We start from the raw sequence: 127142 nt of genomic DNA on the forward strand, positions 1-127142 counted from the left end.
ACAAACGGATCGCCATCGGACCCCGGTATCATCTCGGGCAGAAGGTATGGCTCTCCACCTGGGATCTATTCCTCTGGGTAAAGTCTCGCAAACTTTCCCCTCGGTTTATCGTCCCTTTCCACATCTCCAAGATCATTACACAGAACCCAAATCGGCTGCACACGTGCGCCATCGTGCGCTATCGTGCATAAATGTATTTTGTCCCCTTACACCAAACGCGATCATGACACGCAGGTTAAAATATCAAAACGAACTCTGAACCAATAACATGAATTTGGGGACAGGTCGAAAAGCATTAAACATGTATGGCAATTTAGCTAGTTAGTTTGCACTTGCTTACTAATTTGACCTGGGATATAAACATTGAATTGTTATTTACCTGAAATGCACAAGGACCTCTACTCCGACAATTAATCCACACATAAAACAGCCAACCGAATAGTTTCTAGTCATCTCTCCTCCTTCCAGGCTTTTTTATCTTTGCACTTATATGGTGATCAGCATCTAAACTTTCATAGTATTACCACGACAACCGGCTACAAGGTTAGTTTTTCAATCACCCACGTAGGTATAACCAATGAGGAGATGACACGTGGGCTTCTATAAACCATTGAGGAGATGGGAGTGTCAGGACTCAGAAATAGGAATGACTTCTATTTTAGCCCTTGGCAACGCAGACACTCGTTGCCGTGCGTGAGCACTGTGGGTGCAAAAATTGAATAACATGGATTTCTAAATTTATTTTGCGACGTTCGTGCACGCGACGTGTCCGGTCTGGTCAGCATGTTAGCCTCTCTGCTGTTCGTCTTCTGTTGCTCCGTACCCTTCGTATACATTCACCTTTCATGTGTCCCGTATGACGCACGTGTCTCACAGTCCCTTGTCTTCCATTTCCAGGCCCACCCCTACTCCCGTGTCGTCGATGGCCATCCGGCATACACGGTGAGACGCCTCCTGAGGGTTCGACCACGGGGCAGAGGTTTCCAGTACCTGGTTGAGTGAGAGGGTTATGGCCTGGAGTAGAGGTGCTGGGACCCCGCTAGAGACATCCTGGTCCCCGCTAGAGACCTCATCGCCGACTTCCACCACTGGCACCCCGGTCAACCAGGTATGCGCCCAGGTAAGACGCCAGGTGGTGCCCCTAGAGGGGGGTAACTGTCACGCCCTGATCTATTTCACCTGTCTTTGTGCTTGTCTCCACCCCCTCCAGGTGTCGCCCATCTTCCCCATTATTCCCTGTGTACTTACACCTGTGTTTTCTCTTTTTCTGTTGCCAGTTCGTCTTGTTTGTCAAGCTTGCCAGCGTTTGTCCTGTCAGCTCCTGTTTTTTCCTAGTCTCTCTTTTTCTCGCCCTCCTGGTTTTTGACCCTTGCCAGTCCTGACCCTGAACCTGCCCAACTGACCACTCTGCCTCTGACCCTGAGCCTGCCTGTCGTCCTGTACCTTTGCCTCTGTTGCTGTAATAAACATTGTTACTTCGACACAGTCTGCATCTGGGTATTTCCTTATCCTGATACTAATTCATATTTATTTAATGTACAGGTTCCACTTTGACCAAGATTACAATCCAGACTAAGAATTTGCAAAAGTTAAGATCATAATGAATACTATTATATGGATAGAGTGGACCTGATCCTAGATCAACACTACTATGGTGGCGAATTCTCTCTCCATCATCCTTTTTTTGACTTCATATTGACCCCGTGGTATATGATTAGCAGATGCGTTTGAGTGGACATACAGATCTGGGACTAGGCTAACAACAGAAGCTCTTCTCAACTATTGGCAAGAATTTAATTCACATCCATTCACCATGAGCGATGCTTTATTCCGCATTCAATACTTCTATTGCAGGAGAGAGAAGCACCTATCAGATCCCCCCTGCTGACCGTCGCTGAGGCCAGGAAGAAGTTTGTCTGCCGAAGTAGGAGACAACTTCGTAGTCATAAAGCGCTCTACTGACTGAGCTAGACTATGCTTTGAGTAGCAACTGATTGATTGACTGACAGGCAGTCAGAGACACAAACTCTCACATTTGACTTGACCTTATATTGGACAGCACTCTACTCACACTCACACATGTGGTCGTGGTGGCTCAGTTGGTAGAGCATGGCGCTTGTAACGCCAGGGTAGTGGGTTCGATTCCCGGGACCACCCATACGTAGAATGTATGCACACATGACTGTAAGTCGCTTTGGATAAAAGCGTCAGCTAAATGGCATATATTATTATTATTATTATTATATTACATATCCTCCCCTCTCTCTCTTTCATCTTCCCCTGTCTCTACCCTAGGTGCCAAGTGGTCTCCCATCTCCTTCATAGTGGCTTCAGCTGGACCCCACCACATAACCTCTTGGTCAGCTTGACCCCACCGCATAACCTCTAGCCAGGTGAATCAAGAGTGTCACCAGAGATGAAAAAAGCTTTTGAGTTTACATCGCAGTTAATGAGCATTTCTCATTTGACAAGATAATCCATCCACCTGTCAAGTGTGGCATATCAAGAAGCTTATTAAACAGCATGATCATTACATAGGTGTACCTTGTGCTGGGGACAATAAAAGGCCACTCTAAAAGTGTAGTTTTGTCACACAACACAATGCCAATGATGTCTCAAGTTGAGGGCGAATGCAATTGGCATGCTGATTGCAGGAATGCCCACCAGAGCTGTTGCCAGATAATGTTATGTTCATTTCTCTACCATAAACCACCTTCAACTTTGTTTTAGAGACTTTGGCAGTACCTCCAACCTGTCTCACAACCGCAGACCACGTGTACGGCATGGTGTTAACGCTGTGAAAAGCCAAATAAAATAACATTTTACGCCCATAATAATATAACACATAATATAACATTGATAATAATTAATAATTGATATCAACACCCATTTTGAGTTTCTTTGCCCATGGGAGAAGTATATTTTGCCCCCCTTAGTCCTTTTCTAAAATTGTTGATTTTTTGGCTAAAAAAAGACGATGTCCTCTGGAAGGCCATGATGCCGGAAGACCTGTTGGAAGAGTGCCTCAGCGACCTGGAGAGCAGTGGGAAGACCAGGAAGAGGGATTAAATGACATGACTTGGAGAATCTATCCACTACCACCAGAATGGTTGTGAAACCATCAGAAGGGGGAAGATCAGTAACAAAGTCAATGGATCGATGGGACCAAGGTCACTGAGGCACGGTGAGCGGCAGGAGCTTCCCTGCTGGAGCATTCCGGGGGGATTTAGTTTGAGCACACACGGAACAGAAGTTGACATACTGCGTAACATTCTGCACCAAGGTGGGCCACCAGTATTTCTCAGTGATGGAATGGATGGTGCGATAGAACCTGGGCGATAGGTCAGCGTGAAGTCAAACCTGGTGAAGAAGAGGGCCCACCTGGCTTGGCGCAGATTCAGTCTCCGTATGTACTCAAGGTTACGATGGTCGGTGAGGATGACGAATGGTTCCTTGGCATCCTCCAGCTAGTGTCTCCAATCCTCTAATTCCAACTTCACTGCCGAGAGCTCCCGATCGCCGATGTCGTAATTCCTCTCTGCGGGGGACAGTTTCTCGGAGAAGAAACCACAAGGATACAATTTTAGTGAGTCTCCCATGTCGTTGTGACCAAACTCCCTTAGACCCACCTCCGATGCGTCTACCTCAACCACAAAAGGTAGAGTGGGATCCCATGATCTTATCGCATCTGACATGCCCTGACCTTAGTTATCTATGTTTTCTGTATTATTTTGGTCAGGTCAGGGTGTGACGAGGGTGGGTATATGTGTTTTTGTCCTGTCTAGGGTTTTTGTATGTTTATGGGGTTTACTAGTCTAGGGGTTTATATGTCTATGGTTGCCTGGATTGGTTCTCAATCAGAGGCAGCTGTTTATCGTTGTCTCTGATTGGGGACCATATTTAGGTAGCCATATTCCTTTGGTATTTTGTGGGTTATTGTCGATGGTTAGTTGCATGTCAGCACTCGTTATATATAGCTTCACGGTCATTTTGTTGTTTTGTATAGTTTGTTCAGTGTTCTCTTTTATTAAAGAGGAATGTATTCATATCATGCTGCACCTTGGTCTTCTCGTTATGACGAACGTCATAGAATAACCCACCAAACCTGGACCAAGCAGCGTGAAAGGGAGGAACAGCGCTTGGGACGAAATACTGGACAGTAAAGGATCCTGGACGTGGGAGGAGATTTTGGCAGGAGAGGATCGCCTACCATGGAGTCAGGTGGAAACAAAGCAGGAGGAACGGAGAAGTAAGAGAGGACAGCAACGACGTTGGGGAGGTAGGCCACAGAAACCCCAAGATTCTTTTGGGGGGATGGCACATGGACCGGTCGGCGAAGTTGAGGGGTGAGTCTGAGATTGTCGAGGAGTTATTGGACAGATTGGAGGAGAGTGAAGATTATGAGACATTTGAGGAGTTGTTGATGAAATTGGAGGAGAGTGAAGAGAGAGAGCTGTTGGTTTGGCGTAGTATGCATGGCATTCGCCCTGAGGAGCATGTTAGCTGTCCAATGCCACCTGTGTCAGTTCCTCGTACTCATCCTGAAACATGTGTTAAAGTTCCGGAAAAATTGATGCCGGCTATACACACCAGGTCTCCAGTGTACCGTCACAACCCGGTGTGTCCTGTTCCTGCTCCCCACACTCGCCCTGAGGTGCGTGTCCCCAGCCCGGTACCACCAGTGCCGGCACCACGCACCAGGCTTCCTGTGCGTCTCCAGAGCCCAGTACGCCCTGTTCCTCCTCCCCGCACTTGCCCCGAGGTGCGTGTCACCAGTCCGGGGTCTACAGAGAAGGTTCCCAGTCTGGGGTCGCCAGCGATGATCCGCAGCAATGAGCCTCCGGCGATGATCCACAGGTCAGTGCTACAAGGGCGGATGGCTCAATGTCCAGAACCAGAGCCGCCACCAAAGTTAGATGCCCTCCCATATATGTTTAGGTTTGCGTCAGGGAGTCCGCACCTTTGGGGGGGGGGTACTGTCACGCCCTGACCTTAGTTATCTATGTTTTCTGTATTATTTTGTTCAGGTCAGGGTGTGACGAGGGTGGGGATATGTGTTTTTGTACTGTCTAGGGTTTTTGTATGTTTATGGGTTTTTCCCTGGTCTAGGGGTTTATATGTCTATGGTTGCTTAGATCGATTGAGAACCAGAGGCAGCTGTTTATCGTTGTCTCTGATTGGAGACCATATTTAGGTAGCCATATGCCTTGGGTATTTTGTGGGGTATTGTCTATGGGTGCATGTCAGCACTCGTTATATATTGTTTCACGGTCGTTTTGTTGTTTTGTATAGTTTGTTCAGTGTTTTCTTTTATTAAAGAGGAATGTAATTCATATCATGCTGCGCCTTGGTCTCCTCATTATGAGGAACGTGATAGCATCTACCTTCTTGTCCTCCATCCTCACTCACTGCGGGGCTGATTTGGTAGCCCAAAAAGGAGACAGCCCTCTGGTGGAATTGGCAATTCTCCGCCTTGATGAACACAGGTGGTTAGCCAAGAGGCGTTCCAGGACTGCTCGAACGTGAGTGATGTGATTTCCCAGGTTGTTCAAGAAGATCAGGATGTCATCGATGAACACAATCACCTGACGTCCGAGCATGTCCCTGAACACCTTGTTGACGAATGCCTGGAACACTGACGGAGCATTGGCTAAGACAAAGGGCATAACCAAGTACTCGTAGTGACCAGACATCGCGCTGAACGTCGTCTTACACTCATCCCCCTCCCAGATGCGAATGGCATTGTAGGCACTCCGCAGGTCCAGTTTGGTGAAGAACCAGGCCCCTGCGGTGCTTCTCGATGGCTGACAGCACCAGCGAGAGAGGGTACTGATACTTCGTGGTGATGTCATTTAGTCCACGGTAATTGATACAAGGGCGTAATCCTCCCTTCTTCTTGGCCACGAAGAAGAAACCAGCCGACGCAGGGGACGTGGACCTGTGGATGAAACCCTGTTGGAGCGACTCTTGAATGTAGTCCTCCATGGCCTGTGTCTCAGCCACCGACAGAGAGTAGATGTGTTTGCACGGAGGTGTAGCACCGGAAAACAGGTCAATGGCACAGTCCCAGGGGCGATGTGGAGGGTGACAGGTAGCGCGGGTCTTGGAGAATACCTCCAAGATGTTGGGCTGGAGGGCATCCACAGGATTCTCAACCCACGTGGAACCACAGGGGACAGGAAAGCAGGTCTTCCGGCATTCAGGTGAACAGTCAGTGATTCTCATCCTCGACCATGAGATGGTAGGGTTATGGTGCTGAAGCCAAGGTAGGCTGAGGATGATCTTGTGAACTGGTGCACTGGTGATGAAGAAGGGGATGTTTTCTTGGTGATTGGGCTCCATGGTGAAGGTGAGTAGTTGGGTGATGTGTGTGATGGTTCCGGATCCTAGAGGCCGACAGTCGAGACCTTGAACCGGAAAAGGAGAGGGAAATGGATAGGTAGTAATATTGACAGAGGAGGCAAAGGTCTGATCTGTAAAGTTCCCCGCAACACCGGAATCCACTAAAGCTGTAGATACGGGGCACGAGGGACAGTCAGCCAGAGTGATGGGTACTAAAAAGAGTCTAACAGGAAGAGCAGTAGATGGAATACTCACTTCTGGTCCAGTGGATGTAACATCATGTGACCGTCCCTCTGCTCTAGTGGGCCCCGGATTCTAAAGTATCGGACACTGCTGGTGCTTGTGCCTTCCCTGGCCACAGTACAGACAGAGCCCCAGCTGTATTCGAAGGCATGTGACCCCTACCTCCATGGGTTCAGGCTCTGATCCCGAAGGATCACTTGCCGAAGGAGGGAGAGAAGTGATGGAGATGCCGATGCTCCCGGAGGAGCAATGAGTGCGTCCAGGGTGAGGTTGTCATCTCGGCAGACAAGTTCTGTCTGGAGCTCCTCGCGCAGACCTCTTCTAAATAATGTGCTTATAGCGCTAGCTCATTCCATCCACTGGAAGCTGCTACTGTCCGGAAGGTAAACGCATACTCAGCAGCCGTCTGATTCCCCTGCTGGATCTGAAGCAGACGCTCACCTCCCTCTCTGCCGGCAGGATGATAGAAAATACATTTAAACAAAGCTATGAACCCCTCATAAGACTCGAGCTCCTCCTCTCCTCTCTCCCAGACAGCCGGAGCCCATTCCAATACCCGCCCAGTCAACAGAGAAATACCCGTGGCAACCTTAGACCTCTCGGTGGTGGGAGCTCCCATCTGATGTGTGAAATAGAGGGAGCACTGAATGAGGAAGCCACGGCATTTGGATGGTGTCCCATTATATTTCTCCAGGAGGGATAGACGGGCATCGCTGACCTGAATGGGTTGCTGAATGGGCTTGTGTGCTGACTCGTTGGGTAGACTGGCTCTAGAATATACTCCTCTGTTGAGATCTTGTGGACTGCGGAGAACATCTTCTGAGTTGAGCCAGCTGATCATGGTGTTGACAAAGAAGGTCACCTTGTTCATTGATCGTCTGGGAGATGTCCGGTTGTCCTGCTGCGTCCATATTTTTGAGTTGGTATTCTGTAATGATGGGGCGGTGAGTTGGAAGCAGGTGCAACGTTTAATAAAACTTCAAAACCAAGAACACGACACTAACATAAGCTAGTACGCCGATAAACAAGAACAATACCAACAGGTGAGTGAACATGGGCTACGGTCGTCTTGGAGGAAATTATGAAGGTAATGGTGTCCAGGTGTGAATCATAATGATTCACAGGTGCCAGTGTGCATTATGATGAATCCCAGGACCGGTGGTTAGTACTCTGGCGATGTCGTAGGCCGGAGGGGAGGAGCAGGAGCAGACGTGACATCCGGGTTAAGTGGGTATTGTGTCAAGAAGTAGTGCGGCTTGGTTGGGTTGTGTTTCGGAGGACGCACGGCTCTCGACGTTTGCCTCTTCCGAGTCCGTACAGGAGTTGAAGCGATGAGACAAGACTGTAACTACCAATTGAATACCACGAAATTGGGGAGAAAATGGGGTAAAAATAAATAAATAAATATATATATATAAAACAAATAAATAAAATACATGTCACCAGAGGTCTCTTCACATTCCCCAAGTCCAGTACAGACAACAACCAACACAAAACACTGCAAGTTCTTTTTAAAGATCCTTACTGTCATTTTATTTTTTGTAATTTGAAATAGATTTCTAAGTCTTTTTGTAAATGATTGTAAAGCCCAATATGGATGGACTACATAGAGCCACGGCTACGTGGAACTCTATTCCACATCAGATGACTGATGCAAGCAGCAGAATCAGATTTAAAAAACAGAAAAATACTCCTTATGGAACAGCGGGGACTGTGAAGAGACACACACGTAACACGCACACTTTATACACATGTACACATGGATTTTGTATTGTAGATATGTGGTAGTAGAGTAGTGGCCTGAGAGCTCATACTTAATGTGTTGTGAAAAGTGTTATGAATTGTAATGTCACGTATTATTTTTAATTGTATATAACTGCCTTAATGTTGCTCGACCCCAGAAAGTGTACAAAATACAAATGTCCTAAGTGGAAATTCAACAAAGGTGTTTTGTGGATTGACTAAACGTGTGGGCCATTCCTTCCAGGTGGCAAAGCTGTTGCTGCTGCACAAGGCTAATAAGGAGCACAGTAATGTTTCAGACTACACTCCTCTCAGCTTGGTCCACTCAGGGGGCTGCATCAACATCCTCCTAAACGCTGGTGCTGAAATCAACTCCTGTGTGTACAGTATAATCACCCCTGTCCACATGTTATGTTTCATAGGGATGTGTATCTTTCCCTTTCAAGAAGATTTGATACATATCTACATATATGGGCTCTGATACGATACAGGAACAATTCGGGTTTGATTAGAGAAATAAATGATGCGATTCAGTTCGATGCAATATGACATGGTTTGATGCACTTACATTTGTTGCTTAAACACATTCATTTTCCATTCTAAAGTAATCTGCTGTAAATGAGCTGGGACTCTGAGCTGGATCTCTCTGAGCTGGTGTGTGTGTGTGTGTGTGTGTGTGTGTGTGTGTGTGTGTGTGTGTGTGTGTGTGTGTGTGTGTGTGTGTGTGTGTGTGTGTGTGTGTGTGTGTGTGTGTGGGCAGCTGAGCTATAAGGGAAACTGGGAATCTACCACCCCACTATCAGCCCATTGCTGATTAAAAGTGTTAGAGCTAGTAATGTATCAATAAGTATCTTAAAAAATGTACTATAACATAGCCAACGAATATATAGCACAACTTTGGATTTTACCCTGTCTCATAATAGAATGGTTTAGACTGTTTGGAAGTTTTGACAGACTCTGGATTGAGCAACTCTTCTTCTCCCGTTTCGATCATGCACTTTTTTGGTAGCTTCGATCATGCCCTCTTTTGTCCTCATGAAATTCTGAACTTTACCCTGTATATCTGAAAATGACCATGCATATTGATTGCTTCAAGTAAAACTACCAAAACTATTGCTGACGGAGAACCTGAACAATTTAAATCAAATCTAATGTAAACGCTGATCAGAATGTAGCCTACCTATAGCCAGATTGAGAGTTGTGCCTCCAGCGGTAGTTTAGGCTACTTTTATTCCAGTAAAACATTTGATAAAAAATAACCTAGAATATGACATTGGTTGTCACTCAACTAATAAAGCATAATACTGCGCAAACCCTTTTACGAACATTTCAATGCTGAAGGAGATGCACAGATGTGCCAGATCAGGTATAGACCTACCTCTCCGTGGTCAACATGCGAAGCTGTAGACAGCGCTCAGTTTGACAAAGCTACTGATATTGTCAGGAGTTGTTCTTCATGCAAAATGACTTGTAGATCAATGACTGTCAACATACAGTGAGCTCCAAAAGTGTTGGGACAGTGACAATTTTGTTGTTGTGTTGGCTCTGTACTCCAGCACTTTGGATTTGAAATGATACAATGACTATAAGGTTAAAGTGCAGACTGTCCGCTTTAATTGGATGGTATTGTAATCCATATCAAATAATCCATGAAATTACAGCACCTTTGTACATAGTCCACCCATTTTAGGGGACCAAAAGTATTGGAACAAATTAGCTTATGCATCTTAAAGTAGTCAAGCAGTTAGTATTTGGTCCCATATTCCTAGCACTCTCAATGATTACATCAAGCTTGTGACTCTACAAACTTGTTGGATGCATTTGCTGTTTGTTTTGGTTGATTTCAGATTATGTTGTGCCCAATAGAAATGAATGGTAAATAATGTATTTTAGGAAGGTAGATAGAAAGTAATTTGAACAAAAACATTTAGTGAAGTGGCGATTCGTAACATTTGAATCGATGCTACATTTGGATCAGTTTGGGGTACTATTTATTTCCTCATTTCTGAGTGCAATGTTTACAGTAGGCAAAAAGCATCAACCACGGCTTTTATTACACCCCGTACAAGTTGGTGGCGGTAACGACAATTTGTATTGCTTTTTTATTGTGCTGTAACTAAAACTAAAATATCTTCTGACATTTTACCCAGCTAGCAACGATGTCATATTGAATGACTGCCCAGAATCGGCCCATTCTCTCTGCCAGAAATAAGTCGATCCTGCAGGTGTATCGCCAGAGTCCCCTCAGAAGTGTCCTGATGCAAATTCATATTATCCTTCAACCCCCCTGATAGTTGCAAACTAACAACCTGAAACAATTAACAAGTAGACATTTAGTCATTGCTCAGAATTCTATTTTATACCAAAAAACAAAACAAGAAAAACAAGAAGAAATTATATTATTACAATTTATTCAACAAAATGCTTTGTAGGGAGTAGGGAACATAGCCCTGAGCCACACAGCCACCACAGCAGTGTCCCATTATACACACAAATACAATAAAAATAAAACATAAACTACAGCCTCAAATCACAGCAATTCATACAACAAATCACAGGGTAGGGAGCAGAGCACCATCTACAACAGAATACATATTCACTCAGATTGAAGTCACATGTTATGCCCGGGATATGAGGGTTGTCGTAAGCATTTCACTATAAGGTCTACTACACCTGTTGTATTCGGTGCACAATAAACTTTGATTTTAATTGATTTGATTGGTCACAGCTCTGAGATGTACCAGACCAAAGGAGAGAGGAAATGTGAATAGTTTGGACTTTAGCGAGAAGCAAATGCCGAACTACACACACTGCTGGTTATAACACTGTAATAACTCACTCAGAGACGAGTTGCAGGTCTGAGCAATGAGACTGGAGAGGAATGGTATTCTGACTGAAATGACACTCACTCTCATACTGAAGGTAGACTGTAACAGTAATTACGTGTTGATGAGGAGCTCACAGAACTTGTAGTGGCCCTTGTCTGCAGCAATGGTGCACACGGTGTCTTGGGAGGTTTGGACAGGTGGCGTAAGCGCTCTTGTCCAGTAGCACATGCCCCATCTCAGTATAGCCATCTGACACAGCCTCCATGAGAGGAGTTTGACCAATCAGAGAGAACGTATGGGTCAGTGACATACTGCATCAAATAGTCTAACACCAAACATCATTCCTAATGTCTTTGACTCTAGCCCAGATAACATAGCATGTCAGGTTCAGCCGATGATGGCTGCTCTCACCTTGACGCAGTGCTCCACGTTGGCAGGCCAGGGTCTGTGCTGTGTTACGTTTGGTCTTGATCTGAGTGTTGATGTCTGAGCCCATGTCCAGCAGCAGTTTGACCGCAAGGACGTGACCATTCATGGCAGCCATCAGAGGAGAGATACCCAGTGTCTTTTAGTCCTGAAAGGAAGCAAATACACAGTGAGATTGGAACAGACAAGGAGAGTAGGAAACATTAGGGATGTAACGATTCATGATAGGTATTGGTCCCCGGTTCAAATATTTAAGATTTGAGTGCATCGGTCCCCAGGACCCCAAACTGATCAAAATGTTATGAATCACCGGTTCAAATTACTTTCTTTCTACCTTCCTAAAATACATTATTTATCATTAATTTCTATTGGGCACAACATAAACTGAAAAACAAGCAAAACAAACAGAAAATGCATCTAACAAGTTTGCAGAGTCAGACCAAAAAGCAAATGAATGAAACAAAGCCATATTATCGAAATCAAATACTCCGACGAGCACATGAACGCAGCATAACCACATGGGAAGGTGGTAATTTCTCGTTGCAATTTGGATGCATTCACACATGCTTTGAACTCGTTGAAACGCCGATTAGCTAATGGCCAACCAGCTGGTCAACCATAAACTACAAGAACAGTTATCAATCATGCTTGTCAAGAAAATACAGTGTGAAAAAAATATATATGAATAGATTGCTTTTATAAATAATGTTTAGTTGTTACACTTAACTGCCGAAAAATCTGTTATGGAGATAATTTCCTGATACTGCTTTCATTTCCTGATACAGTGCTCGAGGCGTCACTACAAACACTCTGGTTCGAATCCAGGCTGTATCACAACTGGCTGTGATTGGGAGTCCCATAGTGCGGCGCACAATTGGCTCAGCGTTGTCCAGGTTTATAAATAAATAAGAATTTGTTCTTAACTGACTTGCCTAGTTACATAAAAAAAACGAAGAGGGAGAGAAGTCGGAGCTCATGCAGCGTTCTATTCAACTGGGAACTCGGGAATCTCCGACATCTGACCTCAGTGTGTTAAATACAACTTGCAATTCGGAAAAATGTGTTTCGAATTGGAAATGTTGTTTTGAACGGTCATCCAACTCGAAATTCCTCATCCTCGAGCTCCGAATTCTCCGACCTCAATATCCCTTACGTCACGATTTGACCTCTCCCCCCGAATCCGAGTGGTCTTGAAAGCGCGACTTGTGAGGATGTTTTTTTCCCTACTTGGTTAAGAACGGAGTACCTTACAAAACTACAACAAATTTACCATAAATGTTGATGTACAAATATCTGGAGACATGATTTTGTATAGGGAAATAAGTAAAACCATGGTTCTAGTTTTATTGAAGCGGATGTGGAGGCGGAAGTGGAGGATTGGTACATGGTAGTGATATGGTCATTGCTAGCAAAAGAAAGGTGGATAGTATCTCAATATATACAATATTGGAAAGTCCAAAGTGTTGAGCGACATAGGCGTCTAATGAACAATTTTAGACGAAATGTTTATCCTGAAAAAAGGTATATTGTTCTAGAACTGTGCGAGCAAACTAAAGAAAGACCATGCGAAGTTTTTCGCCAGCAACTAGCAAGCAGTCACAGCACCGTGTGGCTAGGCTAAATTAGCTAGGAAGTATCGTCGTTTTTAATGACAACAGCAGCTAGAAGTACTCGAGTGACACGAAGCAGGATAATCGTATGCATGAGAATGGTTTCAATTAGCTTGTCCGGTTTATTGTGGAGCAAATAACGTCTGTTGCTGCATCGGGAAGGTCGACCCTTCAACTCCACGGATCCCCCTGTCTGTTGTAGCGACGAGCTAGCTAAGTTAACGTTCTCCTTCAAATGAATGGACGTCGGAGTGGACACGGTTTGATCAACAATGTGCGCTAATTGCTAGCTAACTGCCCTCGTTTCAATGTTGATGGTCATCAGCTTCTCGTCCGGATGAAAGAGGATCGCACTCATTTAGACTGGAAAACGACTCAAGAATGGCATAATTAAATTGGATAATCACTGAGGCGCAACTTTAAATGGATGATATTGCGAAATCTGGATAAAATAATACAATATCCTGGCACATGAAGATGTCACAACCGATGGATATTCAAAAGTGAAATCGCAAATAATGTGGATAATGTTTTATTCGACGAATATGGAGCTTAGAATAGTTATAAATGCAATTTTTTTTCGGCCGTTTTTATTTTGATGGGGGATCATATGTCCAGGGGAGCGATGGCGCTTTTGACTGATCTTGTCCTGCGCTCCAGGTAGTTCTCAGTTCTGCAGTTTACGTTGCTGCACAGGAGTGGTGGGGGTGGACGCCGCCCGGCTTGGCCCAGTAATTTCCTTAAAATGGAATAGGAATGGACATTTTATTTTTGATATTTTTACAGTTTTGTCTTTCAGACGTCAACTCAACAATATTGTCATGTCGCCCAGCTGTTGGCATATCAAGAAATTGTCTTCATTGAAATTATTTTTTCTTGATACTAAAACAATCATGAACATGAAGGAGAAGTTGCCGAAGCAACAATATGTGTGCTAATTGAAAGATGGCCTAATCATGGACTGATGTCACTCACAGATGTCAACATAATACATTTTTAACACAAGTACGATTGGCTTTTTAAAGAAAATTTAACAGTTGGGATTTCATCATGTCCGATTTTGCTGAATTCGTACCCCCTCCTGAGTGCCCAGTTTTTGAGCCGAGTTGGGAAGATTTTTCGGATCCACTAGGATTTATAAACAAGATTCGACCTATTGCAGAGAGAACTGGCATCTGCAAAATTCGACCGCCTGAGGTAACCTCACTGTTTCTGCTTTTGGAATATAACACATTGCTTCCATTTTAAGATTTACGCCTGCGTTGGTTTGTGCCCATGTCATCTACTTATGGTATTTTCGGCCTAGCCCGACGCACATTTTTAGTTGGGTAAGGCCATTTTACTCGTTGAATGTTTCACTTGTGGAGGTCAAATGTGAGTCAAATTTCACGTTTGTTAATCATTTTATTTAAACAATGATTTTGGATGTTTATATTTTGCCAAACAGTTAGAGTAAAGTCGTCTTTAAAACAGCGGCCTCTATTCCAGACTCCCGTCTATGACTCTTTGTTTTCTTTTTTTGGTGTTTCCTGGACTGATCGCAACTTACATGAGATGATGTCTAGATACATTTTTGAACTATTAACAATTTGAAATGAACTTCTAGGTGCTTTTCATTTGATGCCCTATATTTTCAAGTCTTTATTACATCATGACTACAATATCAACAATATCCATGTATTTAGCTGTAAAGAGTAATATATATATATATTTTTTTTGGGGGGGGGGGGGTAGGCTAACAGTAGCAGGACGTGGAATTAGAACCGTAATGCTCTACTCTACTTTTCGACTTTTTCATATTTGGCCTTGTGCAAATCAAATGTATGTCTAATATTGCCCTTTTTTGTATTTTTCTCTTACTCTTATTTCCCACATGGAACCTTTTGCTTGATTAGGCTAACCCTCTTATATTTGGTCTATTTTGCACCAACTGAAACTTGACAGTTGCTTCTGGGAGGTTTTCTTTGATGCACTGTGCTCCATTATTATTTGTCTTTTGGGTATAAGGCTCTGACGCATTTAGACTACAAGGACTTAAATTATTTGTGTCATATCCAGTAATGTCGGATCGATTTGAAACGTTTTTATAGGTTTTATGTGTTTTTTTTAAACTCCACACATCCCTATATTTATGTGTGAATGGGATTTGAATTGTTATGTAATGTTTATGTTGACAAGTGTTCTTCTTTTTTTTTTTTTAATTGTTGCTTTTACTTCCTCATTACTTCATTGTATGAAAATCTGAACCAAAGTTGTTAATTTGGTTTCAATTGTAATCTTCTGTCTGTTAGGACTGGGCACCCCCTTTCGCCTGCGACGTACGCAACTTCCGCTTCACTCCCAGAGTCCAGAGACTCAATGAATTGGAGGTAAGTATACTGTACCTAGTTACAACACTGTGAAGGCTATGTTGGAAATACAGTTAGGTGGCCTGTTTGTAGTCATTATAAGGTATAGGCCAAAATAGAGGTATTGCCTAAGTAAGTAGTCAACTCAGCTGAGTTTGTCAGTCATTCACAGATATGTTATTTAACCATATGTTATTATTTATTTTAATAAAGATGTAGAGGTCTATGAGTACTTATGTTTTTTTGTGAAGAGGTAGCCTATACGTTGTTGTGGCTGGACAGTGCAGACCTTATGTGCATTGACTACAGCTGTCGTCACATTTTGGGGGCAGCACTCTTGAATACAATGACTGAGTTAACAGCGCTGGCTGAATGGGTGGTAGGCCTAGGCCTGCTTTAGGAAGGGATTTTATGGCCAGAAAAGTTGTAGCTTAGCCTACATTAAGATTTTAAAGGATATTACTCACTGGAATGTGTAGGCTTTGTCTTTACTTTGATTTCTCCTAGGATTCAGCACCCAAAGAGACCTCTTTATACTCCTGTTTATGGTGGAGTGTGCCAGATTTTTCATTTGAATTGACTTTCATGTGTTTGTGTACCCTTCTCTCACCTCTCCCATTGCTTTCAGGCCCTCACTCGAGTCAAGCTCAACTTCCTGGATCAGATTGCCAAGTTCTGGGAGCTGCAGGGGTCCAGGCTGCGCTTCCCTCATGTGGAGAGGAAGATCCTTGATCTGTACCAGCTCAGCAAGGTAAGACCGGAGTCAGACCATTAACCTGAATAGTATATTGTTTTTTTATAAACATGCAGGGTGGTGTTTGTAAGTATACTGTAATTAATTTATACCTGAGGAGTAAGTAGTTTGTTTTGGATTTTGTTTGAGGACAACAACGAGGTGCTAAGTGCTGGTGTACATTTGAATGCCTCCTTAGTTTTCAGAAAATATGCTTTTTGTGTATGTGTAACGGATGTGAAACGGCTAGCTTAGTTAGCGGTGTGCGCTAAATAGCGTTTCAATCGGTTACGTCACTTGCTCTGAGACCTTGAAGTAGTAGTTCCCCTTGCTCTGCAAGGGCCGCGGCTTTTGTGGAGCGATGGGTAACGATGCTTCGAGGGTGACTGTTGTTGATGTGTGCAGAAGGTCCCTGGTTCGCGCCCGGGTATGGGCGAGGGGACGGTTTAAAGTTATACTGTTACATATGAGTCAACCACAACCATCTTACTAAAAAAACATTGTATTTCAGATTGTCTCCTCTGAGGGAGGCTTTGGAACAGTGTGTAAGGAGAAGAGATGGTCCAAGGTGGCTAGCAGGATGGGTTTCCCCCCGGGGAAAGGTATGGGCTCTCTGCTGCGGTCCCACTTTGAGAGGATCCTCTACCCCTATGAGCTCTTCCAGTCTGGAGCAACGCTCACTGTAAGCACTTATTGGCCGACACATGCACACTAACATTTAGGCTAGGTGTTTCTGTGATGTCAATAGCGGTAGTGAATTGCTTCAGCCTTCTTTCGGCAAGTGTTAGGTGTGGATCATCATAGGTTTGTGCTGTGTATTCACACGTTTACATACTCATGTCAATACCCTGTCATGTGGTTCTTTCCTTTTGTTCTTTGTCATGCTACAGCCACATTTGTAACAGTGTTCTGAACAGAGGAGGCTGGTGGGAAGAGCTATAGGAGGACAGGCTCATTGTAATGGCTGGGATAGACTCAATCCAGCCATTACAATGAGCCCGTCCTCATATAGTTCCTCCCACCAGCCTCTTCTGGTTCTGTATCACAACATGGGATAATCAACGAGGAGGGATAAGGGATAAGGGATAATCAACGAGGAGCAATGCATTCTATGGAAAATAATGAACGATGTGGAAGGTGGTTTCCACAACGTGCTAGTGGAATGGAACTAACCTTCTACGGAGTCACATTTTTTTCCAGAGAACACATAGAGCCTCGAGTTGATTATCCCTTTTATACCTTGGCTATAATTTAACACCTTTGCAGCTAGAAATGTGTTCAACATCCACTGGAATAGCCAGCAAGTTTACTAGATAGATACAGTACTTGCCTTTGCTAACCAATCAGACTTGCTAGTTTAGCTAACCAAACCATCAGTCCTAGCTTGCCATTATAAAAATCAAATTCAATAACGTTTTTCATTAGGATTTTGCTTTCAAAAGAAGCTCAAACATAGAACGAACTATAGCCATTGAATGCTACCTTGCAGATATACCATGTGTTATAGAGAATTATACAACGGGTGAGCCTATTGCTGATTGGTTAAATGCGTATTCCAGCCAGTGTCTATTCCACAAGTTTCCACCAGCTAAATCTATGATGTTAAAATGCCTATTTACTCTGTTCCGTCTGACTGCGCCATCCACTTTCTCATCAGCCCAGCCAGGCAAATTATAAACTTGATCTCCACTATAACAAGCATCTAGATATTCTCACATTTCTTTTAGACTAACATTTAGTTTTCAACAGCGAAGATTAGTATCAACTTTGCTGTCTGTCTCTCCAGACATTTGTGATATTGTTGCAATATTCAAATTGGATCTCCAGCTGTCCCATAGTAATGAACAAGTGGGAGTCAGGACAAGACAAGAGGCAGGCAGCGTTTCTCATTCAGTTGAAATCATGAATCAGCTGGCATCATTTTCATGGATATATACAAAGAAATGTCAATTGACAAAAGGTAAAACAAAACAAAGTGCAGCTAGTTTGCAGTCTTTACAGCTTCAGTGTTTGAAGTGATTGTGTTGGCTTGCTCAACAGAGTGCTGACGAGAGCACAGTTTATATGCCAGGTGAAATCGCACCTCATTGTTTGACGTCACTAAGTTAGCAAGTTAGCAAGCACGGGATAAGAACTTTGCCAGCCAGTAAGGCAATGGAACGTTTTGAACGAACAAAAAGACTGAACGACTGGGTCGTGTATCTAGCAACTGAACCAATAGAATGCATGACCAGCCGGCTTGGGTAGCAACCCTAGATTTTGTCGGACTATATCTTGTAGAATGATTAAGTAGTATGAATAAATTAATCCAAATAATGTTTTTAATGAAAATATGTCAGTCATTATTTGATTATGTAACCTGTTGTATAAAAGTGATAATGCCCTTGAAGCCGGTGTTTGGAGGATATATTGGCACGGTTTGTCTTCCCTTGGGCCTAACAACACCCATTCCAATATATCCTCCAATACTGGCTTATCGGGCATTATCACTTAAATAATGCATGCTCTATAATGCCAATCAGAAATGTGTATTCAACAATGCCATGGTATAAATGTTACTACTCTCTGCTCTATTCAACCATTCCAAGAAGCTAGCAACCAACACCTTACATCTGCAACAGTAAAACCTACCATACCTTGCCATACCTTCACATACCTTGTTGTGAAGTGGGTTTGTAGGTGTTCTCCTGCCTCTGTTATGGTCTTTTACCTCTGCTCCCTACCTTCTGTCCCCCTCAGGGTATCCACCGTCTGTACGAGGAGGGAGATGATGGAGAGGAGCAGGACGAGGGCATGGGGGAAGAGGAGGATGAAGAGGACAGAGAGAGGGACAGCCTGAGTGACGGGACTCCGAACAAGGACTGCCCGCTCCCTGAGCGACGCTCTCGCCGTCTGAAGTCTGAGGTCGGTGATGAGGTGATCACCGGAGACTGTTATATATTTTATTTTATCACTTTCATTTTGATTTCACATGGTGATTTACTAAAAATATCTGCCTTTTTACTCTTCTGTTTTTTTGCCTAACTTGTTTGTGGACTTAATGTACTGGAAATGCAATTGCTGGATAGAGATACATTCTCATTAGCAAGAGGGCCTTTGCAGCCTGTGTGCTGGCTCTGGACTCATTAGCTACATTCTCAATAGCCAGAGAGCCTTAGCCTTGCGTGCGCCCTGTCTGCGCAAAGTGCCCATAACATCAAGAGAGATTTCGCTCTCTCTCTCTTGGCAAATCTGCTCGTCACCCTGTGTCATGGGGTCATGTGGTTCCTGTAAGGGCTTGTAAATTGTATTTGTCACAAGTGCCGAATACAACAGGTGTAGAGTAGACCTTACAGTGAAATGCTTACTGACAAGACCTTAACCAACAGTGCAGTTCTACAAAAAAAGTGTTTAACAATTTACAAAAATAACTGAAGTAAAAAATATATATAAAAATAAATAATAATAATTAAGGATCAACCATAAAATAACAGTAGCGAGGCTATATACAGGACGTACCGGGTACAGAGTTTCCTTAGCCAACGAGACGTGTAACCAATAGCAAAATTACTAGCCTATGTCAAACTGATATCACCGTAGTAGAAAAGTTTACCAATTCTATTGGTCAGCTTGTCGAGAAAGAAATAGCCTATCCAAACTGACTTTGGGACAGTAGGTCTAGGCTACATAGAAAACTTTAAAAAGCAATTATTCTGATGCAACAGGTTAGAAAATGTAGCTTAATATTGATAAACAATTTTTTCACATAAGCGCAGCAATGTGTTGCAGTCTATGCGCAAATAATGCAATTGGTGATAACACGGCTGTCAAAAGGGCACATGCGAGGGGTTTCATGTGACAGAGATGAAAATATCCATTAGAAATGTAGAAAGAGGACAGATCTAATATGATTGTTCCTTTGGCTACTGGACAATGAAAGAAAGGTGATCTAAAATAATTGCCTTTGTGGATATGGTCTGATTTTTGCTCGACTACTTTTAAGCAAGTTAAGACGTGCCTCATGTATTAAAACGTCCAGGTTTCAAACAATTAAGTATATGTTTTCAAAATGCATACGGTCTCAAGTTCATTGCAAAGTGGTGTGTGCGCTGATGAAACCTGTCTACCGTTGTCTATGCATTTGCTGTTTGAGATACTGTAGCAGCAGCTCTTGTGCTGTCTTGACAGATTTTCTGCTCAAAGGCTCTGTATCTGTACGCGTGTGATGAATAAGATACGTGACGAATATACTGTACGCGTGCCAATTTAATTCCATAACATTATGCAAATTCACCTATAGACCGATAAGCACTATTTCGCAATGTGATTCTTTTCTTATTCTCCCAGAATTTGCCACTGGCAATTTTATTTTTCTGCGTTTAAAAAAACCTTTATCCGCCAGAAGCCGGCTACTACCAGTTAACGGAGACCCTGCTAGAGTTAGTCCAGAGTTAACTTACTGTATTACTGCTGCTGTTTTAATTATTTGTTACTTTTTTATTTTCTGCTTATCTATTTTGTTTACATTATTTTCTTCTCAAAGCATACAAGTTAAGGGCTTGTAAGTAAGAATTTCACGAAGGTAACCTGTTTTAGTTGGCGCATGTGACGAATGAATTACAGTTTTGTTTGTGTATTTTGGCATAAAGACATACAATATACAGCCTACAGAGGTATCGCCATGGATTCATTGATTATCCAAGCCCAATATCACATTACTATTGTTGGCTACCTTTTTAAATGAACAGCAACCCAGCTTCTGCCCCTTCATGTCCTAGATTCCCCAGCTGCAGTCAGTGGAACTCTCGAGGGGGTCAGTGGCTGATGTTTGTCGATCCTGTTGGAATGACAAACTGTTTCCTGGACATCTCTCCAGGACTCTGCATCTGAAATGGCACCCTATTCCCTATATATTACACTACTTTTGACCGGGCCTGCATAATGCTCTGGTCAATAGTAGTGCTCAATATAGGGAAAAGGGTGACATTTTGGACTTGTCCCAGGAACGTTCCTTGATGTTGTATTATGTTTTTGTCTCCTCTCCTAGCGGGAAATCAAAGAGCCCAAGACCCTGCATATCTTTGGCAGTGTTCCCAAGATGGTTGGGTTAGAGATTGTACCAGCTGGTAAGGAACTTAGGTAGTATTTATTTGACTTCACTTACTCAGAGCAGATGCTGCAACGACAAGTAAGTGTTCAGGGATTTTTCTACTTTTGAAACTGTTGGGCCGAACTTTTTATTTATTATTTTTTTAATAATTTGTAAATGCGTTTTCGGAATGATAAAATACTTTCAGTGTAAACTTAAACCAGATATAAAGTATTTAGGAAATATAACGGCACTATACAGTGCATTCGGAAAGTATTCAGACTGAGGTCGACCGAGTTTTCATAACAATCGGAAATCAGTATTTTTGGATGCCGATTTTTGCCTACTTTTAAAATTTTATTTTTGTTATTTTGATCTTTTTAACAATATTATTTAACAAGGCAAGTCAGTTAAGAACACCTTATTTTCAATGACGGCCTAGGAACGGTGGGTTAACTGCCTCGTTCAGGGGCAGAACGACAGATTTTTACCTTGTCAGCTCGGGGGATTCAATCTTGCAACCTTACAGTTAACGAGTCCAACGCTCTAACCACCTGATTACATTGCACTTCACGAGGAGCCTGCCTGTTACGCGAATGCAGTAAGAAGCCAAGGTAAGTTGTTAGCTAGCATTAAACTTATCTTATAAAATCAATCAATCAGTAGTTATAACTACACATGGTTGATGATATTACTAGTTTATCTAGCGTGTCCTGCGTTGCATATAATCGATGCGTTGCGCATTCGCGAAAAAGGACTGTCGTTGCTCCAACGTGTACCTAACCATAAACATAAATGCCTTTCTTAAAATCAATACACAGAGGTATATATTTTTAAACCTGCATATTTAGCTAAAAGAAAGTTTAGCAGGCAATATTAACCAGGTGAAATTGTCACTTCTCTTGCGTTCATTGCATGCAGAGTCAGGGTATATGCAACACTTTGGGCTGCCTGGCTCATTGCGAACTAATTTGCTAGAATTTTACGTAATTATGACATAACATTGAAGGTTGTGCAATGTAACAGCAGTATTTAGACTTAGGGATGCCATCCGTTAGATAAAATATGGAACGGTTCCGTATTACACTGAAAGAATAAACGTTTTGTTTTCGAAATTATAGTTTCCGGATTTGACCACATTAATGACCTAAGGCTCGTATTTCTGTGTTATTATTATCATTAAGTCTATGATTTGATAAAGTAGTCTGACTGAGCGATGGTAGGCACCAGCAGGCTCGTAAGCATTCATTCAAACAGCACTTTCGTGCGTTTTGCCAGCTGCTCTTCGCAATGCTTCAAGTATTGCACTGTTTATGACTTCAAGCCTATCAATTCCCGAGACTAGGCTGGTGTAACCGATGTGAAATGACTAGCTAGTTAGCGGGGTGCGCGTTAATAGTGTTTCAAACGTCACTCGCTCTGAGACTTGGAGTAGTTGTTCCCCTTGCTCTGTATGGGTAACGCTGCTTCGAGGGTGGCTGTTGTCGATGTGTTCCTGGTTCGAGCCCAGGTAGCGGCGAGGAGAGGGATGGAAGCTATACTGTTACACTGACAATACTAAAGTGCCCTTTAAGAACATCCAATAGTCAAAGGTATATGAAATACAAATGGTATAGAGAGAAATAGTCCTATACTAAATACAACCTAAAACTTCTTACCTGGGAATATTGAAGGAACCACCAGCTTTATTAAAAGGAACCACCAGCTTTCATATGTTCTGAGCAAGGAACTTAAACGTTAGCTTTCTTACATGGCACATATTGCACTTTTACTTTCTTCTCCAACACTTTGTTTTTGCATTATTTAAACCAAATTGAACATGTTTCATTATTTATTTGAGGCTAAATTGATTTTATTGATGTATTATATTAAGGTAAAATAAGTGTTCATTCAGTGTTGTAATTGTCATTATTACAAATAAATATTAAAAAGAAATCAGCCGATTAATCGGTATCGGCATTTTTTTTTGGGGGTCCTCCAATAATCGGTATCGGTGTTGTTCAGACACGTCACTTTTTCCATATTTTGTTACGTTTCACCCTCATTATAAAATGTATGGAAAAAAAACACATTGAGGAACTATAAAAATAAAACATTGAGGAACTATAAAAATAATACCCATAATGACAAAGCGAAAACAGGTTTTTAGAAATGTTTGCTTATTTATAACATTTTTTAAAACATACGTTATTTGCATAAGTATTCAGACCCTTTGCTATGAGACTTGAAATTGAGCTCCGGTTTCCATTTATCACCCTTGAGATGTTTCTAGAACTTGATTGCAGTCCACCTGTGGTAAATTTCATTGATTGGACAATACCTGGAAAGGCACACACCGGTCTGTATAAGGCCCACAGTTGATGGTGCACGTCAGAGCAAAAACCAATCATGAGGTCAAAGGCAGTGGTGGAAAAAGTACCCAATTGGCATACTTGAGTAAAAGGAAATAACTTTTTTTAAAGAAAAATTACTCAAGTAAAAGTGGAAGTCATCAAGTAAAATACAACTTGAGTAAAAGTTTAAAAGTGTATGTTTTTAAGTATACATAAGTATCAAAAGTAAATGTAATTGCTAAAATATACTTAACTATGAAAAGCATAAATCATTTCAAATTCTTTATATTAAGCAAACCAGATGGCACTATTTTCGTTTTAATTTATGCACACTCCAACACTCATTTACAAACAAAGCATTTGTGTTCAGTGAGTCTGACAGATCAGAGGCAGTAGGGATGACCAGGGAGGTTCTCTTGATAAGTGCGTGATTTGGACCATTTTCCTGTCCTGCTAATAAGCATTCCATATGTAAAGGGTACTTTTGGGTGTCAGGGAAAATCTATGTAAAAAGTAAATTTTCTTTTGGAATGTAGTAAAGTAAAACTAGTCAAAAATACACTGCTCAAAAAAATAAAGGGAACACTTAAACAACACAATGTAAATCCAAGTCAATCACACTTCTGTGAAATCAAACTGTCCACTTAGGAAGCAACACTGATTGACAATACATTTCACATGCTGTTGTGCAAATGGAATAGACAACAGGTGGAAATTATAGGCAATTTGCAAGACACCCCCAATAAAGGAGTGGTTCTGCAGGTGGGGACCACAGACCACTTCTCAGTTCCTATGCTTCCTGGCTGATGTTTTGGTCACTTTTGAATGCTGGCGGTGCTTTCCCTCTAGTGGTAGCATGAGATGGAGTCTACAACCCACACAAGTGGCTCAGGTAGTGCAGCTCATCCAGGATGGAACATCAATGTGACATGTGGCAAGAAGGTTTGCTGTGTCTGTCAGTGTAGTGTCCAGAGTATGGAGGCGCTACCAGGAGACAGGCCAGTACATCAGGAGACGTGGAGGAGGCCGTAGGAGGGCAACATCCCAGCAGCAGGACCGCTACCTCCGCCTTTGTGCAAGGAGGAGCAGGAGGAGCACTGCCAGAGCCCTGCAAAATGCCATCCAGCAGGCCACAAATGTGCATGTGTCTGCTCAAACAATCAGAAACGGACTCCATGAGGGTGGTAGGAGGGCCCGACGTCCACAGGTGGGGGTTGTGCTTACAGCCCAACACCGTGCAGGACGTTAGGCGTTTGCCAGAGAACACAAAGATTGGCAAATTCGCCATTGGCGCCCTGTGCTCTTCACAGATTAAAGCAGGTTCACACTGAGCACGTGACAGTCTGGAGACGCCGTGGAGAAAGTTCTGCTGCCTGAAACATCCTCCAGCATGACCGGTTTGGCGGTGGGTCAGTCATGGTGTGTGGTGGCATTTCTTTGGGGGGCCGCACAGCCCTCCACGTGCTCGCCAGAGGTAGCCTGACTGCCATTAGGTACCGAGCTGAGATCCTCAGACCCCTTGTGAGACCATATGCTGGTGCGGTTGGCCCTGGGTTCCTCCTAATGCAAGACAATGCTAGACCTCATGTGGCTGGAGTGTCAGCAGTTCCTGCAAGAGGAAGGCATTGATGCTATGGACTGGCCCGCCTGTTCCCCAGACCTGAATCCAATTGAGCACATCTGGGACATCATGTCTCACTCCATCCACCAATGCCACGTTGCACCACAGACTGTCCAGGAGTTGGCGGATGCTTTAGTCCAGGTCTGGGAGGAGATCCCTCAGGAGACCATCCGCCACCTCATCAGGAGCCATGCCCAGGCATTGTAGGGAGGTCATACAGGCATGTGGAGGCCACACACACTACTGAGCCTCATTTTGACTTGTTTTAAGGACATTACATCAAAGTTGGATCAGCCTGTAGTGTGGTTTTCCACTTTAATTTTGGGTGTGGGTTGATACATTTGATTTCCATTGATAATTTCTGTGTGATTTTGTTGTCGGCACATTCAACTATGTAAAGAAAAGTATTTAATAAAAATATTTCATTCATTCAGATCTAGGATGTGTTATTTTAGTGTTCCCTTTATTTTTTTGAGCAGTATATAACTTACAGATACCCCAAAATCGACTTAGTAGTACTTTAAAATTAAACTATTTCTGGTCAAAGGAATTGTCCGTAGGGCTCCAAGACAGGATTGTGTCGATGCACAGATCTGGAGCATTAAAGGTCCAAAAGTGGCCTCTATTATTCTTAAATGTTCTCTTGATAAATGCATGAATTGGATAATTTTCCTGTCCTGCTAGGCATTCAACATGTAATATGTACCTTTGGGTGTCAGGGTAAATGTATGGAGTAAAAAGTACATTATTTTAATTAGGAGTGAAGTAAAAGTTGGCAAATATAAAAAGTACAGATACTCAAGTAAAAATACTTTAAAGTAGTACTTAACTAATTTACACCACTGGTGACCTCATCCATGAAGCTGGTTGAGAGAATGCAAAGCGTCATGAAGGCAAAGGGTGGCTATTTGAATCATCTTAAATATATTTTGATTTGTTAAACACCTTTTTTGGTTACTACATGATTCCATATCTTATTTCATATTTTTTTTATGTCTTCACTATTATTCTACAATGTAGAAAATGGTCAAAATGAAAACCCTTAAATGAGTAGGTGTTCTAAAACTAGATTTGTATTCTTATTGTGCACAAGACAGCTGTTTGATTCACATGCCTCAGTGGACTAATCCATTGCAGAAGCCATAGGGATCCCGCAGTCCATCACTCTGACATGCTTCTGAAATTGTAAATGGTTATGTTATGTAAGAATAATGGTGCAACATTAGTGAACACTATTTGACTATGATAAATGTGTTTTCTCCTGGGATGGATAGTTGTCTGTCTGTCGTTCTGAAGCAATCTTCAGTGCGTCGTTGAATTGGCACCTTTCCCTATATGTTGCTATGTGCATAATAGCGAAGTTAACCAGCATATTGGTGTTGTGAACTAAGAGGTGGAGGCAGCAGCGGAGTGAAGAGACGAGGAAACAATCTTTGCTCTAATTGACTATGAAAATTGAGGCAAGAGGAAACTCCCAACTTAATTAGGCCTATAATCAATAGCATAACTGTTAAATGTCTTGTTTTTTAAATCATCCATATATATCTATAGAAATAAGACAGTTCCTGCTTCTGTTGCCTGTTTTGAGTGTCTTTTTTAATAGCCTACTGATTTCTTTGAGCACCTAGCCTCAAGCTACCGCAATATGTTTGGTAAAGCAATTTCTCAAATTCAGCTGTTGTAAATCTTTGCTATGCTGTAATACAAGTAAAAAAAAAAAAAATTACATTGTTTTAACAGTCTCTGTTATGATTTCAATTTAATGTTTGCAGTGTTCCAAACGGGCAGAACAATTATATTATAATCTAACAGCACCAGTTTGACATACAATACTCATGCAATGCTTGCTCCTATACCCTCCTTTTGTCTGGATCTCCAGTAGTTTCCACAACTAAGTCAAATGTCTTTCACAGATTCGACTTCCCCTTTCCCTCCTGAGCAACCAGTAAACATTCCCCCGTTTTCAAGTTTGTCCTCCACATCCATTTTGCTGTCACAGAGTTTTTAATCAATTTGTTGATGTGATTATGATAGTCTATAGGTCAGGCCTATTGGCCATGTGGATGCAATGCATTGCTTAAACAGAGCAGGGGTTGATGGAATAGAGAGGGAATTGTTTTCCTAAACAAATTTGGTAACAAGTTTTCAGTCAGAGGAACAAGTAAGACATTAAATGGCTGTACTTATGTTGCAGTTTCAGCACGGACAGCACGATGAACACTTGCTTTGCTGTAGTGCCTGCTCGCTGGAGTGGCGTGAGAACGCGTGCTATTCACACAGGCGCACTCACAGGAATTTTCTTTAACGCAGCGTGGCCATTGGGCTCCCTCTTGAGTCGTTTGTGTGTCCTTTTGAATTATTTCAACAGTGTGCTTAAAGCACCAGAGAAGCTCTGTGCATTTCATTCAAACAGGGTGTGTCTATACACGTAAAAATACACTGTTTTGTCTACCAATGGATTGGTTGAAAGAACAGACTACTCTCGGTGGACCAAGATTTTTCTATTATATCTAGTCATGTTGACATAAGATGATGAATACATTGAGCAATTATTTACATCTTGGCATGCTGTAAAATATTAGTTTTTTTTAACAGTTCCATTTGCTCATCCCTCATTACCTCAATTACTATGATACTCCCTTCACTGTTCATTGGCTGCACTAATTGCACTGTTTGTCTACATAACCTGGTTCAATCATTTACCATGTAACCCTGAAGAAGGCACTGTGTGCCGAAACGTTGGTTGCTATACCCATTAAATGTTCTGGAGCATAATTAGTGTGTAACGTTTTTTTCTATATATTTTTTTTTGGGGGGGGATAAAAGTTGTATAATGTCAATTTCTTCAGCTCGTTATTGGAACAATTCTATTCTCTTGTGTTACATGAGAAGAAGATGGGATGAATAAGAAGCAGCGTCACCTGAAGGCCCAGGCCTTCGCCATTAAGATGCGACCGCGCAAGGAGACCCTGGAGGTCAACTTTGTGAGTGTCACCAGTTAACTTCCTCGTGTGTCTGTCTATTCTATAATCTCAATTTTGTAATTGTGAGTTGATTTCCACTTTTCTTCTGTCTGTATTGTCCTGTTCTACTCACTTACAAATTAATCACTAGTGGACAACGGCGCAAAACATGTTTTTAGTTGCATGGACCACTTTTTGAAAGTAATCATTTGACTGATTTATTATTGTTCTGTATTTCCTGTTCTAGATCCCCCAGATTGACCTGTACATGTGCCTGATGTGTGGGCGAGGTGACGAGGAGGATCGCCTCCTGCTGTGTGACGGCTGTGATGATAGCTACCACACCTTCTGTCTGATTCCGCCCCTACAGGATGTCCCCAAGGGGGACTGGAGATGCCCCAAGTGTGTTGCTGAGGTATGGAACTCTGACTCTTCCACTACCCACTCCGAAGCCGATTCCTCGCTTGAGAAACATACATGACAGCTGACTTGATGGAAGGTTTTTGCAGAAGTTGTTTGAGTTATAATGATTTCTTTATTGTGTCCCTTTCGGAAAATGTGTCATCTCAAACAGCACAACATCACCATATTTAGTGCATACATACAAACATGTAAATCACAAGGAGAATTACAACAAAGATTCTTCAAAGTAGCCACCCTTTGCCTTCATGACAGCTTTGCACACTCTTGGCGTTCTCTCAACCAGCTTCATGAGGTAGTCACCTGGAATGCATTTCAATTAACAGGTGTGCCTTGTCAAAAGTTAATTTGTGGAATTGATTTTCTTCTTAATGCGTTTGAGCCAATCAGTTGTGTTGTGACAAGGTAGGGGTGGTATACAGAAGACAGCCCTATTTGGAAAAAGACCAAGTCCATATTATGTCAAGAACAGCTCAAATAAGCAAAGAGAAACAACAGTCCATCATTACTTTAAGACATGAAGGTCAGTCAGTCCGGATAATTTAAAGAACTTTGAAAGTTTCAGTCGCAAAAAACATCAAGCACTATGATGAAACTGGCTCTCATGAGGACCACTACAGGCAATGGAAGACCCACAATTACCTGCACCTCCGATTGCAGCCCATATAAATGCTTCACCGAGTTCAAGTAACAGACACATCTCAACATCAACTGTTCAGAGGAGACTGCATGAATCAGGCCTTCATGGTCAAATTGCTGCAAAGAAACCACTAATAAAGGACACCAATAAGACTTGCTTGGGCCAAGAAACATGCGCGGTGGACGTTTGACCGGTGGAAATCTATCCTTGTTTCTGTTGAGTCAAAATTGAGATTTTTGGTTCCAACTGCTGTGTCTTTGTCAGACTCAGAGTAGGTGAACGGATGATCTCTGCATGTGGGGTTCTTACCGTGAAGGAGGAGGTGTGATGGTGTGGGAGTGCTTTTCTGGTGACACGGTCTGTGATTTATTTAGAATTCAAGGCACACTTAACCAGTATGGCTACCACAGCATTCTGCAGCGATACGCCATCCAGTCTGGTTTGTGCTTATTGGGACTGTCATTTGTTATTCAACAGTACTATGACCCAACACCTCCAGGCTGTGTAAGGAATATTTGTCAAAGCGGGAGAGTGATGGAGTGCTGCATCAGATGACCTGGCCTCCACAATCACCCGACCTCAACCCAATTGAGATGGATTGGGATGAGTTGAACCACAGAGTGAAGGAAAAGCATCCAAGTGCTCAGCATATGTGGGAACTCCTTCAAGACTGTTGAAAAAGCATTCCAGGTGAAGCTGGTTGAGAGCATTCCTAGAGTGTGCAAAGCTGTCATCAAGGCAAAGGGTGAAGATTCTCAAATATAAAATATATTTTGATTTGCTTAACACTTTTTTGTTTTGTTTTTTTTGGTTACTACCTGATTCCATGTTTTTATTTCATAGTTTTGATGTCTTCACTATTTTTCTACAATGTAAAGAATAGTAAAAATAAAGAAACTCTTGAATGAGTAGGTGTCCAAACTTTTGCCTGGTTCTGTACATAAATCATGTTGAGGACTATGGGATAGGATGATGTTTTCTCACTGGCTGTCTCACCCCGTTTCACCCTGCAGGAGTGCAGTAAGCCGCGGGAGGCGTTTGGCTTTGAGCAAGCCGTGAGGGAGTACACCCTCCAGAGCTTTGGAGAGATGGCTGACCACTTCAAGTCAGACTACTTCAACATGCCTGTGCACGTACGTATCAAAATCAAACGGTCACCTTGAGTTATAGGCAAGAATCAAAAAACATCTATGCTTTTGGAATACATATGTTCAGGTTAGGTCTGTATCTCAAAATCAAGTCAGATGCTGTCGACCCACAGTCTTTGGGTGATGTTTTCATCCTTCATGCTGTTTAAAGTTGAACATCTATCCTTTCTCTCCCACTAATGTCCAATCACATGTAAACAATGCATGTGTATGTATTCTCCTTTCTCTGCACCCCCAGATGGTGCCGACAGAGCTGGTGGAGAAGGAGTTCTGGCGTCTGGTGAGCTCCATCGAGGAGGATGTCATTGTGGAGTATGGAGCTGACATCAGCTCTAAGGAGGTGGGCAGTGGCTTCCCTGTCAGGGACGGCAAGAGACGGCTGCTGGGAGACCAAGAGGTAACTGCACCAACTTGGACAAAGGACCCAGGCTCTTTCTCGTTAGTCTTTCGCCGCCTTTTCAAAACTCATTGGAGGTGAAGATCTGTTGTTCCTACATTCGGACCTTGTCCTCTAATGCCTTTTATGGAGTAGAGAGAGGACACAAGGGATCGTGCTAAGATTGAGAAAGAGCTACGGTATGAAATCCACGCCCTTAACGGCTTTTATGTTACTTTTGACCAGTAAGTAACTTCCATCACCTCTGTCTTGTTCTTCTGTAGGAGTACGCCAACTCAGGCTGGAACCTGAACAACATGCCAGTTTTGGAGCAGTCGGTCCTTACCCACATAAACGTGGATATCTCTGGCATGAAGGTGCCCTGGCTCTACGTGGGCATGTGCTTCTCCTCATTCTGCTGGCACATCGAGGACCACTGGAGCTACTCCATCAACTTCCTGCACTGGTAAAGTAACAAACAGAAATGCCTTGTCCTAAATCGACCGCTGGCCCAAATATTGAGTAATACTGTTTATTTTAGTCCAGAGGACATGCATAAAATGTCTTAACACAGTCCTTAGTGGGAAGAGACCGACAAACACATGTACTAAACAATGTAAACCATATACAATGTTGCAATGGGTCGTAGATACAATTGTACTCCCATCTTCATTCTTCTGACTGTCTTCTGTCTCCCTCTCTCTCTCTCTCTGCCCGTCTGTCTGCCCGTCTGTTCATCTGAAAATGTAATTTATTGGCATGACGTAACAATGTACATATTGCAAATGCTTATTTTGGATATTTACAATATGAAAATAATAAGAATCAAAATTGTCAACGGGACAACAGTAACAACAATAACCAAGGGTCAAAATAACCATACATTGAACAATAAGCATACAGTAGAGGACATGTGCAGGTTGATTGGTCTGTCAGACACTGTCCCTCAACTTATGGCAGGCAGCAATGTTATGCGCTGCCAACCCACAGCTCACAGGACGGGTAGCCTACTCTCATCAGAGAGGTCTATGAAACCTTGAATAAGGGTTTCAAATTTGGGGAAATGACACTCTAATTGTTTTATATTTTTCACATTTTGTCAGGAAATGCAGCTCCGTCTCAGGTTCGTCTGTTGTGCAGTGGCTGCACAGCCTTTCCTCTACATGGAGCTAGGTTTTCATGTGTCTACCCTTCTCAATGACAAGGCTGTGCTCACTGAGTCTGTACTTTGTCAAGGTTTTTCTAAGGTTTTGATCAGCAACCATGGTCAAATATTTAACCAGGGTGTACTTTTGATTTAGGGCCAGATAGTACTGCATTTTTCTTTGTGCTTGTGTTTCCCAATAAGCACTGTCGTTTTGTTTTGACTGTGTTGTAATTTGGTTTATTCTGATTGTTTGGATGTTCTGGTCCTGAGGCTTCAGTGTGTTAGTAGAACAGGTTTGTGAACTCAGCCCCAGGACCAGCTGGATGAGAGGACTATTTTCTTTGCTCAGCTCTTGGTATTGCAGGGTTGGTAGTGATATGAGTGGGGGTCACTGTATTGTAGATGTTTCCAAAACTTATTTGCTCTTTTTTTAGTTTTATTGTTAGTGGATATTGGCCTAATTATGCCCTGCATGCATTGTTTGTAGTTTTCCTCTGGACATGTAGTAGAATCTTACAGTACTCTGCATGCAGGTTTTGAATGGGGTGTTTGTCCCATTTGATGAAATCTTGTTTTGCAAGTGGACCCCCACACCTCGCTGCCATAAAGTGCAATTGGTTCGATGACATTCAATTAGTTTTAGCAAAATTTTAATAGGTATTTCAATTTGAATTGGCTTTTTAATGGCGTAGAATGCTCTGTGTGCTTTCTCAGTTCATTCACTGCCTCATTAAGATGTCCAGTTGAGCTTATTTTTAAACCTAAGTTTTTGTAGCGTGTGCAGTACTCTAAATATTTTGTACCAATTGAGGACTGGCTCTGGATCTTCTCTGGAAAATCATTATTTTTGTCTTTTTGGAGTTTACTGCCAGGGCCCAGGTCTGGCAGTACTGCTCTAGCAGGTCCAGGCTCTGCTGTAGGCCATGTGCTGTGGGGGACAGCAGGTATAGGTCATCTGCGAAGAGTAGGCATTTAACTTCTGAATTGTGGAGACTAACACCAGGGGCTGAGACTTTTTTCTAGAATTCGTTATTGTAAATATTGAAGAATGCAGGGCTCAGATTGCAACCCTGGCGAAGGGTCAGGTCATGTTTTACCCCCTACACCACTTTCAATGACTTTGTAGAACAGTCCTGTATGCCAAATAGAATCAAATGTTTTTTGGAAGTCGTTAAAGCAAGCGTATATTTTGGTGGACATGTTTATCTATCAGGGTGTGTAGGGTGTAAATATGATCAGTCGTGCGATGTTTTGGTATAAATCCAATTAGGCTTTTACTCAAGACATAGTGCTTATTAAGGAAGTCTAGAACTCTTACATTTTATAATACTACATAAAACCTTCCCCAGGTTACTGTTCACACAAATGCCTCTGTAATTGTTAGGGTCAAATTTGTCTCCGTTCTTAAAGATTGGGGTTATGAGTCCTTGATTCCAGATGTCAGGGAAATAAGCTACACTCAGGATCAAATTAAACAGTTTTTTAATATAGCCAATTGAAATTTTGCACTAGTGAGTTTGAGCATCTCATTTAGGATGCCATCAGGTCTGCATGCTTTTCTAAATTTGAGGGCCTGAAGTTTCTTAGAGCTCCTGGTCAGTAATTCAATAAAAATAAAGTCTCTCTCGGTCTGTCTCTCTCATTCAAATTCAAGGTGCTTAATTGGCATGAAAAACATTGTCATTATTTCCAAAGCAACAACTTATACAATATACATTGTAATACAATAACAAATAATAATATAAAACAGTAAATAATAATACAAAATGAAATACAAAAATAACAATATAGTAGAAATGTAATAAATATGAAAAGCTAAACATGGAAAATGAAACTATAACTAAATAACTGTCATCTTCACCATTACATCAGTACTACAACTATCATCATCATTACTACTACTACTACTACCACCACCATCACTAAACTGCTATCATTACCATCACCCTACCACTCATACCACTACTATTTGGAATGATAAACAACAATAAGTAAGTTACTGTTTACTATGCAGATGTTATTATTCAGTGTCACTCAGGCTATGGCAGGCAAATGCATATTTGAATGCAAGAGAAGCCATTGCTCCTTCGTACATTTTAAAAATGTTTTATTTTATTTTTTTAAAAATTTTTTTTAACCTTTATTTAACCAGGCAAGTCAGTTAAGAACACATTCTTATTTTCAATGACGGCCTGGGAACAGTGGATTAACTGCCTGTTCAGGGGCAGAACGACAGATTTGTACCTTGTCAGCTCGGGGTTTTGAACTCGCAACCTTCCGGTTACAAGTCCAACGCTCCAACCACTAGGCTACGCTGCCGCCCCGTACATGAGTATTTTGAGTTTTTCCTCTGGGTTTAATAAGTTACATTTTGGATTAAATGTCGCCATTTCTGTGAATAATGAATCTTTTTGTGAGGAATATTTATCACAGTAAAGGAGAAAGTGCATCTCTGTCTCTACCTCCCCTGTCATGCAGTTATCACATGCACGCTCCTCTTTGGGTAGCCATGTCTTTTTATATCTGCCAGTTTCCATTGCCAATTGATGGTTACTCAGCCTGTACTTGGTAAGGATCTGTCTCTGCTTCGTGTCTCTGACAAAGTAGAGATAATCAGCCAATTCATATTCTCTGTTTAGGGTCAGATAGCAATTTAGTACGCTTTGGGATTTGTTTCGTTTTTCCACTGTTGTAAGTATGAGTCCTTTGATTGGTTCATTATTTTGTTTATTGGAATTATTTATTTTAAGCACTGCTGGTGTCAGCTTGGTTGGTTAGGTCCAACATCAGCTGACTGAGAGGGCTCGTTTCTGGGCTCACCTCTTGGGTTTTAAGTTCTTAAAATTGCATACTTGAATTCGGATTTGAATTTAGATGTAGCCAAAAATGTAATGTTCTTTTCTGTATTTTCATTACTACTGGAAAGCGGCCCAATTCTGCCCTACATGCATTAGTTGGTGTATGTATTTCTAGGGACTTGTAGATCTTTCTGACAGAATTCTGCATGTAGGGCTTCAATTGGATGTTTGTCCCCCATTTTAAATTCCAGTTTGAGTGGCCCCCAAACTTTACTTCCGTAAAGAGCTATTGATAGGATTACACTGTCAAATATTATGGCCAAATTCTAATTAAGATGTTGAGTGCATTCGCTGCCATATTAAAGTTTCACGATGCAGATATGGTCAGTCCAAGGTTGGTGTACTTTTTAGTGTGTTCAATTATGGTAGTGTTCAGGGTGACGTTATATTTGTGTTTCTGACATCTGTTTTTTTGTTTTATAAAATCATGATTTTCATTTTTTGGAAATGTACTGCCAGGACCCAATTATGGCAATATTGCTCTAGAATGTTAGTGCATCTCTGTTGAGCCTTAGGCCTGTACATGCTTAATGGTAGAATCAGAGGGGACTCTAGGTCGGTTTACTTACTGCTCAGCTCTTGGGACAAATGTAGTCGATTTTGCCATCACTGACATTGACCCCTCCATTAGTGCATTCACTGTCAGACCGCAGACGCCATTGTCAGATCACAGTCAGATCAATGTGTTTCTGAAGAAATTAATCAATTCTGGATTTTTTGTGTCTTGCTCTCTGCCCCTCTCGCTCTCTGCATCTCGCGCTCTTTCTGCCTCTCATGCTTTCTCTCTGCCTCTCTCCAGGGGGGAGCCTAAGACGTGGTATGGTGTCCCGGCCCACGCGGCAGAGCAGCTGGAGTCCGTGATGAAGAAACTGGCCCCAGAGCTGTTTGACTCTCAGCCTGACCTGCTGCACCAGCTTGTCACCATCATGAATCCCAACGTCCTCATGGAGCACGGCGTGCCTGTATGTACTGTGTGTTTTCATCAGTGGCCATATGTATCAAGTGATTGAGTACAAGTGTTGATCTAGGAACAGTTTTGCCAGTTGAATCACAATGAATATGTTTATATGGACAGGGGTGGGGGATCTGATCCTGGATGCTTGAATCATTACTGCCCCTTTTTACGCAGTATTGTGAAGTACTTAAGTAAAAATACTTCATAGTGCTACTTAAGTTGTTTTTTGGGTTATCTGTACTTTTCATATTTTGGACTACTTTTGAAAATGGTTTACTTTTTACTCCGTACATTTTCCCTGACACCCAAAAGTACTTGTTACGTTTTTGCTTAGCAGGACAGGAAAATGGTCCAGTTCTCATTCACTTATCAAGCGAACATCCCTACTGCCTCTGATCTGGCAGACTCACTAAACACAAATGCTTAATTTTGTGAATTATGTCTGCGTTTTGGAGTGTACCCCTGGCTAGCCATAAATAAAATAAAAAAACAAGGACTGTGCCATCTGTTTTGCTTAATATAAGACATTTTAAATTATTTATACTTTTACTTTAACTCTAGATACTTAAGTATATTTTTCAATTACTTTTAGTTTTGATATTTGAGTATATGTAAAAACCAAATACTTTTACTTGAGTCATTTTCTATTAGCTACAGTGGGGCAAAAAAGTATTTAGTCAGCCACCAATTGTGCAAGTTCTCCCACTTAAAAAGATGAGAGGCATGTAATTTTCATCATAGGTACACTTAAACTATAACAGACAAAATGAGAAAAAAAATCCAGAAAATCACATTGTAGGATTTATAATGAATTTATTTGCAAATTATGGTGGAAAATAAGTATTTGGTCACCTACAAATAAGCAAGATTTCTGGCTCTCACAGACCTGTAACTTCTTCTTTAAGAGGCTACTCTGTCCTCTACTCGTTACCTGTATTAATGGCACCTTTTTGAACTTGTTATCAGTATAAAAGACACCTGTCCACAACCTGTCAGTCAGTCACACTCCAAACTCCACTATGGCCAAGACCAAAGAGCTGTCAAAGGACACCAGAAACAAAATTGTAGACCTGCACCAGGCTGGGAAGACTGAATCTGCAATAGGTAAGCAGCTTGGTTTGAAGAAATCAACTGTGGGAGCAATTATTAGGAAATGGAAGACATACAAGACCACTGATAATCTCCCTCAATCTGGGGCTCCACGCAAGATCTCACCCCGTGGGGTCAAAATGATCACAAGAACGGTGAGCAATAATCCCAGAACCACACGGGGGTACCTAGTGAATGACCTGCAGAGAGCTGGGACCAAAGTAACAAAGCCTACCATCAGTAACACACTACGCCGCCAGGGACTCAAATCCTGCAGTGCCAGACGTGTCCCCCTGCTTAAGCCAGTACATGTCCAGGCCCGTCTGACGTTTGCTAGAGAGTATTTGGATGATCCAGAAGAAGATTGGGAGAATGTCATATGGTCAGATGAAACCATAATATAACTTTTTGGTAAAAATTCAACTTGTCGTGTTTGGAGGACAAAGAATGCTGAGTTGCATCCAAAGAACACCATACCTACTGTGAATCATGGGGGTGGAAACATCATGCTTTGGGCTGTTTTTCTGCAAAGGGACCAGGACGACCGATCCGTGTAAAGGAAAGAAGGAATGGGGCCATGTATCGTGAGATTTTTAGTGAAAACCTCCTTCCATCAGCAAGGGCATTGAAGATGAAACGTGGCTGGGTCTTTCAGCATGATAATGATCTCAAACACACCTCCCGGGCAACGAAGGAGTGGCTTCGTAAGAAGCATTTCAAGGTCCTGGAGTGGCCTAGCCAGTCTCCAGATCTCAACCCCATAGAAAATCTTTGGAGGGAGTTGAAAGTCCGTGTTGCCCAGCAACAGCCCCAAAACATCACTGCTGTAGAGGAGCTCTGCATGAGGAATGGGCCAAAATACCAGCAACAGTGTGTGAAAACCTTGTGAAGACTTACAGAAAACATTTGACCTCTGTCATTGCCAACAAAGGGTATATAACAAAGTATTGAGAGACTTTTATTCACCAAATATTTATTTTCCACCATAATTTGCAAATAAATTCATTAAAAATCCTACAATGTAATTTTTTGGATTTTTTTTCTTCTCATTTTGTCTGTCATAGTTGAAGTGTACCTATGATGAAAATGACAGGCCTCTCTCATCTTTTTAAGTGGGAGAACTTGCACAATTGGTGGCTGACAAAATACTTTTTTGCCCCACTGTATGTATACTTTTGCTCAAATATGACAATTGAGTACTTTTACCAACACTGCTTTTACGAGATCAAGTCTGCATTGTGTCTTACTGGTGTGTGTTTATACCACTCAGGTTTTCCGGACCAACCAGTGTGCAGGGGAATTTGTGGTGACTTTTCCCAGAGCCTACCACAGTGGCTTCAACCAGGGATACAACTTTGCTGAGGCTGTCAACTTCTGTACCGCAGACTGGGTGGGTTTAAAGTTTTAACAAGTGTTTGTGTTTTAACAAATATTACCAGAATGTTGAATTGGAATTTTGAAATTGGAAGTTGGTTTGGGCTGTATCCAGATTATCATGCCTTCATACCGACCTTGTGCCATACTGGGAGATTCGGTAATACCAGGACTGTTTTCAAACCCAACTGATTCTCTTTAATCTGAAGGTTAGCAATGCTAACAAGTACATGTAAAATCCCGTAGTGAATGCGAACGAGCGCATTGCAAATATTCTATAGTTGTTGACTTAACTCAAAAATGATGCGCGCAATAAAACTAATTTTAGACAGCAAGGCTTTTGATCCAGGAGGGGATTCTCTGCTGTTACTAAGTGAATGCTTGATTTCGTAGGAAGCTAGCCAACTAGCTACTAAATTAGCAAACCATATGCACAACTGCAAGAGGTTTTAGCATATTCTAGACAGTTAACTTAGTTATGATATCTAGCTGGCAAACATTAAGTCGTGAATTTTATGCTGTAACTATATCACCTGGTGCATGCTGCACAACAGTGACTCACAAGGCAAACAAACACAACGTGACTGGGGACTACCTTTACGCTTCATAATGAGAAATTATGTGACTGTGCTCTGCCATTTCACTAATCTTCTTTATCTCCTAACATATTGCGCAAGTTGACTGCAGGTATTTATTTAAGTAGCTTCAAATTTTCAATTAAAAAAACAACAAAAACAAAACAAATAATTTCAATGCTATTGATGGTATTGGAAAACCATCACGTGGCTATTTCCAAATACCCCGGTATACCGCCCAAGCCACGCTGGGAGCTTAATGAAATTATTTTAAGTCAATTATTTTATACCCTTCTTACTGGCCGCAATGCTGTCTTAGTTTCACCATCTTAGATATTCCCCCTCCAATGTTCTCTTTGCTTCTCCTTGATATTTTGAGGAGGCTAGGAGAAAAGATCCAAGGAATCGATTAAAGACTTTGACATTCTGTCTCTCTCTCTTCTCTCTCTCTCTCTCTCTCTCTCTGTGTCCCCGTTCCCTCCCAGCTCCCGATGGGTCGTCAGTGTGTGGCCCACTACCGGCGGCTCCACCGCTACTGTGTCTTCTCCCACGAGGAGCTGCTGTGCAAGATGGCTGCCGACCCCGAGAGCCTGGATGTGGAGCTGGCTGCTGCCGTCTTCAGAGAGATGGGAGAGATGATGGAGGAAGAGACACGGCTCAGAAAGTCCGTGCAGGAGATGGTGAGGGACAGGGCCCAATGGGGATTTCTATATAAACAACTTTAGGAAAACTTTACAGGATGGACAGAGAGGGTGAAGTGGGAATACATTATGATGATACACGATACAACAATGCTGACATCACACAATCCCAAAGATATGTTTAAATTAACACCCCAAAAGTGAATCAATTATGTAATTTCACATTCGTCCTCCCACTCTAGTTAAAGTGGATTGTTTTCATGTTTGCGATTTCCCTCCGTGACTGCAGGGTGTGCTGTCCTCGGAGCAGGAGGTGTTTGAGCTGGTCCCTGATGACGAGCGTCAGTGTCAGAAGTGTAAGACCACATGTTTCCTGTCGGCTCTGACGTGTCCCTGCAGCCCAGAGCGTCTCGTCTGTCTGCACCACGCCACGGAACTCTGTGACTGTCCCCTGGGAAACAAGTGTCTACGGTAAGGAGTACAGCTGGGTGATATGGACCTAAATTCATAAGAATGTGCGTCAGTTTTTATTATACGTTGTACTACTACTAGTTAAATGGTTGTAGCTATCAATTGTCCTATTAAGAATCACCCATATTAACAAACTTATTTCATTTCAAACTTTACATATAGGCTACTTATCGTAATGAACGATAAGTGATTGGTATGGTCGGTGTCGATAATTATTATCATCCCAGCTCTATTATGGAGAGAGGGTTGGTTTTTGGGTGGGTGAGTGGGTTGGTTTTTGAGTGAGTGAATAAATTAATTTAAGGAGTTACAAGTGTCTCTGGTGAGAAGGAATGGATGGATGGATGGATGGATGGATGGATGGATGAATGAATGAAGTAGAGTATTTATGAACTCTGTACTGTTCAGAAGCCCCCATAAGAGCCCACTGATTAATGCCAGTAGTTGTACCTGTCAATGCATCAGTGAGGACTTGGATGTATTTGTGTTTATTATGGATCCCCATTAGTTCCTGCCAAAGCACCAGCCACTCTTCCTGGGGTCCAGCAAAATTAAGGCAGGTTATACAATTTTAAAACGCTACAATATTTTCATAGATTTCACAGCACACTGTGTGCCCTCTGGCCCCTACTCCACCACTGCCACATATCTACAGTACTAAATCCATGTTAATGTTATCGTGTTTGTGTGTCTGTGCCAATTTTGTGTTGCTTCACAGTCCCCGCTGTTTAATACTTTTTTTTTTTCTTCTTTAAAAAAAATCTAAATTCAATCTAAATTTACAGTTACTTGATGTGGAATAGAGTTCCATGTAGTCATGGCTCTGTAGTACTGTGTGCCTCCCATATTCTGTTCTGTACTTGGGGACTGTGAAGAGACCTCTTGTGGCATGTCTTGTGGGGTATGCATGGGTCTCTGAGCTGTGCGCCAGTAGTTTAGACAGACAGCTCGGTGCATTCAACGTGTCAATACCTCTCATAAATAAAAGTAGTGATGAAGTCAATCTCTCTTCCACTCTCAGCCAGGAGAGATTGACATGCATATTATTGTTAGCTCTCTGTGTACATCCAAAGGCCAGTCATGCTGCCCTGTTCTGAGCCAATTGCAATTTTCCTAAGTCCTTTTTTGTGGCACCTGACCACACGACTGAACAGTAGTCAAGGTGCGACAAAAGTAGGGCCTGTAGGACCTGCCTTGTTGATAGTGTTGTTAAGGCAGAGCATCGCTTTATTATAGACACAATTCCCCCACATCTTAGCTACAACTGCATCAATATGTTTTGACCATGACAGTTTACAATCTAGTGTTACTCCAAACAGTTTAGTCATCTCAACTTGCTCAATTTCCACATGATTTATTTGAGGTTTATGTTTTAGTGAGTGTTTTGTTCCAAATACAGAACTTTTAGTTTTAGAAATATTTAGGACTAACTTATTCCTTGCCACCCACTCTGAAACTAACTGCAGCTCTTTGTTGAGTGTTGCAGTCATTTCAGTTGCTGTAGTAGCTGATGGGTATAGTGTTGAGTCATCCGCATACATAGAAACTCTGGCTTTACTCAGTCGGTGGCATGTCATTAGTAAACATTGAAAAAGCAAGGTGCCTAAATGGCTACCCTGGGGAATTCCTGATTCTAACTGGATTATATTTGATAGGCTTCCATTAAAGAACACCCTCTGTGTTCTGTTAGACAAGTAACTCTTTATCCACATTATAATAGGGGGTATAAAGCCATAACACAAGTTTTTCCAGCAGCAGACTATGATCGATAATGTCAAAAGCTGCACTGAAGTCTAACAAGATGTATTTTCACTGGCCCAGAATAAATCTAATCTCCACTGAAAGTAGTTTTTTAATTTATGAATAGGTTTAATCTGGGTCACTAACCCCATAGCGCAATCAATATTAAATAGGTGCTGACGCTCCTCTGTCTCTTTGTATTCCAGCTACCGTTATGATCTGGAGGAGTTTCCCTCCATGTTGTATGGGGTGAAGTCCAGAGCCCAGTCCTATGACACCTGGGCCAAGCGGGTCACTGAGGCCTTAGCTGCTGACCACAAGAACAAGAAAGGTAGGTGGACTATCTATACTGTAAATGCAATTGTACTACGATTCCCCATGCCTCATGTTGCTCTCTCCTCTATTCTTATCTTTCTTGCTCTCCTGTCTGTGTCTCTGTTCCTCTCCCTTTGTCAGACCTGATAGAGTTGAAGGTTCTTCTGGAGGATGCAGAGGACAGGAAGTACCCAGAGAACAGTCTGTTCCGTCGGCTGAGAGAAATGGTGAAGGAGGCCGAAACCTGCTCCTCTGTGGCCCAGCTACTGCTCAGCCGCAAGCAGAGACACAGGTCCGTAGAGTACAAGATACACACACACACGCCGCTGTTATGTCACACTGAAGTTTATGTCCCTGAATTGTGTACTTGCACACTCCACACCATGGATTTAAAAACATTGGATCGGTGCAAGCATTCTCCTTTATTTTTACACCAAAGAATCTGTGAGGGAGAGTGTGCTAGTGCGCACTTTGGGAGAAGGGTCGCACATCGGGACATAACCTCAAGCACCATTTTAACGTTTATACCCCTATCTGTGAGTAATAAATCAACTCAAAGTATATCTATCTGTATTCAAGTACCAGGCAGCGTCCAGAGAGCAGCAGGACTCGTAACAAGCTGACAGTGGAGGAGCTGAAGGTCTTTGTAGAGCAGCTGTTCAAACTGCCCTGTGTCATTGGACAGGCTCGACAGGTCAAAGTAAGTCCCAAACATAATAGTCACTGGCCATTATTAAGAGATGTACAGGAATTCTCCTCTGACATCCCACTCTATTTGTATTACATCACTGAAGCTGTCCCCAAACCAGTATTCGTTGATTAGTAGTCCTTGATTGTTAGTATATAACACCATATCCCTCCCTCCCCCAGGAGTTACTAGAGAACGTGGAGGACTTCCATGAGAGAGCCCAGGTAGCCCTGGCTGACGAGCTGCCTGACTCCTCCAAGCTGCAGGCCCTGCTAGACCTGGGTGGAGGTCTGGATGTGGAACTACCTGAGCTGCCCAGGCTCAAACAGGAGCTGCAGCAGGCCCGCTGGCTGGATGAGGTGATGACTGATGATATTATTGAACAGTAGTTTTTTTTTTACCTCAGTTTGTTTGTGTGGTTTCTTCAGCAGTCTAAAATTGTTTTCTGGGAGTGGAATAATATTAAATTGAAACGTTTTGTTATGATTAGGTGCGTGTGATGCTGGCAGAGCCCCATCGGGTGACCCTGGAGCTGATGAAGCGGCTGATAGACTCTGGGGTGGGGCTGGCACCACACCATGCTGTGGAGAAGGCCATGACTGAGTTGCAGGAGATACTCACTGTGTCAGAGAGATGGGAGGACAAGGCCCGTGCATGCCTACAGGCCAGGTAATGATGAAGATACACATTACATACCTATAGGACAGTTCTCTCATCTGCCTTACAGGCCAGGTAAATACAAATATGATAATGCTGTTCTTAAGTCACCTGCCTATAGCTTTGGTGTCATATGCTTGGGTCGCGTTCAATAGTGTACACCTTCGCAAGAATGTTTAACAAATTGGTCTTACTGGACAAGTTCAGGTAGTTTACCTCTGTTTCAAAACGTTTTACCCCTTCTGAATGTGACCCAATTCCTGTTTAGCATATTGCATCAAAGGATGCCTGTGAGATTAATTTATCTAAATTCATTATTTCTTGTCTCTCCTCCCCCAGGCCTCGGCACAGCATGCTAACCCTAGAGAACATTGTGATAGAGGCCAGGAACATCCCGGCCTACCTGCCCAATGTCCTGGCCCTCCGAGAGGCTCTGCATAAGGCCAAGGAGTGGAGTGCCAAGGTGGATGCTATTCAGGTAGTGTCGCGTCACACGGTAATTACTGATGAGTATAGATTCAATTTGTGATGTGATACAGATGTAGCTACAGTATAGGCAGGCATCTCTAAATATTTGTATGTGATGCGCTCTGCTCTGTTTATACACGGCTTGCTCATTTGTTAAAAGCTTACGTTAGCTAGGTTTCCATCAATTTGTCGAAAGATTTTTAAGCGAGTGGCGCAGCAGTCTAAGGAACTGCATTGTAGTGCTTGAGGTGTCACTTCAGCCCTGGGTTCGATCCCAGGCTGTGTCACAGCCGGCCGTGACCGGGAGAACAATGAGGTGGCGCACAATTGGCCCAGCGTCGTTAGGGGAGGATTTGGCCGCCCGAGATTTCCTTGTCCCATCACGCTTTAGCGTCTGGGTTTGGCTGCCAGCTATACGTTGGGTTTGGCTGCCAGCTATACGTTGTTTCCTCCGGGTTATTTTTAATTTATTTATTTCACCAGGTAGACCAGTTAAGAACAAGTTCTCATTTACAACTGCAACCTGGCCAAGATGAAGCAAAGTAGTGCGACACAAACAACAACACAGTTACAAATGGAATAAACAAACGTACAGTCAATAACACAATATAAAAAATCAGTGTGTGCAAATTGTGTAAGGAGGTTAGGCAATAAATAGGCCGTAGTCGCAAAGTAATTACAATTTAGCAAATTAACACTGGAGTGATAGATGTGCAGATGATGTGCAAGTAGAAATACTGGTGTGCAAAAGAGAAAAAAGTAAATAAAAACAATATGGGGATGAGGTAGGTAGTTGGATGGGCTATGTACAGATGGGCTGTGTACAGCTAGCTGATGCTTAAAGTTAGTGAGGGAGATAGAAGTTTCCAACTTTGGTGATTTTTGCAATTCGTTCCAGTCATTGGCAGCAGAAAACTGGAAGAAAAGGTTTTCTTACCTCTTCACAAGGTTTTCACTGCTCTAGAGGAGATCTGCATGAGGAATGGGCCAAAATACCAGCAACGGTGTGAAAACCTTGTGAAGACGTAAAGAAAATGTTTGACCTCTGTCATTGGCAACAAAGGGTATATAACAAAGTATAGAGAAACTTTTGTTATTGACCAAATACTTATTTTCCACCATAATTTGCAATTAAATTCATTAAAGATCCTACAATGTGATTTTCTGGATTTTTTTCCCTCATTTTGTCTCTCATAATTGAAGTTTACCTATGATGAATATTACAGGCCTCTCATCTTTTTAAGTGGGAGAACTTGCACAATTGGTGGCTGACTAAATAATTTTTGCCCCACTGTATGTGTTTCCATCCCGTTTTTTAACTCTGTCGATGGTTTTGCCTCAAAGTCTACGATAAACAACAAATGTGCCCAATCTGGTCTTGGCACTTGTGCTCTAGTAAACAGCTCACATATAAAAAGTAGAGGGTAGGCTTCATGATGAGATTATGGATAAGAGCAAGATCATTTTATTTGACAGCCAAGCACCGATCATCATGTCCCCAGCATAAAATTAAGACCCTCAATATATATTGGGAAGAAGCAACAAGCTCCTCATCACTGCACTTTCACCACTCTGTGAAGTTCATAACTTATGTAGTCTGTAGCCTAATAAACTGTACTGTAATGCTTTTCCAAGACATATTGGAAGGCATATTGGAAGGACTACACAACCATATTATTATTACCATATATATATACCATATATTATTTACTGCAACATGATGGTAACACCATCAACAAATCTGCATCCAAGCATGGTCCTATTTATCTATTTCACCGACAAAACAATTATCCCCTGTATTTTTTTTCTGTCGAAATTTGGGAAGTTTACTGGCGATTTATACTGTTTCCATCAGGCCTGTCATGATTATTAGATTTTTTTTTTATCTGACGAACTTTACTGCATATAAATAGTTGGATGGAGACATGGTTGTTGTTACCAGATAAGTTTGTAATTTATCTTATCAGAACATGAATGATGAATGGGAAGGGTGATACTGTGCGATGCATCATTTTTTTTTTTTTATCGACATGATTAATTTCACCCAATGTTTCCCCTGTGTGTTTCACTCCCTCCAGAGTGGCAGTAACTATGCGTACCTGGAGCAGCTGGAGAGCCTGCTGGCGAGGGGTCGCTCCATCCCTGTCCGGCTGGATCCCCTGCCCCAGGTCGAATCCCAGGTGGCCTCGGCCCGCGCTTGGAGGGAGAGGACTGCACGCACCTTCCTCAAGAAGAACTCCACCTACACCCTGCTACAGGTAAGTCATAATACCCTGGGTTGGGCTGTACCTATGCACTGAGAAGGCATAGATAAGTATGTTGCTGAGATGGTAGTTTGAAATATTTTCCCCCCAACCAAGCAGCCCTTTTCAGACTATGCTGACCCTAGAGTGCAATATGAGATATTTGCTTAACTTCTTGACTCTACCCATCCCTTAAGCGGGATAATTGTCATCAGAAACCGCTGAATAGCATAGCGCCACAGTCAAATAATATTACAAAAACATATTCATATTCATGAAATCACAAGTGCAATATTGCAAAACACAGCCTTGCCTTTTGTTAATCCACCTGTCCTCTCAGATTTTGAAATTATGCTTTACAGCTAAAGCAATCCAAGTGTTTGTGTAAATTTATCGATCGCATGACAAAACATTAAGTACATTTAGCATCAGGTAGCTTGGTCACGAAAAGCAATCAAATTAATAGTTTACCTTTTGATCTTCGGATGTTTTCACTCATGAGACTCCCAGTTACCCACAAATGTTCCTTTTGTTCCATAAAGATTATTTTTATATCCAAAATACCTCCGTTGGTTTGTCGCGTTATGTTCAGAAATCCACAGGAAAGAGCGGTCACGACAATGCAGACAAATTCCAAATAATATCCATAATGTCCACAGAAACATGTCAAACGTTTTTTATAATCAATCCTCAGGTTGTTTTTAAAATATATATTTGATAATACATCAACCGGGAGTGTAGGTTTTTCAATAGGACAGGGAGAAACAATGGCCACTTTACTCTGTTGCGCAAAACTCACTCTGAGAGCCCCCACCTATCCACTTACGCAATGTGATCTTTCTCGCTCATTATTCAAAATAAAAGCCTGAAACTATGTCTAAAGACTGACACCTTAGGGAAGCCGTAGAAAAATTAATCTGGTTGATATCCCTTTAAATGGAGGATAGGCATGCATGGGAACAGAGGTTTCAAAATAAGAGGTACTTCCTGATTGGATTTTCCTCAGGTTTTCACCTGCAATATCAGTTCTGTTAAACTCACAGACAATATTTTGACAGTTTTGGAAACTTTAGTGTTTTCTATCCTAATCTGACAATTATATGCATATTCTAGTTTCTGGGGCTGAGAAATAGGCAGTTTCAAATGGGTACGTTCTTTTTAGCCAAAAACGACGATATTGCCCCCTACACGCAAAAGGTTAAGCAATGTAGAATGGTGCAGAAGTTGGTGAATGAACATTTGCAAATTGTTGTGAATTCCATCTGTCTATACTGTAGGTAGTTGGGAATAGGACCAATATTATCATAGGGCTGGTAGTTAGATGGCGTCTTTGCTAATCTCTATTCTTGTGTGTTCTCTCTTAGGTCCTCAGTCCACGTGTGGATATTGGTATCTACGGCAACAGCAAGGGCAAACGCAAACGAGTCAAGGAGCTCCTTGAGAAGGAGAGAGGAGGTCTCGACCTGGAGGGTCTCAGTGACCTGGACGAGAGTTACGAAGACGCCTGCGACCCGGCCACCGTTGTAGCGGCATTCAAATCCAAGGAGCAGAAAGAGGTTGAGGCCATCCACTCCCTCCGAGCTGCCAACCTGGCTAAGATGGCCATGTCTGACCGTATCGAGGAGGTAAAGTTCTGTCTGTGTCGTAAGACCGCCAGCGGGTTTATGTTGCAGTGTGAACTGTGCAAGGACTGGTTCCACGGAGCCTGCGTGCCATTACCGAAAACGGGCTCTCAGAAGAAGCTCATGGGCACAGCCGGTTGGCAGAGCAACAGCAAGGAGGCAAAGTTCCTGTGCCCATTGTGCCAGCGCTCGCGTCGCCCGCGTCTGGAGACTATCCTGTCCCTACTGGTGTCCCTCCAGAAGCTGCCGGTGCGTCTGCCTGAGGGAGAGGCCCTACAGTGCCTGACGGAGAGGGCCATGGGCTGGCAGGTAGGGATGAGTTCAACACCTGTTTTCAGAATCAATTATTTTATGGTTGCTAGGGTTGATTTAATCAAAGTTTGGTAGGAGTTTTACCTGCAAAACTTTGTAAGAAGTATATGTGAAAGGGTGAAAAGCCACACATTCTGAATCAAACTAAATGTTGTTTATTTCAACTCTTATCTCTGTTCATTAATGGAATTGATTAATCTAAATCCTCTCTACTTGCAGGACCGCGCCAGGCAGGCCCTGGCTACAGACGAGCTGTCCTCGGCCCTGGCCAAGCTGTCGGTGCTCAGTCAGAGGATGGTAGAACAGGCTGCCCGGGAGAAGACCGAAAAGATTATCAATGCTGAGCTGCAGAAGGCTGCCGCAAACCCTGACCTGCAGGTAAGAGATTAATGGTGCCATATGGTACTCAGAGCCAAGTATAGTGAGTTTGGAGACGCTAACATGGCGTCCAGTGTAAAAAAAAAGTTGTCTGTTAACTCTCTATATGGATCTCATGATCAGTCATTCCTCTAAACAAGGTGCTCTGGGATAAGGTAAGTCAAGAGATGAACAGACTGAAGTGTTTTTTTTTTTAATGTCCCCCTTCCTCTTTTGTTCAGTTTGTTCAGTGCATTAGAGTGAAAAACAGAAAGATTGGTTCCACGGTAGTGTCGTGTCTCTGACTATGACATGCTATGTTATCAAATTGATTACCTAACATTTAATTTATTACGTGATTGAATTAAACCATGCAAAAATTAAACCATTAATAACCTGGGGCACCACGGAAGCATTCATTTATATAGAGCTGTTATCTCCTGATTCCACTCTCTTAAAGATCTGAAGATCTTTTATATCAATAGCAGTCAATTATTAATCGTCACCTTGATCAGTCTTATTCTGATTGTCGTAAGTACTTCGTTATCTGCATGAACCCTAGTTGAATCAGCAATACGCCCTGGGGCGGTAGCCTAGTGGTTAGAGCGTTGGACTAGTAATCGGAAGGCTGCAAGTTCAAACCCCTGAGCTGACAAGGTACAAATCTGTCGTTCTGCCCCTGAACAGGCAGTTAACCCACTGTTCCTAGGCCGTCATTTAAAATAAGAATTTGTTCTTAACTGACTTGCCTAGTTAAATAAAGGTAAAATAAAAAAATTAAATACACAAATTGGCATAATTATTTGTTTACTAAATACCTAAATAATCGTGTGTGTGTGTGTGTGTATAGATCATACATCGATTACTAATCACATCATGAAAAGCCCCTAGTGGGCTAACCCGTTGTGATGGCTGGTTACACAAAGGAAGGGGGTTGGGTTTGAATGAAAGAGCGGGAAGACTGAGGGACAAAGGGATTGGGTCTCTATCGGACCTTGAGACGCTATGCTACCTTAAATACAGAATATTATGCATTCTAATAACCGCCCTTTCTGAAAAGGAAAATGTAAGATATATATTTACTCTTGAGCTGCACTTCGATAGATGGGTCGAAGATTGAAGACTGGTTTTCCCAGTCCTTTTTTGAAGCATCTTTTTGGTCGTAGTGTTGTAGAGCGGATACGTTAAAGTACCCTGTTGTTCTTTGGAGATTCATCGTCTAGGAGGCATCACTTCTTTAGTGAATAATAGTTCAAAGTTCATACCAAGTTGCCATATTCAGCTTGTGCTGTATTTTGGCTGGTCTAGTCGAAATTCACCATTCCAGCGTGGTGATCGTCACCTCCATGTTGAAGTTCTCCCTTTTAAAGGTTAGGACAGCAGTCCTAACATTTGTGGAACTAAATGTTAATTTTGTTAGGTTGTAGTTAAAATTAGCCCCTTTAAACGTACAGACACCAGTCCTCACGTCATCGGGAACTGAGGTTTACATCCGTCAACGGACTATTGTATTGGAGGAGAGAAGGGCGTTTCATAGTTCTCAACCAATGTCTGTTCACTTGGGCGTGGCCACTGAGGGAGCATAAGTTTACTTATGAAAACAATTCTCTCATTGAGAAATTTACAAATAGTTTTATATTTAAACATTTGAATTGCACAATTCCATGTGCATCTGATAACTGGAATGTGTAGACTTTCCAAGATACAGTTTGTCATCCTATCATCAGTAATAATGTCCCAGACAACAACTTATCTGACATCATATTCTTTAAGTACCAACGGACACTTTCAACTGGTTGAGAAAGGGAATTATTGTTCCATTCCCCAAACTTTTGATGTTACCATACTTACTCTATTGTAACAAAAGGGCTTTCTAAGGGCTTTCCATTCTGTAGAGTGGAGCGAAAAGGCGTAACGGTATTTATAGGGGGTTCATATACAGGCATCTTCATGACAGTGATGATATTACTACTGATGAGAAGTAACAGGATGACTGTGAGATCTGTTCTCTCCGTAGGGTCACATCCAGACATTCCAGCAGGCTGGGTTCAGCAGGGCAGCTTCGCCACGCCAGTCTGTCGACTACGATGACGAGGAGACCGACTCAGACGAGGACATCAGGGAAACATATGGCTACGACATGAAGGTACTGTGGTGTGGCCTATGGAGGGTTTTCTCAAACGTCAAGAGTATTTATTGAAATATCAAAAAATACCCGTTGAATCAATTAAAATAAAACCATATACAACTATACAGCTGCTAGTTTTCTATAGGCAATGTTTTAGACAGAGTGGTAACGAAGCTAGTAAAACATTACTGTTCAATTTATCTCAAGCAAGACACAGCACTTAGCAAACCCTGCTTTTCTAGCATTGTGTCTTCACCTGCCCCACTTTCTTGCGCTCTCACTGTGTGTGTGTGTGTGTGTCAGGACCCAGGTGAGGTGAAGCCGTACCTGTTTTGTGATGAGGAGATCCCTGTCAAGTCGGAGGAAGTAGTCAGTCACATGTGGCCCACCACACCATCTTTCTGTGCTGAACACGCCTACTCCTCTGCCTCCAAGTCCTGCCCTCAGAGTAAGACATGGCTACGCAAATCTGTCATACTTAACTGACTTGCTTATTTTTTTTAAAAGAACATATTCTTATTTACAATGTGACGGCCTACACCGGCCAAACCCGGACGACGCTGGGCCAATTGTGCGCCACCCTATGGGACTCACAGCCGGGTTGTGATACAGCCTGGATTCGAACCCTAGTGTTTGTAGTGCCGCCTCTAGCACTGAGATACAGTACCTTAGACCGCTGCGCCACTCGGGAGCCCCAAAAATAAAGTAGTAACTTATAAATGTGTCATCCATTAATTTTGTTTAGGAGTATTGTTTCCTTTTCTTATGTGTATTGTCTTTGGGACCTTTATTTAGAAACGAGAATCTCAAGGTGCTTAACCTTAAACTATACATGTAAATGTTGTAGATATTGAAAGGGTAAATGTGTGTTTTCCATTGGTTGATTGATGACTCCTTCTCACCCTCTACCCTCCAGACCAGAGCACCCCCAGGAAGCAGCCCAGGAAGACGCCCCTGGTGCCCCGCTCCCTCGAGCCCCCTGTGCTGGATCTGTCCTCCCCGGCCAAGGCCCAGCTGGAGGAGCTGATGATGGTGGGGGACCTGCTGGAGGTGTCCCTGGATGAGACCCAGCACATCTGGAGGATCCTGGAGGCCACACACCCTCCCTCTGAGGAGAGGTTCCTACAGGTCATGGAGGTAGGAGAGAGGCACTGGTTTATACACTTATTTTTTTATACAGAACAAAAATATAAACGCAACATGTGAAGTGACAGGTGTGACATATCAAGAAGCTGATATAAAAAGCATGATCATTACACAGGTGCACCTAGTGCTGGGGACAATAAAGGCCACTCTATAATGTATTGTTTTGTCACATAACACAATGCGACAGATGTCTAAAGTTTTAAGGTAGCGTGCAATTGGCATGCTATGCTGTCTGCAGGACTGTCCACCAGAGCTGTTGCCAGAGAATTGAATGTTCATTTCTTTACCACAACCGAACAACCAAATAATTTCTGCACAAACGGTCAGAAACTGTCTCAGTGAAGCTCATCTTCGTGCTTGTCGTCCTAACTCCAGTTTGGCGGCATAACTGACTTCAGTGGGAAAATCCTCACCTTCGATGGCCACTGGCATGCTAGAGAAATGTGCTCTTCATTGGTGAATCCCGGTTTCAGCTGTACCGGGCAGATGGCAGACAGCATGAATGAAGTTGTGTGGGCGAGCGGTTTGCATTTTTGTCAACGTTGTGAACAGAGTGCCCCATGGTGGCGATGGGGATATGTTATAGGCAGGCATAAGCTACGGCCAATGAACGCAATTGCATTTATCAATCTCAATTTGAATGAACAGAGATACCATAACGAGATCCTTAAAGCCCATTGTCGTGCCGTTCATCCGCCACCAAAACCTAATGTCACAAGGATTTGTACAAAAATCCTAGAAGCTGAAAATGTCTGTTTTTCCGTGGCCTGCATACTCACCAGACATGTCACCCATTGAGCATGTTTGGAATGCACTGGATCGACTTGTACAACTGCGTGTTCCAGTTCCTGACAATGTCCAGCAACTTTGCACAGTCGTTGCAGAGGAGTGGGACAACATTCCACAATCAACAGCCTGATCAACACTATGCGAAGATGTGTCACGCTGAATGAGGCAAATGGTCACACCAGATACTGACTGGTTTTATGATCCACCCCCTTACCTATTGTTTTAAGTATCTGTGACCAACACGCATATCTGTATTCCCTGGCATGTGAAATCCATAGATTAGGGCCTAATGAATTTATTTCAATTGACTGATTTCCTTATATGAACTGTAACTCAGTAAAATCTTTGAACTTGTTGCATGTTGTGTTTTATATTTTTGTTCAGTGTATGTTATTTTATTTAACCAGGTTGAGCCATTGAGGTCAAGGTAGACCTGGCCAAGAGGGCAGCTCCAGTAAAGAAAACAGTCACTGGCTGAAAACACATGTTAGAATCTGAGCTGAACATGGGTGATATCAAGGCTTATTTCCTGGATCCTGATTAAGTCTATTTAATGGACTTAAAAGCACTTTCAGTAGAGATTATTGATTGCGGAATTTTGTTCATCCCTCTTTCCTGTCTTCCCTTCCCAGCATGAGGATTCTCAGTTTGAGAAGCCGGTGAAGATCAAGATGAAGGACTCTGAGAAGAAGAGGAAGAGGAAGTTGGAGAGGGCGGAGCACCAGCTTCTCATGGCAGCTGTCTCTGGGGTCGGAGACATGATGCGGTCCCCCAAGTCCTCAAAGGATCCGAAACGGAGCCTCTTAGACCCACTGGGGAAACCCAAGAAGAAGAAGCTGAAGCTGAACCCGGATAAGAACCGTGAACTGAAACAGCTGGCCAAGCGCCTGGCTAAAGAGGAGAAGGAGAGGAAGAGGAAGGAGAAAGCTGTGATCAAGGCTGAGGCTGTCAGGGAGGGACTGGAGAAAAGGAAAGAGAAGAAGATCCTGGATATACCGTCAAAATACGACTGGTCCGGAGCTGAGGACTCCAATGATGAGAACGCTGTCTGTGCATCCAAGAACTGTATGAGACCCTGCAAGGACAAGGTGAGAGCGACACGAGAAGCATATACACAGCTATTGTGTGTGTGTGTGTGTGTATCAACCCTGATCTCCAATATACACTACTTGATGCAGATTTCAAAATAACTGGAGGGGTTTAAGGAATATGGTCAAAACACCTAGGTGGGGCTATTATTGTTTCTATGGGTACAACCTCAGCCTAGGGATTGACTTCTGCCCTGATATTCAAATGTCCCATCCAGACTGACTGACTGAGACCTTACTTTTGCCAGCAGAGGGCAGTGCATCTTCTGCATTTGTTGTCAGACCTTGAATACAGCCTAAGGAGCATTTTTGGACCAGGGGAGAGGGGCTCATTTGAGAGAGGATGTAGCGACTCGTTCTGACATGATTTCCATAGATGATTGATAGGTGTGAGGGTTTATTGGTTAGCAGGGTGCAAAAGAGGTCAGTGAGAGCCTGAGATGGGTTCAGTGTGAGGCCTGCGAGGGCATGTCCTATCAAAAACACAAGTCCGTTTTTGACCCAAGTACAAGTAGAGATGCGTCGGTAAAATTCAGTCAATGGAATTAGGACCTAGATCTTAGTGTCTTTACTAATGAGTAGCTCCTATTGTTAGACATTTTGTCATTTTTATTAATTTAATGTTTTCAATTAGTTTGTATATAATTACTTAAATTAAGATCAACATTTCATTCTACAATTCATCCATAATTTTGGGACACTAACTGTTTTTACAAATAAGTCACTGGACATTTATGCGAATAAAATGTTTCATTTTTAACTGTTTCACACCAATCTCCTCTCTTAGTATGTCACAATCACCTTTACAAACAGTAGTGGGAGGTCTGAATACTTTCCTTTTAAGAGGTTTAATGATATTAGCTCTTCAGAGCGAAAACTGAATGTCTCACTTTGGATTTTTGTTTGCTGACTATGATGAAGTGCTAAGTATTCCGAGTTAATATTTGACACTGTGAAGCAGAAATCTTTGGAAGTGAGCATCATGGAACAATTGAATATCAACAGTTGATAACAGCACTGGAACACCTTAAAGAGAGTTACACATAACGTATTAACAGGACAAGCTATGTGCTGTTGGAAGTGACTGTAAATTAGACACGAAGTCAATGACTAGCCTAACCACCCTCCCAGTCCTGTGCTCTCAGAACACATCAGAGGCATGGTGATATCCTCCAGCTTTACAGAACTTTAAGGGGGACTGGATTGGATTAGGCTTAAATGCACCATAATACAATATAAATATCATGCTTATTATACATACTTCATGTCCATAATGCTATATTCCTTTAAAAAGCAGAAACTCTTCAAGTGTAATGCTTGTGAATCTGAAGGGCAATGGCCTTTTCTGAACACAAGCTGATTATATTATATCCTGATTTTAGCAGAAGGTGTGATCGCCTGTATGTTTGTCTCTCTTCCCTCTGCCAGGTGGACTGGGTTCAGTGCGACGGCGGCTGTGACGAGTGGTTCCACCAGGTGTGTGTGGGTGTGACCTGCGAGATGGCCGAGGAGGAGGACTACATCTGCATCGACTGCACCCGCAAGTCGTCCATCTTGAGTGGGGGCGTAGTTGGAAGTTTGGGCAGAAGCATGGGTGTAGGAGGAGGAGGGGTGACAGCAGTGGTGAAGGTGGAGCGTGTTTGTGAGGAGCCGGTGGTGCTGGAAGTGCCAGTCTGCAGCGGGCTGAGCCAGATCATTGTGCCCCCCTCCCACTCCATAATGATGCCCCCCACCCAGACCCAAATGATGCCTCCCTCTATTTCCCTCCCCCAACAGCAGCAGCCGGACACTCATGAGAGAAGCTAGCGCAGACCCAGGACAGAGACTACATTTACAGTCGGCCACCACACACACACACACACACACACACAAACACCCGGTAAGCTCGCATCAGACCATTTGAGTCTGGAAGACCCTGACATGTTCTGACCAACATATTTCGCTCATCTTGACTTAGTGGTAAAGAAGCTTCAAATTAAGGGGTATCCTCAAGACTGGATCATGATACTCCCATGAGAATAATACTACAAAGAAATTAGACTTTAAGCTAAAAGCTTGTGGTCCTGTTTGATGCGAGAGAGGTATTTTCTGCATCACAGACTGAAACTCCAGATGACCTTTTTTCCCCACTCTCCCTCTTCTCTTTTGCCATGGGAACCAATTGTTGATGAGTATTTGTTTCGCTCTAATTCAGAACTGTTAAAGAAGGCCTTATAATCCAGGGAACACTGTGTGCACAGAGTATCAGAGCGGTTTTTACTGCACGACTCGGAATGACCATGGTATGTTTTGTCTGTTTCTGGAGTTTCAGTTTCAGGTCTGTAACGTTCTCTAACCCCCTCTGATAATTATCTGGAGCCAATCTGCCTGTCCTACTACAGTCAGAAACTTCAGTACAGTCATCATGAATCTGTAAATCTGTGTCCCAAATGACACCTTGTTTATAAAGGGAATAGGGTGCCATTTGGGTTGTAATGTTACACCTCCACATATTCATGATGACTGTACTGAGTTGGAAGGTAGCCTAGCTTTTTAGAGTGTTGGGCCAGTTAACGAAAGGTCTCTGGTTCAAAACCCCCAAGCCGACGAGGTGAAAAATCTATTGATGTGCACTTGAGCAATGTACTTAACCCTAATTGCTCCTGTAAGTCGTTCTGGATAAGAGCATCTGCTAAATGACAAAAATGTATATGTAAAAATTTGGGATGCACATTCAGTATCCTCTCCTCTCTGCCTGGCCCCAAACAATAAGTAACAGCTCCATGTAGGACTAGGAACAATGGTTGTATGTAGTGATACGTATTTATAATGTGTATATAGGTTTTAAGCAATTAAGTGATTGGATGTTGCTGTTTTTGTTTTCTCACCTTTAATAAACAATTCCTAGTCAAATGAGTAAGGAGCAGCATTTTTTTTCTTTTATTTTCAATACCATTATATACAATTTCCTGTTTGAGATGATTTAATATGTCATTTAAGTTCAATACCAATGTCTTAGATAGTTTGGGGTGGGTCATCAGAAGGCCTGACTGTTTCTGGAGCCGTGGGATCAAAGGATTCAGGACACAACCTCTGGTATTCAACCCATGACGAGAGAGCCATAGTATCTAGCAGAATCTCCCTGGCCGCATGTGGCTTCCCATGATTCTCACATGTTTTTGTCTCGCGCCCAATCCCAGATCAACCTGTATGTCTTAGTCTGTAGGAGTTGTCAAAGGAGAAGGAAAGGTTCATTAGGAGTAAAAAATAAAATCTAATATTGGCAGTCAGTTCACTGTTGTACACCAATATGAAATCAATTTTCTTGCAACAATGCTATGAACTCATTGCGTTTTCTTTTGTCTGCCCTCTTTAATTCATTGTTTGGCTTGGCGATAAGTCTAATCGTGCAAATATCTAATCGCAGGATTTAAATTCACATTAGTGTTCCATTAGTGTACCTGTGCAGTGGAATGCAGTAAAGGTGCGTTAATTGCATGTAATGTGATTCTGAACACATCTGCTTCAGCTACTGTATTTAGGGAAACCCACTAACCAGTGGAAGCAAAGCCAAGTAAAATCCAGTCCTGACCAACGCTGCTTTCACCCACTCACCTCTTTAAAAGACATGCTAACCAGAGAGGCAAACGTCGATCACGAGACGGGACGTAGGTGATTGCAGTTGGACACTGGATCATTAACCAAAACAAATTGTATAATTAATCTTTGATTCATTTGTTACATGGACCTGTATGCCTTGTGAATGACTATTTTAAGTGTTTAGAATCAACTGACTCAATAAGTGGGAGTATCTAAGAGGGGAGGGGTCATATGGGCAGAGAGTAGATTGGAGGCTGAGCCTAAATTTAGGATTACAACCTCCCACCCCCTATTTGCTCCTCATGTTAAATACTAAAATGTGAATATCTACAGATCAATATTCACTGACTGAGAGCCAGACTTGAGACACCCCATAACAATGAATGGTACGTACTTATATTTGAATTCTAAGACATTGGTGTAAAACATTGTACTTCATGTCTTTTTCTACGTTTTTATTTTGTATCAAATAAGTTGTAAGATGACTTCATCTCTGGGAATATTTTAGTGTGAGATCTAAGGTTTATTGTGGAATCATCCTGGGCTGTTTGCCCAGATTTGAGATTTTCAATGTAAAACATTTGTAAAGTGTTAATCAATTCTGTAAGCATGCGGTCTCGGGGCTTTTGCCGCTCCCACCCATTCATGATCAATGTCCGTACAGTATGTACATGACATGGTGATCAATGCCACATGTTAATCAATTTAAGGTTGGCCTGAACTTGATTGTGTAAATCTCTTCCTTTTTTTTATTTTTTTTAAGTTCTTCAGATGGCAGTTTTGAGAGAGCCACAAACATTATTTGAGGAGTCTTTAGACAAAAGATATGGCGCAGTATCAATGTACTTGACATGTACTTACATGTTACCCTGAAATCTGGAACCTGTTTTGCTAACTTTCCACTCCTTGGCCAACATGGCTTGACATGGAGTGGAATAATAACTCAACCAGACAAGTACCTAGGTTACTTACATGTGACTTTACATTTGAAATTACATATACGTGTATGTGCGTCACTACATGTAGCTACTTGTCTTGAAAACAGCCAAACTCATTCTGTGTTTTTATTGCTTGAAATAGTTCAAGCGGGCCTCTCAAATGGCAAGAACAGCAGCAGGTTGAAGGACCTGGTCCCTGTCCCTCAGCCCCAGTCAGAGGAGAAGATGCAGGAGAGGGGCCAATGGAGCAACAAACTGGAGTTCATCCTGTCTGTGATGGGATCCATCATCGGCTTGGGGAACATGTGGCGCTTTCCTTACCTCTGCTACAAGAACGGAGGAGGTAAGTTCTAAAGGATGAGCCCAGGCAAGGTCACAGACGTTTAATTTGGAGTCACAAAGACGAGCATGTATTAATGTTTGACAGGTCGTCATATTAAATAAGGATTTGTTCTTAATTGAAAATAATAGTTTGCAAATTATTTTCTTGACTTGTTCATTTTAGGTCCTAGTGGAACACAGAGCTTCAACCGTTTATCTCCAGCAACTGATTTGCAAATGGCTTTTTTAATGTAATAACGTTTGTTATTAATAACATACACTGAGGCCTAGCTATAAAAACATTGTTGGGTCTAATTGGGACTCAGGCCTATTTAGATCAGGCTATGGGTTTAGGGAAATGCTTATGTAGGTGCTACATCAGATGTTTCTCTCTGTGGGGTGTATGCGATCAGAGGTTAGGGGTTCAGAGAATGTCACAGCTGTTTCCCCTCCGTCCTAAATAGCCTGTGGTCAAGCAGTTGCCCCTGCAGCGTTTGCCATGCTCCGGAAATCCATCCATCCAAGCACTCTAAACATCCTCAGATTGGCTGACGTCAAAAGTCGACGGACTGCGTTGCGTCATAAACTCTGCGTGAAAATAAAGTTTGTTTACATTGAGATTATTCACAGACTGGAATGTATGTCTGTGAAACCCTATGGATGAAACACCTTTATTATAGTGTCTACATGAGGTAATTCTGACTTTCTTAGGTGTACCTTATCACTGACTAATGGTCCTCGTTATCTCAGTTGGTAGAGCATGGCACTTGTAACGCCAGGATAGATTCCTGGGATGACCTGAGATATAAAAAGTAAAAAAAATGGATGCACTCTCTTGTGACTGCAGAACAGCCTCAATTCGTCGGGGCATGGACTCTACGAGGTGTCAATCGTTCCCATGTTGATTCCAATGCTTTCCACAGTTCTGTCAAGTTTGCTGGTAGTGTATCTTCACTCCGACTCGCTCGTTCCATCTCAGCCTTTTATGCTCGCTTCGAGGCAAGCAACACTAAAGCCTGCAAGATGTTCCGGACGTCTGTGTGATCACGCTCTCCGTAGCCGATGTGAGCAAGACCTTTAAACAGGTCAACATTCACAAGGCCGCGGGGCCAGACTGATTACCAGGACGTGTACCCAGAGCATGCGCGTACCAACTGGCATGTGTCTTCACTGACATTTTCAACCTCTCACTGACCTAGTATGTAATACCTACATGTTTAAAGCAGTCCACCATAGTCCCTGTGCCCAAGAAAGCGAAGGTAACCTGCCTAAATGACTACTGCCCCTGAGCACTCACGTATAGCCATGAATTGCTTTGAAAGGCTGGTCATGGGCTCACAACAACACCATTATCCCAGAAACACTAGACCCACAACAATTTGCATACCGCACCAACAGATCCACAGATTATGCCGTCTCAATCGCACTCCACACTGCCCTTTCCCACCTGGACAGAAGGAACACCTATATGAGAATGCTATTAATTGACTACAACTCAGCGTTTAACACCATAGTGCCCTTCAAGCTCATCACTAAGCTAAGGAACCTGAGACTAAACACCTCCCTCTGCAACTGGATCCTGGACTTCCTGACGGGCCGCCCCCAGGTGGTAAAAGTAGGCATCAACACATTAGCCACACTGATCCTCAAAACGGGGGCCCCTCAGGGATGCGTGCTTGGTTCCTTGGTTCCTATACTCCCTGTTTACCAATGACTGCCTGGCCAAGCACGACTCCAACACCATTATGGTTGCCTACCACACAACAGTGGTAGTCCTGATCACCGACAACGATGAGACAGCCTATAGGGAGGTAGTCAGAGAGCTGGCAGTGTGTTGCCAGGACAACAGCCTCTCCCTCAACGTGAGCAAGATAAAGGAGCTGATCATGGACTACAGGAGAAGGCTGGCTGAACAGGCCTCCATTAACATTGACGGGGCGCGGGTTGACAGCTTCATAGTGGAGCAGTTCCTTGGTGTCCACATCACCAACAAACTATCATGTTCCAAACAAGATAGTTGTGAATAGGGCACAACGACACCTTTTCCCCCTCAGGAGACAAAATATTTTATGGTTCCCCAGATCCTCAAAAGGTTCTACAGCTGCACCATCGAGAGCATCCTGACCAGTTGCGTCACCTCGGCATCCGACCATAAGGCACTACAGAGGGTAGTGCGTACTGCCCAGTCCATCACTGGTACCAAGCTTCCTGTCATCCAGGACCTATATACTAGGTGGTGTCAGACAAAGCCCCCCCACCTTTGTTTTTACTCTGCAGCTACTTGCTGTTTTATTATCTATGCGTTGTCACTCTACCCCTACCTACATGTACAAATTGCCTCAAATAAATTATACCCCCTGTATATAGGGCTGCCGAGTGGCGCAGCAGTCCAAGGCACTGTATCGCAGTGCGAGACGCGTCAGTGCAGACCCTGGTTCGATCCCGGGCTGTATCTCAACCCGCAGTGATCGGGAGTCCCTAGGGCGGTGCGCAATTGTCCCAGCGTCATCCGGGTTAGGGGAGGGTTTGGCCTTCATTGTAAATAATAATTTGTTCTTGCCTAGTTAAGTAAATAAAATATAGCCTGGCTATTTTCTTGTTTTTCATTTTATTTTTGACTTTATTTTCGACTTTAGTTTTATTTAGTCAATATTTCTTAACTCTATTTTCTTAACTGCATTGTTGGTTAAGGGCTTGTAAGTAAGCATTTGACGGTAAGCTCTGCTACACCTGTTGTATTCGGTGCATGTGACAAATAAGGTTTGATTTGATCCCACAGATTGGATTGATATCTGGTAACTGGGCAGGCCACTACAGTAAGAGAAATTCACTGTCATGTCTGTGGAACCATTCCTGGACAATCCTAGTCTTGTGGCATGGGGCATTATCCTGCTGAAAAAAATGTATTTGCAAATGGATACACTGCTGCCATGAAGGGATGCACCTGATTGGCAATAATGTTAAGACTTTTATCAAGGGGCCCAATGTGTGCCATGAAAACACATCCCACACCATCACCACCAGCCTGAAATGTTGACACGCGGCATGATGGATGCATGTACTCGTGGTTTTCTCCATCTCCATCCAGACCAGGCACTTTTTTTTTCTTCAATCATCCAGTATCCAGTGTTTTTGTTCCTTAGTCCACTGCAATCGCAGTTTCTTGTTTTTGGGGGAAGGAAGTGGGACTCTGTAAGGTCGTCAGTTGCATTACCCCATTTGTGTCAAGGAACGACAAGTTGTGCATTCCTTTATGGGTCTTTGGACACCAATCTTGTGCTTGACTGTCAGTTTACTAATTGTAGCATGTCTGTTACGCACAATTAGTGTCAGCTTCCTTTGTCCTCTTTCCTCAATGTCCCGTTTTTGACCATTGGCTTGCTTTTGGCTGGATGTCCTTTGGGTGGTGGACCATTCTTGATACACACAAACTGTTGAGTGTAAAAAACCTAGCAGCATTGCAGTTCTTGGGACACTCAAACCGGTGCTCCTGGCACGTACGACCATACCCCGTTCAAAGGCACTTGAATCTTTTGTCTTGCCCATTCACCCTCTGAATGGCGCACACACACACAACATTCATGTCTCAATTGTCTGGAGGCTTAAAAATCCTTCTTTAATCTGTCTCCTCCCCTTCGTCTACACTGATTTTGAAATGGATGTAACAAGGTGACATCAATAAGGGAGCATAGCTTTTATCTGGATTCACCTGGTCAGTCTGTCATGTAAAGAGCATGTTTTGTACACTGTATATTTTTTTTGAATGACTCCCCATTTCCCATCCCTCAGGTGCATTTCTCATCCCCTACCTGATCTTCCTGTTCACCTGTGGCATACCTGTGTTCTTCCTGGAGACTGCTCTGGGCCAGTACACCAGCGAGGGAGGCGTCACCTGCTGGAGGAAGATCAGTCCACTCTTTGAGGGTAACCTACCTCTTTCCTATGGGACTATATCTTCCTTTAAGGCATTATACTGTAAACAAAGTTATGCTATACAAGGGTTTGTGTCTGAGCTTTTTACCCTTTTTCATGTGTCACTGTTATATACATTATGCAGTAAACAATGTGTACTTGTATTGGAATTACGTAGTTACTACCATGTTTTTTGTGACACTTTTTTATTTACTTTCTATCCATTCCTCCCTGTCTGTCCCTGTCTTTGATCCAGGTCTTGGCTATGGCACCCAGATCATTGTGGCTCTGCTGAACTCCTACTACATTGTGGTTCTGGCTTGGGGAATCTTCTACCTGTCTTTCTCCTTCTCCTGGGAACTCCCCTGGTCCTCCTGTAACAACACCTGGAATACAGGTGAGACAACAATCATAATGGAAATGTCTGCTTTTTTTTTTTTAAAGTGGCTTTGCTGTATGGAGCGATATTACAAATAAAAAATAATTGAATTCCATATTACTGCTTTTAACACTTGTCAGTGATTTTTATGGTGGTAATGATGCAACATGTGAACATTTTTATCTAAGAAAATTGCGTGGAGTTTCAGAGGAGGAACGATTCTGTCAACTTCACCCTGTCCGAAAACTCCACATCCCCCGTCATTGAATTCTGGGAGTAAGTAGTCATAGCACCTCTCTTTGTTATTCAACACATCTCAATTCAAATATTTTTGTTGTTGTCCAGGGCTAGGCTTAATCTGTGTCCTGGAAACCGGACCCTCAAGTCTTAAGATTTTAACCTTATTTGGAGTAGCTGAGGGTACTTAAAATCAGAATATCAAACTAGAATTGTTATTGCACTTCATCCGTTGTGATTTTGTTCTGACCACCTGTGTTATGTGTTTATTCAGGAGAAGAGCCTTGAGGCTGTCGTCTGGCATCGACCACATGGGCTCTCTTAACTGGGACCTGGCCTTCTGTCTGGCCATCGCCTGGGTCATGTGTTACTTCTGCATCTGGAAAGGGGTCAAGTCCACTGGGAAGGTGGACTTGTTTCTTTCAATTCATCCTGTCTTTATTTATTTACTCCACCAGAGTCATGTTCATTAGGCATTAACCCCTTACACTTGTGGGAATTGGCCAATATGGATAGGGGTCAATTGAAATGTTTATTACAGAGGAAATATTAGAAGTATATAATATATGCCATTTAGCAGACGCTTTTATCCAAAGTATATGCATAACAGTGGTTGCAATCAAAAGGGAACAATTTGGAGATTATGGGAAAATTATACATTCAGTAACATGATACGAATATTCATGTTATATTTGGGGTAGGTGCACCCCCCCCCCCCCCAAAAATAGTTTTGAGTGAAAGGTCTTACTGGAGTTTCTAAGTGGCCACACAACTCTCCAAAGTGTGCACAGTTCCTACCTCATTTCAATGCACTTTTATGACTCAAAGAACCATTTTCCACTAAGGTGCTTGTCTTGTACTCTCCTTACAGTGGCGTTGAGGAACTAGATCAAGCAGACTTGTAGTTTTTTTGGGGAATTCTCATGTGGCTTAGTTGGTAGAGCATGGCACGAGGTTGGTGGCACCTTAATTGGGTACGACGGGCTCGTGGTAATGACTGGAGCGGAATCAGTGGAATGATATGAAATGCATGGTTTGCCATTCCATTTGCTCTGTTCTGGACATTATTATGAGGTGCTCTACCCTCAGCAGCCTCCTGTGGCACCAGGGTTGTGGGTTCTATTCCTATGGGGGACCAGTACCAGCAAATAAATAAATGTTTGCACTCACTACTCTGGATAAGAGCATCTACTCGATGACTAAAATGTAATGTAAAATGAACACATCCCTGCATCCTGCACTTTACACAATTACTGTTGGTTGTGCATTCCACAAAAGGTCCATTATAAATCGCAATCTGCTCAGGTGGGAATCATTTTAAAGAGTGTTCTATTGCCAACATGGCTAAGTTACAGATCAGGGTCATGTTCATTAAAATACGATCTTAGTGTTTGGCTTTTACAAGGCAATTCCACGAAGCAGATTGTAATTTTGGTGTGCATAGAATAGGGTGACGAGTGAATTCAAATGCGTGTTCACAATACCACAACCAGGCATTCTGTTGAGAGCAACCAATGGTATGACGCCATATCATCTTGTAACTAACTGTACATCGAGGTGGTGATCATAAACGTTAACAGTGTATATTACATGGGTTTTATGATATGGAAATGTGAAGTGCACATTTGGACTAATGGGTGTATGGCTTGCTTGTATGACATCAATGCTGTATTCATTATAATCCTTAACGTCTCATCTTTCGAAATACTTTCGTCTTATTTATTTACAGCATTTCCCTCATTCAGACAACAAAAATTGTTGCAAAAGTTGCCCAACTAGCAGGAGGGATGGGGGCAACTTCTTGTCACGTGCGGTGTTCAAGTTCAGAACGGCTGTCAGTCAGAACGAATACTGGTCTGTAAAGCGGAAACCTTGCGCTCTGAGGTCATGTATAGCATGTTACCGTACAGCCACTGCGTCCCAATTTAGGCGCTTATCAGTGTCCAAATCTTCTATTTTGAACCCGTATACGCGTACGAGTGTAAAGAGCTACACAGAGGAAGCAGAGTGAAACAGGGAGGGACTCTACCTGGTCTTGTTCGTTTCTTTCTTCCGTTGAATAAAAAAAAAAAGTGTTTTCCCTTAATGGACTTGACCCTGATGTGTTAGATCATTGACTTTTTCAATATGATTCCATCCAATCTACAGGTGGTGTACTTCACAGCGACCTTCCCCTACCTGATGCTAATAGTTCTGCTGATTCGTGGCGTCACTTTACCTGGAGCGGACCTAGGGATCAAGTTCTACCTTTACCCTGACCTGTCAAGACTAGCAGACCCTCAGGTAGGTACCACAACAATAAGAACCCCTGTCCCCTGCTGTTACATAGTAGAAACCCTGTTGACCGAACCACACACTTGCATCAGGTAGCTTATTGTTGTGGGAGCAATGGTATGAAATTACGTTTTATACTCAGAATAGCAAACGGTCTACTTTCAGTATTTTACAATGAGGTGACTATCAGAACATAATGAGGTATGTTCGAGACTGGTATGATTTCAAAGAAATTGTCCATAATAGTTCTCAATATTACCCTATGTCTTTCCAGACTAGGGAATTTGAAGTTTGGAATAAGGTCCTTGGGTGAAGTTCCTCCAGGTGTGAGTGTAAATATCCCAGGGTTATCTGGAATGCTATTTTCTGCTCGGTCCATCTGTGCTCCATGAAAGAGTCTGTAGGAGGCTGTGAGTGGTGGGGTTGCACGGAGGGGCAGGGACACTGCACTGAAGCGGAACACTGACCTCCAGGACCCTCCAGCTGCTAGACTCCCCCTCAGGGTGTCAGGGCTCAGCCCTCAACTGGCTTAGCCTGGTCTGGACCAAAGCCCGGTATTTTCAGGTTCAGCATCATCAGTGCTTTTCTCCACATGGTGGACTGGGAAATTCGGGAATTGGGACTCAGCCGCAGCATGGCTCATGCCATAGATTTAGAGTTTGGCAAACTCAGTACCAAAACCTATTGTGTTTGTCTGCAGGGAGTTTGAGCCGGGGGGATTCATGGCATTGACACCGCAGATTTCTCCTGCCCTTTCTCGAAGTCCACCCATCTACACCCTAGCAGAGCAGATATTTTGATTGCGTCATCATCCCAGGGCCCTTTGATGCCCCATTCTCACCTTTCAGATCTTCAGTCTCTGGTTGTGGATTGAGAGGTGGGGATTGTTAATCAATGTTTAGACCACAAGACGTTTAACTGACTGGTTGACAATTCACCTCTGCCGTGTCAGTGGTCCTTAATGATTAGGTAAACTCATTAGGGACAAAGGGGAAGAGCAAGGTGAAACAAGCATGCAACGTGGTGCTCCGCATGTTGCTCTTAAACTCTCACATTCTGAAAACACACATAACTAATGGTGTTTGTTTTTTTACCATGTACATCATGCTTTTGGGACATGTTTTTCTATATAAATAAATAAATGGTGGCCCACAGTCAGGAAACCTGCCAAAACAAAAACGGGTCACTATCCATTACTTTTTAAAAGGAGGCTTGTATTTTGCACTGTTTTATTCAAATCAAATGTTATTGGTTCGCAGATGTTAATGCTAGTGTAGCGAAGTGCTTGTGCTTCTAGTTCCAACAGGGCAGTGATATCTAGCAAATATTCTAACAATTCCCAACAACTACCAAATACACACAAATCTAACAAGTAATCGAACAATTCCCCAACAACTGCCTAATGCACACACATCTAAAGGGATGAATGAGAATATGTACATATAAATATATGGATGAGCAATGGCGGAGCTGCATTGGCAAGATGCAGTAGATGGTTTAAAATACAGTATATAGATGTGATTTGAGTCATTTAAGATATGTAAACATTATTAAACTGGCATAATTATTCATGATCTTAGGTATGATCCAATACCATCCCTAGATGACAACACCTTTGCCTTTATTAGTCATTTTTCTCCTACACTAGTTGCTTGACTGGCCTCTGTGCCCTCACCTCTCTCTGTATAACAGGTATGGATGGATGCAGGCACCCAGATCTTCTTCTCCTATGCAATCTGTCTAGGCTCCCTCATAGCATTGGGGAGTTACAACAAGTACAACAACAACTGCTACAAGTACGCTAAAGATGCATTAAACACTCTTACCAAACACACACACACACACTATGGTAATTATTGGTTCTGTTTTTTTATTCCCTTATAAGACGGAAACAAACTCCCCTTAAATCTTCATGTCTTTGGGATCTTGTTTTGCAGAGACTGCCTGGCCCTGTGCTTCCTGAACAGTGGGACAAGCTTTGTGGCAGGCTTTGCCATCTTCTCCATCCTGGGGTTCATGGCTTATGAACAGAATGTCCCCATCTCAGAGGTAGCAGAGTCTGGTGAGTGTGTGTGTTTTTAATGTGACCTAGTTGTTAATTTAGATCATTTCAATAATTTGTTCAAATGCAGGTATAATGTTATTTCGCTATTATATACGATTCCCTGTTCTCTCTTCATTAGGTCCTGGCCTGGCCTTCATTGCATACCCTCGTGCTGTGGCCATGATGCCGTTTTCTTCACTATGGGCCGTCTTCTTCTTTATCATGATCATCCTGCTAGGGTTGGACAGTCAAGTAAGGCCTCCGAAGATGTTTATGAACGTACTGTCAAGAAAATTGGCCCAGTTAAGGACAAAACGGACCACTTCTATACAACGAGAACTGAGAGGCGATCCAAGATCATTGTTATCTATGTAACCAAACATACCTAGCCTAACATGATATCAGAGATGCTTACTATTTGTTACCAAACATGCCTAGAACTGAGATGTGTTAAAATACCTCTCCCTTTCTCTCCAGTTTGTATGTGTAGAGAGCTTGACAACGGCCATGGTGGACATGTATCCCGAGGTGTTTCGTCGTAAGAACCGCAGGGAGCTCTTTCTGGCTTTAGTGGCCTTCATCTCCTTCCTCATGGGCCTGGTCATGTTGATGGAGGTAGGCATCACACCTGGAATTTGGAATTAACCCTCATGGGTTAGTTAGGGGGAGACACCTGCCTGGGGACTGGGTTGGGGATAAACCCTCAAGGCCTATTTCATTGTGTTCTTTAGCTGTAATATGCAGACAGACATCAAGTCTAACTTACCACGTGGCTGGTCGAGATTGCGTTCAAAACAAATATATACTCTGATTTGTTTTATTTGTTGATTTTTTTTTAACCACTTTAGAGTGATTAATTAACAGCCTCATCACTGTGGTTCAGGACAGTTGTACACTACATGACCAGGGGCCTCCTGAGTGTCGCAGCGGTCTAAGGCACTGTATTGCAGTGTTGAGGCGTCACTACTGCCTGGAGGTTTGATCCCAGGCTGTGTCACAGCTGGCTGTAACCGGGAGTCCCATAGGGCGGCGCATAATTGGCTCAGCGCTGTCCGAGTTAGGGGAGGGTTTGGCCAGGGGGCTTTCCTTCACTCATCGCGCTCTAGTGACTCCTTGTGGCGGGCAGGGCACCTGCAAGTTGACTTTGGTCATCAGTTGAGCGTTTCCTCCGATATGTTGATGCGGCTGGCTTCCGGGTTAAGCAAGCAGGTGTTATGAAGCAGCGCGGTTTGAGCGTTGGGCCAGTAACCGAAAGGTTGCTAGATCAAATCCCTGAGCTGACAAGGTAAAATTCTGCCCCTGAACAAGGTACTGCTCCCCGGTAGGCCGTAATTGTAAGTAAGAATTTGTTCTTAACTGACTTGCCTAGTTAAATAAAGGTTAAATAAAAAACAATAAATTAAAGCGAGACTTAGCAGGTCATGTTTCAGAGGACGCATGACTTGACCTTCGCCTCTCCAGAGCCAGTTGGGGAGTTGCAGCGATGAGACAAGATCATAACTACCAATTGGACGTTGTGAAAAAGGGGTTTAAAAAATATATATATGTGGAATCCTGCTCGTCGAACATCTCATTCCAAAATCATGGGTATTAATACGGAGTTGGTCCCCATTTGATGCTATAACAGAAGGCTTTCCAATAGATGTTGGAACATTGCTACGGCGATTAGGCCTGTCTCGCCATCAGCTTTCCAATTAATTCTGAAGGTGTTCGATGGGGTTTAGGTCAGGGGTCTGTGAAGGCCAGATAAGTTCTTCCACACCGATCTCGAGTGTTTTTCTTGTCTCCAGGGTGGGTTATATGTATTCCAGCTGATGGACTACTATGCTGCTAGTGGCATGTGTCTTCTCTTCATGGCCATCTTTGAGACGGTCTCCATCGCATGGGTCTATGGTAAGTTAGAATACAATTCTACAACGACAACAAAATATCTGATGGAACCGTTCAGAAGATAGTTACACCATATCAATCCCACAAAGACAGAACTGTAACTGGTTTATTCAAGAATACAGTGCATTCGGGAGAGTATTCAGAACCCTTCACTTATTCCACATTTTTATGTTACAGCCTTATTCTAAAATGGATTAAATGTTATTTTTTCATGAATCTACACACAAAACCCCATTATGGCAAAACAGGATTTGAGACATTTTTGCTCATTTATTTAAAAAAAAACAAATCTCTTTCTTACAAAAGTGTTCAGACCCGTTGCTATGAGAGCTCCTGTTTCCATTGGACATGATTTGGAAAGGCACACACCTGTCTATATAAGGTACAACAGTTGACAGTGCATGTCAAAGCAAAAACCAAGCCATGAGGTCAAAGGAATTGTAGAGTTCTGAGACAAGATTGTGTCAAGGCCCAGATCTGGGGAAGGGTACTAAAAACATTTCTGCAGCATTGAAGGTCCCCAACAACCGTGGCCTCCATCATTCCTAACTGGAGGAAGTTTGTAACTACCAAGACTTTTCCTAGAGCTGGCCGCCCGGCCAAACTGAGCGATTGGGAGAGAAGGGCCGTGGTAAGGGAGGTGACCAAGAACCCAATGGTCACTGACAGAGCTCCAGAGTTCCTCTGTGGTGATGGGTGAACCTTCCAGAATGGTAACCATCTCTGCAGCACTCTACTAATTAGGCCTTTTATGGTAGAGTGGCCCGACAGAAGCCACTCTTCAGTAAAAGGCACATGACAACCTGCTTGGAGTTTGCCAAAAGGCACCTAAAGGACTTTCGGACCATGAGAAACAAGATTCTCCAATCTGACAAAACCAAGATTGAACTCTTTGGTCTGAATGCCAAGTGTAGCATCTGGAAGAAACCTGGCACCATCCCCACAGTGAACTATGGTGATGGCAGCATCATGCTGTGGGGATGTTTTTCAGCTGCAGGGACTGTAAGAATAGTCAGGATCCAAGGAAAGATGAACGGCTCAAAGTACAGACGGTTTTCGTTACTAATCTTTCTCCAGATTGCTCAGGACCTCACTGGGGAGAATGTTGACTTTCTAACAGGACAACAACCCTAAGCACACAGCTAAGACAATGCAGGAGTGGCTTCGGGACAAGTCTCTAAATGTCCTTGAGTGGCCCAGTCAGAGCCAGGACATGAACCAGATGGAACATCTTTGGAGAGACCTGAAAATAAGTGTGCAGTGACGCTCTCCATCCAACCTGACAGAGCTTGAGAGGATCTGCAGGGAAGAATGGGAGAAACTCTCCAAATACAGGTATGCGAAGCTTGTAGCATCATACCCAGAAGACTCAAGGCTGTAATTGCTGCCGAAGGTGCTTCAACAAAGTACTGAGTAAAGGGTCTGAATTCTTATGGAAATGTGATGTACTTTTTAAATGTATTTTTTAGAAATTAGCAAACATTTTGAAAAAAACGTTTTTGCTTTGTCATTGTGTGTGTGGATTTATGAGAGAGAGAAAATGATTTAATACATTTTAGAATAAGGCTGTAACGTAACAAAATGTGAGTCAAGGGGTCTGAATACTTTCCGAATGCACTGTATATTCCTCACCTTTGATAGTACTGTTCAGAGACTGCTTCATAGTTTCAATTGTTGACATTTGTGTCCACAGCTCTTTTGACCAAACCCAGCATGGTAAGCCTGTCTCTGTATGTTGTTACAGGTGTCGACCGCTTTTATGATAACATCGAAGACATGATTGGCTACCGTCCAGGACCTTACATTAAATACTGCTGGCTGTATGTCACCCCAGCCACATGCGTTGTGAGTAACCTACAAACCCATGTAAACTCTCATATACAGTATAAAATGTCATCAGTTATGGTTTGGGAAAGGATTTTTTTCCTGACCAGGAAAAACTCTGGGCCCTAGATAGATCCCATGATTTGGAAAAACACCAGTTACAGTTGTAAATGTTGACGGCCCCAGTCAAGGCCCACTTCTAAATCAAATACTTGTTTTTTTCTCTAGGCAACCTTTGCATTCTCCCTCATCAAGTACACCCCTCTGAAGTACAACAATGAGTATGTGTACCCCTGGTGGGGCTATGTGATAGGCTGGCTCCTGGCTCTTGCCTCCATGGTCTGCATCCCTTTCTGGATGATCTACAAACTGTCCACCACAGAAGGAACGTTCAGAGAGGTGAATTTAGGTTCCTTTCCTCTTGAAACAACATACACTACATGGTCAAAAGTATGTGGACACCTGCTTGTCGAACATCTCATTCAAAAATAATGAACATTAATATGGAGTTGGTTCCCCCTTTGTTGCTATAACAGTCTCTACTCTACTGGGAAGGCTTTCCACTAGATGTTGAAACTTTGCTGCGGGGACTTACTTGCATTCAGTCAAAAGAGCATTTACTAAGGTCGGGCACTGATTTTTGGGCGATTAGGCCTGGCTCGCAGTTGGCATTCCAATTAATCCCAAAGGTGTCTGATGTGGTTGAGGTCAGGGCTTCTTCCACCGATCTCAACAAAGTTTTTTTTTTTTTTGGCATTTTTTATGATTATACAGATAATACAGAACAGTTAGAGTGCAGAACTCACATGGGTCCCCTACCAAATCAAACCCACCACAACCCCTTCCCCCCCATGTTCTAACAGAGCCCCACCCCAAAACTAGACTTAAAGCAGGCTTGATATACAATGAGTAATCTAATGAAATAGATTGTTAAATAAGATCTTTGTATTTGAAAAAAAAAAGTTAGAGTAAAAATAATGATACAAATTCTAATTTGGGTTGGTTTATGGAGCTGTGAAATTAGCTGGGTTCATGTCTTCTACAAAGGATAGGAAAGGTTGCCAGATATTATAAAGTATAATTGCAGATTCCCTGACGGAGTAGCGTATTATCTCTAGCTTGAGATGTTTCATAACTTCCTTTATCCAATAATTAAAAGTAGGAGGAAACCGATCCTTCCACTTAAATAGTATGAGACGTCTAGCTAGAAGAGTAGTACTTGCCAGCATGTTGCCTGTAGAACGGTTGAGGGGCCTCCTGTGGTGCCACTCTGAATAATGCAATAAAGGCAGAAGGTTCTAAAGGTCTTTCCAGTATCTTAGAAAATGTCTCAAAATTTGATATCCAGAGATCTGTCAATTTCGGACATGTTCAAAACGTGTAATACAGTAGAAGGAGCCTGCTTACATCCATCACAAGTGGAATCTATTTCTGGTCTAATCTCGGATAGTATTGCCTTTGACGAATGCACCCAATTTTAACTATTTTAAATTGAATTACAGTATGTCTTCACCATATAGATATGTATTCTCTGGAGCAGGTATTCCCAAACTGGGGTACGTGCAATGCCGTCAGGGGTACGCCAAATAAAAATATGATTCACATTTAAAAACAAATGTATATATATAATAATTTTTTCCTGAATTCTCTCAATGTTCATCATTTTTGTGTAGAGATTAATTTATTTGATTTTCAGCTTGTCGAGTTGAAATAAGAGCGCACTGTCTGAAGTGTCAAATGTTGTTTTAGTAAATCTGCGGATGAATAGTGTGAATATGCCATATCCAAATCCAAGATTTTATTTGTAAGATCCCCTCGGTGTTGAATATTGTACTTTAATCTTGCGCTGTAGGAAATAATTTGTCCCCTTAGGTAAGCCTTCATTGATTCCCATACTGTTGGAGGAGACATTCCAGGGGTTTGATTAAGCTTGAGAAATAGCTTCATTTGAGATGATATACACCTGCTCGTATAGACTACTTTTCTAGGGAAAAGTAGTCTGTACGTGATAAAGTCTTATGAACTGGTAAGAAAGATGAATAATCCCTAGCTGTGGGATTGTGTCAACGTCACGCATCAGATATGCCATATGTCTTAAGAAATAGCTGAATCGTGGATACTGTCTTTGATGAAAATTATACCTTAGGAGAGCTACAATCCAGATTGGGCAGAAGTACACAATTCATATCACCACTTAGTATTAGGTGCTGTGTGTCTGTATTTGGTAATTGAGTAAATACATTTGAAGTACTAACTGATATCCCAGTTTGGTGCATAAATGTTAGCCAAGAAAACAGGTGTATTATACAGTCTTCCTACTACAATAATGAAACGGCCTGCTGAGTCTGCCTCTACACTTGACATTGCGAACGGTATGTTTTTACTAATTAAAATGGTCGCTGCTCTAGTTTTAGAATGAAAATTGGAATGATGTGATTGACCGATCCACCCTCCTTTGAAATGAGTGGTCAAAAGTGCGGAGATGTGCCTTTCGAAAGGTGATATCTACTCTTACGTTTCACTGGGTGATTTCGGATTTAACATTCCAGTGAGCAAAAGTGATTGAGCAACCAGCTGTGTGTCTCATGATTTTAAGCCTAGCCATGTAAAGTCAGGTGGGAAAAGGATAGATTCCATATTACCATAACTGATCCATTAAACATTTTTCTATATCCACACATGTTGTGGTGGGGGAACACTAAACCTATTGTGTAAAGAACCCTGCTGAAATAGTGAAATAATAAATAAATCAATAATAAACTATTTTAAAACCCAAAGCTGGGCTGTTTTAAAAGAAAGTATAAAAATACATTTCTATTTATCGATGGATACGGGTACCATCGATAAATAGAAATGGGCAGCTTCATGGTAATAAAATAAAAAGTTTAAAACAAAAGGAGAATTGACTCACAAGAACTAAGGCACTAATGTTACCTAATAATAACAATATCAACTTATACCACTGGCAACGCTATACAGGATCTACAAAAGAAAGACTGAGTCTGCAGTGGTAGACGCATTCGTCCATTACCCTAATCGCCAAATAGGGGAACATTCAGCCATTTGCTTCGTCCGACCTCTGTAGAATATTCACGTTTACGAAGGCCATCACCTTATGGCGGTCTTTACAGTTGGCACTATGCATTCGGGCAGGTAGCCTCCTGGCATCCACCAAACCCAGATTTGTCCGTCAGACTGCCAGATGGTGAAGCGTGATACATCACTCCCAGAAACCGCGCTTCCACTGCTCCAGAGTCCAATGGCAGGGTGCTTTACACCCCTCCAGCTGACGCTTGGAATTGCGCATCGAGATCTTAGGCTTGTGTGTGGCTGCTCGGCCATAGAAACCCATTTCATGAAGCTCCCAACAAACAGTTGTGCTGATGTTGCTTCCAGAGGCAGTTTAGAACTCTGTAGTGAGTGTTGCTACCGAGGACAGTCGATTTTTACACGCCACGCGCTTCAGCACTCAATGGTCCCGTTCTGTGAGCTTGTGTTGCCTACCACTTCGCGGCTAAGCCGTTCACAATAACAGCACTTACAGTTGACTGGGGCAGTTCAAACTGACTTGTTGGAAAGGTGGCATCATATGATGGTGCCACGTTGAAAGTCACTGAGCTCTTCAGTATTGCCATTCTACTGGGGGGGCGCTCTGCCACTTTCAAGACGTGCCTCCGAGTGCTGGGGTTGATAGCTTCCACCATCTCAGTAGTACCTCTTGGCTTACTTAGCATGAGAGACTTCAAGCACTGGGTGTTTGCCCAACGTCTGTGTACATGGCTTCATCTCAATCGCTCCATACATCTCTCGGCTCTCCGTCACTGGAAGAGCCCCTCGATCTTCGTTCCTGGCACTCCCCTAACTGTAGTGGCAACAAGGGAAATGGTGACATCACTCACGGGCTGGGGTACAGTTCACGAGGGAAATGTAATAAACATAGTAAGGACCCCACTTCACAAATTGCTCCCAGAAGTGACCTTTATCTGCTGACGGTGTTTCTTTCACTGAAACACTTTCTACCCTCCCTTTTGAAATTGTCACGTTTTGACCAGAACGGACAATACGACTGCAGTCGGGTGGCACTCACCCCATGTGCTTACACAGATTATTAGTCTGGATTATTCTGTGAAGCAGAGCACACCTACTGTCCCGACGCACGACTCATGTCTTGGGTGTTTTTTATTTATTTTAATTTCACCTTTATTTAACCAGGTAGGCAAGTTGAGAACAAGTTCTCATTTACAATTGCGACCAGGCCAAGATAAAGCAAAGCAGTTCGAAAGACACAACGACACAGAGTTACACATGGAGTAAAACAAACATACAGTCAATAATACAGTATAAACAAGTCTATATACAATGTGAGCAAATTAGGTGAGAAGGGAGGTAAAGGCAAAAAGGCCATGGTGGCAAAGTAAATACAATATAGCAAGTAAAACACTGGAATGGTAGTTTTGCAATGGAAGAAAGTGCAAAGTAGAAATAAAAATAATGGGGTGCAAAGGAGCAAAATAAATAAATAAATTAAATACAGTTGGGAAAGAGGTAGTTGTTTGGGCTAAATTATAGGTGGGCTATGTACAGGTGCAGTAATCTGTAAGATGCTCTGACAGTTGGTGCTTAAAGCTAGTGAGGGACATAAGTGTTTCCAGTTTCAGAGATTTTTGTAGTTCGTTCCAGTCATTGGCAGCAGAGAACTGGAAGGAGAGGCGGCCAAAGAAAGAATTGGTTTTGGGGGTGACTAGAGAGATATACCTGCTGGAGCGTGTGCTACAGGTGGGAGATGCTATGGTGACCAGCGAGCTGAGATAAGGGGGACTTTACCTAGCAGGGTCTTGTAGATGACATGGAGCCAGTGGGTGTACTGAACATATGAGTGGATTTATTGTTCAGAGGGAATCCCCATCTAAGGGACTGGAGACTCTTTCCCCAAGTGGTGAGACAGATCTGAGCGAAATATGGTCAAGCGTCCGTAAAGGTCTTTGTGTTGCAAGAACACAGGCACGCTTTTCTTCCCCTCAGCTTCATACTCCCCACTCTGGCCAGTGTGAGGGAAGGCGGCTTAGCCATGGCGGGGCTACCAAGATGAGGGATAAGGCAATACAACGAGCCCTGTCAACTCTCGTTACGCAGGGAGATCTGCTGACCCAAGCGAACAAAAGATTTCCCGGATCCATGGCCCTCTGAAGTTAAATCTGGATGTGACAGGCTTGCATCGTGTCATTGATTCCACATTCTCACTGTATGGAAATAAGTGGTGGATTATTGAGAAGTGGTGTGACCAAAAACAGATCATTCCTTACCAATGCTCTGTATCCAAGGTGTTATGCTTCTTACAGGATCTTTTGGACAGAGGGGAGGCTTTCTCAACTCTGAAGGTCTTTCTAGCTACTATCTGGGCCTGTCAAATAGGCTTCCACAAAAACACAGTGGGAAAACATCCCGTCATGTTGTTTCACTGTGTTTTTGTGGAAGCCTATTTGACAGGCCCAGATAGCAGCTAGAAAGATCTTAAGAGTTGAGAAAGCCTTTCCTAATGAACCGCCTGTTGCCTATGTACAATTCCCAAGCCTTTACCCCTGTCATGTAATGTGTCTATTGTGCTTGAGACTATTTTACAGCAGCCTTTTGAGCCGTTGGAAAACATGGAGATTAAATATTGCTAGCTATTTAAATAGTCTGGGTGGCCATTTGATTCAGCAGTCTTCTAGCTTGGGGGTAGAAGCTGTTAAGTAGCCCTTTGGACCGAGACTTGGCGCTCCGGCAGCATTTGCCTTGCGGTAGCGAAGAGAACAGTCTATGACTTGGGTGACTGGAGTCTTTGACAATTATTTGGGCGTTCCTCTGACACCAGCTGTTATATAGGTCCTGGATGGCAGGAAGCTTGGCCCCAGTGATGTATTGGGCCGTTCGCACTACCCTCTGTTGCGCCTTACGGTCAGACACCGAGCAGTTGCCATACCAGGTGGTGATGCTACCGGTCAGGATGCTTTCGATAGTGCAGCTGTAGAACTTTTTGAGGATCTGGGGACCCATGCCAAATTGTTTGTCTTCCGTGGGGGAAAAGGTGTTATCGTGCCCTCTTCATGACTACCTTGGTGTGTTTGGACCATGATAGTTTGTTGGGGATGTGGACACCAAGGAACTTGACTCTCAACCCGCTCCACTTCAACCCCGTCGATGTAAATGGGGGCCTGTGCCGCCCTCCTTTTCCTGTAGTCCACAATCATCTCATTTGTCTTGCTTACATTGAGGGAGAGGTTGTTTGCCTGGCACCACACTGATTAGGTCTCTGACCTCCCTATAGGCTGTCTCATTGTTGTCAGTGATCAGGCCTACCCACGTTGTCATCAGCAAACGTAATGATGGTGTTGGACTCGTGCTTGGCCACGCAATCGTGGGTGAACAGGGAGTACAGGAGGGGACTAAGCACGCACCCCTGAGGGGAACCAGTTTGAGGATCAGCGTTGCAGATGTGTTGTTGCCTACCCTTGCCACCCGTCAGGAAGTCCAAGATCCAGTTGCAGAGGCAGGTGTTTAGTCCCAGGGTCCTTAGCTTAGTAATGAGCTTTGTGTGCACTATGGTGTTGAATGCTGAGCTGTGTTGGACTATAATATCAAAGGGTTACAGCCTCTGGAGGGCCTAAGAGCTCACTCCACCAGAGGTATGACCACCTCTTGGGAACTGTTCAAGGGCATCTCCTTGCAGGAGATTTGTGACTTGGCTTGTTGGGCATCCCCTCATACTTTAGAGGTTCTACCGACAAGATGTCACTGCGCCTTCATTGGTGCATACTGTCCTCGGTGTCGGGCCTCTGAGGGTTGATATTGAGACTGCATGGCTTCAGAGAGCATGTGCGATATGGGAGTTGGCCGTATCCCACAGTGAGACGTCAAAACAAATAATTGAAAGAGGTTACTTAAGGTTACTTGTGTAACCCCGGTTCTCTAATATTATGAGTGCGACATCTCACCACATTCCCCTAGTCGCAAGCGTGTGAGGAAGTTTGTCTCGTTCAAGAGTGATCAGAGGGCAGGCGAGTGACTCTTTAGTATGAGGGGAGGGGGAGTGCCCTCATTCACCACGTGACCTGTCTGTGTCCAACACTTGTGTATAATTGGTCCTTCGAGCTACTTATTCTGGTGAACCCCACAGTTGGATGTCTCACCCATATTATCAGAGAACCAGGGTTAAGCAAGTCACCTTACGTTTCTCAGTCCAGTGGTTTTATGGCCATTGTTTCATTCCTCTTTGTTACACAGCATTAATAACATTATTATCTCAATCTACTCAGTCCATTATTCTTTATAAATATTTCAAATCTTCTCTGCAGCGCATTCACATCCTCCTCCAGCCCTCTAACGACCTACCCAAATCCAAGAGAGAACAGGAGAGGATGCTGGCCACCTTTGACCCCAAGGGCGAGGGAGGCATGGAGCCAGTAGGGGTACCAATCAAAGATGGCTACCTCCCAGTGGGGGTGAAGGACTCAAACTGCTAATAAGACCCCAGTGACACCATTGGAGTGACGAATTCAGTTTAGTCATTTTGGGAAATGAACTGAAATTCCAATTCAAGATAAAGTGTATCAGGCAGCCCGATAAGCAATGAGAGAAAGGAACAATTTTGCTCTTTTACACAACCTAATGTGCTTTCAGGTATAGAACAAGTCAACCGTTCAATTAAAAAAGCTTCTTTCTCATTGTTCAATGGACTCTGATCTCCACATGTATTTTATTGTTGGTCTATTGCCAAGTGATAGATTGTTGTTAGGCCTACTGTATTGTATTCCATGTATTAAAGGAATCATCTCACAGGGCACAATGTCAATTCAACGTCTTCCGCGTTGGTTAAGCGTAATTTCAATGACGTTATGTGGAAACAACATTGATTCAACCACTGTGTGCTCAGTGGGAGAGTAAAGGAAGCTGTACATTACAAATGAGATGAATAACTGTTGATGTTAGAATGTGGATCATTGCTAAACGAAGATGTATTGTGTCATCTTTGTCAATTTAACAAGAGCTAACAACGGTTGGGCTTATAGAAAATGTGTACAATATCTTAATGATTGATTTTCTGTGTAACATGACTACAAAAGACTGTACAAAATAAATATGAATCTGTATGTTTTTAAATAAACAAAATGTGTAGTATCAGTATGTTCTATGCTATTATTATGATCCTTGTGGGATCACTCTTCACTAGGGAAGGCTTTAAAATGACTATACAGTATTGTTCTGGTCTATTCAAGTCTTCCTTTCTTTCTTGGACCAAGTTCTATTCTAGGTATAGATATTTTATAAATCAGAGCAACAATGATCTAGCAATATTCAGGGCACATTGCTGTGAACCATTAGAAGTAGCGCTATCCACGCCGACTACTAGGCACAGTTCCAGTTCGGGTTGATGATTGGCTGAAAAGGGCTGTTTTACGCCCGTGTGAGACGATTCTCTATCCCATCATGCAGCGGGTGATGTCCAAGGAAAGATGGCGGAAGGAGGAGCGGCTGATCTGGATACCCAGAGAGGAGAAGTCGCAGCACTGCTGAAAACACAGCTACGAAAGGGAGATACTTGGTAAGAGTTTGCTGGTAACTTTTTAAAGGTCTTAGGAAGGTGCTGGCTGACCTTACCGTGGCTGTCAAAGTGCTAAAGCAGCGGAGAACGGGTGTGACAGGCCGTGTTGACAGTTACCTTGCCAGTTAACGTTAGCTGTCAGCTTCTGTCAGCTAAAGCTAGCCAGCGGCTTCGCCACATTCCACAGTTTCTATTGACCAAGTTATTTGCCAACATGGGAATGCCTAGACACATAGGTACGTTACCAACGTAGCTAGTAAAATACATTTATTTTCCCAATGATTTCAGTTTCATGATCTTGCGATTCAAAGCTGGCTAGCTTGATTTCAAGTGGTTTGCCCATGACGTGAGCTCATCTGGCAAGTCAGGGAGGAGTCATGAAAAGCAACTGTCAAAATGACTTGGCTTGCCAACTAACACACTCACAAACGTGCTAGTATCAAACAGTTAGCTTCTGACAATTGATGTTTAGTGACAATCAAGTGTCCCAACTAGCTAACGTTTGTCTCGCTCACACTGTTAGCAAGCATCCGTTTCATGGTAATTGTAACATTCTTTACATTGTGTAACGTTACTCCAAATGAATGTCAATGATAGTTATTTAAAAAAACTAAAAACCAATCAGCTGCTGGTCATTCTGAAATGACCCCTTTGTCTCGAGTTCTTTCTAATTAACAAAGATCAACAATGAGAAACAGAGACTTTTGTAACTGGAGGTCCTTCTCTCAGCTGTGCTGGTTAGTGGGTACCCTGCCTGTACTTTGGAGCTACACACTTTTTAAATAAAACTTATCAGATACCATCTGCTACCCCAAACTCATTACATCTAATCTAGCGTGATCTCAAATCTAAATCATCGGTGCTCTTTCTACATAGGTACCTAGTGGACAGCCACTGGTTCAAACAGTGGAAGAAATATGTGGGCTTTGACAGCTGGGACAAATATCAGATGGGAGACCAGAATGTCTACCCTGGACCAGTGGACAACTCGGGGCTCCTTACAAGTGGTAAGATACACCACACTCAGACCTCCTTGATGCAATATTTATTGTCTATCTCTGGATAGATTATTGGCAAAGGTGACTTCATAACATGCTCTTTTTACTCATCCCCAGTGTGTCCAGATGAACCCACCACTGTTTTGCGCAGTACATGATGTTTAGAGTGATCAACATGATGTATCTTACCTAATATATCAAACTAAAGGCTGTTATACATGCAATTTCTGTAGGCTAAGTATGACAGAAAAAGTAGGTCTATAATATACTCTAAACATCAATGAAAATAGTTCAAGGGTAGCCTTTCTCTGGTCTATAGAAAGCTATCTGTTGCTTTGTTTTATTGTATAACAAACTGCCATTATGAGTAGGCTACCACCATTGAAGCTGTCCCAATTGAACAACCCCATTATAACCCTAGCCATACATCGTCCTAAAATGTTTCCATTTAATAATCCCTCTTTCGCCACAACCTGGGTCATATTCATTATGACAAACAGACAAACAAAAATGTATGTTTGTTATTGGCCAGGTTCAAGTAGTCCTTCCGTGTCAGTCCATTTTCTTTTGTTTGTTGCCTAATGAACATGACCCGGTTGTCTCGCTCTCTCTCTCTCTCTCTCTCTCTCTCTCTCGAGTAGATGGGGATGTTCTGGCCATCAAGGAGCACCTCATTGATGAGCTGGACTACATCCTGATCCCAACAGAAGGCTGGAATAAGCTATTGAGCTGGTATCCACTGATGGAGGGACAAGAGCCTATCTCACGCAAGGTAAGGATGAGTGACATTAGTGGCTAATTATGGCTGGTGTGGTCCAATATCATTGTTTTTAAGTGGTCAAATAAACAAAGTAATGTAGACTTACTGTATGGTTATAAGAGCTGATTGGGTACAGTGTACGTAGCACCAGTGCCTCAGCGGTAGTCAGATGATCGAGAAGCTCAGTCAGAGGACAAGGCTCAGGTACTTTATGTGAAGTGGTGAATAGTATGAGTTAAGATAATATGGTCAGTGCACAATTACATTTCAATGGTCGCCGTTTGGCCTGTTTGTCGGTAACCTACTTGTAGCCGAAGAGGTTATTGTGGTGTGAGGAGTAATTGAGAAGTTTCCATTTGTGTCAATCTCGCATGTGTTCTATAGGGTTGGATTGATCAATATACTTCAGGTCAGATTGGGATGATTGTGGAAAATGATACCAGGATAACTTTGATTTCTAGATCGATATTAAGTCCCTCCCAGCTAGTAACTGAATCTCAAGCTTAAGTTATCTCAATGTTTAGCCTCTCACTGTCTTCTTCAAGAGAAACGCAGCTGGGCTGTTTTTGATACAATTTAGCTACCAGTATTCCAAATATGCTAGCTATTATTTGTAATACATTGACCGAAACTAACATTCTGTATAAGGACTTGATTAGTTTTTAAACCTAAAGTGGTCCCGAGTACAAATGCTTACTGATTCAATGTTGTCCACAGAAGATCAGATTTTCTAAAGTGGAAGTAGGCTACATTGATATTATTTAGTTGCTTTTTTATTCAGTGTGCTTTTGGTTTAACTCTGACAACTGACTACAGTATAAGCCAGTAACTCGCATAAGGATTGTGTTCCTTGAAACACCAACGGGTTTATGATAACGTAGGGTTATTTCTAACGGCTAACTGCCAGCTGGGCCTACTGTACTTCCGTGAGCCCAGACATGGCTTTCTGCATTTTCAAATCTAGCCAGTCATGGCATCATGGCTGCTGCAGTGCTTTATTTTTCTCTCCCCATTGATCCTCCCCTTTTTGCCATGTATGTTGCGGGGGGTATCGAGTGGCCCTGGCAGTTTCTATTTTCAGAGAGTGCTCTGGATGACTGAAACACCGCAACATGGAGCGAGCTTCGAGACACAACATGCAGGAGGTTTTCTTTCTTTCTCACTTTTGGGGGTTCTTTTACCGTGTTGTCAGACTGTTGGAATTGATTTTCCGGGTTCTCCTATTGCGGTTCCACTCAGCTTCAACGTAGAGAACCTATCACCTGGGGAGTGATTCTAGAGTGTCCTTGTTTTTCCAAGTAGCGGAATGCTGCCTGAGGTCAAACAGAGAGAGCGGCAGAGGCTTTTTAATAGCGAAGGAAGAGCGAACAAGGGAGCGAGCCTAAGCAGAAAGCGAGAGGGCGGGGTGGATCGGGGTTGGTTCTTAGCATAGCTGTTTTCGAAATTGGCTGTTCTGTCAGTTTGTTACTGTGGGACTTAACTTGCCTTTTATCTCTGTGTTAGCATGCCATTGCCGGGCATTCATTTTATAAGAAGGGCGGTGGGTGATGTCTGGTGGGTGAATCTGATCCATGCCTACAGCTGATCTCATTGCCTGGGGTTAGGGCGGGTCTGTACCCTACGGTGTGGGGCCAGCCACCAGCGGAGGGGCTGTGTGAAATGAATAGGAATGGACCCTTCAGCTATGTCTACACTCTGGGGCTATATTAAGATTCTCCGTCATACGCTCCTATCAACGGAGTTAGAAAGTGTAGCCTATAGTTTATACACTTACAATGCTTTCAGTGTGTCGATAGTCCTATTAACTGGGTAGCCAAATTCTTAATTTGTTTCTACTGCCATATGCTGTGTTCTTTATTTCTTGTTTCCTTGGTGAAGTTGGTGATTGCTTCTCTGTTCAATGTTGAAGAGTTTTAACAAGTTCCAACTTGTACTCAATCAGCAATGCAAATCTTGCCCATATCGGAGCAATGTCATGATGAGTTTAATTAGCAAAAAATATTTGTTTCCTTCATATGCCATCATGTACATGAGTTTAATTGCCAAAATTGTAACCGAGTGATAACTATTTTCTTATGCCATCTGTCATGTAAGAGAACTTTAACATTGTCAAGTGTTTAATTTGAAAACAATCATATTTGTTAATGAGTTTTATTTTGCCATCTGTCATGATGTAAGACACACTCTATTGACATATTTCGACAGGTGGTAGAACAGGGTATGTTTGTGAAGCACTGCAAGGTGGAGGTGTACCTCACAGAACTGAAGCTGTGTGAAGACCGCAACATGGACAACGTGGTCACCAGACGCTTCAGCAAAGCGGACACGATAGGTAGGCAGACACTGTTATTCTCCCGAACAGATTGAATGGAGCAGATGGTATCTTTATTTAGAAGAAACTCTCGTCTCTTTTCCTCATTGATTATTTCCACACGTTTTCTACCCCGTTTTTATTTGTACCTTTATTTAACTAGCCAAGTCAGTTGAGAACAAATTCTTATTTACAATGACGGCCAAACCCGGATGACACTGGGCCAATTATGCGCAACCACATGGGACTCCCAATCACGGCCGGTTGTAATACAGCCTGGAATCGAACCAGGGACTGTAGTGATGCCTCAAGCACTGAAATGCTTATAATAATAGTATTATAAGTAGTAGCCTACACTTTTATCTACAGTGACTTATAGTCATGCGTGTACGTATGGGTAGTCCTGGGAATCAAACCCATGCTCTACCAAGCGCCATACTCTACCAACTGAGCTATAGAGTACCATTTTATGTTGGTGTAAACCAGCATTGGTATGACCATTATTTTCATTGTACAGTTATCCTGACAAATGTAGCAGCTGTCCACTTTTCTCGGCCAGAGAATGAATGAATCGATCATTCCCATCCATTAGCACCAGTCACGGTGATTGCACAGGAGAACTTCTCTTCTACCTGACAGAGAATTAATAAGTAATATTTGTTTTAAAATGCTCTCCATTTTCCTCTTTGTGGATCAATTCCACTCATTTTCTTCGTGATATTAGGATTTTATATTCATATCCTGACATGTTCTGTAGTTCTTCATTTGACTTGTTGGTTGTTTACTTTGGTTCCCTTGCACCATTGCTCTTAGTTATTTCACTGATAATACAAACATCTTTTAAGTTTATGAAAATCGGATGCATTGCCAGCCTTTTAATGGTCAATTTAAACAGTGAAATCACAAGGGTGTTTCCTCCGACACATTGGTGCGGCTGGCTTCCGGGTTGGATGCGCGCTGTGTTAAGAAGCAGTGCAGCTTGGTTGGATTGTGTATTGGAGGACGCATGACTTTCAACCTACTGAACTTTCGTCTCTCCCAAGCCTGTACGGGAGTTGTAGCAATGAGACAAGATAGTAGCTATTGGATACCACGAAATTGGGGAGAAAACGGGGTAAAATATATTTTTTAAAAGCAAAGTCAGTGTTCATAAGAGGTTGACAAACAAAACAGTGACTAGGTGGTTAGCGCGCACTGCACCCGGCCCGCCACAGGAGTCACTGGTGCGCAATGAGACAAGGATATCCCTACCGGCCTAACCCGGACGACGCTAGGCCAATTGTGCTTCACCCCACGGACCTCCCGGTCGCGTCCAGTTACGACAGAGCCTGGGCGCGAACCCAGAGTCTCTGGTGGCACAGCTGGCACTGCATTACAGCGCCCTTAACCACTGCGCCACCCGGGAAGCCACTGACTTTGCTTTTGACTACTGCAAAATGATGCGCTCCCAAAATAACTGCCAAAACTCTGCTCCCTAAAGCACACACAAGTAATCTGCAATTACATGGGCAGGGAGTGTTACTATAAATTGACAGCAGATTAATTCATTACTTTATCAGAGCATGAGATATTTATACACCCAATTATTCTCTGCCCTAAGTATGCAGGTGCATGTGTGTAATTTTTTTCAATTTGTCACCTACATGTTTTGTATACTCAATGTATATGGCATGTTGCTTATTTGTTACCCTTGTTCTATAACCTCCTGTCATGCAGACACCATTGAGAAGGAGATGCGTAAACTGTTCAGTATCCCAGACGAGAAAGAGACCAGGTTGTGGAACAAGTACATGAGCAACACGTTTGAGCCTCTGAACAAACCGGACAGCACTATACAGGACGCAGGACTCTACCAAGGACAGGTATGAAATAACCCTTGGATATCAGGCTATATTTATACATTGTCTCTACTTCCTGTCCTGTCATCGCACCAGTTATATAGGATCTAGATTATTCCACACCATGCAAACTGACAAGGAAATTCTCTATGCTCTTGTTAATAGGAATGGCGCTGGAGGGGATGACTGCCGTTTTACAGGCTCCGAACCAATTGTGCTATTTTGTGGGGGGGTTTTCGCATAATGTAGATGCTACTGTCTCTTATGACTGAAAAGAGCTTCTGGATATCAGAACAGCGAATACTCACCTCGAACTGGACAAAGATATTTTTCTTTAATGAGGATATAATTTTTCTCTCAGACAAGGCCGAAATCCCTGTAATTCGCCTGAAGATAAGGAAATACAGGTGAAGGAGATCAGGGTGCCTTGTGAAAATTTCTTCGGCGAGTAGGTAACCTTTCTCTACCATCCGTTCTATTAGCCAACATGCCATCACTGTAGAATAAACTGGATAAGTTCCGTTCGAGACTATCCTACCGATTAAAAACGAATATCTTATGTTTAACTGAGATGTGGCTGAACGATAACACAGATAATATACAATTGTCAGGGTTTTCCATGCATTGGCAGGACAGAACAGCTTGCAAGCAAAAACTAAAGCAAGAAGTACCAGTGACTCGCTCAATACGTAAGTGGTCAAATTACACAGATGCCACGCTTCACGACTGTTTTGCTAGCACAGACTGGAATATGTTCTGGGATTCATCCAATGGCATTGAGTATACCACCTCAGTCACCAGCTTCATCAATAAGTGCATCAACTTAGTCCCGACGTGCGTACATATTGCAACCAGAAGCCATGGATTACAGGCAACATCCTCACCGAGCTAAAGAATAGGTCTGCCTAAATCAAGGAGCTGGATACCAGACTTCCTGACGGGCTGCTCCCAGGTGGTAAGGTTAGGCAACAACACATCTGCCACGCTGATCCTCAACACGGGGTCCCTCAGGGATGTGTGCTTTGTTCCTTCCTGTACTCCCTGTTTACCCACGACTGCCTGGCCAAGCACGACTCCAACACCATTATGTTTGTTGACGACACAACAGTGAGACAGCCTATATAAGCGTCTGTATTAGTGTCCTACTCCTTGAAAGCGGCAGTTCTAGCCTTTAGCTCTATGCAGTTGTTGCTTATAATCCATAGCTTCTGGTTGGGATATATACGTACAGTCACTAGGGACAACGTCTTCGATGCACGTATTGATGAAGCCGGTGACTGAGGTGGTATAGTTCTCAATGTCATTGAATGAATCCCGGAACATATTCCAGTCTGTGAGAGCAAAACAGTCCAGTAGCATAGACACCACTTCCGTATTGAGCGAGTCACTGGTACTTCCTGCTTTAGTTTTTGCTTGTAAGAAGAAATCAGAAGGATAGTATTATGGTCAGATTTGCCAAATGGATGGTGGAGTGGTTTGTATGCATCTGTGTGGATTAAAGGTTGTCTGGATGAGCATTTTCTTGTTTGCTTATGGCCTTATAGAGTTGGTTGAGTGCGGTCTTAGTTTAACCATTGGTTTATGGTGGTAAATAGACGGCTAGGATTAATATAGTTGAGATCTCTCTTGATAGATGGTGTTGTCTACAGCTTATCATAGGGTACTCTACCTCAGGTGAGCAATACCTTGAGACTACTTTATATTAGACATCGCACACTAGCTGTTATTGACAAATGGACACACACCCCCACCCCTCGTCTTATCAGACGTAGCTTCTCTGTTCTGCCGAATCATGGAAAATCTCACCAGCTTTATATTATCCGTGTCGCCGTTCAGTCACGACTTGGTGAAACATAAGATATTAGTTTTTAATGTCCTGTTGGTAGGATAATCTTAATTCTAGGTCATACATTTTATTTTCCAATGATTGCACGTTAGCCAAAATAACGGATGGCAGTGGGAGTTTACTTGCTCGCCTACGAATTCTCATAAGCCCGACCCTTTTCCTCCGTCTTCACGCAAATGACGGGGTTTTGGGCTTGTTCCCGGGAAAGCAGTATATCCTTCTCGTCAGACACATTAAAGGAAAAAGGTTTTCCAGTTTTTGGGTGAGTAGTCGCTGTTCTGATGTCAATAAGTTATTTTCGGTCATAAGAGACAGTAGCAGCCACATTATGTACAAAATAAGTTAAACAACGCAAGAAAACTAACGAAATAGCACAGTTGGTTAGAAGTATGTAAAACGTCAGCAATCCTCTTCGGTGACATCTTAACACTGTACCAGTGTAATGATAATTCTGTTTAATTAGCTTCTTGACATGTCACGCCTCTCAGGTGGTGGAGTATCTTGGCAAAGGAGAAATGCTTACTAACAAGGATGTAAATAAACGTGTGCACAACATTTGGGAGAAATACACTTTTTGTATGTATGGAACATTTCTGGGATCTTTTATTTCAGCTCATGAAACATGGGACCAACGCTTCACATGATGCGTTATTGTTTTAGTTCAGTGTAGTATCCACTGTAATTATAATAAAGTACCTGAAGTTTACATACACCTTAGCCAAATACATTTAAACTCTGTTTTTCACAATTCCTGACATTTAATCCTAGTAAATATTCCCCGTCTTAGGTCAGTTAGGATCACCACTATAATTTTAAGAATGTGAAATGTCAGAATAATAGTGGAGAGTGATTTATTTCAGCTTTTATTTCTTTCATTGCATTCCCAGTGGGTCAGAAGTTTACGTACACTCAATTAGTATTTGGTAGCATTGCCTTGAAATTATTTAACTTGGGTCAAGTGTTTCAGGTAGCCTTCCACAATCTTCCCACAATAAGTTGGGTGAATTTTGGCTTATTCCTCCTGACAGAGCTGGTGAAATTGAGTCCGTTGTTTTTGGCCTCCTTGCCATCACACGATTGAGGTTAGGGCTTTGTGATGGCCACTCCAATACCTTGACGTTGTTGTCCTTAAGCCATTTTGTCACAACTTTGTCGAACGCTTGGGTTCATTGTCTATTTGGAAGACACATTTGCGACCAAGCTTTACCTTGCTGATTGATATCTTGAGATGTTGCTTCAAAATATCCACAATTTTCATTTCTCATGATGCCATCAATTTTGTGAAGTGCACCAGTCCCTCCTGCAGCAAAGCACCCCCACAACATGATACTGCCACCCCCGTGCTTCACGGTTGGGATGGTGTTCTTCGGCTTGCAAGCCTCCCCCTTTTTCCTCCAAACATAAGGATGGTCATTATGGCCAAAAGGTTATACTTTTATTTAATCAAACCTGAGGACATTTCTCCAAAAAGTACCATCTTTGTCCCAATGTGCAGTTGCAAACCCTAGTCTGAGTTTTGTATGGCGGTTTTGGAGCAGTGGCATCTTCCTTGCTGAGCGACCTTTCAGGTTATGTCGATATAGGACTTGTTTTACTGTGGATATAGATACTTTTGTACCTGTTTCCTCCAGCATCTTCACAAGGTCCTTTGCTGTTGTTCTGGGATTGATTGCACTTTTTGCACCAAAGTATGTTCATCTCTAGGAGACCGAATGCGTCTCCTTCCTGAGCGGTATGACGGCTGCGTGGTCCCACGGTCTTTATACTTGCGTACTATTGTTCGTACAGAGGAACGTGGTACCTCTCAGGCTTTTGGAAATTGCTCCCAAGGAGGTTTTGGATGATTTTTCTCTTGATTTTCTCAAGATGTCAAGCAAAGAGGCACTGATTTTGAAGGTAGGCCCTGAAATACATCCACAGGTATAATTCGAGTCAATTGGAGGTATGTCAATTAGCCTTTCTGAAGCTTCTAAAGCCATAACATCATTTTCTGGCATTTTCCAAGCTGTTTAAATGCACAGTCAACTTAGTGTATGTAAACTTCTGACCCACTGGAATTGTGATACAGTGAAATAATCTCTCTGTAAACAATTGTTGGAAAACCTACTTGTCATGCACAAAGTAGATGTCCTAATCGACTTGCCAAAACTATAGTTTGTTAACAAAATTTGTGGAGTGGTTGAAGAACGAGTTTTAATGACTCCAACCTACGTGTATGTAAACGTCTGACTTCAACTGTACATATAGCCTACAGGTCTTATTATACACATCTTAAGTGTCTGGCTCCAAAGAACAGCAAAGCTGCAAGTGTCCTTTCCCCCCACCTGGGGGAGTTTACCAGAAGTAGCCTAGGCCTAAACATCCATTTACAAGCAGGGATTAATCTAGACAACTGGGCAATGGGTCACTGGAGGGACATTCCACTCGATGGTAACAGCTGCTCTAGAGGATATACAGGAGTGTGTCCCAAATGGCACCCTGTTCCCTACATAGTGCACTCAGGACTCTAAATTAAAATGTCATTGGTAGTACTAGTGCCTCCAACTTAAAGTTAAGAGTAAAACATAAAATTGATTACCTTGTGTTTTTGGCTATGCCGGATTAAGTGATATGACATGCTATTCTATAAAATAATATCTCTGTAATTAATATTACCTGATTAAGCTAATCAGGTAAATGTAATTTAACTAGAATGTCGGGGCACCACGAAATAATGTTTATAGAGCTGTTATCTTCCGAATAAACTCATATAGACCTAGTAATCTTTTACATCAGTAGCAGTCAATATTTAATCGTCACTTTATTCAGTCTCATCTGAAAGTTGTACATCTTCACGAACCCTGGCTAACAAGTTGAATCGGCACTAAATACTAAATACCTAAGTGATCATACATTGATTACAAATTATGTCATAAAGGAAAATGTCCCTACTGGACGGAACAGATATGACGGCTGGTTACACAAAGAAAGGGGGTTGGGTTTTGAATGAAAGAGCAAGAAGACCGAGTAACAACGGGATGCTATTGTAAATACAGAATCTTATGTATTCTAAATAACCACCCATTTGGAAAATGCAATAAATATTTACTCTTGAGCTGCGCTTCACTAGGTTGGTCGTAGATGGAAGGCCAGGTTGTCCAGCAGGGATCTCTTGTCCTTTGAAGAATGTCTCTGGTGGTAAACTGAATACGTTGTAGTATCGTTGTGTGTGTGTTAGACTGGTACGTCGTCCTTCCTTTCCTAGCCCACGTTTACAGCGGCTGCTGGTAACTCAACGGCAAGGAGGTATCACTTCTGGAGTGAAGTGTTCAAAGTTCATACCAAGTTGCCATACTTTTAAGCTCGTGCTATATTCTGGCTGGTATAGTTGAAATTCATCCTTTAAGCATGTTGATCGTCACCTTCACATTGAACTTGATGCTAATTTCGTTAGGTTATTATCCGAGCCCTTTTAACCTTTCTAGGGCAACCCCTCGACAACATTCCAGGGAAAAAGGCAGCGTGCGAAATTCATTATTTTTATTTTTTTTAAATATAACTTTCACACATTAACAAGTCCAATACAGCAAATGAAAGAAACATCTTGAAAAATGCTTTACAGCGAAAGCACATATGATTATGTTAGGTCATAGCCAAGTAAAAAAAAACACAGGCATTCTTCCAGCCAAAGATAGGAGTCACAAAAAGCAGAAATATATAGATCAAATTAATCACTAACCTTTGATCTTCATCAGATGACACTCATAGGACATCATGTTACACAATAAATGTATGTTTTGTTCGATAATGTGCATATTTATATCCATTGGCACGTTACGTGCAGTAATGTTTTGATTCCAAAACATCTGGTAATTTTGCAGAAATACTCATAATAAACATTGATAAAAGATACTAGTGTTAGTCACAGAATTAAAGATGGACTTCTCCTTAATGCAACCGCTGTGTCAGACTTCAAAAACTTTACGGAAAAATCATAATCTAAGAACGGCGCTGAGAGCCCAAAACAGCCAAAGAAATATTGGCCATTTTGGAGTCAACAGAAGTTAGAAAAACACTAAATATTCACTTACCTTTGATCTTCATCAGAAGGCACTCCCAGGAATTCCAGTTCGACAATAAATTCCTGATTTGTTCCATAAAGTCCATCATTTAGCCACTTGTTGTTGGCGTGTTAAGCCCAGTAAACTATCTTCATGAAGCGTGAGCACTTCGTCCAGACAAAAACTCAAAGTTCCGTTACAGGTCGTAGAAACAAACCAAACAATGTATGGAATCAATCTTTAGTTTGTTTTTAACATAAATCATCAATAAGGTTCCAACCGGAGAATTTCATTGTCTGAAGAAAAGCACTGGAACGAGAGCGAACACTGTCGGGAGCGCGCCTCACAAGCCTGAGACACCCTGCCAGACCACTGACTCGGAGCTCTCATGAGCCCCTCCTTTATAGTAGAATCCTCAAACTAGTTTCTAAAGACGGTTGACATCTAGTGGAAGCCCTAAGAAGTGCAACTTCATCCATATCTCACTGTCAATTCAATATGGATTGTGTTGAAAATCGACCAACCTCAGATTTCTCACTTCCTGTTTGAATTTCTTCTCAGGTTTTTGCCTGCCATAGGAGTTCTATTACACTCACAGACATAATTCAAACAGTTTTAGAAAGTAAAGTGTTTTCTATCCAATACTAATAATAACTATTGACGGGGTATAAACTCTTACTCTATGAGGTACGGAGCCTGATGGTTTTCTTTTCTACCTGATAATTAATTGCACCCACCTGGTGACCAGATCTAAATCGGTCCCTAATTAGAGAGGAACAATGAAAAATTGCAGTCAAACTTGCATTGAGGTTGAGTTTGAAGGACCTATTGATATGAGTTACATCACATTTTAAACGGTCTCTTTAAGAGCCGCAAGTTTGAGTGGTGACATGCATGAAATCAGTCATTAATTAATTGCTATGATTTATCTTCTAATGAAGCTATCCTTTTCCCTGTTTTTTCTGTGCCCCCAAGTGTTTAGATATACTAGTAAAATAACAAGGTTGTTAGCTAGCTTACGTGACTGAACAAGGTGTAAACAAATGTAAGTGGATTTTGAATGATCCACAACATTGTTTTTGGCAATATTCATAAACTAACTTCATGAAGAAAAAGTTGGGGAAAATCTACCAGCCAATACATTTGGCATAGCACCAAAAAACTATTATCGGCCTTGTTTTCCCCTTTATTTTTTTCCAGGTTTTTGTTCTCAAAATCACACTTAATAGAACATCCAATTTTGTTTGTCCACAACAATGCTTAAATCACATCTTTTGAGGTCTGGGAAAGAAAGTAAATAATTTTGGTGTGTAGTTGCTCTTTAATTTCAGTTGTGCATGTCAAGAGACTGGTGTTTGGCGGGTGGTGTTTCTCTATGGCGATAGCAGAGTTTACGAGACAAAAGATAGAAATCATATTGATATCATCATTTTGCCAGGTATGCTTTGCAGTTTAATATTTAATTTGGAAAGTTTTATGGGAAAGTCTTTATAATTGACTGTTTCGACATTGCTAACTGGCAACACAAAGTGGTAGGCCCATGCAGTTATGTCTTGAGAAAGTTGCAAGAAATACATATCACTGATACATGCTCCGGAACTTTGGCGACTACTAAGGCTTTCTTAAACCTCCCACTTTGGGCCGACGGTGTCAATGTGCAGTTCATATATGCATAATCTATGAGCAGAATTGCTGTCTTTGCTCAATTAGCCACAAGGTAAAAAAATCTGCCGTTCTGACCCTGAGCAAGGCAGTTAACCCACTGTTCATCGGGCACCAGAGACGTGGATGTCGATTAAGGATTTCCCTTTCCTAGTTTGAAAGCAACTGTTTCTCTGGACTCTGTGCTGTGCCATTTTTATTTTTCCCCACCTACATTTTCCACCATGTGGGCCCTTTGGGGCCTGGTCAAACGTAGTGCACTAAATATGGAATAAGGTTCCATTTTGGACACTACCCAGGTCCCCACTTTGGCTTTTCAGTCTGCCCACGACAAAGCCAACTAAGAGGCAAAGGGATACTTAGGGATATGATTCATCTCCCTTTTCCCCTGTATTATGAGATTGGGAAATTACTACTTTTTACTAGATGCAGAAAAACCGATTTGAGAAGTACAAGTAGATTCATTAAACAGATTGTGCAGCACTGCACTGCATTTCCAAATTCACATAGAAATCGCAAGAAATCCATATTGCATGCAAATATTCTGAAATGCCTCTCAGCCTTGTGTTATGTCTGTTTTTACATTGTACTCTGTCTCTATCCCTCTCTACCCTTCCGACTACTTCCCACACATTAAAGATCTTCACGGATCCACCTGTACCCGAATACCTGAGACCGTATCCGGACCCAAGCTAGATAATGTTACGGGTCTAGGTCGGGTCTGATAAGTGTCACGGGTCTCAGGCATGTGTAATTTTAACCGACTTGTCTGAAGGGACTGTACAGATCCAAATGTGAATGCTGCAATAGGGAGAGACATTTCATAATTTATGCTGCTGCACCTGTGTTTCAAGAGAGTGGAGCTTGTAGCTTGTTGTTGGCCAATCATAAGTCATGAAGGTGGCAATAGACTACAGTCATAGAGCCACAGTGTGTGACAATAGAGCTGATTTAAAAATATAAATATATATTTATTTTTTAATTTTCGTAATGTGTTCAACTTTTTGGACTCTACCACACACACCAAGCCTCGCCCCCTGTCACTCCAGCAGCACAGTTCCTCCTCCTCGCTGGTAGATTCACAATAAGTTTGCATGCTCTTCTATTAGGTCAAATGCAGTCAACAGATTGTTCCAAACAAGAGCAATGTTGCTTTCCACTTTGCTTCTTGACATAAAATCATTATTTCTATGATTCCAACAGTTCACAAAGTAAAATGGCAATATTTGGTGAAATAGCTTTGTTTGTTTTGCCCTTATCATATTGCCCATACTTACCCTACTGTAAGTAGATGCAATTGTAAAACAGATTTGGAAATACTACAAGACGAGTGTTGCCATAGTACTACATTTATGGTATTGTAGGCCAATCTGGCGAAGAAAGTTTAACATATGTATTATGTTTCCATATATTTATATGTGTATTATGTTTCTATTTCTGATATCCATGCAGGTCCTGGTAATAGAGCAGAAGAATGAGGATGGATCGTGGCCTAGAGGTTCCTCTGCACCTAAGTGAGTGTGTCTGGCTAGGTCCATGACCTTCCATTGACTTCCAATTAGGAATTACTCTCACTTGGCCTGGGGATTGAAAGACATTGGTTCCTCTGAGGCTGAGTTTTCTTTATGCTAGTTTATTTAGTGAAGTTTGTTTTATTCATTCAATGTATACATTTATGTTCAACCCAGCAGACCCTTATGATTATTTTTGCTGCTATTTTCCTGCATTCTTTCGTCTTTGAATTTCAACTCCCTATCATATATTTGCTTGGCTTTAGTTGCTGACATATCTCTTATCGTTTAACTCAGGGGTTTTCAAACTTTTCTTGCCCAGGGACCTCCCCCAGGCAAACTGGTGACATAGGGACCCCCCATAATACGTTATGTCTTGTCTCAGGTGAATGATAATGGCAGGTAGACTTTTTAAAATTAATAGATTTGGTAAACAGTTGAATTATTTTGACCTCCCCACAGTTCATTGGAAGGGTTAGATCTAACGGTCTATTAGCTAGAAAGGCGTCTTGGCGGCATAGAGAAAGTGTTGATGTTTCAAAGCAATTCTACACATTTTTCTATTGAGCTGAGAGAATTTAGCAGGTTTTCATCAAATTTCCAGAAATTCTACATACATGGTTTGGCATGGAGCTGAGAGACAATTTAGCTTTTTTATGGCATATTTCTTGCAGTTTTATGCATTTTCCAATGGCTATTGTTCTTCTGCTCAAACATAACAAAATCAATGGGCATGTGCATTGAATGCCTGGTTTTTGGAGTTTTCAATCTCCCTGACTCTAGCTTTCTTTATTAGTTCTCAAAGTTGGTATTATTAAATCATAGTTCAATATCTTTTATGCATGATTTTTATCTGGGTTTGGTAATTTAAGTTGACAACTTTTTCCATCCCTAAAATTACCGCTTGGATGGCCCGCCTATGAATTTCCTATATAGAGCAAACCCTGTGATCAGCTCCAATTACTATAATTTCCTCAATTTTAAAGGGATAGTTGGTGATTTTGGCAATGAAGCCCTTTATCTACTTCCCCAGAATTTGAGGAACAGTTAGCATGCTAACTGTTCCTGCAGACTTAGTCATTGGGCTAACGCTAGTTAGCATTAGCTCGTGAAACTACCTTTAACTAACTTCATACTGGATGCAGAGACTCATTGTATCCACGATGATATTCTGTTGCAGCTTGTGATATTGATACAAATGGCAGACGCCCTGCAGTACCTGGACCCGAGTTTGAAAACCCCTGGTTTAACCTATTTTCATACTTTTTGAATGAACCCTCCATCTCTCAAAATCCTCTTCTTTGAGAGCCTTTATCCTTTCTCTCTAACTCATGGTTTTCTTTATCTTTTGAAGGTCATCTGGTACTTCCAATCTTTCTGCTTTGCCAAAGATCTCCCCTTCATCTCTCACAAACAATCATAACAGCAGCTTCAACAGCAGGAAGTAAGGACTATTGAGCATAGAGAGGGTTGTCTAATTGATTGACTGACTGGGCTGGGGCACATAGAGCCATAGAGAGACACTACGGAATTCAGCTAACTCTGAAGATGTCGAGTTTTGAACATCAGCGATCTTGGTGCCAAAGGTTCTATCTAGGCAAAGAGTACAAATTAGAATGTTATTGATTTAATGGAATGTTTGGTGCCAATATGAAGGATAGTTTGTGGACTCCGTACATCTATGGCTCTGGGTTAAGGCTTGAGGTGGTTATGTGGGAATTTGCAGTTGCCTGCATGGTTTATGGTTTTTATCTGTTTTCACAGCAGTGTATTCTATCATGGGTCTAAAGAGCTGTGTAGTAAACTGTATTTGAATGTCATCTCAGATTAAGTCATTATCTATTGACAGAATTATGGCTTAATTGACATTTCAATCTTAATTAACTTGATTGAAGAAGAGTAATTTTGTGTGGGTGCTTCGAGTGAGAATCAATAGCTCGTGTGAGCCTCATGCAACCCAGAAACTCTGAGACCTTGGTTGGACACCACTGCTGTGGGTGTGGATTGAGTTGTCACTGTCCAGTAGTTGAACAATAGCCTAATAGTAGAGGAATGTTTTATTTTCCACTGTAGTTGTGAACCATTGCATGCTGGGATGGGTGTAATATCAGTGTCACTCAACACTGTAGGTTATTCTCACTGAAGGCTTGTGTGTGGAAATAGGCTATGTGCAATTTTATTTTACCCGGCATCTGAGAAATACGGGCACACTACTGAGAAATGTATGTATGTAGCACACTTACGATTCGAGCACGTCACTGTTTTCACCATTGTACACTAATGGTAGATTTATTTCCATATTGTGTTCTTGTTTCTGTGGACTCCATGGTGGCGATGTGGGAATAGGATCTCCCTGCAGATCCCCTTCCTGTCAACCCACTCCTCACTGTACAGCGCCAGCTTGGTCCGCTCTGGGATTGAATAATGGATAGGGTGCTATTTTAATCTGGGATGTTTCAAACCAGGATTAAGTATGCTAGGATGCGTCTTTTGTCTTTGACTGTTTGATTGTGGATAGGGTGGGACGAGATGCATATGTTCTGAGCCACTGTCCCTAGACTCCCTGTGTACAGTGAGTCCTTTCGTTTGCATTTTCTATGCATTCCCTCTTCTTCCTCTCTCTCTGAGCTTATTGTGCTGCATGTTCTGCAGTCCGTGTGACCTTCAGAATGCATTTCATCTGCACTCTCCCCCTTTCCACCTCCTCTCTCTCTCTCTCTCTCTCTCTCTCTCTCTCTCTCGCTCTCTGTGTGTGTTGTGACACAGATGCCTACTTAATTATTCTCCTCACATCCTCCTCCAGCTATGCTCTCTACTCCGGCTACAGTAGATTCTTAAGGAGACCCAGTTATATGAATACCTAATTGCATATTAAAGAAGCTAGCTAGCTACTAGAGAAAGTACCTGTATTTGGCCACAATGCATTCTTCAGCCTCAGCAGGAATTCTCTGCTGTCAGGCCCCCTCTGTCACCCCCCCCTGCTATTAACCCTCCCTTTTCTTGAGCTCTCTCATCCCTCTATCTTGATAGGAACATCCCCTTTCTTTTCTTTACCCATCTGTCTCTCTCCTGTACCGCTTCCTCTCTTTCACCCTACATCTCTCCTTCTCCTGTACCACTCTGTACTCCACCTCTATCTTGTCTCCCCTCTCCCTTCACCACTCCCCCCTCGCTCTCTCTCTCCATCTGTGTACCTCTACTTCCTGAAGCGGATTCTTGACCATCGTCGTAGCTTAGCTAGCTGCTGCTATAAATAGGCTATCCTTTGGTAGCAGCAAGGCAGAGCACACGTCAGGGCAGGGGCATGCTAGAGGGCAGGGATTGACACTGTCACATAGCAGGGCTCGGAGAGCGAGTGAGAAGAGGCACTGCAAAACTTGAACACTGACTGAGGAGGAGGAGGGAGTTTTTTTTTCGTTAGCTGTGTTTGACTGTGTTGTGCTCGGGACAGGCCTCGCTTTACTGTGCCTCTCTGCTGCGTGTCTGAACTGAACTGGGATTTAGATCTGGGACCAAGGCCTGGGCAAGGAGTGAGCTGAGCTACAACTGGACTTTGGGATCGGATTAGGACTGGATCGAACTAAGCCCCGGACTCGGGCCGCGTTATGGAGATGGATTTTGTGAGGCCGGTGTCTGATGGTTAAAGCGTTTGAGATGAGATGCTCCTGTGCTGCTGGTGGTGCCTGAGGACAGAGCTGAGGACAGAGCTGAGGACAGAGCTGAGGACAGAGCTGAGGACAGAGCTGAGGACAGAGCTGAGGACAGAGCTGAGGACGAACGCCTTGACAGATTTAGACAGGAGCAGGGTGGTGGTGGAGAGAGTGCTGAGCTGTGAACAGGCTGCTAATGCTAACACTTCTACTGCTGGGGCCGGTGGTGGTATTACTGGTGGTGCTGCTACACCACCCCTTGATCAATGGGACGCAGCGTCGCCCTACTCCCAGAGGTCTGACTGTTATTGCTGTAGCAAGTCCTTTTGCTGTACCTCAAGGCTTTAGGGTTGAGGCTATATGCAAAGTGTTGTCTTTAAGATGTGCTGACTATGTCCTCAGGTTTAGAGTAATTATTGGGCGCTAGGGTTGGGCGACAACAACCTTTGTCCTATCGTGATTATCCATAAAACATTGATATATGAATCTATTGCCCGCCTTAGCCACACCCCCAAAAAGTAAAATAACAAATAAATAAGCATTTTAAACATCCGCTAAAACAGAAGTTGGGCTGTGGCACGAAATGGAATGAAACTATGGATTTTGACAAAAGATGGTGAAAGCCTGGGTAGAGGCTAAGTTCAGGCAATGGCAAATCTTTGGGGAGCAGTGACTGTCTGATGAACGAGCTCTCTTACCGTAGTGAGCTAGGTTACAGGCCAAATCAAACTACTTCCTAAGCGCTTATGGCAGACTGTTAGTGAACACGCTAAATTCCGGAAAACAGTTAATTCACTGAAGCCAGGTAATTCTGCTACTTCCCTGCCTAAACTTTTTCAGTAATAATGTAGGAAACTGCTAAGATTTATGATGCTTTTAATCAGCATTTTATCTCTGCTGGTTTCCTATTTAAAGAAATGGTCATCATACTGGTTTTGGCCAGCCAGTTGACTGTTTGTCCCACGTACAGCCTCCAGTTGCCTCGATGGATAATCAGTCAACCTCACGTGACTTGGGAAATGGTAGTCTCGGTTTTTCTTTTTGGCAACTCAGAGAAACAGCAGTTATTGCTGCATTATTAACTATTGACACTAAGAAGTCATTAGAGGCTGACATTTTGGACCCGTCTGAGTAAGCATGCAGCGCCTCTCATTGCTGGCACAGTAACACACACTTTTTAAAATTTAACTTCAGTATCAGGAAATATTCCAAGTGTGGAAAGCAGCTTTGGTGCTATCACTCCGTAAGGGTGGGGATAGTAGTGATATCGATAATTATCAACCCATTTCCAGGCTCCCCTGTCTTGCGAAAAAAAAAACTAGAATCATTGGACCACAAACAGCTACATTATTATACATTATCTGTAAGTGGTGTACTTAATGTTAATCAATACGGATTCAGAACTAAACAGCACCACTACGGCTACCATGCTTGTTGTAAATTATATTGCAAATGCCTTAAAGTATTGTGCTGCCATGTCTGTTGAATAAGCTGTCCTCGATAGGGTTGGGAACTGATGCTTGCCAATGGTTTCATAATTATCACAATGACAAGGTATATGGGATCAAATCTGAGTTCCTTGACTTGCATAATGTAGCTCAGTTGGTAGAGCATGGCGCTTGTAACACCAGGGTAGTGGGTTCAATCCCCGGGACCACCCATACGTAGAATGTATGCACACATTACGTAAGTCGCTTTGGATAAAAGCGTCTGCTAAATGGCATATATTATATATATTATAAATATTATTTTTGTACAGTCTACTGTATTTAAATAAATAAATATATATATATATATTAGTAATTATTTAGATGCAGATGATAGTGTTGATCAGCTTTAATATTGCAGACTGACTTGTATCAATGTAATTGTTTGCCTAATTCCCAATCCCCCATATTTTATTTAAATATATTTTCCTTATGGTTCCCTAACCCTACCACTCCTCCCCTAATTGGAGTAAACTAATGGAAAATACTTAGACTTCTACTTCCACTACATACATACAGTTAATTCAGAAAGTAATCGGTGCCCTTCATTTTCACCACATTTTGTTATTGTAAAATGTATTTAAAAATATTTTTTAATCGCTTCAATCTTCACACAATACCCCATAATGACAAAGCGAAAACAGGTTTTTAGAAATGTTGGCAAATGTATAAAAAATTAAGATACCTTATGTAAATAAGTACTCAGACTCTTTGCTAAGAGACTTAATTGAGCTCAGGTGCATCCTGTTTCCATTGATCATCTTTGAGATGTTTTTGCAACTTGATTGGAGTCCAACCCTGGTAAATTCAATTGATTGGACATGATTTGGAAAGGCGCACACCTGTCTATATAAGGTCCCACATTTGACCGTGCATGTCAGGGCAAAAACCAAGCCCTGAGGTCGAAGGAATTGTCCGCAGAGCTCAGGGACAGGATTGTGTCGATTTACAGATCTGGGGAAGGGTACCAAAACACACAGTGGCTTCCATCATTCTTAAATGGAAGAGGTTTGGAACCACCAGAACTCTTCCTAGAGCTGGCTGCCCGGCCAAATTGAGCAATCGGGATCGAGGGAAAGATCCAGGCTGTATCACAACCGTCTGTGATTGCCATAGGGCGGCTCACAATTGGCCCAGCGTCGTCCGGGTTTGGCCGGTGTAGGCCGTAACTTACAATTACGGCCTACACCGGCCAAACCTGTAAGTAAGAATTTGTTCAGCTGACTTGTCTAATTAAATAAAGGTTACATTTATAAAACAGAGCGAAGTACAGAGATCCTGTACAGCTAAGACAACGCAGGAGTGGTTTTGGGACAAGTCTCTGAATGTCCTTGAGTGGCCCAGCCAGAACCTGGACTTGAAACAAAATATTTGTGTAGCTACGCTCCCCACCCAACCTGAAAGCGCTTGAGAAGATCTACAGAGAGGCTCTGCAGAGAAGAATGGGAGAAACTCTCCAAAAACAGGTGTGCCAAGCTTGTAGCGTCATACCCAGGAAGACTTGAGGCTGAAATTGCTGCCAAAGGTGCTACAATAAAGTACTTAGTAAAGGGTCTGAATACTTCTGTAAATGTGATATTTCATTTTTTCCTGTTTTGATACATTCGCAAATATGTTTTTTTTTGGTGTGGAATTTGTCATTATGGGGTGTTGTTGTGTTTAGATTGATGATGGGGGGGGGTGGGACAATTTTAATCCATTTTAGAATAAGGCTGTAACAATGTGGATAAAGTCAAGGCCTGAATACTTACCAAATGCAGTGAATACTTTTTATGTCCACTACATTTTACTTCAATTATCCCGCTTTTCCTTATAGTCCCACCTGTCAGCTACCCTCGACATTTCAATCTGTCTCTTACCCATCCAGTTTGGATTTCTACCTGCCATATATTTTTAAACTGTGCTGCTACCACCTGGGTACTCTACCATGGACCTTAGAGGTTGCTGTCCTATGTGCTGTACATAGTCGTGGAACACTGGTCACTTAATAATGTTTACATACTGTTTTACCCACTTCATATGTACACTACATGACCAAAGATTTGTGGACACCTTGTGGAACGTCTCATTGCAAAATCATGGGCATTAAAATGTGGTTGCTTCCCCCTTTGCTGCTATAACAGTCTCCACTCGTCTGGGAATGCTTTCCACTAGATGTTGGAATATTGCTGTAGGGACTTGCTTCCATTCAGCCACCAGCATTACTGAGGTCGGGCACTGTTTGGTGATTATGATGAAGGTGCTACATTGAAAGTCACTGAGCTCTTCAGTAAGGCCATTCTACTGCCAGTGTTTGTCTATGGAGATTGCATGGCGGTGTGCTCAATTGTATACACCTGTCAGCAACGGGTGTGGCTGAAATAGCCATTTGAAGGGTTGTCCACATACATTTGTGTTTATAGTGTATGTACTTTATTCTAGTTGATCCCTATACTCTAACTATTGCTGTACATGTACTATTCAGATATACTACATTTTCTATCCTTAAAATGTCAAAACATCCCATGTATGTACAAGCACACAGCCATGCAATCTCCATAGAGAAACACTGGCAGTAGAATTGCCTTACTGAAGAGCTCCTTGACTTGCAATGTGGCACTGTCATGGAAGCCACCTTTCCAAGAAGTCAGTTTGTCAAATGCCTACCCTGCAAGAGCTGCCCCGGTCAACTGTAAGTGCTGACATTGTGAAGTGGAAACGTCTAGGAGCAAAAGCGTCTCAGCCACTCAGAACGGGACCGCCGAAGAACGTAAAAATCGTCTGTCCTCGGCTGCAATACTCACTACCGAGTTCTAAACTGCCTCTGGAAGCAATGTCAGCACAGTAACTGTTCGTCGGGAGCTTTGTGAAATTGCCGAGCAGCCCCGCACACAAGCCTAAGATCACCATGCGCAATGCCAAGCGTCGGCTGGAGTGGTGTAAAGCTCTCCGCCATTGGAATCTGGAGCAGTGGAAACACGTTCTCTGGAGTGATGAATCATGCTAAACTATCTGGCAGTCCGGCGGACGAATCTGGGTTTGGCGATAGCATTGTCTTTATGCATCTTTATGCACTATACATTGGGCAGGCCTGCATAGTGCCAACTGTAAAGTTTGGTGGAGGAGGAATAATTGTCTGGGGCTGTTTTTCATGGTTCAAGCTAGGTCCCTTAGTTCCAATTAAGGGAGATCTTATTGCTACAGCATACAGTGATGTACTAGATGATGTGCTTCCAACTTTGTGGCAACAGTTTGGGGAAGGCCCTTTTCTGTCAGCATGACAATGCCCCGTTCATAAAGCGAGTTCCATACAGAAATGGTTTGTTGAGATCGGTGTGGAAGAACTTGACTGGCCTGCACAGAGCCCTGTCCTCAATCCCACCGAACACCTTTGGGATTAATTGGAACGCCTACTTCGAGCCATGCCTCATCGCCAGACATCACTGCCCAACCTCACTAATGCTCTGTGGGCTGAATGGAAGCAAGTCCCTGCAGCAATGTTTCAACATCTAGTGGTAAGCCTTCACAGAAGAGTGGAGGCTGTTATAGCAGCAAAGGGGGGACCAACTCCAGATTAATGCCCAAGATTTTGGAATTAGATTTATGATGAGTAGGTGTCCCCCCCCCACACACACCACAAGACTATAAGTATCTCACACACTGAACAAAAAATGTAAACATGTAAAGTGTTTGTCCCATGTTTCGTGAGCTGAAATAATGTCCCTGAAATCTTTCATACGTACATAAATCTTATTTTTAAATTTGTGCACAAATTGTCTACATCCCTGTTTTATTGAGCATTTCTCCTTTGACAAGATAATCCATCCACCTGACAGGTGTGGCGTATCACAAAGCTAATTAAACTGCATGATCATTACACAGGTGCACCTGTGGACACCTGTGGACATTAAAAGGCCACAAAATATGCAGTTGTCTCAACACAATGCCACATGTCTAAAGTTTTGAAGGAGTGTGCGTTTGGCATGCTAACGGCAGGAATGTCCACCAGAACTGTTCCCAGAGAATTGAGTGTTAATTTCTATATCATAAGCCACCTCCAACGTCGTTTTAGAGAATTTGGCATAACATCCAACCGGCCTCACAACAGCAGACCATGTGTAACGACGCCAGACCAGGACCTCCACATCCAGCTTCTTCACATGCAGGATCGTCTGAGGAGGGGTGGGGGATTTCTTGGGTGTATTTCTGTCTGTAATAAAGACCTTTTTGTGGGGAAGAACTCATTTTGATTGGCTGGGCCTGGCTTCCCAGTTGACAGCCCTGCCCAGTCGTGAAATCCATAGATTACGGCTTAATTTATGATGCATGTTTTATTTTTGTTATTGTTTTTATTTCCATCTATCACATCACAAAGTTGTCACCATCTGTTGGCTCTCAATAATTGTCAATAGACAATGCTATCATAATATCACCCGACCCTATTGGGAGCTGTGCTATATACTGTAGGTGTTTTCGTTTTTTTATGTTGGTTTCAGCTTTTTGTTTTTATTGTACAATTGTGTTCTCTTACTTTGTACCTTTCTCCCCACACTGAATGAGAATTTAGAAAGACCTTATGGGAAGAAATTGTGTTTGGGTGGTTTGAATTGAAATGTTTAAGGTTTGTGTGTGGGCACTAGCCTTTGTATTTATTAAGGATCCCCATTACTCTTTCTGGGGCCCAAACAAGATTAAGGCAATTACTTAACAAAAATAAATTGAACGGTACGTCATTCAAACAGCACATTATTGCGCCACTACTTTATGCCTGCATTTGTTTGGTAACATCCAGTAATTATATCCAGCCATATGAAATAGGCTAAGTCCATGTTCTCTATTTATTCCTGACTCATGTTATGTAACCTCTTCAGTGTGAAAAACTCCAGCTACAGCCTTCCGTCCTACCACCCTTATAACAGCTATGAGAGCTCCGAGGGCAGGCAGAGTGAGCGGGCTGGCCTGTGTGGTCTTTCCAACCTGGGAAACACCTGCTTCATGAACTCTGCACTGCAGGTACCATACCCTAACCCCTCAACTTGCCCAATAATGTTTGTACCATGTTTTGTGCTGCTATTATGTTGTGTTGTCATGTGTTGCTGCCATGCTATGTTGTTGTCTTAGGTCTCTCTTTATGTAGTGTTGTGGTGTCTCTCTTGTCGTGATCTGTATTTGGTCCCTTTTATCGCAGCCCCTGCCCCTGCAGGAGGTCTCTTTTACCTTTTGGTTGGCCAACATTGTAAATAAGAATGAGTTTTTTACTGACTTGACTGGTTAAATAACGGTTAAATAAAAATATACATAAAACTGTTAACTCTGAACTCTGGTGTGTATGCATTGGTTTTAATTGTGTAATGGCAGGAACAGCTGCGGGTATTGATTGACCATTGGCATTGAAATATACTGGTGGTTTAGGTGATTCCTTTGACTGTTGGATTTTCTCATTATTCCCAGTCTCTTGCATATTTTACTGCTTCTTTTCCCACCTTTAATCGTTTTTTATATATTTGATATTTTTCTGCAGTGTTTAAGTAATGTACCTCCTCTCACCGAGTATTTCCTGAAAGACAAGTACAACGATGAGTTGAACGAGGACAACCCTCTGGGAATGAAAGGGGAGATCGCCAAGGCCTACGCTGAGATCACCAAGCAGTCGTGGTCTGGGAAGTACAGCTACGTCACACCACGGCCTTTCAAGGTAATTTACGGCACCAGGGTTGGTGTCGAGTCCATTTCTATTCCAGGCATTTCAGAAGGTACACTGAAATTCCAATTATCTTCAATGCTTTTTAATTGGGAAAATGTGTAATTGTAATTTGGTTTACATTCTGAATTGACTGGAATTGAAATGGAATTGACTCCAACGCTGTACTGTACCCATACCAACTTCTGAAATTCACATGGTCTGAAAGTTGTTCCCTCACTTCTGCCTTGATTCTGGATTGAAATGCAGCTATGATGTGCCCAATCCCAAATTGACCCTTAGACCCACAAGCCACAACAACCGAGTCTCTTGAACAGTGATGTAGTGGTAGAAAGAATGGGTGAGTAAACACTGATTTCCGTTCGTGGTGAATAAAGTAACGCTCCCTATACTTTCAATCTGGTTTTCCTCAATCTGGTTTTCCGCAATGGGTGGGTAAACATTCACGCAAAATAGAAAAGGTGTGTAAACGGTGTTTACGTGCGTTTGGCATCGATTACACCACTGCTCTAGAGTAGATCAGAAAGGATCACACATATAAGAAATATGGCAATATTCCTACTTTGCTAACTGACAGGCTACAGGTTGGTGGAATCTGTGCTATTTTGCTTGCTTCCACCAATTCAATCTACACAAGTTCCCTAGGGGTGAGGTGTCAATTTGGAATTTCCTATAGATCTGTTGCTGAACCTGTTGTCTATGTTCTCCCCTCCCTCCAGACCCAGGTGGGTCGCTTCGCCCCCCAGTTCTCAGGCTACCAGCAGCAGGACTCTCACGAGCTGCTGGCCTTCCTGTTGGATGGTCTACACGAAGACCTGAACCGCATCAGGAAGAAACCCTACATCCTGCTCAAAGATGCTGAGGGCAGGCCTGACAAGGTCTGTTACTGCTAGCTTGCTGTCACTCTTTATTTTATTAGTTTAGTTTCATTCGCTTTACAATTTGTCAGGGACCATGCACAACAAATACATTGCACCATAGCTACAGTACACAGCTGGGCAAATTGTTGTCTGTGGTCTCAGGTAGTCTTGCTCTCTCTGGCACTCAACACTCATTCAGTTGTTGTTGTGCGTTGATTGTTTAAATGGAAATCTTTATCTTTAAAGCCGCAATCTTGAGTTTGGTGTTTCAGCCAAATGAGGCATTTATATTCAAGAATCAATGGGTATATCATTCATTTTAATGACCAATTGAATGGCAGGAAATATGCCAGATCCTTGGCCAACTCTATAACCTCATTATCGACTCTGTAGCCAATGTGTTTCTGAAGGAGAACCAGTCGCAGTGGGAACAAACAGTGTTCACACCTCCAGTCACTCCACTGTGTCATTTTAGTCTGTTGAAATGGTGTCTCAAAGCCTTGAGACATGGCTGTAACAACCATTATTATAGTTTATAGTATGTCTCGGCTATGTTTCTGATGGCATTGCTTTTCTTCCCTTCTGTAAGACTGTAGGCATGTATCTAGAGTAAAACTATTGATAAAAACAGTGTACCACTCCGTAGTGTTCTCTTGGTTTATGTCAAAATGGTATCTCCGCCATATCCCTCCCCTCTGTGTGACGACTGTAGGTGTTTGCCAAGGAGTTTTGGGAATAGCTGTACCACCACACACTCCATGTGTCCCTTCACCGCATATCTAAATAGTTTGAGTCTTTCCCTTCCCCTCTGTGTAACTGTATGTCGTGGCTGAGGAGAAAAGCAAAACCAGTAGTGGGAATAAACGCTATCATAGTACTATACCTCCTCCAGACACTCCATTGTTGCTATTTCACCCTTTGTCAAAAATGGTTCCTCACTATCTTCCCTCCCCTCTGTGTGTCTGTAGGTGGTGGCCGAGGAGGCGTGGGAAAACCACATCAAAAGGAACGACTCCATCATCGTGGACATCTTCCATGGCCTCTTCAAGTCCACCCTGGTGTGCCCCGTCTGCGCCAAGGTCTCCGTCACCTTTGACCCCTTCTGCTACCTGACGCTGCCGCTGCCCATGAAAAAGGAGCGCACTCTGGAGGTCTACCTGGTCAGGCTGGACCCCCTGGCCAGACCCACACAGGTAACTACAGTATCTGGGTTGTATTCATTAGTGCACACTGTAGCAAAAGATTTTACAACTGAAAACAAAAACAAATGTTCCTTATTGGATAGCACCTCCCCGTTTTGGCCTGTTTGCTTCTGTTTTGTACCTAGTGAAAATGACTAATGTCATTCTGGACCCCCTGACCAAACCCACACAGGTACAGAGCTGTTACCGCCTACCTAGAAATTAGTCATCCTTCACATATTGTGGTCACCCACAATATTCTCTGCTCTTTAATGGATATCCTCTGAAGTGGATTTGAGTATTTGTAATCAGCTTATGCTCTGAATAGGGACAGATGGAAACTGGAGGGAGGTCCTTTTTATCAATACATTTTGAAGGCTTGGTGTATATTTAATGAATCTGCAGCTATTCATTCTTCATGGGGTTTGGGAAATTCTGCTCCTGCGGATTAAGTTATGAGTTAATCTTAGGACCCTGGCTTAATGGCCATTTGTCTTTCTCTTTGTTTCAGTATAAACTGACCGTGCCCAAGGTGGGCTACATATCAGACCTCTGTACTTCGCTCTCCACTCTATCTGGTGTCCCTGCTGAGAAGGTATGATATACACACACACACACACACACACACACACACACACACACACACACACACACACACACACACACACACACACACACACGAACGTCTAAATAGAGGGTAAATTAAAAATGTACACTCTGGAATGGTGTACAGTGCATTCGGAAAGTATTCAGGACCCTTCACTTTTTCCAGATTTAGTTTTTCCTCATCAATCTACACACAATACCCCATAATGACAGTGAACACAGTTTTTGGGAAATTTCAGCAAATGTATTACAAATAAAAAACAGATACCTTATTTGAATAAGGTATTGGTCCTGTAGCTCAGTTGGTAGAGCATGGCGCTTGTAACGCCAGGGTAGTGGGTTCGATCCCCGGGACCACCCATACGTAGAATGTATGCACACATGACTGTAAGTCGCTTTGGATAAAAGCGTCTGCTAAATGGCATATATTATTATATTATATATTATGAATAAGAATTCAGACCCTTTGCTATGAGACTCGAAATTGAACTGATTCAATGTATCATCCTTATGATTTTTCTACAACTTGATTGGAGTCCACCTGTGGTAAATGCAATTGATTGGACATGATTTGGAAAGGCCCCACAGTTTACAGTGCATGTCAGAGCAAAAACCAAGCCATGAGGTCAAAGGAATTGTCCGTACAGGATTGTGTCGGCACAGATCTGGGGGATGGTACAAAAACATTTCTGCAGCATTGAAGGTCCCCAAAAACACAGTGGCGTCCATCATTCTTAAATGGAGGAAGTTTGGGACCACCAAGAGTCTTCCTAGAGCTGGCCGCCTGGCCAAACTGAGCAATCCGGAGAGAATGGCCTTGGAAGTGACCAAAAACCTGATGGTCACTCTGGCAGAGCTCCAAAGTTCCTCTGTGGAGATGGGAGAACCTTCCAGAAGGACAACCATCTCTGCAGCACGCCGCCAATCAGGCCTTTATGGTAGAGTGAACAGACGGAAGCCAATCCTCAGTAAAAGGTACATGACAGCCCGCCTGGAGTTTGCCAAAAGGCGCCTAAAGGACTTTCAGACCATGACAAACAAGATTCTATGGTCTGATGAAACCAAGACTATTTGGCCTGTATGCCAAGCGTCACGTCTGGAGGAAACCTGGCACCATCCCTATGGTGAAGCATGGTGGTGGCAGCATCGTGCTGTGGGGATGTTTTTCAGCTGCAGGGACTGGGAGACTAGTCAGGAACGAGGCTAAGATGAACGGAGCAATGTACAGAGAGATCCTTGATGAAAACCTGCTCCAGAGCACTCAGGATCTCAGACTGGGGCAAAGGTTCACCTTCCAACAGGACAATGACCTAAGCACACAGCCAAGACAACACAGGAGTGGCTTCGGGACAAGTCTCAATGTCCTTGAGTGGCTCAGCGAGAGCCCAGACTTGAACCCGATCAAACATCTCTGGAGAGACTTGAAAATAGCTGTGCAGCAACGCTCCCCATCCAACCTGACAGAGCTTGAGAGGATCTGCAGAGAAGAATTGGAGAAACTCCCCAAAAACAAGTGTGCCAAGCTTGTAGCATCATACCCAAGAACACTCAAGGCTGTAATCGCTGTCAAAGGTGATTCAACAAAGTACTGAGTAAAGGGTCTGAAAACTTATGTAAATGTAATATTTAAATGTTTTATTTATATATTTGCAAAAAATCTAAATCTGTTTTTGTCATTATTGGGTATTGTATGTAGATTGATGAGTAAAAAAAGCTATTTAATCAATTTTAGAATAAGGCTGTAACGTAACAAAATGTGGAAAAAGTCAAGGGGTCTGAATACTTTCCGAATGCACTATGTGTACTTAAGATGTTTTTATTTTCTTTCCAAATTCAGATGATTGTAACAGATATCTACAACCACCGGTTCCATCGTATCTTTGCCACCAATGAGAACCTCAGCAGCATCATGGAGAGGGACGACATCTATGTGTGAGTGTCAGATACAGACTTTTCTGATGAAGGTAGTTGGATGAAGCACTGTCTACTCTCCCTCAAGTGTTAGATCTGAGAAACCTGGGTCATATTCATTAGGCACCAAACAGAAGGGCATGGACTGAAACCAGAAGGGACTACCTGAACCTGTCCAATCTGAAACACTGTTTTCCCTTGCAAAACGTTTTGCTACGTTATGCCCGAATGAATATGACCCTTAACTTACCAAAGATGCAAACATCTGCAACACATTCACCCTACCCTATAATTCTGTAGTTTTGAGGTGGCAGTGCATTTGATCTTAGTAACTAACTTAACATAGCATGCATCTGAGCGGGGTTTCTTTCCTTCTTGTCCAGACGAGAAAGAAAAAAATCTGCACAGGTTCTCTTGTGCACCGTTCAACCAATCCAGTAAATATGGAGGAGGAGTTAAGATGGAGCCTTGTTAACATCCAAAAACGGTAGTCACGTCACAGGCCAAACCGGATGCATCTGGTTGTGTCCTAGCCCGCAGAGGGTGGTTCTTAACTGACTTGCCATAGTAAATAAAGATTAAATTAATGGGGGGGGAAATAACTCTCCTTGTTGTACAGCTTTGAGGTGGCAGTGAACCGGCTGGAGGACACAGACCATGTGGTGATCCCAGTCCACCTTAGAGAAAAGTACAAGCAGTCAGGGTACAACCACACCTCCACTCCTCTGTTTGGCCAGCCCTTCCTCATCACCGTTCCCAGAACACTCAGCGAGGACAAGCTCTACAACATGCTGCTGCTACACCTCTGGTGGGTCACACTCACACACACGTGTTCTACAACAGTATTCATACCTTTACTCAGTACTTTGTTGAAACACCTTTAGCAGCGATTACAGCCTTGGGTCTTCTTGGGTATGATGGTACAAGCTTTGCACACCTGTATTTGGGGAGTTTCTCCGATTCTTCTCTACCAATCCGCTCAAACAGGGAGCGTCGCTACGCGGCTATTTTCAGGTCTCTCCAGAGATGTTCGATCAGGTTCAGGTCCGGTCTCTGGCTGGGCCACTCAAGGACATTCAGACACTTGTCCCGAAACCACTACTGCGTTGTCTTGGCTGTGTGCTTAGTCATTGTCCTGTTGGAAGGTGATCCTTTCATCAAGTACTTTGCTCTTTTCATCATCTTTCCCTCGATCCTGACGCTCCCCGTCCAAACTGACAGAGCTTGAGAGGATCTGCAGAGAATAATGGGAGAAACTCCCCAAATGCAGGTGCTAAAACAAAGTACTGAGTAAAGGGTCTGAATACTTATGTAAATGTGATATTTAAGTTTTTGCTTTGTCATTATAGGGTGTATTGTGTTGATTGAGGAAAATAATACAATTTATTCCAAAAATCACATACATGCACTACAGCAAGCTTTACAACATGCTATTGCTCCGCCTCTGGTGAGTAGGTAACCATCTCAGAAACTGCCATTAACTGCCCTTGTGCTCTGCGCTCTTGTTAATTACTTAGCCTAATTGTGACAGATGTTGATGTAAAAATTAATATATTAATACATTTGATTGCTCTTTTCATTGTTTCTAAGAAACCTTTTTAGTTTCTAGTGTAAACAAGGCTTTGACACAATGTCCCGATTTCTATGTTTTCTCACAAAATGTTTTCTGAGTACTAATTGAGTACTAACAGCACTGAGGGTGGATGTTTCTTTCTTCGGGGGGAGCATATAAATGATGTTGAGCAGTTAGATGTTGTTGGACTATGTCTGTATGTTTTGAATGGGAACTGATTATATTAGTGTTTTGTGTTGTATGGTGCAGTCGGTTTGTGCGTTCTGTCGTTGAGGAGGAGGACACTGAGGAGACAACCCCTTCATCTAAACAACATATTGTCAATGGCAATGCTACCAATGGGGTCCTGGAGGAGGGCTCTCCCAGTACGTAACACACACACTCAAACAGACACACTTACACATGCACTCACCTGGGACTTTTCCTGAACAATGTGTTTGTTTCATATGATTGTGTTCTGTGTTCCACTTTGATGTATTTTGTAATTGATGTGTAAATAGATATGTATAGTGTAATTGTTTTATTGATGTGTTCATGCAGGGCTCGCCTGCGAAAGTGACTATGGTCTTAGCATTAAATAAAGGTTAAATAAAAAATGTCACCCCTGTCGATAAAGCTATTCCAAAATCTGATCAGCTGATCCACTCCATTCCAGGCGAGATGGAGACTGATGAGCAGGATGGAGACGACGAATCCAGTCAGGACCAGGAGCTGCCCTCTGAGAATGACAACAGCCAATCAGAGGACTCTGTGGGTGGTGGGGACAACGAGCTGGAGAATGGGGTTGGTCCAGGGGGAGAGAACTCGGGGACCAAAGGTCACCAGAACCAAACGTCTATGACGATGGGGGAGAAGAAGAGATTGTTTACATTCCAGTTTAACAACATGGGCAAGACTGACTTCAGCTTAATCAAGGAGGAACCGCGGCACATCCGGTTCGACGAGGGACACCTCAGACTCAGTGGTAAGATGGGCATTTTACATATGTTACGCAGATGAAGTTGAAACCCTCCAATAAAGATAATAACATGGTAACATTCTAGTAACATTATACTTATTGTAAGCACAAAGCAGTGCCTCTACTAGTTCTTAATGCCCAATCCACCTTTCTTGTTCGGTTATATTCTCACCTTTACAATGAGTCTTTAAGGGTATATTGCTCTCTCTGTAACAGACCAGTCCTATCTCTCTTTGGACTGGGAACCAGAGGTCAAGAAAAAACACTTTGATGAGGGTATCACAGAGGTAAGGCTTTCTACTCTCCTCTAACACGAGAAACCATGTTACTTACACTACCCTGTGTATTTATTTGGACAGTGGAGATAAAATGTGAAAATATGGCCCTATACTCCAGCATTTTTTTATTTGAGTTAAAATGTTTCATATAAGGGGTGACAGTACAGAATGTTACCTTTTTATTTGAGTGTATATTCATACATATGTTTTACCATTTAGAAAGGAAGTCACTGTGTATCTAGTCCCCCCATTGGAATACTTTTTTTCCCCATAAGTATTTGGACAAATTAACTTATAGTGTATTAAAGTATCAAATCAAATCAAATTGATGTGCTGTACAGAAACCCAGCCTAAAACCCCAAACAGCAAACAATGCAGGTGTAAAAGCACGGTGGCTAGGAAAAACTCCCTAGAAAGGCCAAAACCTAGGAAGAAACCTAGAGAGGAACCGGGCTATGTGGGGTGGCCAGTCCTCTTCTGGCTGTGCCGGGTAGAGATTATAACAGAACATGACCAAGATGTTCAAATGTTCATAAATGACCAGCATGGTCGAATAATAATAAGGCAGAACAGTTGAAACTGGAGCAGCAGCACAGTCAGGTGGACTGGGGACAGCAAGGAGCCATCATGTCAGGTAGTCCTGGGGCACGGTCCTAGGGCTCAGGTCCTCCGAGAGAGAGAAAGAAAGAGAGAATTAGAGAGAGCATATGTGGGGTGGCCAGTCCTCTTCTGGCTGTGCCGGGTGGAGATTATAACAGAACGTGGCCAAGATGTTCAAATGTTCATAAATGACCAGCATGGTTGAATAATAGTAAGGCAGAACAGTTGAAACTGGAGCAGCAGCATGGCCAGGTGGACTGGGGACAGCAAGGAGTCATCATGTCAGGTAGTCCTGGGACATGGTCCTAGGGCCCAGGCCAGTTGAAACTGGAGCAGCAGCATGGCCAGGTGGACTGGGGACAGCAAGGAGTCATCATGTCAGGTAGTCCTGGGGCATGGTCCTAGGGCTCAGGTCCTCCGAGAGAGAGAAAGAAAGAGAGAAGGAGAGAATTAGAGAACGCACACTTAGATTCACACAGGACACCGAATAGGACAGGAGAAGTACTCCAGATATAACAAACTGACCCTAGCCCCCGACACATAAACTACTGCAGCATAAATACTGGAGGCTGAGACAGGAGGGGTCAGGAGACACTGTGGCCCCATCCGAGGACACCCCGGACAGGGCCAAACAGGAAGGATATAACCCCACCCACTTTGCCAAAGCACAGCCCCCACACCACTAGAGGGATATCTTCAACCACCAACTGAGACAAGGCCGAGTATAGCCCACAAAGATCTCCGCCACGGTACAACCCAAGGGGGGCGCCAACCCAGACAGGCCGACCACAACAGTGAATCAACCCACCCAGGTGACGCACCCCTCCCCAGGGACGGCACGAGAGAGACCCAGCAAGCCAGTGACTCAGCCCCGTAACAGGGTTAGAGGCAGAGAATCCCAGTGGAAAGAGGGGAACCGGCCAGGCAGAGACAGCAAGGGCGGTTCGTTGCTCCAGAGCCTTTCCGTTCACCTTCCCACTCCTGGGCCAGACTACACTCAATCATATGACCCACTGAAGAGATGAGTCTTCAGTAAAGACTTAAAGGTTGAGACCGAGTTTGCGTCTCTGACATGGGTAGGCAGACCGTTCCATAAAAATGGAGCTCTATAGGAGAAAGCCCTGCCTCCAGCTGTTTGCTTAGAAATTCTAGGGACAATTAGGAGGCCTGCGTCTTGTGACCGTAGCGTACGTGTAGGTATGTACGGCAGGACCAAATCAGAGAGGTAGGTAGGAGCAAGCCCATGTAATGCTTTGTAGGTTAGCAGTAAAACCTTGAAATCAGCCCTTGCTTTGACAGGAAGCCAGTGTAGAGAGGCTAGCACTGGAGTAATATGATCAAATTTTTTGGTTCTAGTCAGGATTCTAGCAGCCGTATTTAGCACTAACTGAAGTTTATTTAGTGCTTTATCCGGGTAGCCGGAAAATAGAGCATTGCAGTAGTCTAACCTAGAAGTGACAAAAGCATGGATTAATTTTTCTGCATCATTTCTGGACAGAAAGTTTCTGAAGTTTAGTATTAGAAAGTAGTCAGAAGTTTAGTATTTGGTCCCATATTCCTAGACTACATCAAGCTTGTGACTCTTCAAACTTGTTGGATGCATTTACAGTTTGTTTTGGTTGTGTTTTGGATAATGCTTTGCCCAGTAGGAGCTGAATGGTGAATAATGTATTATCATTTTGGAGTTACTTTTATTGTAAATAAGAATAAATGTTTCTGAACACTTTTACATTTATATTTTTATTTTATTTTAATTTAACCTTTATTTAACTAGGCAAGTCAGTTAAGAGCAAATTCTTACTTACAATGACGGCCTGCGGGGATGGGGCTGTATTTTTATTTTTAAAAGACATGAATGTGAATGGTACCATGGTTATGGATAATCATGAATATTGATACGTAAGAAAGTTACAGAGCCACAAAGATCATTATCCCCCCAAAATATTAACCACCCCTGTTATTGGTAATGTTGAGAGGTTAGCATTTTTTTTGGGGGGGGGGGTATGATTTGTGACATTGATTGCTGTCGCCTGATATGAAACATTTGATCTAAAATCAAAAACGCTGGAGTATAGAGCCAAATTTACAGTATACAGTACAGTGTACAGTATATCAATTCACGTCAGACTGTGTCTGTCCTTATGCATTCAAACTGAAACAGTGTTTCCCAAACCTTGTGTGCTAGTTTGTAGATCAAATCGTTAGAATGGCTGGAGGTATTTGAGGAGAGGCTTGGAAAACACTGTTGTAGAATTAATGTCTCTCTTTAAGCCTTGGATGGTAATAATACTGTACTAAATAAGTAATAACAAATCTCTCTGTCTGTGAACAGGACTTTGAGAAGCATGAGAGCATGGAGTATAAGCCTCAGAAGAAAGCCTTCTTCAAACTGAAAGACTGCATCGAGCTGTTCACCACCAAAGAGAAGCTCGGAGCTGAGGACCCATGGTGAGACTTAACTTCATATGGTCAAGGCTAATAAAGAAAATAATGAACAAAAGAATAGTTCTCTCAAAATAAATATTAACATGTTTTAACATGATATTAATCTCCATTAACCCAGAACTAAAATCTTCTGTAATTTGGGCTGATGCGTAATTTATCCTGGCTGTCTCAGGTACTAAGAAAGTATATGCTTTTTTTTTTTTAATTGTCACATAAAATATAATAATTAATTAATCTATCCCAGGTACTGTCCAAACTGCAAGGAGCACCAGCAGGCCACTAAGAAGCTAGACCTGTGGTCTCTGCCTCCAGTCCTGGTGGTCCATCTGAAACGCTTTTCCTACAGCAGATATATGAGGGACAAGCTGGATTCACTAGTTGACTTCCCACTCAGGTACGGTTTTGACCAGATTAATTAATTAGATACTTTTCTGTCAAAGTTTATGAACAAGTATAATTGTGTAAATTAAAAACATTCAGCTGTTTCCCTGTGGCTTAAAGGGATGCTTCTGGATTTTTGTCTACTTCCCCGGTGTCCGATGAACTTGTGGATACAATTTTTATGTCTCTGCGAGCAGTTTGAAGGAAGTTGCTGACCTGCATGCCCATACACTTCGTCATTGTGCTGATGCTAGTTAGCATTGGCTCACAAAACTACCTCTAACTTCCTTCATACAGGACACAGACATAAAAATGGTATCCACAAGTTCATCTGACTCTGGGGAACTAGTTAAAGGTTAAAGGGCCTCATTGCCTAAATCACTTATACAAATGTTAAATATCTCTTGAAGAGAAAACAAGGAATTCTCCCCCTCATGAATGGTTCTTTGTGTGATTTTTTTTTTGTCCAGTGACATGGAAATGTCAGAGTTCCTGATCGACCCGAATGCTGGTCCCTGTCGCTACGATCTCATTGCGGTCTCCAACCACTATGGAGGCATGGGAGGAGGACACTGTAAGTCTGAATTTAAGTATTTTTATTTGACAATTTAGTCATAAACACTAGAAGAGTAATGTGAATTTGAACGTAATGTGTATTCAAAATTGTAAATTCAGACATTGCTAGCCATGGTCTTATCCGAGTTGATTCAAACAAGGAAGTTGAATCAACAGTCTTAATTCCATGCTTGCTTTCAGCAGATAAATGCTCATCTTCTCATCTTATCTTTGGGACACTTAGATACTGCTTATGCGAAGAACAAGGATGATGACAAGTGGTACAACTTTGACGACAGCAGTGTCTCTCCAGCCAACGAAGATCAGATAGTGGTGAGTTCCATAGTCTTCTAACATCTTGTCAGATACACAGCACTGCCCAGTGTGAATTGAATGTGCACTTCATATATGTATATATATATATGTGTGTGTGTGTGTTCAGTCCAAAGCAGCGTACGTGCTGTTCTACCAGCGCCAGGACACAGTGAAGGGAACAGGCTACTTTAATCTGGACCGAGAGGAGGAGGAGGATAGAGAGGAGGATGGAGAGGAGGTGGAGGAGAACAGAGAAGAGAAGGAGGAGAGGAAGAGCGTCGCCTCATCCCAGGGAGCCTCTGCTTCAGTTCAGAGTGATGAAGAGGATGTCAACGACAATGTCACCATGAAAACCAAATGAGCTGGAGAAACGGAGACAGAGCGAGAGACAATAATATCCATCCTAAGCCATATCGACAGACATAGAGCAGTGTGCCAGGCCTGAGGCTGATCTCTGACACCATCCAGGCCTACAATGAGTGGGCTACCAGGGGAAACTAACCACTGAGAAGTTTGTTAGTGCTGGAACACCGAAGCAACATTACTAAAGAAATCAGGGCCTATAGTTGTCTGTGGTCCGTCCGATCGGTCTTATTCGGGTCGCAGTGATTCTCCTCCATGTCCATTCTACATGAATCATTCACTCTGGAGGAAAAAGATGTCAAGCTCTGTTCTGATTCTGAACAAGGACATCATACTGAAATCGAATGGATCCATTAGAAGTGTTAGGAAGGCCAGAGTTCGGTTCATCATAGTATCAAACACAGAATGTCACAGTGCAGTGGTGTCACTGCTTTGGCGCTTCGAACCGATACTCCCTCTCTCCCACCCACCTGCTTTAATTTTGTTATGTTTTTATATTTCTGAGAGAGCAATGCATTGGCATACCATTATTTTTAAGCTAGGCCTTGTAAATATTTTTTTGGAATGAACACTGAATTATTATTATTATTAAGTTTTCATGATGCGCTGAAGCCTTTTTGGGGATTCGTCCTTACACTTTTATTTTGTTGCACAGTCACCTGCACTCCCATTTTTTTGTTTTTATAATGAATTGTATATTAGTGCCACGTACTGCAATTGTTTTACAAATTACTCTGAGCCAAGGTCTTCTCAGTTAAAACGCTTTGAATGCTGCCTTTAAACACTGTGGTCAACAGAACATAGTGACTGCTCTGTGTAGATTAGGAGTGCTGATCTAGGATCATTTTCAACCTTTATGATCATAATGAATAAGGTTATATGGACAGGGGGGACCTGATCCTAGATCAGCCCTCCTACTCTGCTTTGTGTGTGTGAGGAGGAAGAAGTAAGAGCAAAATACATTTCATAATGTAAAACAGTCAAACTAGTCATGTGGTGAACTTTCATTTTAGACACACACAACTAATGTACACAATATGAGCCTTGTGATTAAGTTTTTCTACTGCTGGTCACTACAGTAAGTATCCTCCAAGCCGCATGAAGCCAAGGCCAAGGTCCAGAAACAACCCTTAAACCCCTAGACACTTTTGTAGATCTGAAATTATCAGATGGGGATGAGAAATGGGGCGAAAAATTCACCTTACCTGTCACATGACAAGGTGGAGCTACTACCATATTGCTTACATCCAATTCTTTCAGATCTTCATAAGTGATTAGGAGATGTGTTTGCTTAGGAGGTAAGGGCTTTTCTGGGATGGACCCACCTCTTAGGCTTTATGTTGCGTTACTAGCTTTACACGGCTTCTTGAGCCTCTCCTCCACTACCTGCTCCTTCTAGAGGCTTTTTGAGATTATGAATATTGGTGATACATTAGATTTCTGTCTCTTGGTTGGATCACCTCAGCCTTAACTCTTAATCTCAGATTGTAGCCTTTAGCACATTATTACGTCAAGTTGTCTGTGCATGGCCCCGAAACACAAACGCACGCGCACCTACACTTAAACAGGACACCGATACGAGCTGAAACGCATTCCTACACTCACAGGAACACTTATGTACACACCCTCACACCCTATCTTTGCAGTCCCCAATAGACATCCATGAATAGCGACCGCTGCTACCGGAAATCAACCAATTAAAAATATTTTAAAAAATCAAACACGAGAGCCGGAATGTATGCTGAATGACTGACTTGAAAGGATCCACTTGTAAGGCCATTTTGTTTTGTTTTTGTGCCTCTTCTTGTCTTGCTTTGGTTAAATGTGAGGGGGGAACTAGTAGGAGGTTCATTACCTTTGATAGAAATACCTGGGTACTGCTGTATGTGTCCTCTCTTCCAAGGGAAAATAATGCTTCATTGTGGTTGGTGTGTGGAGTAGGGTCTTTCTCTCTAGAGAGTGGGAGGGATGGGTGGATGGTTGAATTACTGATCAGCCTGAGTGGGTGAGATGTGGTGATTTCATATAGCATATATAGTACTGTACATAAGAGTTCACTCTGTGAGTGCACATTTGATAACATTTATTTATTTATATGGAAGCATTTAAAAAATAATAAAAAATATATTTAAAGACCTTGGCAAGATCGAAGATGTAATGGGGATTTGAGTTCATAGACCACAAATTCAGGGTTTTGTCTGAAATGGCGCCCTATACTGCATAGAGCTCTCGTCAAAAGTAGTGCCCTATATAGGGAATAGGGTGCCATTTGGGAGAGGCAGAATTCTTACCTGTGCTTTTCTCTTCTGGGGGATTGGATCTTTTTGACAGGATGTTCTATTGTTCTGATTTTTTTTGTAAAGGTGAATATATTCAGGCATCCTTTGCATGACATGGGGGTTTCCAGGTTTGGCTGCGCTTGAGTTCACTTGGGTTTACATTTGAAATGTGCATGTATATTTACACACAAACTTCAATAAAGTTGTGTAAAGCCTAGAACTCTTTTTTTTTCTGTAAACTATTCGGAATTTCCAACCTTAAGGTTGTGTAGGCTATATATTTAACTTGATTGGTAATGACTCGGATTGGGTGTTCGTGCCCTCGGGAGGTAAATGTATAACACAGGAGCATTCCTGGCTCAACCAAGAAATTGGAAATAGAGGCCCTCTTGTGGCTGAAGCTGGACCATGACTGGCTATTATGGCCTATTCATACTATACTAAAACATATTTTGTCCGAGGTTCTGAGGTGTTGAAGCTCAGCACAAACATAGATGACCATTTTGTCTGACTGACTTGCTTATCCATTAGAGACTTCTTCAGAATTGGTCTTTTTGCATTTTAGAATTTCACCCAAAATCGCAATGGCCAACATTTTGCGCATGAATTGAAATACTACCTTTCCTAATACCCAATACGAATGGAGCTGTTCTTTACGCCCAGTCTGACGTTTCCCGCGAATTGGATCCACAGTTGATCGCATACCACCTCATTCCCTTTCCACACGGATCGCGGACAGGAGCTGGAACACACTGACAGAGTATGCGGCAACTTGCGCAAGACCGAGCTGCAACTTGCGCAAGACCGAGCTGCGCGCGCGTGTATTTTTCTTAAAAGCTCGACTGCACAGATAACTGTTCTGCCTTTATTTTTTTCTTGACAAAGGACATGGGGAGATGGCTGTCTGCTACTTGCGCCGACTATACGGTGTGCGCACAAGACAATATTGCGTTGCTGGGCTGGATCAACCAATCACAATTATAAGGTTGTGTGTATGCCATTTAAATGTTCGTAATTATTGGATTATGATAAAGCTTTGTCGTAAAGTATTAGGCTATAGTGGTATTCAATATTCTCCCTGTATTAATTCCTACGGTCTGTAAAATGTCACATCTTTCATTCGAGACCGCTGCTACGCTGTGTAGCCTAGGTCTAAAACGAGAACTTGGCCGAGACATGATGCAATGTCCAGCCAAGTCATTTTAGGGGAAGGGCAGTGAAATCAGGAGACGGGGACTTGGGTGGGGATTCAATTGCGTTTTATGCATGGGAAGTGTTTAACGATACAGATACTGTATATGACCGCGCCATCATGGAACCGTTGATTCATATGGTCATTCTGAACCGTTTGGACAGGAGGCAGACACACGGATGACACCGCTGGTTCGTTCCTTTCCGCTATGCTCCGGCTGAGGTAGTCGTTTGTGCTGTTGGTCAGGTTGTGACATGGCCTGCTGTGGAGATAACTGCGCAAACTACTGCCTTGCCGGAGCTGGTGATATGCACATCAAGAAACCTGGATTAGAGCAAAAACTAGAGCAAAAACATGTTTGGATAGACCGATCCAAACTACTTTTTTGGCATTCTGAGTAACTGGATTTGTGCTGTTGTAATTTAATTACCATTCAATTAGGCCTATGTGTGTCATTTTTTGGGCATATTAATGACAGAAGTGTTAGCCTATAGTTACTTTTGTATATATAGTGTATGTGGACACCCCTTCAAATTGTCTGTCCTCGGTTGCAACACTCATTACCGAGTTCCAAACTGCCTCTGGAAGCAATGTCAGCATAAGAACTGCTCATCGGGAGCTTCATGAAACGGGTTTCCATGGCCGAGCAGCCGCACACAAACCTAAGATCACCATGCGCAATGCCAAGTGTTGGCTGGAGTAGTGTAAAGCTCTCCGCCTTTGGACTATGGACCATCTGGCAGTCCGACAGACAAATCTGGCTATGGGGGATGCCAGGAGAATGCTACCTGCCCCAAATGCAAAGTGCCAATTGTAAAGTTTGGTTGAGGAATAATGGTCTGGGGCTGTTTTTCATGGTTCGGGCTAGGCCTCTTAGTTCCAGTGAAGGGAAATCTTAACGCTACAGCAACAATGACATTATAGACAATTCTGTGCTTCCAATTTTGTGGTAACAGTTTGGTGAAGGCTCTTTCCTGTTTCAGCATTTTTTTATATATATTTTTTTACCTTTATTTTACTAGGCAAGTCAGTTAAGAACACATTCTTATTTTCAATGACGGCCTAGGAACAGTGGGTTAACTGCCTGACAATGCCCTTCCCAGAAGAGTGGAGTCTGTTATAGCAGCAGAGGGGAGACCAACTCCATATTAATGGCCATGATTTTGGAATGAGATGTTTGACGAGCAGGAGTCCACATACTTCTGGCCATGTAGTGTAGGTAGTTGTCATCATCACCACCAGCTTGATCACTTGTTTTTTTTAATCCATTCTAAATAAAGACAAAATCATTCACCCAGGGGCTCTTAGTTGTTAATGAAAAAGCAATACTACTAGCCCTACTACATATCAAATAACTTTTTTTTTTACAGATTACAGAGACAACCCTGCCAGCGCATAGCATGGTCTCCGAGTAGGCATAACATAGCAAATGTAAATCTGGGACACTCAAAATAGTATGATATGTAACCATGCCAATTGACTGATGCTTATAAGGCAAAAATGGGGGGGGGCAGGTAAGACACACACACTTCAAGGTGCACAGTGTTTTCATATTCCAATTAGAGTAAGTAGGGGTCTCCAGTCTGTCTTGAAAAAAAAACTAATTGGATGCATCTAAATGCATTTAAAGTAATACATATAACGAAGAAAACAAACTTTCTGTTTTAGGTGATATACCCGACATAAAATAATTTTCACCGTTTTGCTGCAGCAATCACTTGCAAAAGTATTCATCCTCCTTGGTGTTTTCTTATTTTGTTGTATTACAACCTGTAATTTAAATAGATTTTTATTTGGATTTCATGTAATGGGCATACACAAAATAGTCAAAACATTTTCAAAAATTCTTTAAAAATAATGGAAAAGTGGTGTGTTGTATATGTGTTCACCCCCTTAGATTTCAGACAGGTGGACTTTATTTAACTAATTATGTGACTTCTGAATGTAATTGCTTGCACCAGATCCTATTTAGGGGCTTCAAAGTGTCACATGATCTCAGTATATATACACCTGTTCTGAAAGGCCACAGAGTCTGCATCACCACTAAGCAAGCGGCACCATGAAGACCAAGGAGCTCTCCAAACAGGTCAGGACAAAGTTGTGGAGAAGTACTACAGATCAGGGTTGGGTTATAAAAGAAGTATCCAAAACTTTGAACATTCCACGGAGCACCATTAAATCCATTATTAAAAAATTGAAAGAATATGGCACCACAACAAACCTGCCAAGAGAGGGCTGCCCAACAAAACTCAGACCAGGCAAGGAGGGCATTAATCAGAGCGGCAACAAAGAGACCAAAGATAACCCTGAAGGCGCTGTCCATAGGACCACTAAGCTGTACACGCCACAGAGCTGGGCTTTATGGAAGAGTGGCCATTGCTTAAAGAAAAAAATAAGCGAACACGTTTGTTGTTCGCCAAAAGACGTGTGAGACTCCCCAAACATATGGAAGAAGGTACTCTGGTCAGATGAGACAAAAAAAATGTTTTTTTGGACAACAAGGAAACCGCTCTGTCTGGTGCAAACCCATCTCTCATCACCCCGAGAACACCATCCCCACAGTAAAGTATGGTGGTGGTAGCATCATGCTGACCAGCATCATCGGCATGGCCTGGGAAACTGGTCAGAATTGAAGGAATGATGGATGGTGCTACATACAGGGAAATTATTGAGGAAAACCTGTTTGTCTTCCAGAGATTTGAGACTGGGATGGAGGTTCACCTTCCAGCAGGACAATGATCCTAAGCATCCTGCTAAAGCAACACTCGTGTGGTTTAAGGGGAAACATTTAAATGTCTTCGAATGGCCTACTCAAAGCCCAGACCTCAATACAATTGAGAATCCGTGGTATGACTTAAAGATTGCTGTACACCAGCGGAACCCATCCAACTTGAAGGAGCTGGAGCAGTTTTGCCTTGTCGAATGGGCAAAAATCCCAGTGGCTAGATGTGCCAAACTTATAGAGACATACCCCAAGAGACTTGCAGCTGTAAATGCTGTAAAAGGTGTCTCTACAAAGTATTGACTTTGGGGGGGGGGTGAATAGTTTTCAGTTTTTTGTCTTGTTTGTTTCACAAGAGAAAATTATTTTGCAGCTTCAAAGTTCAAATCTTCATTTTGTGTAAATCAAATGATACAAACCCCCTAAAAATCCATTTTAATTCCAGGTTGTAAGGGAACGAAATAGGGAAAATGTGAAGAGGAGTAAATACTTTCACAAGCCACACAACATTCAATCATCATCAGGACTGAATCCCCTCCATGTCCAAACCCCTCTGACAATTACCTGTTAGAGCAATATTGACTTAGTATGTTGATTTTACTCTCCTCAAGAAGAAGTGGGAATGCAAAGAGCAATGGCATTGATTTGTTGTTGTGCCTCAGTGCCATTTTAATGCCACTTCAGATTGATTGATTTGGACTGAAACTTAATGCTTTCTGGAACTATTGATTTCTGGCCAGGGCTGTTAACAGTCTCAGGTCCCAATAGACATATCTTGCATTATTAGAGGACAAGACACATATTTTGGGTTCAAGTGTTCACATTTAATTAATTTTTTTATTCTCTGAAAAAAAACACAAGGTAAAACATTTCCCCAAAGTCGTCATTGCACATAAATACATACCATAAACATTTACAAATATTATTTGACTGAAATTACCTATAGTTTACAAAATAAAGGTGTAGGAGGGTAAAATAAATTAGATTAGTCAAATTGTCATCAAAATGTGTAGCGTTTCACCACTCTCCTTAATTTGTTCCGAGAAATACACAGACATTCTTCAATCTTCTCATCACCAGGGAATGGCCTCAATTCCAGTCCCTTTCATTATCAGTCACATGGATGAGTGTGGGTTTGAGAGATGATTTGGAGCAAAACAACAGCAACTGGTAGGCTACTAAAATATACAGCAACAGGAGAGGCAAATATAGCCTGGTACCAGCGCAGTTTGTGCTTTATAACCAACTCCACTGCTGTGTAAGCAACAGTTTATGGCATACAAAGACTGACAGAGGACTAGGATTAAAAAAAAAACATACGAATCTGCTACCAGGCTAGGTTAAATATATCTGATACAAAGTAATAATGTCAAAATGCACTTTTCGTTTCATACCCTATGTTTGACTCTATTGTTCTACTCTAGAAAGTGTACAAATTCATAACAAACAAATACTTCATATCAAATAGTCCAAATAGCCTTCAGCAATGTATTAATTCCAGTACAGCTATTATATTTTTTACTTCCAAACTACCAAAAACTTGAGTTGGCCTCCATGCACAGGTGTGGGTGGCACAGTCTTCATTCTTTCTTCCCATTCATCTAGTAGTTAAGGCTTAACACATTAACTATAAATTCATACCACATAGTTAAGTATGAACAATCCATAAATAGGTTACAACTTAAGTTATATTACAGTACGTTAGTCAGTCTTTCTGGACACTTTGGGATAATAAATACAATACTGCATATCCAATTTCCACACTTTCCAAGTGTGATCACTTTCTTTGAAACCCCCATTCCTAGAAATACCCCCAAAAAACATACAAAAAGAAAAATATATTGTGGATCATGTTTTAGTCACTCAAAAGGATATTTTACATGGGAATCAGAATGATTGTTCAGGACTTTAAATCACGTTTTTTTATTGTAATGGTTTATATGCAGTGGGGCAAAAAAAAGTATTTAGTCAGCCACCAATTGTGCAAGTTCTCCCACTTAAAAAGATGAGAGATGCCTGTAATTTTCATCATAGGGACACTTCAACTATGACAGACAAAATGAGAAAAAAAAATCACATTGTAGGATTTTTAATGAATTTATTTGCAAATTATGGTGGAAAATAAGTATTTGGTCACCTACAAACAAGCAAGATTTCTGGCTCTCACAGACCTGTAACTTCTTCTTTAAGAGGCTCCTCTGTCCTCCACTCGTTACCTGTATTAATGGTACCTGTTTGAACTTGTTATCAGTATAAAAGACACCTGTCCACAACCTCAAAAAGTCACACTCCAAACTCCACTATGGCCAAGACCAAAGAGCTGTCAAATGACACCAGAAACAAAATTGTAGACCTGCACCAGGCTGGGAAGACTGAATCTGAAATAGGTAAGCAGCTTGGTTTGAAGAAATCAACGGTGGGAGCAATTATTAGGAAATGGAAGACATACAAGACCACTGATAATCTCCCTCGATCTGGGGCTCCACGAAAGATCTCACCCCGTGGGGTCAAAATGATCACAAGAACGGTGAGCAAAAATCCCAGAACCACACGGGGGACCTAGTGAATGACCTGCAGAGAGCTGGGACCAAAGTAACAAAGCCTACCATCAGTAACACACTACACCGCCAGGGACTCAAAGCCTGCAGTGCCAGACGTGTCCCCCTGCTTAAGCCAGTACATGTCCAGGCCCGTCTGAAGTTTGCTAGAGAGCATTTGGATGATCCAGAAGAAGATTGGGAGAATGTCCTATGGTCAGATGAAACCAAAATAGAACCTTTTGGTAAAAACTCAACTCTTCGTGTTTGGAGGACAAAGAATGCTGAGTTGCATCCAAATAACACCATACCTACTGTGAAGCATGGGGGTGGAAACATCATGCTTTGGGGCTGTTTTTCTGCAAAGGGACCAGGACGACTGATCCGTGTAAAGGAAAGAATGAATGGGGCCATGTATCGGGAGATTGAGTGAAAACCTCCTTCCATCAGCAAGGGCATTGAAGATGAAACGTGGCTGGATCTTTCAGCATGACAATGATCCCAAACACACCGCCCGGGCAACGAAGGAGTGGCTTCGTCAGAAGCATTTCAAGGTCCTGGAGTGGCCTAGCCAGTCTCCAGATCTCAACCCCATAGAACATCTTTGGAGGGAGTTGAAAGTCTGTGTTGCCCAGCAACAGCCCCAAAACATCACTGCTCTAGAGGAGATCTGCATGGAGGAATGGGCCAAAATACCAGCAACAGTGTGTGAAAACCTTATGAAGACTTACAGAAAATGTTTGACCTCGGTCATTGCCAACAAAGGGTATATAACAACGTATTGAAATAAACTTTTGTTATTGACCAAATACTTATTTTCCACCATAATTTGCAAATAAATTCATAAAAAATACAACAATGTGATTTTCTGGATTTGTTTTCTAATTTTGTCTGTCATAGTTGAAGTATCCTATGATGAAAATTACAGGCCTCACCTTTACTGACAGTTATTGAAAAAAGCCTACAGTTGAAGTCGGAAGTTTACATACACCTTAGCCAATTACATTAAACTCAATTTTTCACAATTCCTGACATTTAATCCTAGTAAAAATTCCTTGTCTTAGTTTAGTTCGGATCACCACTTTATTTTAAGAATGTGAAATGTCAGAATAATAGTAG

The 127142-nt window shown here is 42.5% G+C and overlaps 3 protein-coding genes and 1 long non-coding RNA gene across 18 annotated transcripts in view; all 4 read left to right on the plus strand.

The window, feature by feature from the left end:
* The window catches only part of LOC118366096 (uncharacterized), an 8257-nt gene extending 5978 nt beyond the window's left edge, over positions 1–2279 (plus strand). The window contains exons 2-4 of the long non-coding RNA XR_008088953.1: positions 1–44; positions 898–1120; positions 1278–2279. The exon at positions 1–44 is cut by the window's left edge and continues 1563 nt beyond it. This is a non-coding gene — a long non-coding RNA (uncharacterized LOC118366096). The remainder of the gene's footprint in view (positions 45–897; positions 1121–1277) is intronic.
* A 10534-nt stretch (positions 2280–12813) lies between these two features.
* Positions 12814–56400, plus strand: LOC118366097 (lysine-specific demethylase 5A-like). Of its 7 annotated transcripts, none has more exons than XM_035748471.2 (29): positions 12814–14389; positions 15484–15561; positions 16169–16291; positions 16785–16955; positions 19013–19189; positions 21300–21378; positions 28185–28279; positions 28506–28673; positions 30332–30451; positions 30705–30863; positions 31127–31308; positions 35647–35809; positions 38162–38281; positions 39326–39520; positions 39771–39952; positions 41899–42023; positions 42149–42299; positions 42593–42707; positions 42878–43054; positions 43186–43364; positions 43692–43830; positions 45899–46078; positions 47428–47994; positions 48217–48375; positions 50372–50500; positions 50786–50930; positions 51399–51619; positions 53050–53505; positions 54934–56400. In XM_035748471.2, exons 1-29 carry the CDS (start codon positions 14243–14245, stop codon positions 55309–55311), a joined length of 5280 nt encoding a protein of 1759 aa, XP_035604364.2. In that variant the 5' UTR covers positions 12814–14242; the 3' UTR covers positions 55312–56400. The 7 variants fall into 7 exon arrangements, with proteins under 7 accessions (XP_035604364.2, XP_035604358.2, XP_035604363.2 ...); XM_035748465.2 differs by having other exon boundaries at positions 12815–14389; positions 42587–42707; positions 43692–43848; XM_035748470.2 differs by having other exon boundaries at positions 12815–14389; positions 42587–42707.
* A 144-nt stretch (positions 56401–56544) lies between these two features.
* Positions 56545–79063, plus strand: LOC118366099 (sodium- and chloride-dependent GABA transporter 2-like). Of its 2 annotated transcripts, none has more exons than XM_035748472.2 (15): positions 56545–57470; positions 58165–58365; positions 62133–62267; positions 62512–62652; positions 62823–62910; positions 63146–63278; positions 65020–65154; positions 66838–66941; positions 67083–67207; positions 67329–67441; positions 67667–67804; positions 68980–69082; positions 70824–70924; positions 71132–71302; positions 78238–79063. In XM_035748472.2, exons 1-15 carry the CDS (start codon positions 57464–57466, stop codon positions 78403–78405), a joined length of 1863 nt encoding a protein of 620 aa, XP_035604365.1. In that variant the 5' UTR covers positions 56545–57463; the 3' UTR covers positions 78406–79063. The 2 variants fall into 2 exon arrangements, with proteins under 2 accessions (XP_035604365.1, XP_035604366.1); XM_035748473.2 differs by lacking the exon at positions 56545–57470 and adding an exon at positions 57523–58039.
* Positions 79064–79358: 295 nt separating this feature from the next.
* LOC118366100 (ubiquitin carboxyl-terminal hydrolase 15-like) lies at positions 79359–118307 on the plus strand. Of its 8 annotated transcripts, none has more exons than XM_052491728.1 (22): positions 79359–79484; positions 80361–80491; positions 81124–81254; positions 83448–83574; positions 85270–85414; positions 94379–94453; positions 95805–95894; positions 104438–104579; positions 105088–105261; positions 105987–106145; positions 107096–107320; positions 107820–107903; positions 109752–109846; positions 110445–110633; positions 111648–111763; positions 112054–112362; positions 112573–112643; positions 115567–115682; positions 115924–116073; positions 116531–116634; positions 116860–116948; positions 117058–118307. In XM_052491728.1, the coding sequence occupies exons 1-22, from the start codon at positions 79396–79398 to the stop codon at positions 117289–117291; spliced, it is 3045 nt and encodes a 1014-aa protein (XP_052347688.1). In that variant the 5' UTR covers positions 79359–79395; the 3' UTR covers positions 117292–118307. The 8 variants fall into 8 exon arrangements, with proteins under 8 accessions (XP_052347688.1, XP_035604369.1, XP_035604371.1 ...); XM_035748476.2 differs by having other exon boundaries at positions 79369–79484; positions 85270–85415; positions 94392–94453; XM_035748478.2 differs by lacking the exon at positions 95805–95894 and having other exon boundaries at positions 79369–79484; positions 85270–85415; positions 94392–94453.
* The last annotated feature ends 8835 nt before the right edge of the window (positions 118308–127142 follow it).

The sequence above is a fragment of the Oncorhynchus keta genome, chromosome 33 (assembly GCF_023373465.1).
Source record: "Oncorhynchus keta strain PuntledgeMale-10-30-2019 chromosome 33, Oket_V2, whole genome shotgun sequence".
In the NCBI taxonomy this organism is placed as follows: domain Eukaryota; kingdom Metazoa; phylum Chordata; class Actinopteri; order Salmoniformes; family Salmonidae; genus Oncorhynchus; species Oncorhynchus keta.

Bases quoted from the DNA above. Each gene is read 5' to 3' on its own strand.
- LOC118366100 (XM_052491728.1), top strand. From the start codon at position 79,396: ATGGCGGAAGGAGGAGCGGCTGATCTGGATACCCAGAGAGGAGAAGTC. The intron at 112,644-115,566 runs GTAAGGCTTTCT...GTCTGTGAACAG, and splicing joins TTGATGAGGGTATCACAGAG to GACTTTGAGAAGCATGAGAG. The intron at 116,949-117,057 runs GTGAGTTCCATA...GTGTGTGTTCAG, and splicing joins CCAACGAAGATCAGATAGTG to TCCAAAGCAGCGTACGTGCT.
- LOC118366097 (XM_035748465.2), top strand. From the start codon at position 14,243: ATGTCCGATTTTGCTGAATTCGTACCCCCTCCTGAGTGCCCAGTTTTT. The intron at 28,280-28,505 runs GTGAGTGTCACC...TTCCTGTTCTAG, and splicing joins AGACCCTGGAGGTCAACTTT to ATCCCCCAGATTGACCTGTA. The intron at 35,810-38,161 runs GTATGTACTGTG...TATACCACTCAG, and splicing joins TCATGGAGCACGGCGTGCCT to GTTTTCCGGACCAACCAGTG.
- LOC118366099 (XM_035748472.2), top strand. The intron at 67,442-67,666 runs GTAAGGCCTCCG...CTTTCTCTCCAG, and splicing joins TGCTAGGGTTGGACAGTCAA to TTTGTATGTGTAGAGAGCTT. The intron at 71,303-78,237 runs GTGAATTTAGGT...TCTTCTCTGCAG, and splicing joins CAGAAGGAACGTTCAGAGAG to CGCATTCACATCCTCCTCCA.